General features: G+C 48.6%; 15 non-coding genes across 15 annotated transcripts; all 15 read right to left on the bottom strand.

Annotated features, from left to right (window-relative positions):
* Positions 1 to 10,880: 10,880 nt before the first annotated feature.
* On the bottom strand, positions 10,881 to 10,953 carry Trnaa-ggc (transfer RNA alanine (anticodon GGC)). The gene has a single exon. It is a non-coding gene; the product is annotated as a tRNA-Ala (tRNA).
* A 3,085-nt stretch (positions 10,954 to 14,038) lies between these two features.
* On the bottom strand, positions 14,039 to 14,111 carry Trnaa-ggc (transfer RNA alanine (anticodon GGC)). Its single transcript has one exon. It is a non-coding gene; the product is annotated as a tRNA-Ala (tRNA).
* Positions 14,112 to 21,933: 7,822 nt separating this feature from the next.
* Trnaa-ggc (transfer RNA alanine (anticodon GGC)) lies at positions 21,934 to 22,006 on the bottom strand. Its single transcript has one exon. It is a non-coding gene; the product is annotated as a tRNA-Ala (tRNA).
* Positions 22,007 to 42,439: 20,433 nt separating this feature from the next.
* On the bottom strand, positions 42,440 to 42,511 carry Trnaa-ggc (transfer RNA alanine (anticodon GGC)). The gene has a single exon. It is a non-coding gene; the product is annotated as a tRNA-Ala (tRNA).
* A 5,741-nt stretch (positions 42,512 to 48,252) lies between these two features.
* Positions 48,253 to 48,325, bottom strand: Trnat-agu (transfer RNA threonine (anticodon AGU)). The gene has a single exon. It is a non-coding gene; the product is annotated as a tRNA-Thr (tRNA).
* Positions 48,326 to 66,142: 17,817 nt separating this feature from the next.
* On the bottom strand, positions 66,143 to 66,218 carry Trnaa-ggc (transfer RNA alanine (anticodon GGC)). Its single transcript has one exon. It is a non-coding gene; the product is annotated as a tRNA-Ala (tRNA).
* Positions 66,219 to 67,721: 1,503 nt separating this feature from the next.
* On the bottom strand, positions 67,722 to 67,797 carry Trnaa-ggc (transfer RNA alanine (anticodon GGC)). Its single transcript has one exon. It is a non-coding gene; the product is annotated as a tRNA-Ala (tRNA).
* Positions 67,798 to 69,312: 1,515 nt separating this feature from the next.
* Positions 69,313 to 69,388, bottom strand: Trnaa-ggc (transfer RNA alanine (anticodon GGC)). Its single transcript has one exon. It is a non-coding gene; the product is annotated as a tRNA-Ala (tRNA).
* Positions 69,389 to 70,903: 1,515 nt separating this feature from the next.
* On the bottom strand, positions 70,904 to 70,979 carry Trnaa-ggc (transfer RNA alanine (anticodon GGC)). The gene has a single exon. It is a non-coding gene; the product is annotated as a tRNA-Ala (tRNA).
* A 1,503-nt stretch (positions 70,980 to 72,482) lies between these two features.
* Trnaa-ggc (transfer RNA alanine (anticodon GGC)) lies at positions 72,483 to 72,558 on the bottom strand. The gene has a single exon. It is a non-coding gene; the product is annotated as a tRNA-Ala (tRNA).
* Positions 72,559 to 74,061: 1,503 nt separating this feature from the next.
* On the bottom strand, positions 74,062 to 74,137 carry Trnaa-ggc (transfer RNA alanine (anticodon GGC)). Its single transcript has one exon. It is a non-coding gene; the product is annotated as a tRNA-Ala (tRNA).
* Positions 74,138 to 81,972: 7,835 nt separating this feature from the next.
* Trnaa-ggc (transfer RNA alanine (anticodon GGC)) lies at positions 81,973 to 82,048 on the bottom strand. Its single transcript has one exon. It is a non-coding gene; the product is annotated as a tRNA-Ala (tRNA).
* Positions 82,049 to 92,566: 10,518 nt separating this feature from the next.
* Trnat-agu (transfer RNA threonine (anticodon AGU)) lies at positions 92,567 to 92,639 on the bottom strand. The gene has a single exon. It is a non-coding gene; the product is annotated as a tRNA-Thr (tRNA).
* Positions 92,640 to 102,522: 9,883 nt separating this feature from the next.
* Positions 102,523 to 102,598, bottom strand: Trnaa-ggc (transfer RNA alanine (anticodon GGC)). The gene has a single exon. It is a non-coding gene; the product is annotated as a tRNA-Ala (tRNA).
* Positions 102,599 to 104,075: 1,477 nt separating this feature from the next.
* Trnaa-ggc (transfer RNA alanine (anticodon GGC)) lies at positions 104,076 to 104,151 on the bottom strand. Its single transcript has one exon. It is a non-coding gene; the product is annotated as a tRNA-Ala (tRNA).
* Positions 104,152 to 144,179: the final 40,028 nt, after the last annotated feature.

Here is a 144,179-nt window from a genome sequence, read left to right as displayed (position 1 = left end):
TACAAATGAAAATTCCGTCTGTTTTTAACGTCTTAAATTGAAAGAGCCGTCACAAATTGCTCCGTTTTCACTCCTTGACGACAATCATACAGCACCTGAGGTAACAAACACATCTCGAGCCCCATTGTGCACTCCATTATTCATGCCAACTCAGTGCCTCGCTCTTTACTACTGTGTACCAATCTTGTCGTCCAACTGCAAAACACTGGGCCACAACAAGTTTCCGCGTCTCCATTGCACTGCGCACACTACGAAACGCTCCCCAAACTTGGCACTCACCCTCGCAGCCGACTTTTCCGACATTCCACGACACTCACGCAACGCTCACGCTAGTGACAGCATTATTTATAGTTCGACGTCGCGCCAAAGCGAATGAGCACATTTCGCCTACGGCTTAGGCCGCCCTCCTAGTGTGGCTGCTCGGTGTCTGCAGGCAGCGAGGGTCTGCAAGCTTCCTGTGTTCGCACCTATGTCACCTGTGCTTGCTTGTCAGAGACAGACTATCGCAAAACATACAACTCACTCCATGAATTGATTGCTACGGCATCTGTTATCAGCAGTCACAACTAGCAACACCAGTAGCAGCTGACTGCATGCAAAGAATAGGAATGTGCAGTGGGATTTACGTGAACTCAGCGCAAGGCAGATCTTTCCGACATAGGCTTGAGAATCTTACGGGAACACTTGTACTGTTTCTAAATTAAGTGTAGGCGTGGGAGGAGGGTGCTTCCTGCGCACTAATAACAGCACGCTTGTCAATTGTGGATGCTAATAATTCGCTTGTATCTTCCTAGACACATCTGCTGGTTGTGAATTATTCCACTTGCATGGCAAGGTGCGCATGTAGGTGTGTTAAAAATTCTGGAGGCACTGGGTATTGATCCCAGTACCTCTCGCATACTAAGCGAGCGCTCTACCATCTGAGCTACGCCCGCCGCCCCGAAGACTAATGGTGTTACATACAGCCATATAGACGACACAGACCCTTGCACTCCCATTATTCAGCAGACAAACACTACTCTCTATGTATCCGTTAGGGTGTCTTTCAGGTTTCGTGCATTATGTATCGAATCGTAGTTGGCCACAATGAAAGTGGCACGTATAACGTCGAAAATAGAATTCGGACACCGCTCTGAGTACGACCAACGTGTTGTCCACCCTCTAGACTTCAATGAGGTTAAGCCGCGATACCTAAGACAGATCTGCACTCGATGACACCTCGATAACAGCCGGTCCCCACACTTACATCTTGCTCTCCTTACGTCAGTATACATCATATCAGTCTGTGACGCTGGCTTTGCAACATCTTGCGTGCCTTTAGGTTCGCCGCGATCAACACTTACCATGCACTGACCACAAAATATGCAGGCGCCGCGGCTTGAACCCTGGACCTTTCACATGCCAAGCGAACGCTCTACCAACTGAGCTACGCCCCAGGCGCGAGCAAACTGCGCTATTCCCCATTCTTTGCGACTCAGATGCGCACGGACACGATGGTTGGTTGGTTTGTAGCGGTGAAGGGAGCAGAGTACAAAGGCGCGGACCCGTTCATATACACAAAAGTACCAAGCAGTTTCGATGCTCTGGTATTACAAATGAAAATTCCGTCTGTTTTTAACGTCTTAAATTGAAAGAGCCGTCACAAATTGCTCCGTTTTCACTCCTTGACGACAATCATACAGCACCTGAGGTAACAAACACATCTCGAGCCCCATTGTGCACTCCATTATTCATGCCAACTCAGTGCCTCGCTCTTTACTACTGTGTACCAATCTTGTCGTCCAACTGCAAAACACTGGGCCACAACAAGTTTCCGCGTCTCCATTGCACTGCGCACACTACGAAACGCTCCCCAAACTTGGCACTCACCCTCGCAGCCGACTTTTCCGACATTCCACGACACTCACGCAACGCTCACGCTAGTGACAGCATTATTTATAGTTCGACGTCGCGCCAAAGCGAATGAGCACATTTCGCCTACGGCTTAGGCCGCCCTCCTAGTGTGGCTGCTCGGTGTCTGCAGGCAGCGAGGGTCTGCAAGCTTCCTGTGTTCGCACCTATGTCACCTGTGCTTGCTTGTCAGAGACAGACTATCGCAAAACATACAACTCACTCCATGAATTGATTGCTACGGCATCTGTTATCAGCAGTCACAACTAGCAACACCAGTAGCAGCTGACTGCATGCAAAGAATAGGAATGTGCAGTGGGATTTACGTGAACTCAGCGCAAGGCAGATCTTTCCGACATAGGCTTGAGAATCTTACGGGAACACTTGTACTGTTTCTAAATTAAGTGTAGGCGTGGGAGGAGGGTGCTTCCTGCGCACTAATAACAGCACGCTTGTCAATTGTGGATGCTAATAATTCGCTTGTATCTTCCTAGACACATCTGCTGGTTGTGAATTATTCCACTTGCATGGCAAGGTGCGCATGTAGGTGTGTTAAAAATTCTGGAGGCACTGGGTATTGATCCCAGTTCCTCTCACATACTAAGCGAGCGCTCTACCATCTTAGCTACGCCCGCCGCCCCGAAGACTAATGGTGCTACATACAGCCATATAGACGACACAGACTCTTGCACTTCCATTATTCAGGAGACAAACACTACTCTCTATGTATCCGTTAGGGTGTCTTTCAGGTTTCGTGCATTATGTATCGAATCGTAGTTGGCCACAATGAGAGTGGCACGTATAACGTCGAAAATAGAATTCGGACACCGCTCTGAGTAAGACCAACGTGTTGTCCACCCTCTAGACTTCAATGAGGTTAAGCCGCGATACCTAAGACAGATCTGCACTCGATGACACCTCGATAACAGCCGGTCCCCACACTTACATCTTGCTCTCCTTACGTCAGTATACATCATATCAGTCTGTGACGCTGGCTTTGCAACATCTTGCGTGCCTTTAGGTTCGCCGCGATCAACACTTACCATGCACTGACCACAAAATATGGAGGCGCCGCGGCTTGAACCCTGGACCTTTCACATGCCAAGCGAACGCTCTACCAACTGAGCTACGCCCCAGGCGCGAGCAAACTGCGCTATTCCCCATTCTTTGCGACTCAGATGCGCACGGACACGATGGTTGGTTGGTTTGTAGCGGTGAAGGGAGCAGAGTACAAAGGCGCGGACCCGTTCATATACACAAAAGTACCAAGCAGTTTCGATGCTCTGGTATTACAAATGAAAATTCCGTCTGTTTTTAACGTCTTAAATTGAAAGAGCCGTCACAAATTGCTCCGTTTTCACTCCTTGACGACAATCATACAGCACCTGAGGTAACAAACACATCTCGAGCCCCATTGTGCACTCCATTATTCATGCCAACTCAGTGCCTCGCTCTTTACTACTGTGTACCAATCTTGTCGTCCAACTGCAAAACACTGGGCCACAACAAGTTTCCGCGTCTCCATTGCACTGCGCACACTACGAAACGCTCCCCAAACTTGGCACTCACCCTCGCAGCCGACTTTTCCGACATTCCACGACACTCACGCAACGCTCACGCTAGTGACAGCATTATTTATAGTTCGACGTCGCGCCAAAGCGAATGAGCACATTTCGCCTACGGCTTAGGCCGCCCTCCTAGTGTGGCTGCTCGGTGTCTGCAGGCAGCGAGGGTCTGCAAGCTTCCTGTGTTCGCACCTATGTCACCTGTGCTTGCTTGTCAGAGACAGACTATCGCAAAACATACAACTCACTCCATGAATTGATTGCTACGGCATCTGTTATCAGCAGTCACAACTAGCAACACCAGTAGCAGCTGACTGCATGCAAAGAATAGGAATGTGCAGTGGGATTTACGTGAACTCAGCGCAAGGCAGATCTTTCCGACATAGGCTTGAGAATCTTACGGGAACACTTGTACTGTTTCTAAATTAAGTGTAGGCGTGGGAGGAGGGTGCTTCCTGCGCACTAATAACAGCACGCTTGTCAATTGTGGATGCTAATAATTCGCTTGTATCTTCCTAGACACATCTGCTGGTTGTGAATTATTCCACTTGCATGGCAAGGTGCGCATGTAGGTGTGTTAAAAATTCTGGAGGCACTGGGTATTGATCCCAGTACCTCTCGCATACTAAGCGAGCGCTCTACCATCTGAGCTACGCCCGCCGCCCCGAAGACTAATGGTGTTACATACAGCCATATAGACGACACAGACCCTTGCACTCCCATTATTCAGCAGACAAACACTACTCTCTATGTATCCGTTAGGGTGTCTTTCAGGTTTCGTGCATTATATATCGAATCGTAGTTGACCACAATGAAAGTGGCACGTATAACGTCGAAAATAGAATTCGGACACCTCTCTGAGTAAGACCAACGTGTTGTCCACCCTCTAGACTTCAATGAGGTTAAGCCCCGATACCTAAGACAGATCTGCACTCGATGACACCTCGATAACAGCCGGTCCCCACACTTACATCTTGCTCTCCTTACGTCAGTATACATCATATCAGTCTGTGACGCTGGCTTTGCAACATCTTGCGTGCCTTTAGGTTCGCCGCGATCAACACTTACCATGCACTGACAACAAAATATGGAGGCGCCGCGGCTTGAACACTGGACCTTTCACATGCCAAGCGAACGCTCTACCAACTGAGCTACGCCCCAGGCGCGAGCAAACTGCGCTATTCCCCATTCTTTGCGACTCAGATGCGCACGGACACGATGGTTGGTTGGTTTGTAGCGGTGAAGGGAGCAGAGTACAAAGGCGCGGACCCGTTCATATATACAAAAGTACCAAGTAGTTTCGATGCTCTGGTGTTACAAATGAAAATTCCGTCTGTTTTTAACGTCTTAAATTGAAAGAGCCGTCACAAATTGCTACGTTTTCACTCCTTGACGACAATCATACAGCACCTGAGGTAACAAACACATCTCGAGCCCCATTGAGCACTCCATTATTCATGCCAACTCAGTGCCTCGCTCTTTACTACTGTGTACCAATCTTGTCGTCCAACTGCAAAACACTGGGCCACAATAAGTTTCCGCGTCTCCATTGCACTGCGCATACTACGAAACGCTCCCCAAACTTGGCACTCACCCTCGCAGCCGACTTTTCCGACTTTCCACGACGCTCACGCTAGTGACAGCATTATTTATAGTTCGACGTCGCGCCAAAGCGAATGAGCACATTTCGCCTACGGCTTAGGCCGCCCTCCTAGTGTGGCTGCTCGGTGTCTGCAGGCAGCGAGGGTCTGCAAGCTTCCTGTGTTCGCACCTATGTCACCTGTGCTTGCTTGTCAGAGACAGACTACCGCAAAACATACAACTCACTCCATGAATTGATTGCTACGGCATCTGTTATCAGCAGTCACAACTAACAACACCAGTAGCAGCTGACTGCATGCAAAGAATAGGAATGTGCAGTGGAATTTACGTGAACTCAGCGCAAGGCAGATCTTTCCGACATAGGCTTGAGAATCTTACAGGAACACTTGTACTGTTTCTAAATTAAGTGTAGGCGTGGGAGGAGGGTGCTTCCTGCGCACTAATAACAGCACGTTTGTCAATTGTGGATGCTAATCATTCGCTTGTATCTTCCTAGACACATCTGCTGGTTGTGAATTATTCCACTTGCATGGCAAGGTGCGCATGTAGGTGTGTTAAAAATTCTGGAGGCACTGGGTATTGATCCCAGTACCTCTCGCATACTAAGCGAGCGCTCTACCATCTGAGCTACGCCCGCCGCCCCGAAGACTAATGGTGCTACATACAGCCATATAGACGACACAGACCCTTGCACTCCCATTATTCAGCAGACAAACACTACTCTCCATGTATCCGTTAGGGTGTCTTTCAGGTTTCGTGCATTATGTATCGAATCGTAGTTGGCCACAATGAAAGTGGCACGTATAACGTCGAAAATAGAATTCGGACACCGCTCTGAGTAAGACCAACGTGTTGTCCACCCTCTAGACTTCAATGAGGTTAAGCCGCGATACCTAAGACAGATCTGCACTCGATGACACCTCGATAACAGCCGGTCCCCACACTTACATCTTGCTCTCCTTACGTCAGTATACATCATATCAGTCTGTGACGCTGGCTTTGCAACATCTTGCGTGCCTTTAGGTTCGCCGCGATCAACACTTACCATGCACTGACCACAAAATATGGAGGCGCCGCGGCTTGAACCCTGGACCTTTCACATGCCAAGCGAACGCTCTACCAACTGAGCTACGCCCCATGCACGAGCAAACTGCGCTATTCCCCATTCTTTGCGACTCAGACGCGCACGGACACGATGGTTGGTTGGTTTGTAGCGGTGAAGGGAGCAGAGTACAAAGGCGCGGACCCGTTCATATACACAAAAGTACCAAGTTGTTTCGATGCTCTGGTATTACAAATGAAAATTCCGTCTGTTTTTAACGTCTTAAATTGAAAGAGCCGTCACAAATTGCTCCGTTTTCACTCCTTGACGACAATCATACAGCACCTGAGGTAACAAACACATCTCGAGCCCCATTGTGCACTCCATTATTCATGCCAACTCAGTGCCTCGCTCTTTACTATTGTGTACCAATCTTGTCGTCCAACTGCAAAACACTGGGCCACAACAAGTTTCCGCGTCTCCATTGCACTGCGCACACTACGAAACGCTCCCCAAACTTGGCACTCACCCTCGCAGCCGACTTTTCCGACATTCCACGACACTCACGCAACGCTCACGCTAGTGACAGCATTATTTATAGTTCGACGTCGCGCCAAAGCGAATGAGCACATTTCGCCTACGGCTTAGGCCGCCCTCCTAGTGTGGCTGCTCGGTGTCTGCAGGCAGCGAGGGTCTGCAAGCTTCCTGTGTCCGCACCTATGTCACCTGTGCTTGCTTGTCAGAGACAGACTATCGCAAAACATACAACTCACTCCATGAATTGATTGCTACGGCATCTGTTATCAGCAGTCACAACTAGCAACACCAGTAGCAGCTGACTGCATGCAAAGAGTAGGAATGTGCAGTGGGATTTACGTGAACTCAGCGCAAGGCAGATCTTTACGACATAGGCTTGAGAATCTTACGGGAACACTTGTACTGTTTCTAAATTAAGTGTAGGCGTGGGAGGAGGGTGCTTCCTGCGCACTAATAACAGCACGCTTGTCAATTGTGGATGCTAATAATTCGCTTGTATCTTCCTAGACACATCTGCTGGTTGTGAATTATTCCACTTGCATGGCAAGGTGCGCATGTAGGTGTGTTAAAAATTCTGGAGGCACTGGGTATTGATCCCAGTACCTCTCGCATACTAAGCGAGCGCTCTACCATCTGAGCTACGCCCGCCGCCCCGAAGACTGATGGTGTTACATACAGCCATATAGACGACACAGACCCTTGCACTCCCATTATTCAGCAGACAAACACTACTCTCTATGTATCCGTTAGGGTGTCTTTCAGGTTTCGTGCATTATGTATCGAATCGTAGTTGACCACAATGAAAGTGGCACGTATAACGTCGAAAATAGAATTCGGACACCTCTCTGAGTAAGACCAACGTGTTGTCCACCCTCTAGACTTCAATGAGGTTAAGCCGCGATACCTAAGACAGATCTGCACTCGATGACACCTCGATAACAGCCGGTCCCCACACTTACATCTTGCTCTCCTTACGTCAGTATACATCATATCAGTCTGTGACGCTGGCTTTGCAACATCTTGCGTGCCTTTAGGTTCGCCGCGATCAACACTTACCATGCACTGACAACAAAATATGGAGGCGCCGCGGCTTGAACACTGGACCTTTCACATGCCAAGCGAACGCTCTACCAACTGAGCTACGCCCCAGGCGCGAGCAAACTGCGCTATTCCCCATTCTTTGCGACTCAGATGCGCACGGACACGATGGTTGGTTGGTTTGTAGCGGTGAAGGGAGCAGAGTACAAAGGCGCGGACCCGTTCATATATACAAAAGTACCAAGTAGTTTCGATGCTCTGGTATTACAAATGCAAATTCCGTCTGTTTTTAACGTCTTAAATTGAAAGAGCCGTCACAAATTGCTACGTTTTCACTCCTTGACGACAATCATACAGCACCTGAGGTAACAAACACATCTCGAGCCCCATTGAGCACTCCATTATTCATGCCAACTCAGTGCCTCGCTCTTTACTACTGTGTACCAATCTTGTCGTCCAACTGCAAAACACTGGGCCACAATAAGTTTCCGCGTCTCCATTGCACTGCGCATACTACGAAACGCTCCCCAAACTTGGCACTCACCCTCGCAGCCGACTTTTCCGACTTTCCACGACGCTCACGCTAGTGACAGCATTATTTATAGTTCGACGTCGCGCCAAAGCGAATGAGCACATTTCGCCTACGGCTTAGGCCGCCCTCCTAGTGTGGCTGCTCGGTGTCTGCAGGCAGCGAGGGTCTGCAAGCTTCCTGTGTTCGCACCTATGTCACCTGTGCTTGCTTGTCAGAGACAGACTACCGCAAAACATACAACTCACTCCATGAATTGATTGCTACGGCATCTGTTATCAGCAGTCACAACTAACAACACCAGTAGCAGCTGACTGCATGCAAAGAATAGGAATGTGCAGTGGAATTTACGTGAACTCAGCGCAAGGCAGATCTTTCCGACATAGGCTTGAGAATCTTACAGGAACACTTGTACTGTTTCTAAATTAAGTGTAGGCGTGGGAGGAGGGTGCTTCCTGCGCACTAATAACAGCACGTTTGTCAATTGTGGATGCTAATCATTCGCTTGTATCTTCCTAGACACATCTGCTGGTTGTGAATTATTCCACTTGCATGGCAAGGTGCGCATGTAGGTGTGTTAAAACTTCTGGAGGCACTGGGTATTGATCCCAGTTCCTCTCGCATACTAAGCGAGCGCTCTACCATCTGAGCTACGCCCGCCCCCCCGAAGATTAATGGTGCTACATACAGCCATATAGACGACACAGACCCTTGCACTCCCATTATTCAGCAGACAAACACTACTCTCTATGTATCCGTTAGGGTGTCTTTCAGGTTTCGTGCATTATGTATCGAATCGTAGTTGGCCACAATGAAAGTGGCACGTATAACGTCGAAAATAGAATTCGGACACCGCTCTGAGTAAGACCAACGTGTTGTCCACCCTCTAGACTTCAATGAGGTTAAGCCGCGATACCTAAGACAGATCTGCACTCGATGACACCTCGATAACAGCCGGTCCCCACACTTACATCTTGCTCTCCTTACGTCAGTATACATCATATCAGTCTGTGACGCTGGCTTTGCAACATCTTGCGTGCCTTTAGGTTCGCCGCGACCAACACTTACCATGCACTGACCACAAAAAATGTAGGCGCCGCGGCTTGAACCCTGGACCTTTCACATGCCAAGCGAACTCTCTACCAACTGAGCTACGCCCCATGCACGAGCAAACTGCGCTATTTCCCATTCTTTGCGACTCAGATGCGCACGGACACGATGGTTGGTTGGTTTGTAGCGGTGAAGGGAGCAGAGTACAAAGGCGCGGACCCGTTCATATACACAAAAGTACCAAGTAGTTTCGATGCTCTGGTATTACAAATGAAAATTCCGTCTGTTTTTAACGTCTTAAATTGAAAGAGCCGTCACAAATTGCTCCGTTTTCACTCCTTGACGACAATCATACAGCACCTGAGGTAACAAACACATCTCGAGCCCCATTGTGCACTCCATTATTCATGCCAACTCAGTGCCTCGCTCTTTACTACTGTGTACCAATCTTGTCGTCCAACTGCAAAACACTGGGCCACAATAAGTTTCCGCGTCTCCATTGCACTGCGCATACTACGAAACGCTCCCCAAACTTAGCACTCACCCTCGCAGCAGACTTTTCCGACTTTCCACGACACTCACGCAACGCTCACGCTAGTGACAGCATTATTTATAGTTCGACGTCGCGCCAAAGCGAATGAGCACATTTCGCCTACGGCTTAGGCCGCCCTCCTAGTGTGGCTGCTCGGTGTCTGCAGGCAGCGAGGGTCTGCAAGCTTCCTGTGTTCGCACCTATGTCACCTGTGCTTGCTTGTCAGAGACAGACTATCGCAAAACATACAACTCACTCCATGAATTGATTGCTACGGCATCTGTTATCAGCAGTCACAACTAGCAACACCAGTAGCAGCTGACTGCATGCAAAGAATAGGAATGTGCAGTGGGATTTACGTGAACTCAGCGCAAGGCAGATCTTTCCGACATAGGCTTGAGAATCATACGGGAACACTTGTACTGTTTCTAAATGAAGTGTAGGCGTGGGAGGAGGGTGCTTCCTGCGCACTAATAACAGCACGTTTGTCAATTGTGGATGCTAATCATTCGCTTGTATCTTCCTAGACACATCTGCTGGTTGTGAATTATTCCACTTGCATGGCAAGATGCGCATGTAGGTGTGTTAAAAATTCTGGAGGCACTGGGTATTGATCCCAGTACCTCTCGCATACTAAGCGAGCGCTCTACCATCTGAGCTACGCCCGCCGCCCCGAAGACTAATGGTGCTACATACAGCCATATAGACGACACAGACCCTTGCACTCCCATTATTCAGCAGACAAACACTACTCTCTATGTATCCGTTAGGGTGTCTTTCAGGTTTCGTGCATTATGTATCGAATCGTAGCTGGCCACAATGAAAGTGGCACGTATAACGTCGAAAATAGAATTCGGACACCGCTCTGAGTAAGACCAACGTGTTGTCCACCCTTAGACTTCAATGAGGTTAAGCCGCGATACCTAAGACAGATCTGCACTCGATGACACCTCGATAACAGCCGGTCCCCACACTTACATCTTGCTCTCCTTACGTCAGTATACATCATATCAGTCTGTGACGCTGGCTTTGCAACATCTTGCGTGCCTTTAGGTTCGCCGCGATCAACACTTACCATGCACTGACAACAAAATATGGAGGCGCCGCGGCTTGAACCCTGGACCTTTCACATGCCAAGCGAACGCTCTACCAACTGAGCTACGCCCCCGGCACGAGCAAACTGCGCTATTCCCCATTCTTTGCGACTCAGATGAGCACGGACACGATGGTTGGTTGGTTTGTAGCGGTGAAGGGAGCAGAGTACAAAGGCGCGGACCCGTTCATATACACAAAAGTTCCAAGTAGTTTCGATGCTCTGGTATTACAAGTACAAATTCCGTCTGTTTTTAACGTCTTAAATTCAAAGAGCAGTCACAAATTGCTCCGTTTTCACTCCTTGACGACAATCATACAGCACCTGAGGTAACAAACACATCTCGAGCCCCATTGTGCACTCCATTATTCATGCCAACTCAGTGCCTCGCTCTTTACTACTGTGTACCAATCTTGTCGTCCAACTGCAAAACACTGGGCCACAATAAGTTTCCGCGTCTCCATTGCACTGCGCATACTACGAAACGCTCCCCAAACTTGGCACTCACCCTCGCAGCCGACTTTTCCGACTTTCCACGACGCTCACGCTAGTGACAGCATTATTTATAGTTCGACGTCGCGCCAAAGCGAATGAGCACATTTCGCCTACGGCTTAGGCCGCCATCCTAGTGTGGCTGCTCGGTGTCTGCAGGCAGCGAGGGTCTGCAAGCTTCCTGTGTTCGCACCTATGTCACCTGCGCTTGCTTGTCAGAGACAGACTACCGCAAAACATACAACTCACTCAATGAATTGATTGCTACGGCATCTGTTATCAGCAGTCACAACTAACAACACCAGTAGCAGCTGACTGCATGCAAAGAATAGGAATGTGCAGTGGAATTTACGTGAACTCAGCGCAAGGCAGATCTTTCCGACATAGGCTTGATAATCTTACAGGAACACTTGTACTGTTTCTAAATTAAGTGTAGGCGTGGGAGGAGGGTGCTTCCTGCGCACTAATAACAGCACGTTTGTCAATTGTGGATGCTAATCATTCGCTTGTATCTTCCTAGACACATCTGCTGGTTGTGAATTATTCCACTTGCATGGCAAGGTGCGCATGTAGGTGTGTTAAAAATTCTGGAGGCACTGGGTATTGATCCCAGTTCCTCTCGCATACTAAGCGAGCGCTCTACCATCTGAGCTACGCCCGCCGCCCCGAACACTAATGGTGCTACATACAGCCATATAGACGACACAGACCCTTGCACTCCCATTATTCAGCAGACAAACACTACTCTCTATGTATCCGTTAGGGTGTCTTTCAGGTTTCGTGCATTATGTATCGAATCGTAGTTGGCCACAATGAAAGTGGCACGTATAACGTCGATAATAGAATTCGGACACCGCTCTGAGTAAGACCAATGTGTTGTCCACCCTCTAGACTTCAATGAGGTTAAGCCGCGATACCTAAGACAGATCTGCACTCGATGACACCTCGATAACAGCCGGTCCCCACACTTACATCTTGCTCTCCTTACGTCAGTATACATCATATCAGTCTGTGACGCTGGCTTTGCAACATCTTGCGTGCCTTTAGGTTCGCCGTGACCAACACTTACCATGCACTGACCACAAAAAATGTAGGCGCCGCGGCTTGAACACTGGACCTTTCACATGCCAAGCGAACTCTCTACCAACTGAGCTACGCCCCATGCACGAGCAAACTGCGCTATTCCCCATTCTTTGCGACTCAGATGCGCACGGACACGATGGTTGGTTGGTTTGTAGCGGTGAAGGGAGCAGAGTACAAAGGCGCGGACCCGTTGATATACACAAAAGTACCAAGTAGTTTGGATGCTCTGGTATTACAAATGAAAATTCCGTCTGTTTTTAACGTCTTAAATTGAAAGAGCCGTCACAAATTGCTCCGGTTTCACTCCTTAACGACAATCATACAGCACCTGAGGTAACAAACACATCTCGAGCCCCATTGTGCACTCCATTATTCATGCCAACTCAGTGCCTCGCTCTTTACTACTGTGTACCAATCTTGTCGTCCAACTGCAAAACACTGGGCCACAATAAGTTTCCGCGTCTCCATTGCACTGCGCATACTACGAAACGCTCCCCAAACTTGGCACTCACCCTCGCAGCCGACTTTTCCGACTTTCCACGACGCTCACGCTAGTGACAGCATTATTTATAGTTCGACGTCGCGCCAAAGCGAATGAGCACATTTCGCCTACGGCTTAGGCCGCCATCCTAGTGTGGCTGCTCGGTGTCTGCAGGCAGCGAGGGTCTGCAAGCTTCCTGTGTTCGCACCTATGTCACCTGTGCTTGCTTGTCAGAGACAGACTACCGCAAAACATACAACTCACTCAATGAATTGATTGCTACGGCATCTGTTATCAGCAGTCACAACTAACAACACCAGTAGCAGCTGACTGCATGCAAAGAATAGGAATGTGCAGTGGAATTTACGTGAACTCAGCGCAAGGCAGATCTTTCCGACATAGGCTTGAGAATCTTACAGGAACACTTGTACTGTTTCTAAATTAAGTGTAGGCGTGGGAGGAGGGTGCTTCCTGCGCACTAATAACAGCACGTTTGTCAATTGTGGATGCTAATCATTCGCTTGTATCTTCCTAGACACATCTGCTGGTTGTGAATTATTCCACTTGCATGGCAAGGTGCGCATGTAGGTGTGTTAAAAATTCTGGAGGCACTGGGTATTGATCCCAGTCCCTCTCGCATACTAAGCGAGCGCTCTACCATCTGAGCTACGCCCGCCGCCCTGAAGACTAATGGTGCTACATACAGCCATATAGACGACACAGACCCTTGCACTCCCATTATTCAGCAGACAAACACTACTCTCTATGTATCCGTTAGGGTGTCTTTCAGGTTTCGTGCATTATGTATCGAATTGTAGTTGGCCACAATGAAAGTGGCACGTATAACGTCGAAAATAGAATTCGGACACCGCTCTGAGTAAGACCAACGTGTTGTCCACCCTCTAGACTTCAATGAGGTTAAGCCGCGATACCTAAGACAGATCTGCACTCGATGACACCTCGATAACAGCCGGTCCCCACACTTACATCTTGCTCTCCTTACGTCAGTATACATCATATCAGTCTGTGACGCTGGCTTTGCAACATCTTGCGTGCCTTTAGGTTCGCCGCGATCAACACTTACCATGCACTGACAACAAAATATGGAGGCGCCGCGGCTTGAACCCTGGACCTTTCACATGCCAAGCGAACGCTCTACCAACTGAGCTACGCCCCCGGCACGAGCAAACTGCGCTATTCCCCATTCTTTGCGGCTCAGATGAGCACGGACACGATGGTTGGTTGGTTTGTAGCGGTGAAGGGAGCAGAGTACAAAGGCGCGGACCCGTTCATATACACAAAAGTTCCAAGTAGTTTCGATGCTCTGGTATTACAAATACAAATTCCGTCTGTTTTTAACGTCTTAAATTCAAAGAGCCGTCACAAATTGCTCCGTTTTCACTCCTTGACGACAATCATACAGCACCTGAGGTAACAAACACATCTCGAGCCCCATTGTGCACTCCATTATTCATGCCAACTCAGTGCCTCGCTCTTTACTACTGTGTACCAATCTTGTCGTCCAACTGCAAAACACTGGGCCACAATAAGTTTCCGCGTCTCCATTGCACTGCGCATACTACGAAACGCTCCCCAAACTTGGCACTCACCCTCGCAGCCGACTTTTCCGACTTTCCACGACGCTCACGCTAGTGACAGCATTATTTATAGTTCGACGTCGCGCCAAAGCGAATGAGCACATTTCGCCTACGGCTTAGGCCGCCATCCTAGTGTGGCTGCTCGGTGTCTGCAGGCAGCAAGGGTCTGCAAGCTTCCTGTGTTCGCACCTATGTCACCTGTGCTTGCTTGTCAGAGACAGACTACCGCAAAACATACAACTCACTCAATGAATTGATTGCTACGGCATCTGTTATCAGCAGTCACAACTAACAACACCAGTAGCAGCTGACTGCATGCAAAGAATAGGAATGTGCAGTGGAATTTACGTGAACTCAGCGCAAGGCAGATCTTTCCGACATAGGCTTGAGAATCTTACAGGAACACTTGTACTGTTTCTAAATTAAGTGTAGGCGTGGGAGGAGGGTGCTTCCTGCGCACTAATAACAGCACGTTTGTCAATTGTGGATGCTAATCATTCGCTTGTATCTTCCTAGACACATCTGCTGGTTGTGAATTATTCCACTTGCATGGCAAGGTGCGCATGTAGGTGTGTTAAAAATTCTGGAGGCACTGGGTATTGATCCCAGTTCCTCTCGCATACTAAGCGAGCGCTCTACCATCTGAGCTACGCCCGCCGCCCCGAACACTAATGGTGCTACATACAGCCATATAGACGACACAGACCCTTGCACTCCCATTATTCAGCAGACAAACACTACTCTCTATGTATCCGTTAGGGTGTCTTTCAGGTTTCGTGCATTATGTATCGAATCGTAGTTGGCCACAATGAAAGTGGCACGTATAACGTCGATAATAGAATTCGGACACCGCTCTGAGTAAGACCAATGTGTTGTCCACCCTCTAGACTTCAATGAGGTTAAGCCGCGATACCTAAGACAGATCTGCACTCGATGACACCTCGATAACAGCCGGTCCCCACACTTACATCTTGCTCTCCTTACGTCAGTATACATCATATCAGTCTGTGACGCTGGCTTTGCAACATCTTGCGTGCCTTTAGGTTCGCCGCGACCAACACTTACCATGCACTGACCACAAAAAATGTAGGCGCCGCGGCTTGAACACTGGACCTTTCACATGCCAAGCGAACTCTCTACCAACTGAGCTACGCCCCATGCACGAGCAAACTGCGCTATTCCCCATTCTTTGCGACTCAGATGCGCACGGACACGATGGTTGGTTGGTTTGTAGCGGTGAAGGGAGCAGAGTACAAAGGCGCGGACCCGTTCATATACACAAAAGTACCAAGTAGTTTGGATGCTCTGGTATTACAAATGAAAATTCCGTCTGTTTTTAACGTCTTAAATTGAAAGAGCCGTCACAAATTGCTCCGGTTTCACTCCTTAACGACAATCATACAGCACCTGAGGTAACAAACACATCTCGAGCCCCATTGTGCACTCCATTATTCATGCCAACTCAGTGCCTCGCTCTTTACTACTGTGTACCAATCTTGTCGTCCAACTGCAAAATACTGGGCCACAATAAGTTTCCGCGTCTCCATTGCACTGCGCATACTACGAAACGCTCCCCAAACTTGGCACTCACCCTCGCAGCCGACTTTTCCGACTTTCCACGACGCTCACGCTAGTGACAGCATTATTTATAGTTCGACGTCGCGCCAAAGCGAATGAGCACATTTCGCCTACGGCTTAGGCCGCCCTCCTAGTGTGGCTGCTCGGTGTCTGCAGGCAGCGAGGGTCTGCAAGCTTCCTGTGTTCGCACCTATGTCACCTGTGCTTGCTTGTCAGAGACAGACTACCGCAAAACATACAACTCACTCAATGAATTGATTGCTACGGCATCTGTTATCAGCAGTCACAACTAACAACACCAGTAGCAGCTGACTGCATGCAAAGAATAGGAATGTGCAGTGGAATTTACGTGAACTCAGCGCAAGGCAGATCTTTCCGACATAGGCTTGAGAATCTTACAGGAACACTTGTACTGTTTCTAAATTAAGTGTAGGCGTGGGAGGAGGGTGCTTCCTGCGCACTAATAACAGCACGTTTGTCAATTGTGGATGCTAATCATTCGCTTGTATCTTCCTAGACACATCTGCTGGTTGTGAATTATTCCACTTGCATGGCAAGGTGCGCATGTAGGTGTGTTAAAAATTCTGGAGGCACTGGGTATTGATCCCAGTTCCTCTCGCATACTAAGCGAGCGCTCTACCATCTGAGCTACGCCCGCCGCCCCGAAGACTAATGGTGCTACATACAGCCATATAGACGACACAGACCCTTGCACTCCCATTATTCAGCAGACAAACACTACTCTCTATGTATCCGTTAGGGTGTCTTTCAGGTTTCGTGCATTCTGTATCGAATCGTAGTTGGCCACAATGAAAGTGGCACGTATAACGTCGAAAATAGAATTCGGACACCGCTCTGAGTAAGACCAACGTGTTGGCCACCCTCTAGACTTCAATGAGGTTAAGCCGCGATACCTAAGACAGATCTGCACTCGATGACACCTCGATAACAGCCGGTCCCCACACTTACATCTTGCTCTCCTTACGTCAGTATACATCATATCAGTCTGTGACGCTGGCTTTGCAACATCTTGCGTGCCTTTAGGTTCGCCGCGACCAACACTTACCATGCACTGACCACAAAAAATGTAGGCGCCGCGGCTTGAACACTGGACCTTTCACATGCCAAGCGAACTCTCTACCAACTGAGCTACGCCCCATGCACGAGCAAACTGCGCTATTCCCCATTCTTTGCGACTCAGATGCGCACGGACACGATGGTTGGTTGGTTTGTAGCGGTGAAGGGAGCAGAGTACAAAGGCGCGGACCCGTTCATATACACAAAAGTACCAAGTAGTTTGGATGCTCTGGTATTACAAATGAAAATTCCGTCTGTTTTTAACGTCTTAAATTGAAAGAGCCGTCACAAATTGCTCCGGTTTCACTCCTTAACGACAATCATACAGCACCTGAGGTAACAAACACATCTCGAGCCCCATTGTGCACTCCATTATTCATGCCAACTCAGTGCCTCGCTCTTTACTACTGTGTACCAATCTTGTCGTCCAACTGCAAAACACTGGGCCACAATAAGTTTCCGCGTCTCCATTGCACTGCGCATACTACGAAACGCTCCCCAAACTTGGCACTCACCCTCGCAGCCGACTTTTCCGACTTTCCACGACGCTCACGCTAGTGACAGCATTATTTATAGTTCGACGTCGCGCCAAAGCGAATGAGCACATTTCGCCTACGGCTTAGGCCGCCATCCTAGTGTGGCTGCTCGGTGTCTGCAGGCAGCGAGGGTCTGCAAGCTTCCTGTGTTCGCACCTATGTCACCTGTGCTTGCTTGTCAGAGACAGACTACCGCAAAACATACAACTCACTCAATGAATTGATTGCTACGGCATCTGTTATCAGCAGTCACAACTAACAACACCAGTAGCAGCTGACTGCATGCAAAGAATAGGAATGTGCAGTGGAATTTACGTGAACTCAGCGCAAGGCAGATCTTTCCGACATAGGCTTGAGAATCTTACAGGAACACTTGTACTGTTTCTAAATTAAGTGTAGGCGTGGGAGGAGGGTGCTTCCTGCGCACTAATAACAGCACGTTTGTCAATTGTGGATGCTAATCATTCGCTTGTATCTTCCTAGACACATCTGCTGGTTGTGAATTATTCCACTTGCATGGCAAGGTGCGCATGTAGGTGTGTTAAAAATTCTGGAGGCACTGGGTATTGATCCAAGTCCCTCTCGCATACTAAGCGAGCGCTCTACCATCTGAGCTACGCCCGCCGCCCCGAAGACTAATGGTGCTACATACAGCCATATAGACGACACAGACCCTTGCACTCCCATTATTCAGCAGACAAACACTACTCTCTATGTATCCGTTAGGGTGTCTTTCAGGTTTCGTGCATTATGTATCGAATCGTAGTTGGCCACAATGAAAGTGGCACGTATAACGTCGATAATAGAATTCGGACACCGCTCTGAGTAAGACCAATGTGTTGTCCACCCTCTAGACTTCAATGAGGTTAGGCCGCGATACCTAAGACAGATCTGCACTCGATGACACCTCGATAACAGCCGGTCCCCACACTTACATCTTGCTCTCCTTACGTCAGTATACATCATATCAGTCTGTGACGCTGGCTTTGCAACATCTTGCGTGCCTTTAGGTTCGCCGCGACCAACACTTAAGATGCACTGACCACAAAAAATGTAGGCGCCGCGGCTTGAACACTGGACCTTTCACATGCCAAGCGAACTCTCTACCAACTGAGCTACGCCCCATGCACGAGCAAACTGCGCTATTCCCCATTCTTTGCGACTCAGATGCGCACGGACACGATGGTTGGTTGGTTTGTAGCGGTGAAGGGAGCAGAGTACAAAGGCGCGGACCCGTTCATATACACAAAAGTACCAAGTAGTTTGGATGCTCTGGTATTACAAATGAAAATTCCGTCTGTTTTTAACGTCTTAAATTGAAAGAGCCGTCACAAATTGCTCCGTTTTCACTCCTTAACGACAATCATACAGCACCTGAGGTAACAAACACATCTCGAGCCCCATTGTGCACTCCATTATTCATGCCAACTCAGTGCCTCGCTCTTTACTACTGTGTACCAATCTTGTCGTCCAACTGCAAAACACTGGGCCACAATAAGTTTCCGCGTCTCCATTGCACTGCGCATACTACGAAACGCTCCCCAAACTTGGCACTCACCCTCGCAGCCGACTTTTCCGACTTTCCACGACGCTCACGCTAGTGACAGCATTATTTATAGTTCGACGTCGCGCCAAAGCGAATGAGCACATTTCGCCTACGGCTTAGGCCGCCATCCTAGTGTGGCTGCTCGGTGTCTGCAGGCAGCGAGGGTCTGCAAGCTTCCTGTGTTCGCACCTATGTCACCTGTGCTTGCTTGTCAGAGACAGACTACCGCAAAACATACAACTCACTCAATGAATTGATTGCTACGGCATCTGTTATCAGCAGTCACAACTAACAACACCAGTAGCAGCTGACTGCATGCAAAGAATAGGAATGTGCAGTGGAATTTACGTGAACTCAGCGCAAGGCAGATCTTTCCGACATAGGCTTGAGAATCTTACAGGAACACTTGTACTGTTTCTAAATTAAGTGTAGGCGTGGGAGGAGGGTGCTTCCTGCGCACTAATAACAGCACGTTTGTCAATTGTGGATGCTAATCATTCGCTTGTATCTTCCTAGACACATCTGCTGGTTGTGAATTATTCCACTTGCATGGCAAGGTGCGCATGTAGGTGTGTTAAAAATTCTGGAGGCACTGGGTATTGATCCCAGTTCCTCTCGCATACTAAGCGAGCGCTCTACCATCTGAGCTACGCCCGCCGCCCCGAAGACTAATGGTGCTACATACAGCCATATAGACGACACAGACCCTTGCACTCCCATTATTCAGCAGACAAACACTACTCTCTATGTATCCGTTAGGGTGTCTTTCAGGTTTCGTGCATTCTGTATCGAATCGTAGTTGGCCACAATGAAAGTGGCACGTATAACGTCGAAAATAGAATTCGGACACCGCTCTGAGTAAGACCAACGTGTTGGCCACCCTCTAGACTTCAATGAGGTTAAGCCGCGATACCTAAGACAGATCTGCACTCGATGACACCTCGATAACAGCCGGTCCCCACACTTACATCTTGCTCTCCTTACGTCAGTATACATCATATCAGTCTGTGACGCTGGCTTTGCAACATCTTGCGTGCCTTTAGGTTCGCCGCGACCAACACTTACCATGCACTGACCACAAAAAATGTAGGCGCCGCGGCTTGAACACTGGACCTTTCACATGCCAAGTGAACTCTCTACCAACTGAGCTACGCCCCATGCACGAGCAAACTGCGCTATTCCCCATTCTTTGCGACTCAGATGCGCACGGACACGATGGTTGGTTGGTTTGTAGCGGTGAAGGGAGCAGAGTACAAAGGCGCGGACCCGTTCATATACACAAAAGTACCAAGTAGTTTGGATGCTCTGGTATTACAAATGAAAATTCCGTCTGTTTTTAACGTCTTAAATTGAAAGAGCCGTCACAAATTGCTCCGGTTTCACTCCTTAACGACAATCATACAGCACCTGAGGTAACAAACACATCTCGAGCCCCATTGTGCACTCCATTATTCATGCCAACTCAGTGCCTCGCTCTTTACTACTGTGTACCAATCTTGTCGTCCAACTGCAAAACACTGGGCCACAATAAGTTTCCGCGTCTCCATTGCACTGCGCATACTACGAAACGCTCCCCAAACTTGGCACTCACCCTCGCAGCCGACTTTTCCGACTTTCCACGACGCTCACGCTAGTGACAGCATTATTTATAGTTCGACGTCGCGCCAAAGCGAATGAGCACATTTCGCCTACGGCTTAGGCCGCCATCCTAGTGTGGCTGCTCGGTGTCTGCAGGCAGCGAGGGTCTGCAAGCTTCCTGTGTTCGCACCTATGTCACCTGTGCTTGCTTGTCAGAGACAGACTACCGCAAAACATACAACTCACTCAATGAATTGATTGCTACGGCATCTGTTATCAGCAGTCACAACTAACAACACCAGTAGCAGCTGACTGCATGCAAAGAATAGGAATGTGCAGTGGAATTTACGTGAACTCAGCGCAAGGCAGATCTTTCCGACATAGGCTTGAGAATCTTACAGGAACACTTGTACTGTTTCTAAATTAAGTGTAGGCGTGGGAGGAGGGTGCTTCCTGCGCACTAATAACAGCACGTTTGTCAATTGTGGATGCTAATCATTCGCTTGTATCTTCCTAGACACATCTGCTGGTTGTGAATTATTCCACTTGCATGGCAAGGTGCGCATGTAGGTGTGTTAAAAATTCTGGAGGCACTGGGTATTGATCCCAGTTCCTCTCGCATACTAAGCGAGCGCTCTACCATCTGAGCTACGCCCGCCGCCCCGAAGACTAATGGTGCTACATACAGCCATATAGACGACACAGACCCTTGCACTCCCATTATTCAGCAGACAAACACTACTCTCTATGTTTCCGTTAGGGTGTCTTTCTGGTTTCGTGCATTATGTATCGAATCGTAGTTGGCCACAATGAAAGTGGCACGTATAACGTCGAAAATAGAATTCGGACACCGCTCTGAGTAAGACCAACGTGTTGTCCACCCTCTAGACTTCAATGAGGTTAAGCCGCGATACCTAAGACAGATCTGCACTCGATGACACCTCGATAACAGCCGGTCCCCACACTTACATCTTGCTCTCCTTACGTCAGTATACATCATATCAGTCTGTGACGCTGGCTTTGCAACATCTTGCGTGCCTTTAGGTTCGCCGCGATCAACACTTACCATGCACTGACAACAAAATATGGAGGCGCCGCGGCTTGAACCCTGGACCTTTCACATGCCAAGCGAACGCTCTACCAACTGAGCTACGCCCCCGGCACGAGCAAACTGCGCTATTCCCCATTCTTTGCGACTCAGATGCGCACGGACACGATGGTTGGTTGGTTTGTAGCGGTGAAGGGAGCAGAGTACAAAGGCGCGGACCCGTTCATATACACAAAAGTTCCAAGTAGTTTCGATGCTCTGGTATTACATATACAAATTCCGTCTGTTTTTAACGTCTTAAATTCAAAGAGCCGTCACAAATTGCTCCGTTTTCACTCCTTGACGACAATCATACAGCACCTGAGGTAACAAACACATCTCGAGCCCCATTGTGCACTCCATTATTCATGCCAACTCAGTGCCTCGCTCTTTACTACTGTGTACCAATCTTGTCGTCCAACTGCAAAACACTGGGCCACAATAAGTTTCCGCGTCTCCATTGCACTGCGCATACTACGAAACGCTCCCCAAACTTGGCACTCACCCTCGCAGCCGACTTTTCCGACTTTCCACGACGCTCACGCTAGTGACAGCATTATTTATAGTTCGACGTCGCGCCAAAGCGAATGAGCACATTTCGCCTACGGCTTAGGCCGCCATCCTAGTGTGGCTGCTCGGTGTCTGCAGGCAGCGAGGGTCTGCAAGCTTCCTGTGTTCGCACCTATGTCACCTGTGCTTGCTTGTCAGAGACAGACTACCGCAAAACATACAACTCACTCCATGAATTGATTGCTACGGCATCTGTTATCAGCAGTCACAACTAACAACACCAGTAGCAGCTGACTGCATGCAAAGAATAGGAATGTGCAGTGGAATTTACGTGAACTCAGCGCAAGGCAGATCTTTCCGACATAGGCTTGAGAATCTTACAGGAACACTTGTACTGTTTCTAAATTAAGTGTAGGCGTGGGAGGAGGGTGCTTCCTGCGCACTAATAACAGCACGCTTGTCAATTGTGGATGCTAATCTTTCGCTTGTATTTTCCTAGACACATCTGCTGGTTGTGAATTATTCCACTTGCATGGCAAGGTGCGCATGTAGGTGTGTTAAAAATTCTGGAGGCACTGGGTATTGATCCCAGTTCCTCTCGCATACTAAGCGAGCGCTCTACCATCTGAGCTACGCCCGCCGCCCCGAAGACTAATGGTGCTACATACAGCCACATAGACGACACAGACCCTTGCACTCCCATTATTCAGCAGACAAACACTACTCTCTATGTATCCGTTAGGGTGTCTTTCAGGTTTCGTGCATTATGTATCGAATCGTAGTTGGCCACAATGAAAGTGGCACGTATAACGTCGAAAATAGAATTCGGACACCGCTCTGAGTAAGACCAACGTGTTGTCCACCCTCTAGACTTCAATGAGGTTAAGCCGCGATACCTAAGACAGATCTGCACTCGATGACACCTCGATAACAGCCGGTCCCCACACTTACATCTTGCTCTCCTTACGTCAGTATACATCATATCAGTCTGTGACGCTGGCTTTGCAACATCTTGCGTGCCTTTAGGTTCGCCGCGACCAACACTTACCATGCACTGAAAACAAAAAATGTAGGCGGCGCGGCTTGAACACTGGACCTTTCACATGCCAAGCGAACGCTCTACCAACTGAGCTAAGCCCCATGCACGAGCAAACTGCGCTATTCCCCATTCTTTGCGACTCAGATGCGCACGGACACGATGGTTGGTTGGTTTGTAGCGGTGAAGGGAGCAGAGTACAAAGGCGCGGACCCGTTCATATACACAAAAGTACCAAGTAGTTTCGATGCTCTGGTATTACAAATGAAAATTCCGTCTGTTTTTAACGTCTTAAATTGAAAGAGCCGTCACAAATTGCTCCATTTTCACTCCTTGACGACAATCATACAGCACCTGAGGTAACAAACACATCTCGAGCCCCATTGTGCACTCCATTATTCATGCCAACTCAGTGCCTCGCTCTTTACTACTGTGTACCAATCTTGTCGTCCAACTGCAAAACACTGGGCCATAATAAGTTTCCGCGTCTCCATTGCACTGCGCATACTACGAAACGCTCCCCAAACTTGGCACTCACCCTCGCAGCCGACTTTTCCGACTTTCCACGACGCTCACGCTAGTGACAGCATTATTTATAGTTCGACGTCGCGCCAAAGCGAATGAGCACATTTCACCTACGGCTTAGGCCGCCCTCCTAGTGTGGCTGCTCGGTGTCTGCAGGCAGCGAGGGTCTGCAAGCTTCCTGTGTTCGCACCTATGTCACCTGTGCTTGCTTGTCAGAGACAGACTATCGCAAAACATACAACTCACTCCATGAATTGATTGCTACGGCATCTGTTATCAGCAGTCACAACTAGCAACACCAGTAGCAGCTGACTGCATGCAAAGAATAGGAATGTGCAGTGGGATTTACGTGAACTCAGCGCAAGGCAGATCTTTCCGACATAGGCTTGAGAATCCTACGGGAACACTTGTACTGTTTCTAAATTAGTGTAGGCGTGGGAGGAGGGTGCTTCCTGCGCACTAAAAACAGCACGCTTGTCAATTGTGGATGCTAATAATTCGCTTGTATCTTCCTAGACACATCTGCTGGTTGTGAATTATTCCACTTGCATGGCAAGGTGCGCATGTAGGTGTGTTAAAAATTCTGGAGGCACTGATCCCAGTTCCTCTCGCATACTAAGCGAGCGCTCTACCATCTGAGCTACGCCCGCCGCCCCGAAGACTAATGGTGCTACATACAGCCATATAGACGACACAGACCCTTGCACTCCCATTATTCAGCAGACAAACACTACTCTCTATGTATCCGTTAGGGTGTCTTTCAGGTTTCGTGCATTATGTATCGAATCGTAGTTGGCCACAATGAAAGTGGCACGTATAACGTCGAAAATAGAATTCGGACACCGCTCTGAGTAAGACCAACGTGTTGTCCACCCTCTAGACTTCAATGAGGTTAAGCCGCGATACCTAAGACAGATCTGCACTCGATGACACCTCGATAACAGCCGGTCCCCACACTTACATCTTGCTCTCCTTACGTCAGTATACATCATATCAGTCTGTGACGCTGGCTTTGCAACATCTTGCGTGCCTTTAGGTTCGCCGCGATCAACACTTACCATGCACTGACAACAAAATATGGAGGCGCCGCGGCTTGAACCCTGGACCTTTCACATGCCAAGCGAACGCTCTACCAACTGAGCTACGCCCCAGGCACGAGCAAACTGCGCTATTCCCCATTCTTTGCGACTCAGATGCGCACGGACACGATGGTTGGTTGGTTTGTAGCGGTGAAGGGAGCAGAGTACAAAGGCGCGGACCCGTTCATATACACAAAAGTTCCAAGTAGTTTCGATGCTCTGGTATTACAAATACAAATTCCGTCTGTTTTTAACGTCTTAAATTGAAAGAGCCGTCACAAATTGCTCCGTTTTCACTCCTTGACGACAATCATACGGCACCTGAGGTAACAAACACATCTCGAGCCCCATTGTGCACTCCATTATTCATGCCAACTCAGTGCCTCGCTCTTTACTACTGTGTACCAATCTTGTCGTCCAACTGCAAAACACTGGGCCACAATAAGTTTCCGCGTCTCCATTGCACTGCGCATACTACGAAACGCTCCCCAAACTTGGCACTCACCCTCGCAGCCGACTTTTCCGACTTTCCACGACGCTCACGCTAGTGACAGCATTATTTATAGTTCGACGTCGCGCCAAAGCGAATGAGCACATTTCGCCTACGGCTTAGGCCGCCCTCCTAGTGTGGCTGCTCGGTGTCTGCAGGCAGCGAGGGTCTGCAAGCTTCCTGTGTTCGCACCTATGTCACCTGTGCTTGCTTGTCAGAGACAGACTATCGCAAAACATACAACTCACTCCATGAATTGATTGCTACGGCATCTGTTATCAGCAGTCACAACTAGGAACACCAGTAGCAGCTGACTGCATGCAAAGAATAGGAATGTGCAGTGGGATTTACGTGAACTCGGCGCAAGGCAGATCTTTCCGGCATAGGCTTGAGAATCTTACGGGAACACTTGTACTGTTTCTAAATTAAGTGTAGGCGTGGGAGGAGGGTGCTTCCTGCGCACTAATAACAGCACGCTTGTCAATTGTGGATGCTAATAATTCGCTTGTATCTTCCTAGACACATCTGCTGGTTGTGAATTATTCCACTTGCATGGCAAGGTGCGCATGTAGGTGTGTTAAAAATTCTGGTGGCACTGGGTATTGATCCCAGTTCCTCTCGCATACTAAGCGAGCGCTCTACCATCTGAGCTACGCCCGCCGCCTGAAGGCTAATGGTGCTACATACAGCCATATAGACGACACAGACCCTTGCACTCCCATTATTCAGCAGACAAACACTACTCTCTATGTATCCGTTAGGGTGTCTTTCTGGTTTCGTGCATTATGTATCGAATCGTAGTTGGCCACAATGAAAGTGGCACGTATAACGTCGATAATAGAATTCAGACACCGCTCTGAGTAAGACCAACGTGTTGTCCACCCTCTAGACTTCAATGAGGTTAAGCCGCGATAACTAAGACAGATCAGCACACGATGACACCTCGATAACAGCCGGTCCCCACACTTACATCTTGCTCTCCTTACGTCAGTATACATCATATCAGTCTGTGACGCTGGCTTTGCAACATCTTGCGTGCCTTTAGGTTCGCCGCGATCAACACTTACCATGCACTGACAACAAAATATGGAGGCGCCGCGGCTTGAACACTGGACCTTTCACATGCCAAGCGAACGCTCTACCAACTGAGCTACGCCCCAGGCACGAGCAAACTGCGCTATTCCCCATTCTTTGCGACTCAGATGCGCACGGACACGATGGTTGGTTGGTTTGTAGCGGTGAAGGGAGCAGAGTACAAAGGCGCGGACCCGTTCATATACACATAAGTACCAAGTAGTTTCGATGCTCTGGTATTACAAATGAAAATTCCGCCTTTTTTTAACGTCTTAAATTGAAAGAGCCGCCACAAATTGCTCCGTTTTCACTCCTTGACGACAATCATACAGCACCTGAGGTAACAAACACATCTCGAGCCCCATTGTGCACTCCATTATTCATGCCAACTCAGTGCCTCGCTCTTTACTACTGTGTACCAATCTTGTCGTCCAACTGCAAAACACTGGGCCACAATAAGTTTCCGCGTCTCCATTGCACTGCGCATACTACGAAACGCTCCCCAAACTTGGCACTCACCCTCGCAGCCGACTTTTCCGACTTTCCACGACGCTCACGCTAGTGACAGCATTATTTATAGTTCGACGTCGCGCCAAAGCGAATGAGCACATTTCGCCTACGGCTTAGGCCGCCCTCCTAGTGTGGCTGCTCGGTGTCTGCAGGCAGCGAGGGTCTGCAAGCTTCCTGTATTCGCACCTATGTCACCTGTGCTTGCTTGTCAGAGACAGACTATCGCAAAACATACAACTCACTCCATGAATTGATTGCTACGGCATCTGTTATCAGCAGTCACAACTAACAACACCAGTAGCAGCTGACTGCATGCAAAGAATAGGAATGTGCAGTGGAATTTACGTGAACTCAGCGCAAGGCAGATCTTTCCGACATAGGCTTGAGAATCTTACAGGAACACTTGTACTGTTTCTAAATTAAGTGTAGGCGTGGGAGGAGGGTGCTTCCTGCGCACTAATAACAGCACGTTTGTCAATTGTGGATGCTAATCATTCGCTTGTATCTTCCTAGACACATCTGCTGGTTGTGAATTATTCCACTTGCATGGCAAGGTGCGCATGTAGGTGTGTTAAAAATTCTGGAGGCACTGGGTATTGATCCCAGTTCCTCTCGCATACTAAGCGAGCGCTCTACCATCTGAGCTACAACCTCTCCCCCGAAGATTAATGGTGCTACATACAGCCATATAGACGACACAGACCCTTGCACTCCCATTATTCATCAGACAAACACTACTCTCTATGTATCCGTTAGGGTGTCTTTCAGGTTTCGTGCATTCTGTATCGAATCGTAGTTGGCCACAATGAAAGTGGCACGTATAACGTCGAAAATAGAATTCGGACACCGCTCTGAGTAAGACCAACGTGTTGTCCACCCTCTAGACTTCAATGAGGTTAAGCCGCGATACCTAAGACAGATCTGCACTCGATGACACCTCGATAACAGCCGGTCCCCACACTTACATCTTGCTCTCCTTACGTCAGTATACATCATATCAGTCTGTGACGCTGGCTTTGCAACATCTTGCGTGCCTTTAGGTTCGCCGCGACCAACACTTACCATGCACTGACCACAAAAAATGGAGGCGCCGCGGCTTGAACCCTGGACCTTTCACATGCCAAGCGAACTCTCTACCAACTGAGCTACGCCCCATGCACGAGCAAACTGCGCTATTCCCCATTCTTTGCGACTCAGATGCGCACGGACACGATGGTTGGTTGGTTTGTAGCGGTGAAGGGAGCAGAGTACAAAGGCGCGGACCCGTTCATGTACACAAAAGTACCAAGTAGTTTCGATGCTTTGGTATTACAAATGAAAATTCCGTCTGTTTTTAACGTCTTAAATTGAAAGAGCCGTCACAAATTGCTCCGTTTTCACTCCTTGACGACAATCATACAGCACCTGAGGTAACAAACACATCTCGAGCCCCATTGTACACTCCATTATTCATGCCAACTCAGTGCCTCGCTCTTTACTACTGTGTACCAATCTTGTCGTCCAACTGCAAAACACTGGGCCACAATAAGTTTCTGCGTCTCCATTGCACTGCGCATACTACGAAACGCTCCCCAAACTTGGCACTCACCCTCGCAGCCGACTTTTCCGACTTTTCCACGACGCTCACGCAACGCTCACGCTAGTGACAGCATTATTTATAGTTCGACGTCGCGCCAAAGCGAATGAGCACATTTCGCCTACGGCTTAGGCCGCCCTCCTAGTGTGGCTGCTCGGTGTCTGCAGGCAGCGAGGGTCTGCAAGCTTCCTGTGTTCGCACCTATGTCACCTGTGCTTGCTTGTCAGAGACAGACTACCGCAAAACATACAACTCACTCCATGAATTGATTGCTACGGCATCTGTTATCAGCAGTCACAACTAACAACACCAGTAGCAGCTGACTGCATGCAAAGAATAGGAATGTGCAGTGGAATTTACGTGAACTCAGCGCAAGGCAGATCTTTCCGACATAGGCTTGAGAATCTTACAGGAACACTTGTACTGTTTCTAAATTAAGTGTAGGCGTGGGAGGAGGGTGCTTCCTGCGCACTAATAACAGCACGCTTGTCAATTGTGGATGCTAATCATTCACTTGTATCTTCCTAGACACATCTGCTGGTTGTGAATTATTCCACTTGCATGGCAAGGTGCGCATGTAGGTGTGTTAAAAATTCTGGAGGCACTGATCCCAGTTCCTCTCGCATACTAAGCGAGCGCTCTACCATCTGAGCTACGCCCGCCGCCCCGAAGACTAATGGTGCTACATACAGCCATATAGACGACACAGACCCTTGCACTCCCATTATTCAGCAGACAAACACTACTCTCTATGTATCCGTTAGGGTGTCTTTCTGGTTTCGTGCATTATGTATCGAATCGTAGTTGGCCACAATGAAAGTGGCACGTATAACGTCGATAATAGAATTCAGACACCGCACTGAGTAAGACCAACGTGTTGTCCACCCTCTAGACTTCAATGAGGTTAAGCCGCGATACCTAAGACAGATCAGCACACGATGACACCTCGATAACAGCCGGTCCCCACATTTACATCTTGCTCTCCTTACGTCAGTATACATCATATCAGTCTGTGACGCTGGCTTTGCAACATCTTGCGTGCCTTTAGGTTCGCCGCGATCAACACTTACCATGCACTGACAACAAAATATGGAGGCGCCGCGGCTTGAACACTGGACCTTTCACATGCCAAGCGAACGCTCTACCAACTGAGCTACGCCCCATGCACGAGCAAACTGCGCTATTCCCCATTCTTTGCGACTCAGATGCGCACGGACACGATGGTTGGTTGGTTTGTAGCGGTGAAGGGAGCAGAGTACAAAGGCGCGGACCCGTTCATATACACATAAGTACCAAGTAGTTTCGATGCTCTGGTATTACAAATGAAAATTCCGCCTTTTTTTAACGTCTTAAATTGAAAGAGCCGTCACAAATTGCTCCGTTTTCACTCCTTGACGACAATCATACAGCACCTGAGGTAACAAACACATCTCGAGCCCCATTGTGCACTCCATTATTCATGCCAACTCAGTGCCTCGCTCTTTACTACTGTGTACCAATCTTGTCGTCCAACTGCAAAACACTGGGCCACAATAAGTTTCCGCGTCTCCATTGCACTGCGCATACTACGAAACGCTCCCCAAACTTGGCACTCACCCTCGCAGCCGACTTTTCCGACTTTCCACGACGCTCACGCTAGTGACAGCATTATTTATAGTTCGACGTCGCGCCAAAGCGAATGAGCACATTTCGCCTACGGCTTAGGCCGCCCTCCTAGTGTGGCTGCTCGGTGTCTGCAGGCAGCGAGGGTCTGCAAGCTTCCTGTATTCGCACCTATGTCACCTGTGCTTGCTTGTCAGAGACAGACTATCGCAAAACATACAACTCACTCCAAGAATTGATTGCTACGGCTTCTGTTATCAGCAGTCACAACTAGCAACACCAGTAGCAGCTGACTGCATGCAAAGAATAGGAATGTGCAGTGGAATTTACGTGAACTCAGCGCAAGGCAGATCTTTCCGACATAGGCTTGAGAATCTTACAGGAACACTTGTACTGTTTCTAAATTAAGTGTAGGCGTGGGAGGAGGGTGCTTCCTGCGCACTAATAACAGCACGCTTGTCAATTGTGGATGCTAATAATTCGCTTGTATCTTCCTAGACACATCTGCTGGTTGTGAATTATTCCACTTGCATGGCAAGGTGCGCATGTAGGTGTGTTAAAAATTCGGGTGGCACTTTGTATTGATCCCAGTTCCTCTCGCATACTAAGCGAGCGCTCTACCATCTGAGCTACGCCCGCCGCCCCGAAGACTAATGGTGCTACATACAGCCATATAGACGACACAGACCCTTGCACTCCCATTATTCAGCAGACAAACACTACTCTCTATGTATCCGTTAGGGTGTCTTTCAGGTTTCGTGAATTATGTATCGAATCGTAGTTGGCCACAATGAAAGTGGCACGTATAACGTCGATAATAGAATTCGGACACCGCTCTGAGTAAGACCAACGTGTTGTCCACCCTCTAGACTTCAATGAGGTTAAGCCGCGATACCTAAGACAGATCAGCACACGATGACACCTCGATAACAGCCGGTCCCCACACTTACATCTTGCTCTCCTTACGTCAGTATACATCATATCAGTCTGTGACGCTGGCTTTGCAACATCTTGCGTGCCTTTAGGTTCGCCGCGATCAACACTTACCATGCACTGACAACAAAATATGGAGGCGCCGCGGCTTGAACCCTGGACCTTTCACATGCCAAGCGAACGCTCTACCAACTGAGCTACGCCCCAGGCACGAGCAAACTGCGCTATTCCCCATTCTTTGCGACTCAGATGCGCACGGACACGATGGTTGGTTGGTTTGTAGCAGTGAAGGGAGCAGAGTACAAAGGCGCGGACCCGTTCATATACACAAAAGTTCCAAGTAGTTTCGATGCTCTGGTATTACAAATACAAATTCCGTCTGTTTTTAACGTCTTAAATTCAAAGAGCCGTCACAAATTGCTCCGTTTTCACTCCTTGACGACAATCATACAGCACCTGAGGTAACAAACACATCTCGAGCCCCATTGTGCACTCCATTATTCATGCCAACTCAGTGCCTCGCTCTTTACTACTGTGTACCAATCTTGTCGTCCAACTGCAAAACACTGGGCCACAATAAGTTTCCGCGTCTCCGTTGCACTGCGCATACTACGAAACGCTCCCCAAACTTGGCACTCACCCTCGCAGCCGACTTTTCCGACTTTCCACGACGCTCACGCTAGTGACAGCATTATTTATAGTTCGACGTCGCGCCAAAGCGAATGAGCACATTTCGCCTACGGCTTAGGCCGCCCTCCTAGTGTGGCTGCTCGGTGTCTGCAGGCAGCGAGGGTCTGCAAGCTTCCTGTATTCGCACCTATGTCACCTGTGCTTGCTTGTCAGAGACAGACTATCGCAAAACATACAACTCACTCAATGAATTGATTGCTACGGCATCTGTTATCAGCAGTCACAACTAACAACACCAGTAGCAGCTGACTGCATGCAAAGAATAGGAATGTGCAGTGGAATTTACGTGAACACAGCGCAAGGCAGATCTTTCCGACAAAGGCTTGAGAATCTTACAGGAACACTTGTACTGTTTCTAAATTAAGTGTAGGCGTGGGAGGAGGGTGCTTCCTGCGCACTAATAACAGCACGCTTGTCAATTGTGGATGCTAATCATTCGCTTGTATCTTCCTAGACACATCTGCTGGTTGTGAATTATTCCACTTGCATGGCAAGGTGCGCATGTAGGTGTGTTAAAAATTCTGGATGCACTGGGTATTGATCCCAGTTCCTCTCGCATACTAAGCGAGCGCTCTACCATCTGAGCTACGCCCGTCCCCCCGAAGACTAATGGTGCTACATACAGCCATATAGACGACACAGACCTTTGCACTCCCATTATTCAGCAGACAAACACTACTCTCTATGTATCCGTTAGGGTGTCTTTCAGGTTTCGTGCATTATGTATCGAATCGTAGTTGGCCACAATGAAAGTGGCACGTATAACGTCGAAAATAGAATTCGGACACCGCTCTGAGTAAGACCAACGTGTTGTCCACCCTCTAGACTTCAATGAGGTTAAGCCGCGATACCTAAGACAGATCTGCACTCGATGACACCTCGATAACAGCCGGTCCCCACACTTACATCTTGCTCTCCTTACGTCAGTATACATCATATCAGTCTGTGACGCTGGCTTTGCAACATCTTGCGTGCCTTTAGGTTCGCCGCGATCAACACTTACCATGCACTGACCGCAAAATGTGGAGGCGCCGCGGCTTGAACACTGGACCTTTCACATGCCAAGCGAACGCTCTACTAACTGAGCTACGCCCTATGCACGAGCAAACTGCGCTATTCCCCATTCTTTGCGACTCAGATGCGCACGGACACGATGGTTGGTTGGTTTGTAGCGGTGAAGGGAGCAGAGTACAAAGGCGCGGACCCGTTCATATACACAAAAGTTCCAAGTAGTTTCGATGCTCTGGTATTACAAATGCAAATTCCGTCTGTTTTTAACGTCTTAAATTGAAAGAGCCGTCACAAATTGCTCCGTTTTCACTCCTTGACGACAATCATACAGCACCTGAGGTAACAAACACATCTCGAGCCCCATTGTGCACTCCATTATTCATGCCAACTCAGTGCCTCGCTCTTTACTACTGTGTACCAATCTTGTCGTCCAACTGCAAAACACTGGGCCACAACAAGTTTCCGCGTCTCCATTGCACTGCGCATACTACGAAACGCTCCCCAAACTTGGCACTCACCCTCGCAGCCGACTTTTCCGACTTTCCACGACGCTCACGCTAGTGACAGCATTATTTATAGTTCGACGTCGCGCCAAAGCGAATGAGCACATTTCGCCTACGGCTTAGGCCGCCCTCCTAGTGTGGCTGCTCGGTGTCTGCAGGCAGCGAGGGTCTGCCAGCTTCCTGTGTTCGCACCTATGTCACCTGTGCTTGCTTGTCAGAGACAGACTACCGCAAAACATACAACTCACTCCATGAATTGATTGCTACGGCATCTGTTATCAGCAGTCACAACTAACAACACCAGTAGCAGCTGACTGCATGCAAAGAATAGGAATGTGCAGTGGAAATTACGTGAACTCAGCGCAAGGCAGATCTTTCCGACATAGGCTTGAGAATCTTACAGGAACACTTGTACTGTTTCTAAATTAAGTGTAGGCGTGGGAGGAGGGTGCTTCCTGCGCACTAATAACAGCACGCTTGTCAATTGTGGATGCTAATCATTCGCTTGTATCTTCCTAGACACATCTGCTGGTTGTGAATTATTCCACTTGCATGGCAAGGTGCGCATGTAGGTGTGTTAAAAATTCTGGAGGCACTGGGTATTGATCCCAGTTCCTCTCGCATACTAAGCGAGCGCTCTACCATCTGAGCTACGCCCACCCCCCGAAGTCTAATGGTGCTACATACAGCTATATAGACGACACAGACCCTTGCACTCCCATTATTCAGCAGACAAACACTACTCTCTATGTATCCGTTAGGGTGTCTTTCAGGTTTCGTGCATTCTGTATCGAATCGTAGTTGGCCACAATGAAAGTGGCACGTATAACGTCGAAAATAGAATTCGGACACCGCTCTGAGTATGACCAACGTGTTGTCCACCCTCTAGACTTCAATGAGGTTAAGCCGCGATACCTAAGACAGATCTGCACTCGATGACACCTCGATAACAGCCGGTCCCCACACTTACATTTTGCTCTCCTTACGTCAGTATACATCATATCAGTCTGTGACGCTGGCTTTGCAACATCTTGCGTGCCTTTAGGTTCGCCGCGATCAACACTTACCATGCACTGACAACAAAATATGGAGGCGCCGCGGCTTGAACCCTGGACCTTTCACATGCCAAGCGAACGCTCTACCAACTGAGCTACGCCCCAGGCACGAGCAAACTGCGCTATTCCCCATTCTTTGCGACTCAGATGCGCACGGACACGATGGTTGGTTGGTTTGTAGCAGTGAAGGGAGCAGAGTACAAAGGCGCGGACCCGTTCATATACACAAAAGTTCCAAGTAGTTTCGATGCTCTGGTATTACAAATACAAATTCCGTCTGTTTTTAACGTCTTAAATTCAAAGAGCCGTCACAAATTGCTCCGTTTTCACTCCTTGACGACAATCATACAGCACCTGAGGTAACAAACACATCTCGAGCCCCATTGTGCACTCCATTATTCATGCCAACTCAGTGCCTCGCTCTTTACTACTGTGTACCAATCTTGTCGTCCAACTGCAAAACACTGGGCCACAATAAGTTTCCGCGTCTCCGTTGCACTGCGCATACTACGAAACGCTCCCCAAACTTGGCACTCACCCTCGCAGCCGACTTTTCCGACTTTCCACGACGCTCACGCTAGTGACAGCATTATTTATAGTTCGACGTCGCGCCAAAGCGAATGAGCACATTTCGCCTACGGCTTAGGCCGCCCTCCTAGTGTGGCTGCTCGGTGTCTGCAGGCAGCGAGGGTCTGCAAGCTTCCTGTATTCGCACCTATGTCACCTGTGCTTGCTTGTCAGAGACAGACTATCGCAAAACATACAACTCACTCCATGAATTGATTGCTACGGCATCTGTTATCAGCAGTCACAACTAACAACACCAGTAGCAGCTGACTGCATGCAAAGAATAGGAATGTGCAGTGGAATTTACGTGAACACAGCGCAAGGCAGATCTTTCCGACAAAGGCTTGAGAATCTTACAGGAACACTTGTACTGTTTCTAAATTAAGTGTAGGCGTGGGAGGAGGGTGCTTCCTGCGCACTAATAACAGCACGCTTGTCAATTGTGGATGCTAATCATTCGCTTGTATCTTCCTAGACACATCTGCTGGTTGTGAATTATTCCACTTGCATGGCAAGGTGCGCATGTAGGTGTGTTAAAAATTCTGGATGCACTGGGTATTGATCCCAGTTCCTCTCGCATACTAAGCGAGCGCTCTACCATCTGAGCTACGCCCGTCCCCCCGAAGACTAATGGTGCTACATACAGCCATATAGACGACACAGACCTTTGCACTCCCATTATTCAGCAGACAAACACTACTCCCTATGTATCCGTTAGGGTGTCTTTCAGGTTTCGTGCATTATGTATCGAATCGTAGTTGGCCACAATGAAAGTGGCACGTATAACGTCGAAAATAGAATTCGGACACCGCTCTGAGTAAGACCAACGTGTTGTCCACCCTCTAGACTTCAATGAGGTTAAGCCGCGATACCTAAGACAGATCTGCACTCGATGACACCTCGATAACAGCCGGTCCCCACACTTACATCTTGCTCTCCTTACGTCAGTATACATCATATCAGTCTGTGACGCTGGCTTTGCAACATCTTGCGTGCCTTTAGGTTCGCCGCGATCAACACTTACCATGCACTGACCGCAAAATGTGGAGGCGCCGCGGCTTGAACACTGGACCTTTCACATGCCAAGCGAACGCTCTACTAACTGAGCTACGCCCCATGCACGAGCAAACTGCGCTATTCCCCATTCTTTGCGACTCAGATGCGCACGGACACGATGGTTGGTTGGTTTGTAGCGGTGAAGGGAGCAGAGTACAAAGGCGCGGACCCGTTCATATACACAAAAGTTCCAAGTAGTTTCGATGCTCTGGTATTACAAATGCAAATTCCGTCTGTTTTTAACGTCTTAAATTGAAAGAGCCGTCACAAATTGCTCCGTTTTCACTCCTTGACGACAATCATACAGCACCTGAGGTAACAAACACATCTCGAGCCCCATTGTGCACTCCATTATTCATGCCAACTCAGTGCCTCGCTCTTTACTACTGTGTACCAATCTTGTCGTCCAACTGCAAAACACTGGGCCACAATAAGTTTCCGCGTCTCCATTGCACTGCGCATACTACGAAACGCTCCCCAAACTTGGCACTCACCCTCGCAGCCGACTTTTCCGACTTTCCACGACGCTCACGCTAGTGACAGCATTATTTATAGTTCCACGTCGCGCCAAAGCGAATGAGCACATTTCGCCTACGGCTTAGGCCGCCCTCCTAGTGTGGCTGCTCGGTGTCTGCAGGCAGCGAGGGTCTGCAAGCTTCCTGTGTTCGCACCTATGTCACCTGTGCTTGCTTGTCAGAGACAGACTACCGCAAAACATACAACTCACTCCATGAATTGATTGCTACGGCATCTGTTATCAGCAGTCACAACTAACAACACCAGTAGCAGCTGACTGCATGCAAAGAATAGGAATGTGCAGTGGAATTTACGTGAACTCAGCGCAAGGCAGATCTTTCCGACATAGGCTTGAGAATCTTACAGGAACACTTGTACTGTTTCTAAATTAAGTGTAGGCGTGGGAGGAGGGTGCTTCCTGCGCACTAATAACAGCACGCTTGTCAATTGTGGATGCTAATCATTCGCTTGTATCTTCCTAGACACATCTGCTGGTTGTGAATTATTCCACTTGCATGGCAAGGTGCGCATGTAGGTGTGTTAAAAATTCTGGAGGCACTGATCCCAGTTCCTCTCGCATACTAAGCGAGCGCTCTACCATCTGAGCTACGCCCGCCGCCCCGAAGACTAATGGTGCTACATACAGCCATATAGACGACACAGACCCTTGCACTCCCATTATTCAGCAGACAAACACTACTCTCTATGTATCCGTTGGGGTGTCTTTTAGGTTTCGTGCATTATGTATCGAATCGTAGTTGGCCACAATGAAAGTGGCACGTATAACGTCGAAAATAGAATTCGGACACCGCTCTGAGTAAGACCAACGTGTTGTCCACCCTCTAGACTTCAATGAGGTTAAGCCGCGATACCTAAGACAGATCTGCACTCGATGACACCTCGATAACAGCCGGTCCCCACACTTACATTTTGCTCTCCTTACGTCAGTATACATCATATCAGTCTGTGACGCTGGCTTTGCAACATCTTGCGTGCCTTTAGGTTCGCCGCGATCAACAGTTACCATGCACTGACCACAAAAAATGGAGGCGCCGCGGCTTGAACCCTGGACCTTTCACATGCCAAGCGAACGCTCTACCAACTGAGCTACGCCCCATGCACGAGCAAACTGCGCTATTCCCCATTCTTTGCGACTCAGATGCGCACGGACACGATGGTTGGTTGGTTTGTAGCGGTGAAGGGAGCAGAGTACAAAGGCGCGGACCCGTTCATATACACAAAAGTTCCAAGTAGTTTCGATGCTCTGGTATTACAAATGAAAATTCCGTCTGTTTTTAACGTCTTAAATTGAAAGAGCCGTCACAAATTGCTCCGTTTTCACTCCTTGACGACAATCATACAGCACCTGAGGTAACAAACACATCTCGAGCCCCATTGTGCACTCCATTATTCATGCCAACTCAGTGCCTCGCTCTTTACTACTGTGTGCCAATCTTGTCGTCCAACTGCAAAACACTGGGCCACAACAAGTTTCCGCGTCTCCATTGCACTGCGCATACTACGAAACGCTCCCCAAACTTGGCACTCACCCTCGCAGCCGACTTTTCCGACTTTCCACGACGCTCACGCTAGTGACAGCATTATTTATAGTTCGACGTCGCGCCAAAGCGAATGAGCACATTTCGCCTACGGCTTAGGCCGCCCACCTAGTGTGGCTGCTCGGTGTCTGCAGGCAGCGAGGGTCTGCAAGCTTCCTGTGTTCGCACCTATGTCACCTGTGCTTGCTTGTCAGAGACAGACTACCGCAAAACATACAACTCACTCCATGAATTGATTGCTACGGCATCTGTTATCAGCAGTCACAACTAACAACACCAGTAGCAGCTGACTGCATGCAAAGAATAGGAATGTGCAGTGGAATTTACGTGAACTCAGCGCAAGGCAGATCTTTCCGACATAGGCTTGAGAATCTTACAGGAACACTTGTACTGTTTCTAAATTAAGTGTAGGCGTGGGAGGAGGGTGCTTCCTGCGCACTAATAACAGCACGCTTGTCAATTGTGGATGCTAATCATTCGCTTGTATCTTCCTAGACACATCTGCTGGTTGTGAATTATTCCACTTGCATGGCAAGGTGCGCATGTAGGTGTGTTAAAAATTCTGGAGGCACTGGGTATTGATCCCAGTTCCTCTCGCATACTAAGCGAGCGCTCTACCATCTGAGCTACGCCCGCCCCCCGAAGACTAATGGTGCTACATACAGCCATATAGACGACACAGACCCTTGCACTCCCATTATTCAGCAGACAAACACTACTCTCTATGTATCCGTTAGGGTGTCTTTCAGGTTTCGTGCATTCTGTATCGAATCGTAGTTGGCCACAATGAAAGTGGCACGTATAACGTCGAAAATAGAATTCGGACACCGCTCTGAGTAAGACCAACGTGTTGTCCACCCTCTAGACTTCAATGAGGTTAAGCCGCGATACCTAAGACAGATCTGCACTCGATGACACCTCGATAACAGCCGGTCCCCACACTTACATCTTGCTCTCCTTACGTCAGTATACATCATATCAGTCTGTGACGCTGGCTTTGCAACATCTTGCGTGCCTTTAGGTTCGCCGCGACCAACACTTACCATGCACTGAAAACAAAAAATGTAGGCGCCGCGGCTTGAACACTGGACCTTTCACATGCCAAGCGAACGCTCTACCAACTGAGCTACGCCCCATGCACGAGCAAACTGCGCTATTCCCCATTCTTTGCGACTCAGATGCGCACGGACACGATGGTTGGTTGGTTTGTAGCGGTGAAGGGAGCAGAGTACAAAGGCGCGGACCCGTTCATATACACAAAAGTACCAAGTAGTTTCGATGCTCTGGTATTACAAATGCAAATTCCGTCTGTTTTTAACGTCTTAAATTGAAAGAGCCGTCACAAATTGCTCCGTTTTCACTCCTTGACGACAATCATACAGCACCTGAGGTAACAAACACATCTCGAGCCCCATTGTGCACTCCATTATTCATGCCAACTCAGTGCCTCGCTCTTTACTACTGTGTACCAATCTTGTCGTCCAACTGCAAAACACTGGGCCACAATAAGTTTCCGCGTCTCCATTGCACTGCGCATACTACGAAACGCTCCCCAAACTTGGCACTCACCCTCGCAGCCGACTTTTCCGACTTTCCACGACGCTCACGCTAGTGACAGCATTATTTATAGTTCCACGTCGCGCCAAAGCGAATGAGCACATTTCGCCTACGGCTTAGGCCGCCCTCCTAGTGTGGCTACTCGGTGTCTGCAGGCAGCGAGGGTCTGCAAGCTTCCTGTGTTCGCACCTATGTCACCTGTGCTTGCTTGTCAGAGACAGACTACCGCAAAACATACAACTCACTCCATGAATTGATTGCTACGGCATCTGTTATCAGCAGTCACAACTAACAACACCAGTAGCAGCTGACTGCATGCAAAGAATAGGAATGTGCAGTGGAATTTACGTGAACTCAGCGCAAGGCAGATCTTTCCGACATAGGCTTGAGAATCTTACAGGAACACTTGTACTGTTTCTAAATTAAGTGTAGGCGTGGGAGGAGGGTGCTTCCTGCGCACTAATAACAGCACGCTTGTCAATTGTGGATGCTAATCATTCGCTTGTATCTTCCTAGACACATCTGCTGGTTGTGAATTATTCCACTTGCATGGCAAGGTGCGCATGTAGGTGTGTTAAAAATTCTGGAGGCACTGATCCCAGTTCCTCTCGCATACTAAGCGAGCGCTCTACCATCTGAGCTACGCCCGCCGCCCCGAAGACTAATGGTGCTACATACAGCCATATAGACGACACAGACCCTTGCACTCCCATTATTCAGCAGACAAACACTACTCTCTATGTATCCGTTGGGGTGTCTTTTAGGTTTCGTGCATTATGTATCGAATCGTAGTTGGCCACAATGAAAGTGGCACGTATAACGTCGAAAATAGAATTCGGACACCGCTCTGAGTAAGACCAACGTGTTGTCCACCCTCTAGACTTCAATGAGGTTAAGCCGCGATACCTAAGACAGATCTGCACTCGATGACACCTCGATAACAGCCGGTCCCCACACTTACATCTTGCTCTCCTTACGTCAGTATACATCATATCAGTCTGTGACGATGGCTTTGCAACATCTTGCGTGCCTTTAGGTTCGCCGCGATCAACAGTTACCATGCACTGACCACAAAAAATGGAGGCGCCGCGGCTTGAGCCCTGGACCTTTCACATGCCAAGCGAACGCTCTACCAACTGAGCTACGCCCCATGCACGAGCAAACTGCGCTATTCCCCATTCTTTGCGACTCAGATGCGCACGGACACGATGGTTGGTTGGTTTGTAGCGGTGAAGGGAGCAGAGTACAAAGGCGCGGACCCGTTCATATACACAAAAGTACCAAGTAGTTTCGATGCTCTGGTATTACAAATGAAAATTCCGTCTGTTTTTAACGTCTTAAATTGAAAGAGCCGTCACAAATTGCTCCGTTTTCACTCCTTGACGACAATCATACAGCACCTGAGGTAACAAACACATCTCGAGCCCCATTGTGCACTCCATTATTCATGCCAACTCAGTGCCTCGCTCTTTACTACTGTGTACCAATCTTGTCGTACAACTGCAAAACACTGGGCCACAACAAGTTTCCGCGTCTCCATTGCACTGCGCATGCTACGAAACGCTCCCCAAACTTGGCACTCACCCTCGCAGCCGACTTTTCCGACTTTCCACGACGCTCACGCTAGTGACAGCATTATTTATAGTTCGACGTCGCGCCAAAGCGAATGAGCACATTTCGCCTACGGCTTAGGCCGCCCTCCTAGTGTGGCTGCTCGGTGTCTGCAGGCAGCGAGGGTCTGCCAGCTTCCTGTGTTCGCACCAATGTCACCTGTGCTTGCTTGTCAGAGACAGACTACCGCAAAACATACAACTCACTCCATGAATTGATTGCTACGGCATCTGTTATCAGCAGTCACAACTAACAACACCAGTAGCAGCTGACTGCATGCAAAGAATAGGAATGTGCAGTGGAATTTACGTGAACTCAGCGCAAGGCAGATCTTTCCGACATAGGCTTGAGAATCTTACAGGAACACTTGTACTGTTTCTAAATTAAGTGTAGGCGTGAGAGGAGGGTGCTTCCTGCGCACTAATAACAGCACGCTTGTCAATTGTGGATGCTAATCATTCGCTTGTATCTTCCTAGACACATCTGCTGGTTGTGAATTATTCCACTTGCATGGCAAGGTGCGCATGTAGGTGTGTTAAAAATTCTGGAGGCACTGGGTATTGATCCCAGTTCCTCTCGCATACTAAGCGAGCGCTCTACCATCTGAGCTACGCCCGCCCCCCGAAGACTAATGGTGCTACATACAGCCATATAGACGACACAGACCCTTGCACTCCCATTATTCAGCAGACAAACACTACTCTCTACGTATCCGTTAGGGTGTCTTTCAGGTTTCGTGCATTCTGTATCGAATCGTAGTTGGCCACAATGAAAGTGGCACGTATAACGTCGAAAATAGAATTCGGACACCGCTCTGAGTAAGACCAACGTGTTGTCCACCCTCTAGACTTCAATGAGGTTAAGCCGCGATACCTAAGACAGATCTGCACTCGATGACACCTCGATAACAGCCGGTCCCCACACTTACATCTTGCTCTCCTTACGTCAGTATACATCATATCAGTCTGTGACGCTGGCTTTGCAACATCTTGCGTGCCTTTAGGTTCGCCGCGACCAACACTTACCATGCACTGAAAACAAAAAATGTAGGCGCCGTGGCTTGAACACTGGACCTTTCACATGCCAAGCGAACGCTCTACCAACTGAGCTACGCCCCATGCACGAGCAAACTGCGCTATTCCCCATTCTTTGCGACTCAGATGCGCACGGACACGATGGTTGGTTGGTTTGTAGCGGTGAAGGGAGCAGAGTACAAAGGCGCGGACCCGTTCATATACACAAAAGTACCAAGTAGTTTCGATGCTCTGGTATTACAAATGCAAATTCCGTCTGTTTTTAACGTCTTAAATTGAAAGAGCCGTCACAAATTGCTCCGTTTTCACTCCTTGACGACAATCATACAGCACCTGAGGTAACAAACACATCTCGAGCCCCATTGTGCACTCCATTATTCATGCCAACTCAGTGCCTCGCTCTTTACTACTGTGTACCAATCTTGTCGTCCAACTGCAAAACACTGGGCCACAATAAGTTTCCGCGTCTCCATTGCACTGCGCATACTACGAAACGCTCCCCAAACTTGGCACTCACCCTCGCAGCCGACTTTTCCGACTTTCCATGACGCTCACGCTAGTGACAGCATTATTTATAGTTCGACGTCGCGCCAAAGCGAATGAGCACATTTCGCCTACGGCTTAGGCCGCCCTCCTAGTGTGGCTGCTCGGTGTCTGCAGGCAGCGAGGGTCTGCAAGCTTCCTGTGTTCGCACCTATGTCACCTGTGCTTGCTTGTCAGAGACAGACTACCGCAAAACATACAACTCACTCCATGAATTGATTGCTACGGCATCTGTTATCAGCAGTCACAACTAACAACACCAGTAGCAGCTGACTGCATGCAAAGAATAGGAATGTGCAGTGGAATTTACGTGAACTCAGCGCAAGGCAGATCTTTCCGACATAGGCTTGAGAATCTTACAGGAACACTTGTACTGTTTCTAAATTAAGTGTAGGCGTGGGAGGAGGGTGCTTCCTGCGCACTAATAACAGCACGCTTGTCAATTGTGGATGCTAATCATTCGCTTGTATCTTCCTAGACACATCTGCTGGTTGTGAATTATTCCACTTGCATGGCAAGGTGCGCATGTAGGTGTGTTAAAAATTCTGGAGGCACTGGGTATTGATCCCAGTTCCTCTCGCATACTAAGCGAGCGCTCTACCATCTGAGCTACGCCCGCCCCCCGAAGACTACTGGTGCTACATACAGCCATATAGACGACACAGACCCTTGCGCTCCCATTATTCAGCAGACAAACACTACTCTCTACGTATCCGTTAGGGTGTCTTTCAGGTTTCGTGCATTCTGTATCGAATCGTAGTTGGCCACAATGAAAGTGGCACGTATAACGTCGAAAATAGAATTCGGACACCGCTCTGAGTAAGACCAACGTGTTGTCCACCCTCTAGACTTCAATGAGGTTAAGCCGCGATACCTAAGACAGATCTGCACTCGATGACACCTCGATAACAGCCGGTCCCCACACTTACATCTTGCTCTCCTTACGTCAGTATACATCATATCAGTCTGTGACGCTGGCTTTGCAACATCTTGCGTGCCTTTAGGTTCGCCGCGACCAACACTTACCATGCACTGAAAACAAAAAATGTAGGCGCCGCGGCTTGAACACTGGACCTTTCACATGCCAAGCGAACGCTCTACCAACTGAGCTACGCCCCATGCACGAGCAAACTGCGCTATTCCCCATTCTTTGCGACTCAGATGCGCACGGACACGATGGTTGGTTGGTTTGTAGCGGTGAAGGGAGCAGAGTACAAAGGCGCGGACCCGTTCATATACACAAAAGTACCAAGTAGTTTCGATGCTCTGGTATTACAAATGAAAATTCCGTCTGTTTTTAACGTCTTAAATTGAAAGAGCCGTCACAAATTGCTCCGTTTTCACTCCTTGACGACAATCATACAGCACCTGAGGTAACAAACACATCTCGAGCCCCATTGTGCACTCCATTATTCATGCCAACTCAGTGCCTCGCTCTTTACTACTGTGTACCAATCTTGTCGTCCAACTGCAAAACACTGGGGCACAATAAGTTTCCGCGTCTCCATTGCACTGCGCATACTACGAAACGCTCCCCAAACTTGGCACTCACCCTCGCAGCCGACTTTTCCGACTTTCCACGACGCTCACGCTAGTGACAGCATTATTTATAGTTCGACGTTGCGCCAAAGCGAATGAGCACATTTCGCCTACGGCTTAGGCCGCCCTCCTAGTGTGGCTGCTCGGTGTCTGCAGGCAGCGAGGGTCTGCAAGCTTCCTGTGTTCGCACCTATGTCACCTGTGCTTGCTTGTCAGAGACAGACTACCGCAAAACATACAACTCACTCCATGAATTGATTGCTACGGCATCTGTTATCAGCAGTCACAACTAGCAACACCAGTAGCAGCTGACTGCATGCAAAGAATAGGAATATGCAGTGGAATTTACGTGAACTCAGCGCAAGGCAGATCTTTCCGACATAGGCTTGAGAATCTTACAGGAACACTTGTACTGTTTCTAAATTAAGTGTAGGCGTGGGAGGAGGGTGCTTCCTGCGCACTAATAACAGCACGCTTGTCAATTGTGGATGCTAATCATTCGCTTGTATCTTCCTAGACACATCTGCTGGTTGTGAATTATTCCACTTGCATGGCAAGGTGCGCATGTAGGTGTGTTAAAAATTCTGGAGACACTGGGTATTGATCCCAGTTCCTCTCGCATACTAAGCGAGCGCTCTACCATCTGAGCTACGCCCGCCCCCCCGAAGACTAATGGTGCTACATACAGCCATATAGACGACACAGACCCTTGCACTCCCATTATTCAGCAGACAAACACTACTCTCTATGTATCCGTTAGGGTGTCTTTCAGGTTTCGTGCATTCTGTATCGAATCGTAGTTGGCCACAATGAAAGTGGCACGTATAACGTCGAAAATAGAATTCGGACACGGCTCTGAGTAAGACCAACGTGTTGTCCACCCTCTAGACTTCAATGAGGTTAAGCCGCGATACCTAAGACAGATCTGCACTCGATGACACCTCGATAACAGCCGGTCCCCACACTTACATCTTGCTCTCCTTACGTCAGTATACATCATATCAGTCTGTGACGCTGGCTTTGCAACATCTTGCGTGCCTTTAGGTTCGCCGCGACCAACACTTACCATGCACTGAAAACAAAAAATATGGGCGCCGCGGCTTGAACACTGGACATTTCACATGCCAAGCGAACGCTCTACCAACTGAGCTACGCCCCATGCACGAGCAAACTGCGCTATTCCCCATTCTTTGCGACTCAGATGCGCACGGACACGATGGTTGGTTGGTTTGTAGCGGTGAAGGGAGCAGAGTACAAAGGCGCGGACCCGTTCATATACACAAAAGTACCAAGTAGTTTCGATGCTCTGGTATTACAAATGAAAATTCCGTCTGTTTTTAACGTCTTAAATTGAAAGAGCCGTCACAAATTGCTCCGTTTTCACTCCTTGACGACAATCATGCAGCACCTGAGGTAACAAACACATCTCGAGCCCCATTGTGCACTCCATTATTCATGCCAACTCAGTGCCTCGCTCTTTACTACTGTGTACCAATCTTGTCGTCCAACTGCAAAACCCTGGGCCACAATAAGTTTCCGCGTCTCCATTGCACTGCGCATACTACGAAACGCTCCCCAAACTTGGCACTCACCCTCGCAGCCGACTTTTCCGACTTTCCACGACGCTCACGCTAGTGACAGCATTATTTATAGTTCGACGTCGCGCCAAAGCGAATGAGCACATTTCGCCTACGGCTTAGGCCGCCCTCCTAGTGTGGCTGCTCGGTGTCTGCAGGCAGCGAGGGTCTGCCAGCTTCCTGTGTTCGCACCAATGTCACCTGTGCTTGCTTGTCAGAGACAGACTACCGCAAAACATACAACTCACTCCATGAATTGATTGCTACGGCATCTGTTATCAGCAGTCACAACTAACAACACCAGTAGCAGCTGACTGCATGCAAAGAATAGGAATGTGCAGTGGAATTTACGTGAACTCAGCGCAAGGCAGATCTTTCCGACATAGGCTTGAGAATCTTACAGGAACACTTGTACTGTTTCTAAATTAAGTGTAGGCGTGGGAGGAGGGTGCTTCCTGCGCACTAATAACAGCACGCTTGTCAATTGTGGATGCTAATCATTCGCTTGTATCTTCCTAGACACATCTGCTGGTTGTGAATTATTCCACTTGCATGGCAAGGTGCGCATGTAGGTGTGTTAAAAATTCTGGAGGCACTGGGTATTGATCCCAGTTCCTCTCGCATACTAAGCGAGCGCTCTACCATCTGAGCTACGCCCGCCCCCCGAAGACTAACGGTGCTACATACAGCCATATAGACGACACAGACCCTTGCACTCCCATTATTCAGCAGACAAACACTACTCTCTACGTATCCGTTAGGGTGTCTTTCAGGTTTCGTGCATTCTGTATCGAATCGTAGTTGGCCACAATGAAAGTGGCACGTATAACGTCGAAAATAGAATTCGGACACCGCTCTGAGTAAGACCAACGTGTTGTCCACCCTCTAGACTTCAATGAGGTTAAGCCGCGATACCTAAGACAGATCTGCACTCGATGACACCTCGATAACAGCCGGTCCCCACACTTACATCTTGCTCTCCTTACGTCAGTATACATCATATCAGTCTGTGACGCTGGCTTTGCAACATCTTGCGTGCCTTTAGGTTCGCCGCGACCAACACTTACCATGCACTGAAAACAAAAAATGTAGGCGCCGCGGCTTGAACACTGGACCTTTCACATGCCAAGCGAACGCTCTACCAACTGAGCTACGCCCCATGCACGAGCAAACTGCGCTATTCCCCATTCTTTGCGACTCAGATGCGCACGGACACGATGGTTGGTTGGTTTGTAGCGGTGAAGGGAGCAGAGTACAAAGGCGCGGACCCGTTCATATACACAAAAGTACCAAGTAGTTTCGATGCTCTGGTATTACAAATGCAAATTCCGTCTGTTTTTAACGTCTTAAATTGAAAGAGCCGTCACAAATTGCTCCGTTTTCACTCCTTGACGACAATCATACAGCACCTGAGGTAACAAACACATCTCGAGCCCCATTGTGCACTCCATTATTCATGCCAACTCAGTGCCTCGCTCTTTACTACTGTGTACCAATCTTGTCGTCCAACTGCAAAACACTGGGCCACAATAAGTTTCCGCGTCTCCATTGCACTGCGCATACTACGAAACGCTCCCCAAACTTGGCACTCACCCTCGCAGCCGACTTTTCCGACTTTCCATGACGCTCACGCTAGTGACAGCATTATTTATAGTTCGACGTCGCGCCAAAGCGAATGAGCACATTTCGCCTACGGCTTAGGCCGCCCTCCTAGTGTGGCTGCTCGGTGTCTGCAGGCAGCGAGGGTCTGCAAGCTTCCTGTGTTCGCACCTATGTCACCTGTGCTTGCTTGTCAGAGACAGACTACCGCAAAACATACAACTCACTCCATGAATTGATTGCTACGGCATCTGTTATCAGCAGTCACAACTAACAACACCAGTAGCAGCTGACTGCATGCAAAGAATAGGAATGTGCAGTGGAATTTACGTGAACTCAGCGCAAGGCAGATCTTTCCGACATAGGCTTGAGAATCTTACAGGAACACTTGTACTGTTTCTAAATTAAGTGTAGGCGTGGGAGGAGGGTGCTTCCTGCGCACTAATAACAGCACGCTTGTCAATTGTGGATGCTAATCATTCGCTTGTATCTTCCTAGACACATCTGCTGGTTGTGAATTATTCCACTTGCATGGCAAGGTGCGCATGTAGGTGTGTTAAAAATTCTGTAGGCACTGGGTATTGATCCCAGTTCCTCTCGCATACTAAGCGAGCGCTCTACCATCTGAGCTACGCCCGCCCCCCGAAGACTACTGGTGCTACATACAGCCATATAGACGACACAGACCCTTGCACTCCCATTATTCAGCAGACAAACACTACTCTCTACGTATCCGTTAGGGTGTCTTTCAGGTTTCGTGCATTCTGTATCGAATCGTAGTTGGCCACAATGAAAGTGGCACGTATAACGTCGAAAATAGAATTCGGACACCGCTCTGAGTAAGACCAACGTGTTGTCCACCCTCTAGACTTCAATGAGGTTAAGCCGCGATACCTAAGACAGATCTGCACTCGATGACACCTCGATAACAGCCGGTCCCCACACTTACATCTTGCTCTCCTTACGTCAGTATACATCATATCAGTCTGTGACGCTGGCTTTGCAACATCTTGCGTGCCTTTAGGTTCGCCGCGACCAACACTTACCATGCACTGAAAACAAAAAATGTAGGCGCCGCAGCTTGAACACTTGACCTTTCACATGCCAAGCGAACGCTCTACCAACTGAGCTACGCCCCATGCACGAGCAAACTGCGCTATTCCCCATTCTTTGCGACTCAGATGCGCACGGACACGATGGTTGGTTGGTTTGTAGCGGTGAAGGGAGCAGAGTACAAAGGCGCGGACCCGTTCATATACACAAAAGTACCAAGTAGTTTCGATGCTCTGGTATTACAAATGAAAATTCCGTCTGTTTTTAACGTCTTAAATTGAAAGAGCCGTCACAAATTGCTCCGTTTTCACTCCTTGACGACAATCATACAGCACCTGAGGTAACAAACACATCTCGAGCCCCATTGTGCACTCCATTATTCATGCCAACTCAGTGCCTCGCTCTTTACTACTGTGTACCAATCTTGTCGTCCAACTGCAAAACACTGGGCCACAATAAGTTTCCGCGTCTCCATTGCACTGCGCATACTACGAAACGCTCCCCAAACTTGGCACTCACCCTCGCAGCCGACTTTTCCGACTTTCCACGACGCTCACGCTAGTGACAGCATTATTTATAGTTCGACGTCGCGCCAAAGCGAATGAGCACATTTCGCCTACGGCTTAGGCCGCCCTCCTAGTGTGGCTGCTCGGTGTCTGCAGGCAGCGAGGGTCTGCAAGCTTCCTGTGTTCGCACCTATGTCACCTGTGCTTGCTTGTCAGAGACAGACTATCGCAAAACATACAACTCACTCCATGAATTGATTGCTACGGCATCTGTTATAAGCAGTCACAACTAGCAACACCAGTAGCAGCTGACTGCACGCAAAGAATAGGAATGTGCAGTGGGATTTACGTGAACTCAGCGCAAGGCAGATCTTTCCGACATAGGCTTGAGAATCTTACGGGAACACTTGTACTGTTTCTAAATTAAGTGTAGGCGTGGGAGGAGGGTGCTTCCTGCGCACTAATAACAGCACGCTTGTCAATTGTGGATGCTAATCATTCGCTTGTATCTTCCTAGACACATCTGCTGGTTGTGAATTATCCCACTTGCATGGCAAGGTGCGCATGTAGGTGTGTTAAAAATTCTTGAGACACTGGGTATTGATCCCAGTTCCTCTCGCATACTATGCGAGCGCTCTACCATCTGAGCTACGCCCGCCCCCCCGAAGACTAATGGTGCTACATACAGCCATATAGACGACACAGACCCTTGCACTCCCATTATTCAGCAGACAAACACTACTCTCTATGTATCCGTTAGGGTGTCTTTCAGGTTTCGTGCATTCTGTATCGAATCGTAGTTGGCCACAATGAAAGTGGCACGTATAACGTCGAAAATAGAATTCGGACATCGCTCTGAGTAAGACCAACGTGTTGTCCACCCTCTAGACTTCAATGAGGTTAAGCCGCGATACCTAAGACAGATCTGCACTCGATGACACCTCGATAACAGCCGGTCCCCACACTTACATCTTGCTCTCCTTACGTCAGTATACATCATATCAGTCTGTGACGCTGGCTTTGCAACATCTTGCGTGCCTTTAGGTTCGCCGCGACCAACACTTACCATGCACTGAAAACAAAAAATATAGGCGCCGCGGCTTGAACACTGGACCTTTCACATGCCAAGCGAACGCTCTACCAACTGAGCTACGCCCCATGCACGAGCATACTGCGCTATTCCCCATTCCTTGCGACTCAGATGCGCACGGACACGATGGTTGGTTGGTTTGTAGCGGTGAAGGGAGCAGAGTAATAAGGCGCGGACCCGTTCATATACACAAAAGTACCAAGTAGTTTCGATGCTCTGGTATTACAAATGCAAATTCCGTCTGTTTTTAACGTCTTAAATTGAAAGAGCCGTCACAAATTGCTCCGTTTTCACTCCTTGACGACAATCATACAGCACCTGAGGTAACAAACACATCTCGAGCCCCATTGTGCACTCCATTATTCATGCCAACTCAGTGCCTCGCTCTTTACTACTGTGTACCAATCTCGTCGTCCAACTGCAAAACACTGGGCCACAATAAGTTTCCGCGTCTCCATTGCACTGCGCATACTACGAAACGCTCCCCAAACTTGGCACTCACCCTCGCAGCCGACTTTTCCGACTTTCCACGACGCTCACGCTAGTGACAGCATTATTTATAGTTCGACGTCGCGCCAAAGCGAATGAGCACATTTCGCCTACGGCTTAGGCCGCCCTCCTAGTGTGGCTGCTCGGTGTCTGCAGGCAGCGAGGGTCTGCAAGCTTCCTGTGTTCGCACCTATGTCACCTGTGCTTGCTTGTCAGAGACAGACTACCGCAAAACATACAACTCACTCCATGAATTGATTGCTACGGCATCTGTTATCAGCAGTCACAACTAACAACACCAGTAGCAGCTGACTGCATGCAAAGAATAGGAATGTGCAGTGGAATTTACGTGAACTCAGCGCAAGGCAGATCTTTCCGACATAGGCTTGAGAATCTTACAGGAACACTTGTACTGTTTCTAAATTAGGTGTAGGCGTGGGAGGAGGGTGCTTCCTGCGCACTAATAACAGCACGTTTGTCAATTGTGGATGCTAATCATTCGCTTGTATCTTCCTAGACACATCTGCTGGTTGTGAATTATTCCACTTGCATGGCAAGGTGCGCATGTAGGTGTGTTAAAAATTCTGGGGGCACTGGGTATTGATCCCAGTTCCTCTCGTATACTAAGCGAGCGCTCTACAATCTGAGCTACGCCGGCCCCCCCGAAGACTAATGGTGCTACATGCAGCCATATAGACGACACAGACCCTTGCACTCCCATTATTCAGCAGACAAACACTACTCTCTATGTATCCGTTGGGGTGTCTTTCAGGTTTCGTGCATTCTGTATCGAATCGTAGTTGGCCACAATGAAAGTGGCACGTATAACGTCGAAAATAGAATTCGGACACCGCTCTGAGTAAGACCAACGTGTTGTCCACCCTCTAGACTTCAATGAGGTTAAGCCGCGATACCTAAGACAGATCAGCACTCGATGACACCTCGATAACAGCCGGTCCCCACACTTACATCTTGCTCTCCTTACGTCAGTATACATCATATCAGTCTGTGACGCTGGCTTTGCAACATCTTGCGTGCCTTTAGGTTCGCCGCGACCAACACTTACCATGCACTGAAAACAAAAAATGTAGGCGCCGCGGCTTGAACACTGGACCTTTCACATGCCAAGCGAACGCTCTACCAACTGAGCTACGCCCCATGCACGAGCATACTGCGCTATTCCCCATTCCTTGCGACTCAGATGCGCACGGACACGATGGTTGGTTGGTTTGTAGCGGTGAAGGGAGCAGAGTAATAAGGCGCGGACCCGTTCATATACACAAAAGTACCAAGTAGTTTCGATGCTCTGGTATTACAAATGCAAATTCCGTCTGTTTTTAACGTCTTAAATTGAAAGAGCCGTCACAAATTGCTCCGTTTTCACTCCTTGACGACAATCATACAGCACCTGAGGTAACAAACACATCTCGAGCCCCATTGTGCACTCCATTATTCATGCCAACTCAGTGCCTCGCTCTTTACTACTGTGTACCAATCTCGTCGTCCAACTGCAAAACACTGGGCCACAATAAGTTTCCGCGTCTCCATTGCACTGCGCATACTACGAAACGCTCCCCAAACTTGGCACTCACCCTCGCAGCCGACTTTTCCGACTTTCCACGACGCTCACGCTAGTGACAGCATTATTTATAGTTCGACGTCGCGCCAAAGCGAATGAGCACATTTCGCCTACGGCTTAGGCCGCCCTCCTAGTGTGGCTGCTCGGTGTCTGCAGGCAGCGAGGGTCTGCAAGCTTCCTGTGTTCGCACCTATGTCACCTGTGCTTGCTTGTCAGAGACAGACTACCGCAAAACATACAACTCACTCCATGAATTGATTGCTACGGCATCTGTTATCAGCAGTCACAACTAACAACACCAGTAGCAGCTGACTGCATGCAAAGAATAGGAATGTGCAGTGGAATTTACGTGAACTCAGCGCAAGGCAGATCTTTCCGACATAGGCTTGAGAATCTTACAGGAACACTTGTACTGTTTCTAAATTAGGTGTAGGCGTGGGAGGAGGGTGCTTCCTGCGCACTAATAACAGCACGTTTGTCAATTGTGGATGCTAATCATTCGCTTGTATCTTCCTAGACACATCTGCTGGTTGTGAATTATTCCACTTGCATGGCAAGGTGCGCATGTAGGTGTGTTAAAAATTCTGGGGGCACTGGGTATTGATCCCAGTTCCTCTCGTATACTAAGCGAGCGCTCTACAATCTGAGCTACGCCCGCCGCCCCGAAGACTAATGGTGCTACATGCAGCCATATAGACGACACAGACCCTTGCACTCCCATTATTCAGCAGACAAACACTACTCTCTATGTATCCGTTGGGGTGTCTTTCAGGTTTCGTGCATTCTGTATCGAATCGTAGTTGGCCACAATGAAAGTGGCACGTATAACGTCGAAAATAGAATTCGGACACCGCTCTGAGTAAGACCAACGTGTTGTCCACCCTCTAGACTTCAATGAGGTTAAGCCGCGATACCTAAGACAGATCTGCACTCGATGACACCTCGATAACAGCCGGTCCCCACACTTACATCTTGCTCTCCTTACGTCAGTATACATCATATCAGTCTGTGACGCTGGCTTTGCAACATCTTGCGTGCCTTTAGGTTCGCCGCGACCAACACTTACCATGCACTGAAAACAAAAAATGTAGGCGCCGCGGCTTGAACACTGGACCTTTCACATGCCAAGAGAACGCTCTACCAACTGAGCTACGCCCCATGCACGAGCAAACTGCGCTATTCCCCATTCTTTGCGACTCAGATGCGCACGGACACGATGGTTGGTTGGTTTGTAGCGGTGAAGGGAGCAGAGTAATAAGGCGCGGACCCGTTCATATACACAAAAGTACCAAGTAGTTTCGATGCTCTGGTATTACAAATGCAAATTCCGTCTGTTTTTAACGTCTTAAATTGAAAGAGCCGTCACAAATTGCTCCGTTTTCACTCCTTGACGACAATCATACAGCACCTGAGGTAACAAACACATCTCGAGCCCCATTGTGCACTCCATTATTCATGCCAACTCAGTGCCTCGCTCTTTACTACTGTGTACCAATCTTGTCGTCCAACTGCAAAACACTGGGCCACAATAAGTTTCTGCGTCTCCATTGCACTGCGCATACTACGAAACGCTCCCCAAACTTGGCACTCACCCTCGCAGCCGACTTTTCCGACTTTCCACGACGCTCACGCTAGTGACAGCATTATTTATAGTTCGACGTTGCGCCAAAGCGAATGAGCACATTTCGCCTACGGCTTAGGCCGCCCTCCTAGTGTGGCTGCTCGGTGTCTGCAGGCAGCGAGGGTCTGCAAGCTTCCTGTGTTCGCACCTATGTCACCTGTGCTTGCTTGTCAGAGACAGACTACCGCAAAACATACAACTCACTCCATGAATTGATTGCTACGGCATCTGTTATCAGCAGTCACAACTAACAACACCAGTAGCAGCTGACTGCATGCAAAGAATAGGAATGTGCAGTGGAATTTACGTGAACTCAGCGCAAGGCAGATCTTTCCGACATAGGCTTGAGAATCTTACAGGAACACTTGTACTGTTTCTAAATTAAGTGTAGGCGTGGGAGGAGGGTGCTTCCTGCGCACTAATAACAGCACGCTTGTCAATTGTGGATGCTAATCATTCGCTTGTATCTTCCTAGACACATCTGCTGGTTGTGAATTATTCCACTTGCATGGCAAGGTGCGCATGTAGGTGTGTTAAAAATTCTGGAGACACTGGGTATTGATCCCAGTTCCTCTCGCATACTAAGCGAGCGCTCTACCATCTGAGCTACGCCCGCCCCCCCGAAGACTAATGGTGCTACATACAGCCATATAGACGACACAGACCCTTGCACTCCCATTATTCAGCAGACAAACACTACTCTCTATGTATCCGTTAGGGTGTCTTTCAGGTTTCGTGCATTCTGTATCGAATCGTAGTTGGCCACAATGAAAGTGGCACGTATAACGTCGAAAATAGAATTCGGACACCGCTCTGAGTAAGACCAACGTGTTGTCCACCCTCTAGACTTCAATGAGGTTAAGCCGCGATACCTAAGACAGATCTGCACTCGATGACACCTCGATAACAGCCGGTCCCCACACTTACATCTTGCTCTCCTTACGTCAGTATACATCATATCAGTCTGTGACGCTGGGTTTGTAACATCTTGCGTGCCTTTAGGTTCGCCGCGACCAACACTTACCATGCACTGAAAACAAAAAATGTAGGCGCCGCGGCTTGAACACTGGACCTTTCACATGCCAAGCGAACGCTCTACCAACTGAGCTACGCCCCATGCACGAGCAAACTGCGCTATTCCCCATTCTTTGCGACTCAGATGCGCACGGACACGATGGTTGGTTGGTTTGTAGCGGTGAAGGGAGCAGAGTACAAAGGCGCGGACCCGTTCATATACACAAAAGTACCAAGTAGTTTCGATGCTCTGGTATTACAAATGAAAATTCCGTCTGTTTTTAACGTCTTAAATTGAAAGAGCCGTCACAAATTGCTCCGTTTTCACTCCTTGACGACAATCATACAGCACCTGAGGTAACAAACACATCTCGAGCCCCATTGTGCACTCCATTATTCATGCCAACTCAGTGCCTCGCTCTTTACTACTGTGTACCAATCTTGTCGTCCAACTGCAAAACACTGGGCCACAATAAGTTTCCGCGTCTCCATTGCACTGCGCATACTACGAAACGCTCCCCAAACTTGGCACTCACCCTCGCAGCCGACTTTTCCGACTTTCCACGACGCTCACGCTAGTGACAGCATTATTTATAGTTCGACGTTGCGCCAAAGCGAATGAGCACATTTCGCCTACGGCTTAGGCCGCCCTCCTAGTGTGGCTGCTCGGTGTCTGCAGGCAGCGAGGGTCTGCAAGCTTCCTGTGTTCGCACCTATGTCACCTGTGCTTGCTTGTCAGAGACAGACTACCGCAAAACATACAACTCACTCCATGAATTGATTGCTACGGCATCTGTTATCAGCAGTCACAACTAACAACACCAGTAGCAGCTGACTGCATGCAAAGAATAGGAATGTGCAGTGGAATTTACGTGAACTCAGCGCAAGGCAGATCTTTCCGACATAGGCTTGAGAATCTTACAGGAACACTTGTACTGTTTCTAAATTAAGTGTAGGCGTGGGAGGAGGGCGCTTCCTGCGCACTAATAACAGCACGCTTGTCAATTGTGGATGCTAATCATTCGCTTGTATCTTCCTAGACACATCTGCTTGTTGTGAATTATTCCACTTGCATGGCAAGGTGCGCATGTAGGTGTGTTAAAAATTCTGGAGACACTGGGTATTGATCCCAGTTCCTCTCGCATACTAAGCGAGCGCTCTACCAGCTGAGCTACGCCCGCCCCCCCGAAGACTAATGGTGCTACATACAGCCATATAGACGACACAGACCCTTGCACTCCCATTATTCAGCAGACAAACACTACTCTCTATGTATCCGTTAGGGTGTCTTTCAGGTTTCGTGCATTCTGTATCGAATCGTAGTTGGCCACAATGAAAGTGGCACGTATAACGTCGAAAATAGAATTCGGACACCGCTCTGAGTAAGACCAACGTGTTGTCCACCCTCTAGACTTCAATGAGGTTAAGCCGCGATACCTAAGACAGATCTGCACTCGATGACACCTCGATAACAGCCGGTCCCCATACTTACATCTTGCTCTCCTTACATCAGTATACATCATATCAGTCTGTGACGCTGGCTTTGCAACATCTTGCGTGCCTTTAGGTTCGCCGCATTCAACACTTACCATGCACTGACCACAAAATATGGAGGCGCCGCGGCTTGAACCCTGGACCATTCACATGCCAAGCGAATGCTCTACCAACTGAGCTACGCCCCAGGCACGAGCAAACTGCGCTATTCCCCATTCTTTGCGACTCAGATGCGCACGGACACGATGGTTGGTTGGTTTGTAGCGGTGAAGGGAGCAGAGTACAAAGGCGCGGACCCGTTCATATACACAAAAGTACCAAGTAGTTTCGATGCTCTGGTATTACAAATGAAAATTCCGTCTGTTTTTAACGTCTTAAATTGAAAGAGCCGTCACAAATTGCTCCGTTTTCACTCCTTGACGACAATCATACAGCACCTGAGGTAACAAACACATCTCGAGCCCCATTGTGCACTCCATTATTCATGCCAACTCAGTGCCTCGCTCTTTACTACTGTGTACCAATCTTGTCGTCCAACTGCAAAACACTGGGCCACAATAAGTTTCCGCGTCTCCATTGCACTGCGCATACTACGAAACGCTCCCCAAACTTGGCACTCACCCTCGCAGCCGACTTTTCCGACTTTCCACGACGCTCACGCAACGCTCACGCTAGTGACAGCATTATTTATAGTTCGACGTCGCGCCAAAGCGAATGAGCACATTTCGCCTACGGCTTAGGCCGCCCTCCTAGTGTGGCTGCTCGGTGTCTGCAGGCAGCGAGGGTCTGCAAGCTTCCTGTGTTCGCACCTATGTCACCTGTGCTTGCTTGTCAGAGACAGACTACCGCAAAACATACAACTCACTCCATGAATTGATTGCTACGGCATCTGTTATCAGCAGTCACAACTAACAACACCAGTAGCAGCTGACTGCATACAAAGAATAGGAATGTGCAGTGGAATTTACGTGAACTCAGCGCAAGGCAGATCTTTCCGACATAGGCTTGAGAATCTTACAGGAACACTTGTACTGTTTCTAAATTAAGTGTAGGCGTGGGAGGAGGGTGCTCCCTGCGCACTAATAACAGCACGCTTGTCAATTGTGGATGCTAATCATTCGCTTGTATCTTCCTAGACACATCTGCTGGTTGTGAATTATTCCACTTGCATGGCTAGGTGCGCATGTAGGTGTGTTAAAAATTCTGGAGACACTGGGTATTGATCCCAGTTCCTCTCGCATACTAAGCGAGCGCTCTACCATCTGAGCTACGCCCGCCCCCCTGAAGACTAATGGTGCTACATACAGCCATATAGACGACACAGACCCTTGCACTCCCATTATTCAGCAGACAAACACTACTCTCTATGTATCCGTTGGGGTGTCTTTCAGGTTTCGTGCATTCTGTATCGAATCGTAGTTGGCCACAATGAAAGTGGCACGTATAACGTCGAAAATAGAATTCGGACACCGCTCTGAGTAAGACCAACGTGTTGTCCACCCTCTAGACTTCAATGAGGTTAAGCCGCGATACCTAAGACAGATCTGCACTCGATGACACCTCGATAACAGCCGGTCCCCACACTTACATCTTGCTCTCCTTACGTCAGTATACATCATATCAGTCTGTGACGCTGGCTTTGCAACATCTTGCGTGCCTTTAGGTTCGCCGCGACCAACACTTACCATGCACTGAAAACAAAAAATGTAGGCGCCGCGGCTTGAACACTGGACCTTTCACATGCCAAGCGAACGCTCTACCAACTGAGCTACGCCCCATGCACGAGCAAACTGCGCTATTCCCCATTCTTTGCGACTCAGATGCGCACGGACACGATGGTTGGTTGGTTTGTAGCGGTGAAGGGAGCAGAGTAATAAGGCGCGGACCCGTTCATATACACAAAAGTACCAAGTAGTTTCGATGCTCTGGTATTACAAATGCAAATTCCGTCTGTTTTTAACGTCTTAAATTGAAAGAGCCGTCACAAATTGCTCCGTTTTCACTCCTTGACGACAATCATACAGCACCTGAGGTAACAAACACATCTCGAGCCCCATTGTGCACTCCATTATTCATGCCAACTCAGTGCCTCGCTCTTTACTACTGTGTACCAATCTTGTCGTCCAACTGCAAAACACTGGGCCACAATAAGTTTCCGCGTCTCCATTGCACTGCGCATACTACGAAACGCTCCCCAAACTTGGCACTCACCCTCGCAGCCGACTTTTCCGACTTTCCACGACGCTCACGCTAGTGACAGCATTATTTATAGTTCGACGTTGCGCCAAAGCGAATGAGCACATTTCGCCTACGGCTTAGGCCGCCCTCCTAGTGTGGCTGCTCGGTGTCTGCAGGCAGCGAGGGTCTGCAAGCTTCCTGTGTTCGCACCTATGTCACCTGTGCTTGCTTGTCAGAGACAGACTACCGCAAAACATACAACTCACTCCATGAATTGATTGCTACGGCATCTGTTATCAGCAGTCACAACTAACAACACCAGTAGCAGCTGACTGCATGCAAAGAATAGGAATGTGCAGTGGAATTTACGTGAACTCAGCGCAAGGCAGATCTTTCCGACATAGGCTTGAGAATCTTACAGGAACACTTGTACTGTTTCTAAATTAAGTGTAGGCGTGGGAGGAGGGTGCTTCCTGCGCACTAATAACAGCACGCTTGTCAATTGTGGATGCTAATCATTCGCTTGTATCTTCCTACACACATCTGCTGGTTGTGAATTATTCCACTTGCATGGCAAGGTGCGCATGTAGGTGTGTTAAAAATTCTGGAGACACTGGGTATTGATCCCAGTTCCTCTCGCATACTAAGCGAGCGCTCTACCAGCTGCGCTACGCCCGCCCCCCCGAAGACTAATGGTGCTACATACAGCCATATAGACGACACAGACCCTTGCACTCCCATTATTCAGCAGACAAACACTACTCTCTATGTATCCGTTAGGGTGTCTTTCAGGTTTCGTGCATTCTGTATCGAATCGTAGTTGGCCACAATGAAAGTGGCACGTATAACGTCGAAAATAGAATTCGGACACCGCTCTGAGTAAGACCAACGTGTTGTCCACCCTCTAGACTTCAATGAGGTTAAGCCGCGATACCTAAGACAGATCTGCACTCGATGACACCTCGATAACAGCCGGTCCCCATACTTACATCTTGCTCTCCTTACATCAGTATACGTCATATCAGTCTGTGACGCTGGCTTTGCAACATCTTGCGTGCCTTTAGGTTCGCAGCATTCAACACTTACCATGCACTGACCACAAAATATGGAGGCGCCGCGGCTTGAACCCTGGACCATTCACATGCCAAGCGAATGCTCTACCAACTGTCCTACGCCCCAGGCACGAGCAAACTGCGCTATTCCCCATTCTTTGCGACTCAGATGCGCACGGACACGATGGTTGGTTGGTTTGTAGCGGTGAAGGGAGCAGAGTACAAAGGCGCGGACCCGTTCATATACACAAAAGTACCAAGTAGTTTCGATGCTCTGGTATTACAAATGAAAATTCCGTCTGTTTTTAACGTCTTAAATTGAAAGAGCCGTCACAAATTGCTCCGTTTTCACTCCTTGACGACAATCATACAGCACCTGAGGTAACAAACACATCTCGAGCCCCATTGTGCACTCCATTATTCATGCCAACTCAGTGCCTCGCTCTTTACTACTGTGTACCAATCTTGTCGTCCAACTGCAAAACACTGGGCCACAATAAGTTTCCGCGTCTCCATTGCACTGCGCATACTACGAAACGCTCCCCAAACTTGGCACTCACCCTCGCAGCCGACTTTTCCGACTTTCCACGACGCTCACGCTAGTTACAGCATTATTTATAGTTCGACGTCGCGCCAAAGCGAATGAGCACATTTCGCCTACGGCTTAGGCCGCCCTCCTAGTGTGGCTGCTCGGTGTCTGCAGGCAGCGAGGGTCTGCAAGCTTCCTGTGTTCGCACCTATGTCACCTGTGCTTGCTTGTCAGAGACAGACTACCGCAAAACATACAACTCACTCCATGAATTGATTGCTACGGCATCTGTTATCAGCAGTCACAACTAACAACACCAGTAGCAGCTGACTGCATGCAAAGAATAGGAATGTGCAGTGGAATTTACGTGAACTCAGCGCAAGGCAGATCTTTCCGACATAGGCTTGAGAATCTTACAGGAACACTTGTACTGTTTCTAAATTAAGTGTAGGCGTGGGAGGAGGGTGCTCCCTGCGCACTAATAACAGCACGCTTGTCAATTGTGGATGCTAATCATTCGCTTGTATCTTCCTAGTCACATCTGCTGGTTGTGAATTATTCCACTTGCATGGCTAGGTGCGCATGTAGGTGTGTTAAAAATTCTGGAGACACTGGGTATTGATCCCAGTTCCTCTCGCATACTAAGCGAGCGCTCTACCATCTGAGCTACGCCCGCCCCCCTGAAGACTAATGGTGCTACATACAGCCATAGAGACGACACAGACCCTTGCACTCCCATTATTCAGCAGACAAACACTACTCTCTATGTATCCGATAGGGTGTCTTTCAGGTATCGTGCATTCTGTATCGTATCGTAGTTGGCCACAATGAAAGTGGCACGTATAACGTCGAAAATAGAATTCGGACACCGCTCTGAGTAAGACCAACGTGTTGTCCACCCTCTAGACTTCAATGAGGTTAAGCCGCGATACCTAAGACAGATCTGCACTCGATGACACCTCGATAACAGCCGGTCCCCACACTTACATCTTGCTCTCCTTACGTCAGTATACATCATATCAGTCTGTGACGCTGGCTTTGCAACATCTTGCGTGCCTTTAGGTTCGCCGCGACCAACACTTACCATGCACTGAAAACAAAAAATATAGGCGCCGCAGCTTGAACACTGGACCTTTCACATGCCAAGCGAACGCTCTACCAACTGAGCTACGCCCCATGCACGAGCAAACTGCGCTATTCCCCATTCTTTGCGACTCAGATGCGCACGGACACGATGGTTGGTTGGTTTGTAGCGGTGAAGGGAGCAGAGTACAAAGGCGCGGACCCGTTCATATACACAAAAGTACCAAGTAGTTTCGATGCTCTGGTATTACAAATGAAAATTCCGTCTGTTTTTAAGGTCTTAAATTGAAAGAGCTGTCACAAATTGCTCCGTTTTCACTCCTTGACGACAATCATGCAGCACCTGAGGTAACAAACACATCTCGAGCCCCATTGTGCACTCCACTATTCATGCCAACTCAGTGCCTCGCTCTTTACTACTGTGTACCAATCTTGTCGTCCAACTGCAAAACACTGGGCCACAATAAGTTTCCGCGTCTCCATTGCACTGCACATACTACGAAACGCTCCCCAAACTTGGCACTCACCCTCGCAGCCGACTTTTCCGACTTTCCACGACGCTCACGCTAGTGACAGCATTATTTATAGTTCGACGTCGCGCCAAAGCGAATGAGCACATTTCGCCTACGGCTTAGGCCGCCCTCCTAGTGTGGCTGCTCGGTGTCTGCAGGCAGCGAGGGTCTGCAAGCTTCCTGTGTTCGCACCTATGTCACCTGTGCTTGCTTGTCAGAGACAGACTACCGCAAAACATACAACTCACTCCATGAATTGATTGCTACGGCATCTGTAATCAGCAGTCACAACTAACAACACCAGTAGCAGCTGACTGCATGCAAAGAATAGGAATGTGCAGTGGAATTTACGTGAACTCAGCGCAAGGCAGATCTTTCCGACATAGGCTTGAAAATCTTACAGGAACACTTGTACTGTTTCTAAATTAAGTGTAGGCGTGGGAGGAGGGTGCTTCCTGCGCACTAATAACAGCACGCTTGTCAATTGTGGATGCTAATCATTCGCTTGTATCTTCCTAGACACATCTGCTGGTTGTGAATTATTCCACTTGCATGGCAAGGTGCGCATGTAGGTGTGTTAAAATTTCTGGAGACACTGGGTATTGATCCCAGTTCCTCTCGCATACTAAGCGAGCGCTCTACCATCTGAGCTACGCCCGCCCCCCCGAAGACTATTGGTGCTACATACAGCCATATAGACGACACAGACCCTTGCACTCCCATTATTCAGCAGACAAACACTACTCTCTATGTATCCGTTAGGGTGTCTTTCAGGTTTCGTGCATTCTGTATCGAATCGTAGTTGGCCACAATGAAAGTGGCACGTATAACGTCGAAAATAGAATTCGGACACCGCTCTGAGTAAGACCAACGTGTTGTCCACCCTCTAGACTTCAATGAGGTTAAGCCGCGATACCTAAGACAGATCTGCACTCGATGACACCTCGATAACAGCCGGTCCCCACACTTACATCTTGCTCTCCTTACGTCAGTATACATCATATCAGTCTGTGACGCTGGCTTTGCAACATCTTGCGTGCCTTTAGGTTCTCCGCGACCAACACTTACCATGCACTGACAACAAAAAATGTAGGCGCCGCGGCTTGAACACTGGACCTTTCACATGCCAAGCGAACGCTCTACCAACTGAGATACGCCCCATGCACGAGCAAACTGCGCTATTCCACATTCTTTGCGACTCAGATGCGCACGGACACGATGGTTGGTTGGTTTGTAGCGGTGAAGGGAGCAGAGTACAAAGGCGCGGACCCGTTCATATACACAAAAGTACCAAGTAGTTTCGATGCTCTGGTATTACAAATGAAAATTCCGTCTGTTTTTAACGTCTTAAATTGAAAGAGCCGTCACAAATTGCTCCGTTTTCACTCCTTGACGACAATCATACAGCACCTGAGGTAACAAACACATCTCGAGCCCCATTGTGCACTCCATTATTCATGCCAACTCAGTGCCTCGCTCTTTACTACTGTGTACCAATCTTGTCGTCCAACTGCAAAACACTGGGCCACAATAAGTTTCCGCGTCTCCATTGCACTGCGCATACTACGAAACGCTCCCCAAACTTGGCACTCACCCTCGCAGCCGACTTTTCCGACTTTCCACGACGCTCACGCTAGTTACAGCATTATTTATAGTTCGACGTCGCGCCAAAGCGAATGAGCACATTTCGCCTACGGCTTAGGCCGCCCTCCTAGTGTGGCTGCTCGGTGTCTGCAGGCAGCGAGGGTCTGCAAGCTTCCTGTGTTCGCACCTATGTCACCTGTGCTTGCTTGTCAGAGACAGACTACCGCAAAACATACAACTCACTCCATGAATTGATTGCTACGGCATCTGTTATCAGCAGTCACAACTAACAACACCAGTAGCAGCTGACTGCATGCAAAGAATAGGAATGTGCAGTGGAATTTACGTGAACTCAGCGCAAGGCAGATCTTTCCGACATAGGCTTGAGAATCTTACAGGAACACTTGTACTGTTTCTAAATTAAGTGTAGGCGTGGGAGGAGGGTGCTTCCTGCGCACTAATAACAGCACGCTTGTCAATTGTGGATGCTAATCATTCGCTTGTATCTTCCTAGACACATCTGCTGGTTGTGAATTATTCCACTTGCATGGCAAGGTGCGCATGTAGGTGTGTTAAAAATTCTGGAGACACTGGGTATTGATCCCAGTTCCTCTCGCATACTAAGCGAGCGCTCTACCATCTGAGCTACGCTCGCCCCAACCGAAGACTAATGGTGCTACATACAGCCATATAGACGACACAGACCCTTGCACTCCCATTATTCAGCAGACAAACACTACTCTCTATGTATCCGTTAGGGTGTCTTTCAGGTTTCGTGCATTCTGTATCGAATCGTAGTTGGCCACAATGAAAGTGGCACGTATAACGTCGAAAATAGAATTCGGACACCGCTCTGAGTAAGACCAACGTGTTGTCCACCCTCTAGACTTCAATGAGGTTAAGCCGCGATACCTAAGACAGATCTGCACTCGATGACACCTCGATAACAGCCGGTCCCCACACTTACATCTTGCTCTCCTTACGTCAGTATACATCATATCAGTCTGTGACGCTGGCTTTGCAACATCTTGCGTGCCTTTAGGTTCGCCGCGACCAACACTTACCATGCACTGAAAACAAAAAATGTAGGCGCCGCGGCTTGAACACTGGACCTTTCACATGCCAAGCGAACGCTCTACCAACTGAGCTACGCCCCATGCACGAGCAAACTGCGCTATTCCCCATTCTTTGCGACTCAGATGCGCACGGACACGATGGTTGGTTGGTTTGTAGCGGTGAAGGGAGCAGAGTACAAAGGCGCGGACCCGTTCATATACACAAAAGTACCAAGTAGTTTCGATGCTCTGGTATTACAAATGAAAATTCCGTCGGTTTTTAACGTCTTAAATTGAAAGAGCCGTCACAAATTGCTCCGTTTTCACTCCTTGACGACAATCATACAGCACCTGAGGTAACAAACACATCTCGAGCCCCATTGTGCACTCCATTATTCATGCCAACTCAGTGCCTCGCTCTTAACTACTGTGTACCAATCTTGTCGTCCAACTGCAAAACACTGGGCCACAATAAGTTTCCGCGTCTCCATTGCACTGCGCATACTACGAAACGCTCCCCAAACTTGGCACTCACCCTCGCAGCCGACTTTTCCGACTTTTCCGACTTTCCACGACGCTCACGCTAGTGACAGCATTATTTATAGTTCGACGTCGCGCCAAAGCGAATGAGCACATTTCGCCTACGGCTTAGGCCGCCCTCCTAGTGTGGCTGCTCGGTGTCTGCAGGCAGCGAGGGTCTGCAAGCTTCCTGTGTTCGCACCTATGTCACCTGTGCTTGCTTGTCAGAGACAGACTACCGCAAAACATACAACTCACTCCATCAATTGATTGCTACGGCATCTGTTATCAGCAGTCACAACTAACAACACCAGTAGCAGCTGACTGCATGCAAAGAATAGGAATGTGCAGTGGAATTTACTTGAACTCAGCGCAAGGCAGATCTTTCCGACATAGGCTTGAGAATCTTACAGGAACACTTGTACTGTTTCTAAATTAAGTGTAGGCGTGGGAGGAGGGTGCTTCCTGCGCACTAATAACAGCACGTTTGTCAATTGTGGATGCTAATCATTCGCTTGTATCTTCCTAGACACATCTGCTGGTTGTGAATTATTCCACTTGCATGGCAAGGTGCGCATGTAGGTGTGTTAAAAATTCTGGAGGCACTGGGTATTGATCCCAGTTCCTCTCGCATACTAAGCGAGCGCTCTACCATCTGAGCTACGCCCGCCCCCCCGAAGACTAATGGTGCTACATACAGCCATATAGACGACACAGACCCTTGCACTCCCATTATTCAGCAGACAAACTCTACTCTCTATGTATCCGTTAGGGTGTCTTTCAGGTTTCGTGCATTCTGTATCGAATCGTAGTTGGCCACAATGAAAGTGGCACGTATAACGTCGAAAATAGAATTCGGACACCGCTCTGAGTAAGACCAACGTGTTGTCCACCCTCTAGACTTCAATGAGGTTAAGCCGCGATACCTAAGACAGATCTGCACTCGATGACACCTCGATAACAGCCGGTCCCCACACTAACATCTTGCTCTCCTTACGTCAGTATACATCATATCAGTCTGTGACGCTGGCTTTGCAACATCTTGCGTGCCTTTAGGTTCGCCGCGACCAACACTTACCATGCACTGAAAACAAAAAATGCAGGCGCCGCGGTTTGAACACTGGACCTTTCACATGCCAAGCGAACGCTCTACCAACTGAGCTACGCCCCATGCACGAGCAAACTGCGCTATTCCCCATTCTTTGCGACTCAGATGCGCACGGACACGATGGTTGGTTGGTTTGTAGCGGTGAAGGGAGCAGAGTACAAAGGCGCGGACCCGTTCATATACACAAAAGTACCAAGTAGTTTCGATGCTCTGGTATTACAAATGAAAATTCCGTCTGTTTTTAACGTCTTAAATTCAAAGAGCCGTCACAAATTGCTCCGTTTTCACTCCTGGACGACAATCATACAGCACCTGAGGTAACAAACACATCTCGAGCCCCATTGTGCACTCCATTATTCATGCCAACTCAGTGCCTCGCTCTTTACTACTGTGTACCAATCTTGTCGTCCAACTGCAAAACACTGGGCCACAATAAGTTTCCGCGTCTCCATTGCACTGCGCATACTACGAAACGCTCCCCAAACTTGGCACTCACCCTCGCAGCCGACTTTTCCGACTTTCCACGACGCTCACGCTAGTGACAGCATTATTTATAGTTCGACGTCGCGCCAAAGCGAATGAGCACATTTCGCCTACGGCTTAGGCCGCCCTCCTAGTGTGGCTGCTCGGTGTCTGCAGGCAGCGAGGGTCTGCAAGCTTCCTGTGTTCGCACCTATGTCACCTGTGCTTGCTTGTCAGAGACAGACTACCGCAAAACATACAACTCACTCCATGAATTGATTGCTACGGCATCTGTTATCAGCAGTCCAACTAACAACACCAGTAGCAGCTGACTGCATGCAAAGAATAGGAATGTGCAGTGGAATTTACGTGAACTCAGCGCAAGGCAGATCTTTCCGACATAGGCTTGAGAATCTTACAGGAACACTTGTACTGTTTCTAAATTAAGTGTAGGCGTGGGAGGAGAGTGCTTCCTGCGCACTAATAACAGCACGCTTGTCAATTGTGGATGCTAATCATTCGCTTGTATCTTCCTAGACACATCTGCTGGTTGTGAATTATTCCACTTGCATGGCAAGGTGCGCATGTAGGTGTGTTAAAAATTCTGGAAGCACTGGGTATTGATCCCAGTTCCTCTCGCATACTAAGCGAGCGCTCTACCATCTGAGCTACGCCCGCCCCCCCCGAAAACTAATGGTGTTACATACAGCCATACAGACGACATAGACCCTTGCACTCCCATTATTCAGCAGACAAACACTACTCTCTATGTATCCGTTAGGGTGTCTTTCAGGTTTCGTGCATTCTGTATCGAATCGTAGTTGGCCACAATGAAAGTGGCACGTATAACGTCGAAAATAGAATTCGGACACCGCTCTGAGTAAGACCAACGTGTTGTCCACCCTCTAGACTTCAATGAGGTTAAGCCGCGATACCTAAGACAGATCTGCACTCGATGACACCTCGATAACAGCCGGTCCCCACACTTACATCTTGCTCTCCTTACGTCAGTATACATCATATCAGTCTGTGACGCTGGCTTTGCAACATCTTGCGTGCCTTTAGGTTCGCCGCGACCAACACTTACCATGCACTGACAACAAAAACTGCAGGCGCCGCGGCTTGAACACTGGACCTTTCACATGCCAAGCGAACGCTCTACCAACTGAGCTACGCCCCATGCACGAGCAAACTGCGCTATTCCCCATTCTTTGCGACTCAGATGCGCACGGACACGATGGTTGGTTGGTTTGTAGCGGTGAAGGGAGCAGAGTACAAAGGCGCGGACCCGTTCATATACACAAAAGTTCCAAGTAGTTTCGATGCTCTGGTATTACAAATGAAAATTCCGTCTGTTTTTAACGTCTTAAATTGAAAGAGCCGTCACAAATTGCTCCGTTTTCACTCCTTGACGACAATCATACAGCACCTGAGGTAACAAACACATCTCGAGCCCCATTGTGCACTCCATTATTCATGCCAACTCAGTGCCTCGCTCTTTACTACTGTGTACCAATCTTGTCGTCCAACTGCAAAACACTGGGCCACAATAAGTTTCCGCGTCTCCATTGCACTGCGCATACTACGAAACGCTCCCCAAACTTGGCACTCACCCTCGCAGCCGACTTTTCCGACTTTCCACGACGCTCACGCAACGCTCACGCTAGTGACAGCATTATTTATAGTTCGACGTCGCGCCAAAGCGAATGAGCATATTTCGCCTACGGCTTAGGCCGCCCTCCTAGTGTGGCTGCTCGGTGTCTGCAGGCAGCGAGGGTCTGCAAGCTTCCTGTGTTCGCACCTGTGTCACCTGTGCTTGCTTGTCAGAGACAGACTACCGCAAAACATACAACTCACTCCATGAATTGATTGCTACGGCATCTGTTATCAGCAGTCACAACTAACAACACCAGTAGCAGCTGACTGCATGCAAAGAATAGGAATGTGCAGTGGAATTTACGTGAACTCAGCGCAAGGCAGATCTTTCCGACATAGGCTTGAGAATCTTACAGGAACACTTGTACTGTTTCTAAATTAAGTGTAGGCGTGGGAGGAGGGTGCTTCCTGCGCACTAATAACAGCACGCTTGTCAATTGTGGATGCTAATCATTCGCTTGTATCTTCCTAGACACATCTGCTGGTTGTGAATTATTCCACTTGCATGGCAAGGTGCGCATGTAGGTGTGTTAAAAATTCTGGAAGCACTGGGTATTGATCCCAGTTCCTCTCGCATACTAAGCGAGCGCTCTACCATCTGAGCCACGCCCGCCCCCCCCGAAGACTAATGGTGCTACATACAGCCATACAGACGACACAGACCCTTGCACTCCCATTATTCAGCAGACAAACACTACTCTCTATGTATCCGTTAGGGTGTCTTTCAGGTTTCGTGCATTCTGTATCGAATCGTAGTTGGCCACAATGAAAGTGGCACGTATAACGTCGAAAATAGAATTCGGACACCGCTCTGAGTAAGACCAACGTGTTGTCCACCCTCTAGACTTCAATGAGGTTAAGCCGCGATACCTAAGACAGATCTGCACTCGATGACACCTCAATAACAGCCGGTCCCCACACTTACATCTTGCTCTCCTTACGTCAGTATACATCATATCAGTCTGTGACGCTGGCTTTGCAACATCTTGCGTGCCTTTAGGTTCGCCGCGACCAACACTTACCATGCACTGACAACAAAAACTGCAGGCGCCGCGGCTTGAACACTGGACCTTTCACATGCCAAGCGAACGCTCTACCAACTGAGCTACGCCCCATGCACGAGCAAACTGCGCTATTCCCCATTCTTTGCGACTCAGATGCGCACGGACACGATGGTTGGTTGGTTTGTAGCGGTGAAGGGAGCAGAGTACAAAGGCGCGGACCCGTTTATATACACAAAAGTACCAAGTAGTTTCGATGCTCTGGTATTACAAATGAAAATTCCGTCTGTTTTTAACGTCTTAAATTGAAAGAGCCGTCACAAATTGCTCCGTTTTCACTCCTTGACGACAATCATACAGCACCTGAGGTAACAAACACATCTCGAGCCCCATTGTGCACTCCATTATTCATGCCAACTCAGTGCCTCGCTCTTTACTACTGTGTACCAATCTTGTCGTCCAACTGCAAAACACTGGGCCACAATAAGTTTCCGCGTCTCCATTGCACTGCGCATACTACGAAACGCTCCCCAAACTTGGCACTCACCCTCGCAGCCGACTTTTCCGACTTTCCACGACGCTCACGCAACGCTCACGCTAGTGACAGCATTATTTATAGTTCGACGTCGCGCCAAAGCGAATGAGCATATTTCGCCTACGGCTTAGGCCGCCCTCCTAGTGTGGCTGCTCGGTGTCTGCAGGCAGCGAGGGTCTGCAAGCTTCCTGTGTTCGCACCTGTGTCACCTGTGCTTGCTTGTCAGAGACAGACTACCGCAAAACATACAACTCACTCCATGAATTGATTGCTACGGCATCTGTTATCAGCAGTCACAACTAACAACACCAGTAGCAGCTGACTGCATGCAAAGAATAGGAATGTGCAGTGGAATTTACGTGAACTCAGCGCAAGGCAGATCTTTCCGACATAGGCTTGAGAATCTTACAGGAACACTTGTACTGTTTCTAAATTAAGTGTAGGCGTGGGAGGAGGGTGCTACCTGCGCACTAATAACAGCACGCTTGTCAATTGTGGATGCTAATCATTCGCTTGTATCTTCCTAGACACATCTGCTGGTTGTGAATTATTCCACTTGCATGGCAAGGTGCGCATGTAGGTGTATTAAAAATTCTGGAAGCACTGGGTATTGATCCCAGTTCCTCTCGCATACTAAGCGAGCGCTCTACCATCTGAGCTACGCCCGCCCCCCCCGAAGACTAATGGTGCTACATACAGCCATACAGACGACACAGACCCTTGCACTCCCATTATTCAGCAGACAAACACTACTCTCTATGTATCCGTTAGGGTGTCTTTCAGGTTTCGTGCATTCTGTATCGAATCGTAGTTGGCCACAATGAAAGTGGCACGTATAACGTCGATAATAGAATTCGGACACCGCTCTGAGTAAGACCAAAGTGTTGTCCACCCTCTAGACTTCAATGAGGTTAAGCCGCGATACCTAATACAGATCTGCACTCGATGACACCTCGATAACAGCCGGTCCCCACACTTACATCTTGCTCTCCTTACGTCAGTATACATCATATCAGTCTGTGACGCTGGCTTTGCAACATCTTGCGTGCCTTTAGGTTCGCCGCGACCAACACTTACCATGCACTGACAACAAAAAATGCAGGCGCCGCGGCTTGAACACTGGACCTTTCACATGCCAAGCGAACGCTCTACCAACTGAGCTACGCCCCATGCACGAGCAAACTGCGCTATTCCCCATTCTTTGCGACTCAGATGCGCACGGACACGATGGTTGGTTGGTTTGTAGCGGTGAAGGGAGCAGAGTACAAAGGCGCGGACCCGTTCATATACACAAAAGTACCAAGTAGTTTCGATGCTCTGGTATTACAAATGAAAATTCCGTCTGTTTTTAACGTCTTAAATTGAAAGAGCCGTCACAAATTGCTCCGTTTTCACTCCTTGACGACAATCATACAGCACCTGAGGTAACAAACACATCTCGAGCCCCATTGTGCACTCCATTATTCATGCCAACTCAGTGCCTCGCTCTTTACTACTGTGTACCAATCTTGTCGTCCAACTGCAAAACACTGGGCCACAATAAGTTTCCGCGTCTCCATTGCACTGCGCATACTACGAAACGCTCCCCAAACTTGGCACTCACCCTCGCAGCCGACTTTTCCGACTTTCCACGACGCTCACGCTAGTGACAGCATTATTTATAGTTCGACGTCGCGCCAAAGCGAATGAGCATATTTCGCCTACGGCTTAGGCCGCCCTCCTAGTGTGGCTGCTCGGTGTCTGCAGGCAGCGAGGGTCTGCAAGCTTCCTGTGTTCGCACCTATGTCACCTGTGCTTGCTTGTCAGAGACAGACTACCGCAAAACATACAACTCACTCCATGAATTGATTGCTACGGCATCTGTTATCAGCAGTCACAACTAACCACACCAGTAGCAGCTGACTGCATGCAAAGAATAGGAATGTGCAGTGGAATTTACGTGAACTCAGCGCAAGGCAGATCTTTCCGACATAGGCTTGAGAATCTTACAGGAACACTTGTACTGTTTCTAAATTAAGTGTAGGCGTGGGAGGAGGGTGCTTCCTGCGCACTAATAACAGCACGCTTGTCAATTGTGGATGCTAATCATTCGCTTGTATCTTCCTAGACACATCTGCTGGTTGTGAATTATTCCACTTGCATGGCAAGGTGCGCATGTAGGTGTGTTAAAAATTCTGGAAGCACTGGGTATTGATCCCAGTTCCTCTCGCATACTAAGCGAGCGCTCTACCATCTGAGCTACGCCCGCCCCCCCGAAGACTAATGGTGCTACATACAGCCATATAGACGACACAGACCCTTGCACTCCCATTATTCAGCAGACAAACACTACTCTCTATGTATCCGTTAGGGTGTCTTTCAGGTTTCGTGCATTCTGTATCGAATCGTAGTTGGCCACAATGAAAGTGGCACGTATAACGTCGAAAATGGAATTCGGACACCGCTCTGAGTAAGACCAACGTGTTGTCCACCCTCTAGACTTCAATGAGGTTAAGCCGCGATACCTAAGACAGATCTGCACTCGATGACACCTCGATAACAGCCGGTCCCCACACTTACATCTTGCTCTCCTTACGTCAGTATACATCATATCAGTCTGTGACGCTGGCTTTGCAACATCTTGCGTGCCTTTAGGTTCGCTGCGACCAACACTTACCATGCACTGACAACAAAAAATGCAGGCGCCGCGGCTTGAACACTGGACCTTTCACATGCCAAGCGAACGCTCTACCAACTGAGCTACGCCCCATGCACGAGCAAACTGCGCTATTCCCCATTCTTTGCGACTCAGATGCGCACGGACACGATGGTTGGTTGGTTTGTAGCGGTGAAGGGAGCAGAGTACAAAGGCGCGGACCCGTTCATATACACAAAAGTACCAAGTAGTTTCGATGCTCTGGTATTACAAATGAAAATTCCGTCTGTTTTTAACGTCTTAAATTGAAAGAGCCGTCACAAATTGCTCCGTTTTCACTCCTTGACGACAATCATACAGCACCTGAGGTAACAAACACATCTCGAGCCCCATTGTGCACTCCATTATTCATGCCAACTCAGTGCCTCGCTCTTTACTACTGTGTACCAATCTTGTCGTCCAACTGCAAAACACTGGGCCACAATAAGTTTCCGCGTCTCCATTGCACTGCGCATACTACGAAACGCTCCCCAAACTTGGCACTCACCCTCGCAGCCGACTTTTCCGACTTTCCACGACGCTCACGCTAGTGACAGCATTATTTATAGTTGGACGTCGCGCCAAAGCGAATGAGCACATTTCGCCTACGTCTTAGGCCGCCCTCCTAGTGTGGCTGCTCGGTGTCTGCAGGCAGCGAGGGTCTGCAAGCTTCCTGTGTTCGCACCTATGTCACCTGTGCTTGCTTGTCAGAGACAGACTACCGCAAAACATACAACTCACTCCATGAATTGATTGCTACGGCATCTGTTATCAGCAGTCACAACTAACAACACCAGTAGCAGCTGACTGCATGCAAAGAATAGGAATGTGCAGTGGAATTTACGTGAACTCAGCGCAAGGCAGATCTTTCCGACATAGGCTTGAGAATCTTACAGGAACACTTGTACTGTTTCTAAATTAAGTGTAGGCGTGGGAGGAGGGTGCTTCCTGCGCACTAATAACAGCACGCTTGTCAATTGTGGATGCTAATCATTCGCTTGTATCTTCCTAGACACATCTGCTGGTTGTGAATTATTCCACTTGCATGGCAAGGTGCGCATGTAGGTGTGTTAAAAATTCTGGAGGCACTGGGTATTGATCCCAGTTCCTCTCGCATACTAAGCGAGCGCTCTACCATCTGAGCTACGCCCGCCCCCCCGAAGACTAATAGTGCTACATACAGCCATATAGACGACACAGACCCTTGCACTCCCATTATTCAGCAGACAAACACTACTCTCTATGTATCCGTTAGGGTGTCTTTCAGGTTTCGTGCATTCTGTATCGAATCGTAGTTGGCCACAATGAAAGTGGCACGTATAACGTCGAAAATAGAATTCGGACACCGCTCTGAGTAAGACCAACGTGTTGTCCACCCTCTAGACTTCAATGAGGTTAAGCCGCGATACCTAAGACAGATCTGCACTCGATGACACCTCGATAACAGCCGGTCCCCACACTTACATCTTGCTCTCCTTACGTCAGTATACATCATATCAGTCTGTGACGCTGGCTTTGCAACATCTTGCGTGCCTTTAGGTTCGCCGCGACCAACACTTACCATGCACTGACAACAAAAAATGCAGGCGCCGCGGCTTGAACACTGGACCTTTCACATGCCAAGCGAACGCTCTACCAACTGAGCTACGCCCCATGCACGAGCAAACTGCGCTATTCCCCATTCTTTGCGACTCAGATGCGCACGGACACGATGGTTGGTTGGTTTGTAGCGGTGAAGGGAGCAGAGTACAAAGGCGCGGACCCGTTCATATACACAAAAGTACCAAGTAGTTTCGATGCTCTGGTATTACAAATGAAAATTCCGTCTGTTTTTAACGTCTTAAATTGAAAGAGCCGTCACAAATTGCTCCGTTTTCACTCCTTGACGACAATCATACAGCACCTGAGGTAACAAACACATCTCGAGCCCCATTGTGCACTCCATTATTCATGCCAACTCAGTGCCTCGCTCTTTACTACTGTGTACCAATCTTGTCGTCCAACTGCAAAACACTGGGCCACAATAAGTTTCCGCGTCTCCATTGCACTGCGCATACTACGAAACGCTCCCCAAACTTGGCACTCACCCTCACAGCCGACTTTTCCGACTTTCCACGACGCTCACGCTAGTGACAGCATTATTTATAGTTCGACGTCGCGCCAAAGCGAATGAGCACATTTCGCCTACGGCTTAGGCCGCCCTCCTAGTGTGGCTGCTCGGTGTCTGCAGGCAGCGAGGGTCTGCAAGCTTCTTGTGTTCGCACCTATGTCACCTGTGCTTGCTTGTCAGAGACAGACTACCGCAAAACATACAACTCACTCCATGAATTGATTGCTACGGCATCTGTTATCAGCAGTCACAACTAACAACACCAGTAGCAGCTGACTGCATGCAAAGAATAGGAATGTGCAGTGGAATTTACGTGAACTCAGCGCAAGGCAGATCTTACCGACATAGGCTTGAGAATCTTACAGGAACACTTGTACTGTTTCTAAATTAAGTGTAGGCGTGGGAGGAGAGCTCTTCCTGCGCACTAATAACAGCACGCTTGTCAATTGTCGATGCTAATCATTCGCTTGTATCTTCCTAGACACATCTGCTGGTTGTGAATTATTCCACTTGCATGGCAAGGTGCGCATGTAGGTGTGTTAAAAATTCTGGAAGCACTGGGTATTGATCCCAGTTCCTCTCGCATACTAAGCGAGCGCTCTACCATCTGAGCTACGCCCGCCCCCCCGAAGACTAATGGTGCTACATACAGCCATATAGACGACACAGACCCTTGCATTCCCATTATTCAGCAGACAAACACTACTCTCTATGTATCCGTTAGGGTGTCTTTCAGGTTTCGTGCATTCTGTATCGAATCGTAGTTGGCCACAATGAAAGTGGCACGTATAACGTCGAAAATAGAATTCGGACACCGCTCTGAGTAAGACCAACGTGTTTTCCACCCTCTAGACTTCAATGAGGTTAAGCCGCGATACCTAAGACAGATCTGCACTCGATGACACCTCGATAACAGCCGGTCCCCACACTTACATCTTGCTCTCCTTACGTCAGTATACATCATATCAGTCTGTGACGCTGGCTTTGCAACATCTTGCGTGCCTTTAGGTTCGCCGCGACCAACACTTACCATGCACTGACAACAAAAAATGCAGGCGCCGCGGCTTGAACACTGGACCTTTCACATGCCAAGCGAACGATCTACCAACTGAGCTACGCCCCATGCACGAGCAAACTGCGCTATTCCCCATTCTTTGCGACTCAGATGCGCACGGACACGATGGTTGGTTGGTTTGTAGCGGTGAAGGGAGCAGAGTACAAAGGCGCGGACCCGTTCATATACACAAAAGTACCAAGTAGTTTCGATGCTCTGGTATTACAAATGAAAATTCCGTCTGTTTTTAACGTCTTAAATTGAAAGAGCCGTCACAAATTGCTCCGTTTTCACTCCTTGACGACAATCATACAGCACCTGAGGTAACAAACACATCTCGAGCCCCATTGTGCACTCCATTATTCATGCCAACTCAGTGCCTCGCTCTTTACTACTGTGTACCAATCTTGTCGTCCAACTGCAAAACACTGGGCCACAATAAGTTTCCGCGTCTCCATTGCACTGCGCATACTACGAAACGCTCCCCAAACTTGGCACTCACCCTCGCAGCCGACTTTTCCGACTTTCCACGACGCTCACGCAACGCTCACGCTAGTGACAGCATTATTTATAGTTGGACGTCGCGCCAAAGCGAATGAGCACATTTCGCCTACGTCTTAGGCCGCCCTCCTAGTGTGGCTGCTCGGTGTCTGCAGGCAGCGAGGGTCTGCAAGCTTCCTGTGTTCGCACCTATGTCACCTGTGCTTGCTTGTCAGAGACAGACTACCGCAAAACATACAACTCACTCCATGAATTGATTGCTACGGCATCTGTTATCAGCAGTCCAACTAACAACACCAGTAGCAGCTGACTGCATGCAAAGAATAGGAATGTGCAGTGGAATTTACGTGAACTCAGCGCAAGGCAGATCTTTCCGACATAGGCTTGAGAATCTTACAGGAACACTTGTACTGTTTCTAAATTAAGTGTAGGCGTGGGAGGAGGGTGCTTCCTGCGCACTAATAACAGCACGCTTGTCAATTGTGGATGCTAATCATTCGCTTGTATCTTCCTAGACACATCTGCTGGTTGTGAATTATTCCACTTGCATGGCAAGGTGCGCATGTAGGTGTGTTAAAAATTCTGAAAGCACTGGGTATTGATCCCAGTTCCTCTCATACTAAGCGAGCGCTCTACCATCTGAGCTACGCCCGCCCCCCCGGAGACTAATGGTGCTACATACAGCCATATAGACGACACAGACCCTTGCACTCCCATTATTCAGCAGACAAACACTACTCTCTATGTATCCGTTAGGGTGTCTTTCAGGTTTCGTGCATTCTGTATCGAATCGTAGTTGGCCACAATGAAAGTGGCACGTATAACGTCGAAAATAGAATTCGGACACCGCTCTGAGTAAGACCAACGTGTTGTCCACCCTCTAGACTTCAATGAGGTTAAGCCGCGATACCTAAGACAGATCTGCACTCGATGACACCTCGATAACAGCCGGTCCCCACACTTACATCTTGCTCTCCTTACGTCAGTATACATCATATCAGTCTGTGACGCTGGTTTTGCAACATCTTGCGTGCCTTTAGGTTCGCCGCGACCAACACTTACCATGCACTGAAAACAAAAAATGTAGGCGCCGTGGCTTGAACACTGGACCTTTCACATGCCAAGCGACCGCTCTACCAACTGAGCTACGCACCATGCACGAGCAAACTGCGCTATTCCCCATTCTTTGCAACTCAGATGCGCACGGACACGATGGTTGGTTGGTTTGTAGCGGTGAAGGGAGCAGAGTACAAAGGCGCGGACCCGTTCATATACACAAAAGTACCAAGTAGTTTCGATGCTCTGGTATTACAAATGAAAATTCCGTCTGTTTTTAACGTCTTAAATTGAAAGAGCCGTCACAAATTGCTCCGTTTTCACTCCTTGACGACAATCATACAGCACCTGAGGTAACAAACACATCTCTAGCCCCATTGTGCACTCCATTATTCATGCCAACTCAGTGCCTCGCTCTTTACTACTGTGTACCAATCTTGTCGTCCAACTGCAAAACACTGGGCCACAATAAGTTTCCGCGTCTCCATTGCACTGCGCATACTACGAAACGCTCCCCAAACTTGGCACTCACCCTCGCAGCCGACTTTTCCGACTTTCCACGACGCTCACGCTAGTGACAGCATTATTTATAGTTCGACGTCGCGCCAAAGCGAATGAGCACATTTCGCCTACGGCTTAGGCCGCCCTCCTAGTGTGGCTGCTCGGTGTCTGCAGGCAGCGAGGGTCTGCAAGCTTCCTGTGTTCGCACCTATGTCACCTGTGCTTGCTTGTCAGAGACAGACTACCGCAAAACATACAACTCACTCCATGAATTGATTGCTACGGCATCTGTTATCAGCAGTCACAACTAACAACACCAGTAGCAGCTGACTGCATGCAAAGAATAGGAATGTGCAGTGGAATTTACGTGAACTCAGCGCAAGGCAGATCTTACCGACATAGGCTTGAGAATCTTACAGGAACACTTGTACTGTTTCTAAATTAAGTGTTGGCGTGGGAGGAGAGCTCTTCCTGCGCACTAATAACAGCACGCTTGTCAATTGTCGATGCTAATCATTCGCTTGTATCTTCCTAGACACATCTGCTGGTTGTGAATTATTCCACTTGCATGGCAAGGTGCGCATGTAGGTGTGTTAAAAATTCTGGAAGCACTGGGTATTGATCCCAGTTCCTCTCGCATACTAAGCGAGCGCTCTACCATCTGAGCTACGCCCGCCCCCCCGAAGACTAATGGTGCTACATACAGCCATATAGACGACACAGACCCTTGCATTCCCATTATTCAGCAGACAAACACTACTCTCTATGTATCCGTTAGGGTGTCTTTCAGGTTTCGTGCATTCTGTATCGAATCGTAGTTGGCCACAATGAAAGTGGCACGTATAACGTCGAAAATAGAATTCGGACACCGCTCTGAGTAAGACCAACGTGTTTTCCACCCTCTAGACTTCAATGAGGTTAAGCCGCGATACCTAAGACAGATCTGCACTCGATGACACCTCGATAACAGCCGGTCCCCACACTTACATCTTGCTCTCCTTACGTCAGTATACATCATATCAGTCTGTGACGCTGGCTTTGCAACATCTTGCGTGCCTTTAGGTTCGCCGCGACCAACACTTACCATGCACTGACAACAAAAAATGCAGGCGCCGCGGCTTGAACACTGGACCTTTCACATGCCAAGCGAACGATCTACCAACTGAGCTACGCCCCATGCACGAGCAAACTGCGCTATTCCCCATTCTTTGCGACTCAGATGCGCACGGACACGATGGTTGGTTGGTTTGTAGCGGTGAAGGGAGCAGAGTACAAAGGCGCGGACCCGTTCATATACACAAAAGTACCAAGTAGTTTCGATGCTCTGGTATTACAAATGAAAATTCCGTCTGTTTTTAACGTCTTAAATTGAAAGAGCCGTCACAAATTGCTCCGTTTTCACTCCTTGACGACAATCATACAGCACCTGAGGTAACAAACACATCTCGAGCCCCATTGTGCACTCCATTATTCATGCCAACTCAGTGCCTCGCTCTTTACTACTGTGTACCAATCTTGTCGTCCAACTGCAAAACACTGGGCCACAATAAGTTTCCGCGTCTCCATTGCACTGCGCATACTACGAAACGCTCCCCAAACTTGGCACTCACCCTCGCAGCCGACTTTTCCGACTTTCCACGACGCTCACGCAACGCTCACGCTAGTGACAGCATTATTTATAGTTGGACGTCGCGCCAAAGCGAATGAGCACATTTCGCCTACGTCTTAGGCCGCCCTCCTAGTGTGGCTGCTCGGTGTCTGCAGGCAGCGAGGGTCTGCAAGCTTCCTGTGTTCGCACCTATGTCACCTGTGCTTGCTTGTCAGAGACAGACTACCGCAAAACATACAACTCACTCCATGAATTGATTGCTACGGCATCTGTTATCAGCAGTCCAACTAACAACACCAGTAGCAGCTGACTGCATGCAAAGAATAGGAATGTGCAGTGGAATTTACGTGAACTCAGCGCAAGGCAGATCTTTCCGACATAGGCTTGAGAATCTTACAGGAACACTTGTACTGTTTCTAAATTAAGTGTAGGCGTGGGAGGAGGGTGCTTCCTGCGCACTAATAACAGCACGCTTGTCAATTGTGGATGCTAATCATTCGCTTGTATCTTCCTAGACACATCTGCTGGTTGTGAATTATTCCACTTGCATGGCAAGGTGCGCATGTAGGTGTGTTAAAAATTCTGAAAGCACTGGGTATTGATCCCAGTTCCTCTCATACTAAGCGAGCGCTCTACCATCTGAGCTACGCCCGCCCCCCCGGAGACTAATGGTGCTACATACAGCCATATAGACGACACAGACCCTTGCACTCCCATTATTCAGCAGACAAACACTACTCTCTATGTATCCGTTAGGGTGTCTTTCAGGTTTCGTGCATTCTGTATCGAATCGTAGTTGGCCACAATGAAAGTGGCACGTATAACGTCGAAAATAGAATTCGGACACCGCTCTGAGTAAGACCAACGTGTTGTCCACCCTCTAGACTTCAATGAGGTTAAGCCGCGATACCTAAGACAGATCTGCACTCGATGACACCTCGATAACAGCCGGTCCCCACACTTACATCTTGCTCTCCTTACGTCAGTATACATCATATCAGTCTGTGACGCTGGTTTTGCAACATCTTGCGTGCCTTTAGGTTCGCCGCGACCAACACTTACCATGCACTGAAAACAAAAAATGTAGGCGCCGTGGCTTGAACACTGGACCTTTCACATGCCAAGCGACCGCTCTACCAACTGAGCTACGCACCATGCACGAGCAAACTGCGCTATTCCCCATTCTTTGCAACTCAGATGCGCACGGACACGATGGTTGGTTGGTTTGTAGCGGTGAAGGGAGCAGAGTACAAAGGCGCGGACCCGTTCATATACACAAAAGTACCAAGTAGTTTCGATGCTCTGGTATTACAAATGAAAATTCCGTCTGTTTTTAACGTCTTAAATTGAAAGAGCCGTCACAAATTGCTCCGTTTTCACTCCTTGACGACAATCATACAGCACCTGAGGTAACAAACACATCTCTAGCCCCATTGTGCACTCCATTATTCATGCCAACTCAGTGCCTCGCTCTTTACTACTGTGTACCAATCTTGTCGTCCAACTGCAAAACACTGGGCCACAATAAGTTTCCGCGTCTCCATTGCACTGCGCATACTACGAAACGCTCCCCAAACTTGGCACTCACCCTCGCAGCCGACTTTTCCGACTTTCCACGACGCTCACGCTAGTGACAGCATTATTTATAGTTCGACGTCGCGCCAAAGCGAATGAGCACATTTCGCCTACGGCTTAGGCCGCCCTCCTAGTGTGGCTGCTCGGTGTCTGCAGGCAGCGAGGGTCTGCAAGCTTCCTGTGTTCGCACCTATGTCACCTGTGCTTGCTTGTCAGAGACAGACTACCGCAAAACATACAACTCACTCCATGAATTGATTGCTACGGCATCTGTTATCAGCAGTCACAACTAACAACACCAGTAGCAGCTGACTGCATGCAAAGAATAGGAATGTGCAGTGGAATTTACGTGAACTCAGCGCAAGGCAGATCTTACCGACATAGGCTTGAGAATCTTACAGGAACACTTGTACTGTTTCTAAATTAAGTGTTGGCGTGGGAGGAGAGCTCTTCCTGCGCACTAATAACAGCACGCTTGTCAATTGTCGATGCTAATCATTCGCTTGTATCTTCCTAGACACATCTGCTGGTTGTGAATTATTCCACTTGCATGGCAAGGTGCGCATGTAGGTGTGTTAAAAATTCTGGAAGCACTGGGTATTGATCCCAGTTCCTCTCGCATACTAAGCGAGCGCTCTACCATCTGAGCTACGCCCGCCCCCCCGAAGACTAATGGTGCTACATACAGCCATATAGACGACACAGACCCTTGCATTCCCATTATTCAGCAGACAAACACTACTCTCTATGTATCCGTTAGGGTGTCTTTCAGGTTTCGTGCATTCTGTATCGAATCGTAGTTGGCCACAATGAAAGTGGCACGTATAACGTCGAAAATAGAATTCGGACACCGCTCTGAGTAAGACCAACGTGTTTTCCACCCTCTAGACTTCAATGAGGTTAAGCCGCGATACCTAAGACAGATCTGCACTCGATGACACCTCGATAACAGCCGGTCCCCACACTTACATCTTGCTCTCCTTACGTCAGTATACATCATATCAGTCTGTGACGCTGGCTTTGCAACATCTTGCGTGCCTTTAGGTTCGCCGCGACCAACACTTACCATGCACTGACAACAAAAAATGCAGGCGCCGCGGCTTGAACACTGGACCTTTCACATGCCAAGCGAACGCTCTACCAACTGAGCTACGCCCCATGCACGAGCAAACTGCGCTATTCCCCATTCTTTGCGACTCAGATGCGCACGGACACGATGGTTGGTTGGTTTGTAGCGGTGAACGGAGCAGAGTACAAAGGCGCGGACCCGTTCATATACACAAAAGTACCAAGTAGTTTCGATGCTCTGGTATTACAAATGAAAATTCCGTCTCTTTTTAACGTCTTAAATTGAAAGAGCCGTCACAAATTGCTCCGTTTTCACTCCTTGACGACAATCATACAGCACCTGAGGTAACAAACACATCTCGAGCCCCATTGTGCACTCCATTATTCATGCCAACTCAGTGCCTCGCTCTTTACTACTGTGTACCAATCTTGTCGTCCAACTGCAAAACACTGGGCCACAATAAGTTTCCGCGTCTCCATTGCACTGCGCATACTACGAAACGCTCCCCAAACTTGGCACTCACCCTCGCAGCCGACTTTTCCGACTTTCCACGACGCTCACGCTAGTGACAGCATTATTTATAGTTCGACGTCGCGCCAAAGCGAATGAGCATATTTCGCCTACGGCTTAGGCCGCCCTCCTAGTGTGGCTGCTCGGTGTCTGCAGGCAGCGAGGGTCTGCAAGCTTCCTGTGTTCGCACCTATGTCACCTGTGCTTGCTTGTCAGAGACAGACTACCGCAAAACATACAACTCACTCCATGAATTGATTGCTACGGCATCTGTTATCAGCAGTCACAACTAACAACACCAGTAGCAGCTGACTGCATGCAAAGAATAGGAATGTGCAGTGGAATTTACGTGAACTCAGCGCAAGGCAGATCTTTCCGACATAGGCTTGAGAATCTTACAGGAACACTTGTACTGTTTCTAAATTAAGTGTAGGCGTGGGAGGAGGGTGCTTCCTGCGCACTAATAACAGCACGCTTGTCAATTGTGGATGCTAATCATTCGCTTGTATCTTCCTAGACACATCTGCTGGTTGTGAATTATTCCACTTGCATGGCAAGGTGCGCATGTAGGTGTGTTAAAAATTCTGGAATCACTGGGTATTGATCCCAGTTCCTCTCGCATACTAAGCGAGCGCTCTACCATCTGAGCTACGCCCGCCCCCCCGAAGACTAATGGTGCTACATACAGCCATATAGACGACACAGACCCTTGCACTCCCATTATTCAGCAGACAAACACTACTCTCTATGTATCCGTTAGGGTGTCTTTCAGGTTTCGTGCATTCTGTATCGAATCGTAGTTGGCCACAATGAAAGTGGCACGTATAACGTCGAAAATGGAATTCGGACACCGCTCTGAGTAAGACCAACGTGTTGTCCACCCTCTAGACTTCAATGAGGTTAAGCCGCGATACCTAAGACAGATCTGCACTCGATGACACCTCGATAACAACCGGTCCCCACACTTACATCTTGCTCTCCTTACGTCAGTATACATCATATCAGTCTGTGACGCTGGCTTTGCAACATCTTGCGTGCCTTTAGGTTCGCCGCGACCAACACTTACCATGCACTGACAACAAAAAATGCAGGCGCCGCGGCTTGAACACTGGACCTTTCACATGCCAAGCGACCGCTCTACCAACTGAGCTACGCCCCATGCACGAGCAAACTGCGCTATTCCCCATTCTTTGCGACTCAGATGCGCACGGACACGATGGTTGGTTGGTTTGTAGCGGTGAAGGGAGCAGAGTACAAAGGCGCGGACCCGTTCATATACACAAAAGTACCAAGTAGTTTCGATGCTCTGGTATTACAAATGAAAATTCCGTCTGTTTTTAACGTCTTAAATTGAAAGAGCCGTCACAAATTGCTCCGTTTTCACTCCTTGACGACAATCATACAGCACCTGAGGTAACAAACACATCTCGAGCCCCATTGTGCACTCCATTATTCATGCCAACTCAGTGCCTCGCTCTTTACTACTGTGTACCAATCTTGTCGTCCAACTGCAAAACACTGGGCCACAATAAGTTTCCGCGTCTCCATTGCACTGCGCATACTACGAAACGCTCCCCAAACTTGGCACTCACCCTCGCAGCCGACTTTTCCGACTTTCCACGACGCTCACGCAACGCTCACGCTAGTGACAGCATTATTTATAGTTGGACGTCGCGCCAAAGCGAATGAGCACATTTCGCCTACGTCTTAGGCCGCCCTCCTAGTGTGGCTGCTCGGTGTCTGCAGGCAGCGAGGGTCTGCAAGCTTCCTGTGTTCGCACCTATGTCACCTGTGCTTGCTTGTCAGAGACAGACTACCGCAAAACATACAACTCACTCCATGAATTGATTGCTACGGCATCTGTTATCAGCAGTCACAACTAACAACACCAGTAGCAGCTGACTGCATGCAAAGAATAGGAATGTGCAGTGGAATTTACGTGAACTCAGCGCAAGGCAGATCTTACCGACATAGGCTTGAGAATCTTACAGGAACACTTGTACTGTTTCTAAATTAAGTGTAGGCGTGGGAGGAGAGCTCTTCCTGCGCACTAATAACAGCACGCTTGTCAATTGTCGATGCTAATCATTCGCTTGTATCTTCCTAGACACATCTGCTGGTTGTGAATTATTCCACTTGCATGGCAAGGTGCGCATGTAGGTGTGTTAAAAATTCTGGAAGCACTGGGTATTGATCCCAGTTCCTCTCGCATACTAAGCGAGCGCTCTACCATCTGAGCTACGCCCGCCCCCCCGAAGACTAATGGTGCTACATACAGCCATATAGACGACACAGACCCTTGCACTCCCATTATTCAGCAGACAAACACTACTCTCTATGTATCCGTTAGGGTGTCTTTCAGGTTTCGTGCATTCTGTATCGAATCGTAGTTGGCCACAATGAAAGTGGCACGTATAACGTCGAAAATAGAATTCGGACACCGCTCTGAGTAAGACCAACGTGTTGTCCACCCTCTAGACTTCAATGAGGTTAAGCCGCGATACCTAAGACAGATCTGCACTCGATGACACCTCGATAACAGCCGGTCCCCACACTTACATCTTGCTCTCCTTACGTCAGTATACATCATATCAGTCTGTGACGCTGGCTTTGCAACATCTTGCGTGCCTTTAGGTTCGCCGCGACCAACACTTACCATGCACTGAAAACAAAAAATGTAGGCGCCGCGGCTTGAACACTGGACCTTTCACATGCCAAGCGACCGCTCTACCAACTGAGCTACGCACCATGCACGAGCAAACTGCGCTATTCCCCATTCTTTGCAACTCAGATGCGCACGGACACGATGGTTGGTTGGTTTGTAGCGGTGAAGGGAGCAGAGTACAAAGGCGCGGACCCGTTCATATACACAAAAGTACCAAGTAGTTTCGATGCTCTGGTATTACAAATGAAAATTCCGTCTGTTTTTAACGTCTTAAATTGAAAGAGCCGTCACAAATTGCTCCGTTTTCACTCCTTGACGACAATCATACAGCACCTGAGGTAACAAACACATCTCGAGCCCCATTGTGCACTCCATTATTCATGCCAACTCAGTGCCTCGCTCTTTACTACTGTGTACCAATCTTGTCGTCCAACTGCAAAACACTGGGCCACAATAAGTTTCCGCGTCTCCATTGCACTGCGCATACTACGAAACGCTCCCCAAACTTGGCACTCACCCTCGCAGCCGACTTTTCCGACTTTCCACGACGCTCACGCAACGCTCACGCTAGTGACAGCATTATTTATAGTTCGACGTCGCGCCAAAGCGAATGAGCACATTTCGCCTACGGCTTAGGCCGCCCTCCTAGTGTGGCTGCTCGGTGTCTGCAGGCAGCGAGGGTCTGCAAGCTTCCTGTGTTCGCACCTATGTCACCTGTGCTTGCTTGTCAGAGACAGACTACCGCAAAACATACAACTCACTCCATGAATTGATTGCTACGGCATCTGTTATCAGCAGTCACAACTAACAACACCAGTAGCAGCTGACTGCATGCAAAGAATAGGAATGTGCAGTGGAATTTACGTGAACTCAGCGCAAGGCAGATCTTTCCGACATAGGCTTGAGAATCTTACAGGAACACTTGTACTGTTTCTAAATTAAGTGTAGGCGTGGGAGGAGAGCTCTTCCTGCGCACTAATAACAGCACGCTTGTCAATTGTCGATGCTAATCATTCGCTTGTATCTTCCTAGACACATCTGCTGGTTGTGAATTATTCCACTTGCATGGCAAGGTGCGCATGTAGGTGTGTTAAAAATTCTGGAATCACTGGGTATTGATCCCAGTTCCTCTCGCATACTAAGCGAGCGCTATACCATCTGAGCTACGCCCGCCCCCCCGAAGACTAATGGTGCTACATACAGCCATATAGACGACACAGACCCTTGCACTCCCATTATTCAGCAGACAAACACTACTCTCTATGTATCCGTTAGGGTGTCTTTCAGGTTTCGTGCATTCTGTATCGAATCGTAGTTGGCCACAATGAAAGTGGCACGTATAACGTCGAAAATAGAATTCGGACACCGCTCTGAGTAAGACCAACGTGTTGTCCACCCTCTAGACTTCAATGAGGTTAAGCCGCGATACCTAAGACAGATCTGCACTCGATGACACCTCGATAACAGCCGGTCCCCACACTTACATCTTGCTCTCCTTACGTCAGTATACATCATATCAGTCTGTGACGCTGGCTTTGCAACATCTTGCGTGCCTTTAGGTTCGCCGCGACCAACACTTACCATGCACTGAAAACAAAAAATGTAGGCGCCGCGGCTTGAACACTGGACCTTTCACATGCCAAGCGACCGCTCTACCAACTGAGCTACGCACCATGCACGAGCAAACTGCGCTATTCCCCATTCTTTGCAACTCAGATGCGCACGGACACGATGGTTGGTTGGTTTGTAGCGGTGAAGGGAGCAGAGTACAAAGGCGCGGACCCGTTCATATACACAAAAGTACCAAGTAGTTTCGATGCTCTGGTATTACAAATGAAAATTCCGTCTGTTTTTAACGTCTTAAATTGAAAGAGCCGTCACAAATTGCTCCGTTTTCACTCCTTGACGACAATCATACAGCACCTGAGGTAACAAACACATCTCGAGCCCCATTGTGCACTCCATTATTCATGCCAACTCAGTGCCTCGCTCTTTACTACTGTGTACCAATCTTGTCGTCCAACTGCAAAACACTGGGCCACAATAAGTTTCCGCGTCTCCATTGCACTGCGCATACTACGAAACGCTCCCCAAACTTGGCACTCACCCTCGCAGCCGACTTTTCCGACTTTCCACGACGCTCACGCAACGCTCACGCTAGTGACAGCATTATTTATAGTTCGACGTCGCGCCAAAGCGAATGAGCACATTTCGCCTACGGCTTAGGCCGCCCTCCTAGTGTGGCTGCTCGGTGTCTGCAGGCAGCGAGGGTCTGCAAGCTTCCTGTGTTCGCACCTATGTCACCTGTGCTTGCTTGTCAGAGACAGACTACCGCAAAACATACAACTCACTCCATGAATTGATTGCTACGGCATCTGTTATCAGCAGTCACAACTAACAACACCAGTAGCAGCTGACTGCATGCAAAGAATAGGAATGTGCAGTGGAATTTACGTGAACTCAGCGCAAGGCAGATCTTTCCGACATAGGCTTGAGAATCTTACAGGAACACTTGTACTGTTTCTAAATTAAGTGTAGGCGTGGGAGGAGGGTGCTTCCTGCGCACTAATAACAGCACGCTTGTCAATTGTGGATGCTAATCATTCGCTTGTATCTTCCTAGACACATCTGCTGGTTGTGAATTATTCCACTTGCATGGCAAGGTGCGCATGTAGGTGTGTTAAAAATTCTGGAAGCACTGGGTATTGATCCCAGTTCCTCTCGCATACTAAGCGAGCGCTCTACCATCTGAGCTACGCCCGCCCCCCCGAAGACTAATGGTGCTACATACAGCCATATAGACGACACAGACCCTTGCACTCCCATTATTCAGCAGACAAACACTACTCTCTATGTATCCGTTAGGGTGTCTTTCAGGTTTCGTGCATTCTGTATCGAATCGTAGTTGGCCACAATGAAAGTGGCACGTATAACGTCGAAAATAGAATTCGGACACCGCTCTGAGTAAGACCAACGTGTTGTCCACCCTCTAGACTTCAATGAGGTTAAGCCGCGATACCTAAGACAGATCTGCACTCGATGACACCTTGATAACAGCCGGTCCCCACACTTACATCTTGCTCTCCTTACGTCAGTATACATCATATCAGTCTGTGACGCTGGCTTTGCAACATCTTGCGTGCCTTTAGGTTCGCCGCGACCAACACTTACCATGCACTGAAAACAAAAAATGTAGGCGCCGCGGCTTGAACACTGGACCTTTCACATGCCAAGCGACCGCTCTACCAACTGAGCTACGCCCCATGCACCAGCAAACTGCGCTATTCCCCATTCTTTGCAACTCAGATGCGCACGGACACGATGGTTGGTTGGTTTGTAGCGGTGAAGGGAGCAGAGTACAAAGGCGCGGACCCGTTCATATACACAAAAGTACCAAGTAGTTTCGATGCTCTGGTATTACAAATGAAAATTCCGTCTGTTTTTAACGTCTTAAAATGAAAGAGCCGTCACAAATTGCTCCGTTTTCACTCCTTGACGACAATCATACAGCACCTGAGGTAACAAACACATCTCGAGCCCCATTGTGCACTCCATTATTCATGCCAACTCAGTGCCTCGCTCTTTACTACTGTGTACCAATCTTGTCGTCCAACTGCAAAACACTGGGCCACAATAAGTTTCCGCGTCTCCATTGCACTGCGCATACTACGAAACGCTCCCCAAACTTGGCACTCACCCTCGCAGCCGACTTTTCCGACTTTCCACGACGCTCACGCAACGCTCACGCTAGTGACAGCATTATTTATAGTTCGACGTCGCGCCAAAGCGAATGAGCACATTTCGCCTACGGCTTAGGCCGCCCTCCTAGTGTGGCTGCTCGGTGTCTGCAGGCAGCGAGGGTCTGCAAGCTTCCTGTGTTCGCACCTATGTCACCTGTGCTTGCTTGTCAGAGACAGACTACCGCAAAACATACAACTCACTCCATGAATTGATTGCTACGGCATCTGTTATCAGCAGTCACAACTAACAACACCAGTAGCAGCTGACTGCATGCAAAGAATAGGAATGTGCAGTGGAATTTACGTGAACTCAGCGCAAGGCAGATCTTTCCGACATAGGCTTGAGAATCTTACAGGAACACTTGTACTGTTTCTAAATTAAGTGTAGGCGTGGGAGGAGGGTGCTTCCTGCGCACTAATAACAGCACGCTTGTCAATTGTGGATGCTAATCATTCGCTTGTATCTTCCTAGACACATCTGCTGGTTGTGAATTATTCCACTTGCATGGCAAGGTGCGCATGTAGGTGTGTTAAAAATTCTGGAAGCACTGGGTATTGATCCCAGTTCCTCTCGCATACTAAGCGAGCGCTCTACCATCTGAGCTACGCCCGCCCCCCCGAAGACTAATGGTGCTACATACAGCCATATAGACGACACAGACCCTTGCACTCCCATTATTCAGCAGACAAACACTACTCTCTATGTATCCGTTAGGGTGTCTTTCAGGTTTCGTGCATTCTGTATCGAATCGTAGTTGGCCACAATGAAAGTGGCACGTATAACGTCGAAAATGGAATTCGGACACCGCTCTGAGTAAGACCAACGTGTTGTCCACCCTCTAGACTTCAATGAGGTTAAGCCGCGATACCTACGACAGATCTGCACTCGATGACACCTCGATAACAGCCGGTCCCCACACTTACATCTTGCTCTCCTTACGTCAGTATACATCATATCAGTCTGTGACGCTGGCTTTGCAACATCTTGCGTGCCTTTAGGTTCCCCGCGACCAACACTTACCATGCACTGACAACAAAAAATGCAGGTGCCGCGGCTTGAACACTGGACCTTTCACATGCCAAGCGAACGCTCTACCAACTGAGCTACGCCCCATGCACGAGCAAACTGCGCTATTCCCCATTCTTTGCGACTCAGATGCGCACGGACACGATGGTTGGTTGGTTTGTAGCGGTGTAGGGAGCAGAGTACAAAGGTGCGGACCCGTTCATATACACAAAAGTACCAAGTAGTTTCGATGCTCTGGTATTACAAATGAAAATTCCGTCTGTTTTTAACGTCTTAAATTGAAAGAGCCGTCACAAATTGCTCCGTTTTCACTCCTTGACGACAATCATACAGCACCTGAGGTAACAAACACATCTCGAGCCCCATTGTGCACTCCATTATTCATGCCAACTCAGTGCCTCGCTCTTTACTACTGTGTACCAATCTTGTCGTCCAACTGCAAAACACTGGGCCACAATAAGTTTCCGCGTCTCCATTGCACTGCGCATACTACGAAACGCTCCCCAAACTTGGCACTCACCCTCACAGCCGACTTTTCCGACTTTCCACGACGCTCACGCTAGTGACAGCATTATTTATAGTTCGACGTCGCGCCAAAGCGAATGAGCACATTTCGCCTACGGCTTAGGCCGCCCTCCTAGTGTGGCTGCTCGGTGTCTGCAGGCAGCGAGGGTCTGCAAGCTTCCTGTGTTCGCACCTATGTCACCTGTGCTTGCTTGTCAGAGACAGACTACCGCAAAACATACAACTCACTCCATGAATTGATTGCTACGGCATCTGTTATCAGCAGTCACAACTAACAACACCAGTAGCAGCTGACTGCATGCAAAGAATAGGAATGTGCAGTGGAATTTACGTGAACTCAGCGCAAGGCAGATCTTTCCGACATAGGCTTGAGAATCTTACAGGAACACTTGTACTGTTTCTAAATTAAGTGTAGGCGTGGGAGGAGGGTGCTTCCTGCGCACTAATAACAGCACGCTTGTCAATTGTGGATGCTAATCATTCGCTTGTATCTTCCTAGACACATCTGCTGGTTGTGAATTATTCCACTTGCATGGCAAGGTGCGCATGTAGGTGTGTTAAAAATTCTGGAAGCACTGGGTATTGATCCCAGTTCCTCTCATACTAAGCGAGCGCTCTACCATCTGAGCTACGCCCGCCCCCCCGGAGACTAATGGTGCTACATACAGCCATATAGACGACACAGACCCTTGCACTCCCATTATTCAGCAGACAAACACTACTCTCTATGTATCCGTTAGGGTGTCTTTCAGGTTTCGTGCATTCTGTATCGAATCGTAGTTGGCCACAATGAAAGTGGCACGTATAACGTCGAAAATAGAATTCGGACACCGCTCTGAGTAAGACCAACGTGTTGTCCACCCTCTAGACTTCAATGAGGTTAAGCCGCGATACCTAAGACAGATCTGCACTCGATGACACCTCGATAACAGCCGGTCCCCACACTTACATCTTGCTCTCCTTACGTCAGTACACATCATATCAGTCTGTGACGCTGGCTTTGCAACATCTTGCGTGCCTTTAGGTTCGCCGCGACCAACACTTACCATGCACTGAAAACAAAAAATGTAGGCGCCGCGGCTTGAACACTGGACCTTTCACATGCCAAGCGACCGCTCTACCAACTGAGCTACGCCCCATGCACGAGCAAACTGCGCTATTCCCCATTCTTTGCAACTCAGATGCGCACGGACACGATGGTTGGTTGGTTTGTAGCGGTGAAGGGAGCAGAGTACAAAGGCGCGGACCCGTTCATATACACAAAAGTACCAAGTAGTTTCGATGCTCTGGTATTACAAATGAAAATTCCGTCTGTTTTTAACGTCTTAAATTGAAAGAGCCGTCACAAATTGCTCCGTTTTCACTCCTTGACGACAATCATACAGCACCTGAGGTAACAAACACATCTCGAGCCCCATTGTGCACTCCATTATTCATGCCAACTCAGTGCCTCGCTCTTTACTACTGTGTACCAATCTTGTCGTCCAACTGCAAAACACTGGGCCACAATAAGTTTCCGCGTCTCCATTGCACTGCGCATACTACGAAACGCTCCCCAAACTTGGCACTCACCCTCACAGCCGACTTTTCCGACTTTCCACGACGCTCACGCTAGTGACAGCATTATTTATAGTTCGACGTCGCGCCAAAGCGAATGAGCATATTTCGCCTACGGCTTAGGCCGCCCTCCTAGTGTGGCTGCTCGGTGTCTGCAGGCAGCGAGGGTCTGCAAGCTTCCTGTGTTCGCACCTATGTCACCTGTGCTTGCTTGTCAGAGACAGACTACCGCAAAACATACAACTCACTCCATGAATTGATTGCTACGGCATCTGTTATCAGCAGTCACAACTAACAACACCAGTAGCAGCTGACTGCATGCAAAGAATAGGAATGTGCAGTGGAATTTACGTGAACTCAGCGCAAGGCAGATCTTTCCGACATAGGCTTGAGAATCTTACAGGAACACTTGTACTGTTTCTAAATTAAGTGTAGGCGTGGGAGGAGGGTGCTTCCTGCGCACTAATAACAGCACGCTTGTCAATTGTGGATGCTAATCATTCGCTTGTATCTTCCTAGACACATCTGCTGGTTGTGAATTATTCCACTTGCATGGCAAGGTGCGCATGTAGGTGTGTTAAAAATTCTGGAAGCACTGGGTATTGATCCCAGTTCCTCTCGCATACTAAGCGAGCGCTCTACCGTCTGAGCTACGCCCCCCCGAAGACTAATGGTGCTACATACAGCCATATAGACGACACAGACCCTTGCACTCCCATTATTCAGCAGACAAACACTACTCTCTATGTATCCGTTAGGGTGTCTTTCAGGTTTCGTGCATTCTGTATCGAATCGTAGTTGGCCACAATGAAAGTGGCACGTATAACGTCGAAAATGGAATTCGGACACCGCTCTGAGTAAGAGCAACGTGTTGTCCACCCTCTAGACTTCAATGAGGTTAAGCCGCGATACCTAAGACAGATCTGCACTCGATGACACCTCGATAACAGCCGGTCCCCACCCTTACATCTTGCTTTCCTTACGTCAGTATACATCATATCAGTCTGTGACGCTGGCCTTGCAACATCTTGCGTGCCTTTAAGTTCGCCGCGACCAACACTTACCATGCACTGACCACAAAAAATTGAGGCGCCGCGGCTTGAACCCTGGACGTTTCACATGCCAACCGAACGCCCCATGCACGACAAAACTGCGCTATTCCCCATTCTTTCCGACTCAGATGCGCACGGACACGATGGTTGGTTGGTTTGTAGCGGTGAAGGGAGCAGAGTACAAAGGCGCGGACCCGTTCATATACACAAAAGTACCAAGTAGTTTCGATGCTCTGGTATTACAAATGAAAATTCCGTGTGTTTTTAACGTCTTAAATTGAAAGAGCCGTCACAAATTGCTCCGTTTTCACTCCTTGACGACAATCATACAGCACCTGAGGTAACAAACACATCTCGAGCCCCATTGTGCACTCCATTATTCATGCCAACTCAGTGCCTCGCTCTTTACTACTGTGTACCAATCTTGTCGTCCAACTGCAAAACACTGGGCCACAATAAGTTTCCGCGTCTCCATTGCACTGCGCATACTACGAAACGCTCCCCAAACTTGGCACTCACCCTCACAGCCGACTTTTCCGACTTTCCACGACGCTCACGCTAGTGACAGCATTATTTATAGTTCGACGTCGCGCCAAAGCGAATGAGCACATTTCGCCTACGGCTTAGGCCGCCCTCCTAGTGTGGCTGCTCGGTGTCTGCAGGCAGCGAGGGTCTGCAAGCTTCCTGTGTTCGCACCTATGTCACCTGTGCTTGCTTGTCAGAGACAGACTACCGCAAAACATACAACTCACTCCATGAATTGATTGCTACGGCATCTGTTATCAGCAGTCACAACTAACAACACCAGTAGCAGCTGACTGCATGCAAAGAATAGGAATGTGCAGTGGAATTTACGTGAACTCAGCGCAAGGCAGATCTTTCCGACATAGGCTTGAGAATCTTACAGGAACACTTGTACTGTTTCTAAATTAAGTGTAGGCGTGGGAGGAGGGTGCTTCCTGCGCACTAATAACAGCACGCTTGTCAATTGTGGATGCTAATCATTCGCTTGTATCTTCCTAGACACATCTGCTGGTTGTGAATTATTCCACTTGCATGGCAAGGTGCGCATGTAGGTGTGTTAAAAATTCTGGAAGCACTGGGTATTGATCCCAGTTCCTCTCGCATACTAAGCGAGCGCTCTACCATCTGAGCTACGCCCGCCCCCCCGAAGACTAATGGTGCTACATACAGCCATATAGACGACACAGACCCTTGCACTCCCATTATTCAGGAGACAAACACTACTCTCTATGAATCCGTTAGGGTGTCTTTCAGGTTTCGTGCATTCTGTATCGAATCGTAGTTGGCCACAATGAAAGTGGCACGTATAACGTCGAAAATAGAATTCGGACACCGCTCTGAGTAAGACCAACGTGTTGTCCACCCTCTAGACTTCAATGAGGTTAAGCCGCGATACCTAAGACAGATCTGCACTCGATGACACCTCGATAACAGCCGGTCCCCACACTTACATCTTGCTCTCCTTACGTCAGTATACATCATATCAGTCTGTGACGCTGGCTTTGCAACATCTTGCGTGCCTTTAGGTTCGCCGCGACCAACACTTACCATGCACTGACAACAAAAAATGCAGGCGCCGCGGCTTGAACACTGGAGCTTTCACATGCCAAGCGAACGCTCTACCAACTGAGCTACGCCCCATGCACGAGCAAACTGCGCTATTCCCCATTCTTTGCGACTCAGATGCGCACGGACACGATGGTTGGTTGGTTTGTAGCGGTGAAGGGAGCAGAGTACAAAGGCGCGGACCCGTTCATATACACAAAAGTACCAAGTAGTTTCGATGCTCTGGTATTACAAATGAAAATTCCGTCTGTTTTTAACGTCTTAAATTGAAAGAGCCGTCACAAATTGCTCCGTTTTCACTCCTTGACGACAATCATACAGCACCTGAGGTAACAAACACATCTCGAGCCCCATTGTGCACTCCATTATTCATGCCAACTCAGTGCCTCGCTCTTTACTACTGTGTACCAATCTTGTCGTCCAACTGCAAAACACTGGGCCACAATAAGTTTCCGCGTCTCCATTGCACTGCGCATACTACGAAACGCTCCCCAAACTTGGCACTCACCCTCGCAGCCGACTTTTCCGACTTTCCACGACGCTCACGCTAGTGACAGCATTATTTATAGTTCGACGTCGCGCCAAAGCGAATGAGCACATTTCGCCTACGGCTTAGGCCGCCCTCCTAGTGTGGCTGCTCGGTGTCTGCAGGCAGCGAGGGTCTGCAAGCTTCCTGTGTTCGCACCTATGTCACCTGTGCTTGCTTGTCAGAGACAGACTACCGCAAAACATACAACTCACTCCATGAATTGATTGCTACGGCATCTGTTATCAGCAGTCACAACTAACAACACCAGTAGCAGCTGACTGCATGCAAAGAATAGGAATGTGCAGTGGAATTTACGTGAACTCAGCGCAAGGCAGATCTTTCCGACATAGGCTTGAGAATCTTACAGGAACACTTGTACTGTTTCTAAATTAAGTGTAGGCGTGGGAGGAGGGTGCTTCCTGCGCACTAATAACAGCACGCTTGTCAATTGTGGATGCTAATCATTCGCTTGTATCTTCCTAGACACATCTGCTGGTTGTGAATTATTCCACTTGCATGGCAAGGTGCGCATGTAGGTGTGTTAAAAATTCTGGAAGCACTGGGTATTGATCCCAGTTCCTCTCATACTAAGCGAGCGCTCTACCATCTGAGCTACGCCCGCCCCCCCGGAGACTAATGGTGCTACATACAGCCATATAGACGACACAGACCCTTGCACTCCCATTATTCAGCAGACAAACACTACTCTCTATGTATCCGTTAGGGTGTCTTTCAGGTTTCGTGCATTCTGTATCGAATCGTAGTTGGCCACAATGAAAGTGGCACGTATAACGTCGAAAATAGAATTCGGACACCGCTCTGAGTAAGACCAACGTGTTGTCCACCCTCTAGACTTCAATGAGGTTAAGCCGCGATACCTAAGACATATCTGCACTCGATGACACCTCGATAACAGCCGGTCCCCACACTTACATCTTGCTCTCCTTACGTCAGTATACATCATATCAGTCTGTGACGCTGGCTTTGCAACATCTTGCGTGCCTTTAGGTTCGCCGCGACCAACACTTACCATGCACTGACAACAAAAAATGTAGGCGCCGCGGCTTGAACACTGGACCTTTCACATGCCAAGCGAACGCTCTACCAACTGAGCTACGCCCCATGCACGAGCAAACTGCGCTATTCCCCATTCTTTGCAACTCAGATGCGCACGGACACGATGGTTGGTTGGTTTGTAGCGGTGAAGGGAGCAGAGTACAAAGGCGCGGACCCGTTCATATACACAAAAGTACCAAGTAGTTTCGATGCTCTGGTATTACAAATGAAAATTCCGTCTGTTTTTAACGTCTTAAATTGAAAGAGCCGTCACAAATTGCTCCGTTTTCACTCCTTGACGACAATCATACAGCACCTGAGGTAACAAACACATCTCGAGCCCCATTGTGCACTCCATTATTCATGCCAACTCAGTGCCTCGCTCTTTACTACTGTGTACCAATCTTGTCGTACAACTGCAAAACACTGGGCCACAACAAGTTTCCGCGTCTCCATTGCACTGCGCATACTACGAAACGCTCCCCAAACTTGGCACTCACCCTCGCAGCCGACTTTTCCGACTTTCCACGACGCTCACGCTAGTGACAGCATTATTTATAGTTCGACGTCGCGCCAAAGCGAATGAGCACATTTCGCCTACGGCTTAGGCCGCCCTCCTAGTGTGGCTGCTCGGTGTCTGCAGGCAGCGAGGGTCTGCAAGCTTCCTGTGTTCGCACCTATGTCACCTGTGCTTGCTTGTCAGAGACAGACTACCGCAAAACATACAACTCACTCCATGAATTGATTGCTACGGCATCTGTTATCAGCAGTCACAACTAACAACACCAGTAGCAGCTGACTGCATGCAAAGAATAGGAATGTGCAGTGGAATTTACGTGAACTCAGCGCAAGGCAGATCTTTCCGACATAGGCTTGAGAATCTTACAGGAACACTTGTACTGTTTCTAAATTAAGTGTAGGCGTGGGAGGAGGGTGCTTCCTGCGCACTAATAACAGCACGCTTGTCAATTGTGGATGCTAATCATTCGCTTGTATCTTCCTAGACACATCTGCTGGTTGTGAATTATTCCACTTGCATGGCAAGGTGCGCATGTAGGTGTGTTAAAAATTCTGGAAGCACTGGGTATTGATCCCAGTTCCTCTCATACTAAGCGAGCGCTCTACCATGTGAGCTACGCCCGCCCCCCCGGAGACTAATGGTGCTACATACAGCCATATAGACGACACAGACCCTTGCACTCCCATTATTCAGCAGACAAACACTACTCTCTATGTATCCGTTAGGGTGTCTTTCAGGTTTCGTGCATTCTGTATCGAATCGTAGTTGGCCACAATGAAAGTGGCACGTATAACGTCGAAAATAGAATTCGGACACCGCTCTGAGTAAGACCAACGTGTTGTCCACCCTCTAGACTTCAATGAGGTTAAGCCGCGATACCTAAGACAGATCTGCACTCGATGACACCTCGATAACAGCCGGTCCCCACACTTACATCTTGCTCTCCTTACGTCAGTATACATCATATCAGTCTGTGACGCTGGCTTTGCAACATCTTGCGTGCCTTTAGGTTCGCCGCGACCAACACTTACCATGCACTGACAACAAAAAATGTAGGCGCCGCGGCTTGAACACTGGACCTTTCACATGCCAAGCGAACGCTCTACCAACTGAGCTACGCCCCATGCACGAGCAAACTGCGCTATTCCCCATTCTTTGCAACTCAGATGCGCACGGACACGATGGTTGGTTGGTTTGTAGCGGTGAAGGGAGCAGAGTACAAAGGCGCGGACCCGTTCATATACACAAAAGTACCAAGTAGTTTCGATGCTCTGGTATTACAAATGAAAATTCCGTCTGTTTTTAACGTCTTAAATTGAAAGAGCCGTCACAAATTGCTCCGTTTTCACTCCTTGACGACAATCATACAGCACCTGAGGTAACAAACACATCTCGAGCCCCATTGTGCACTCCATTATTCATGCCAACTCAGTGCCTCGCTCTTTACTACTGTGTACCAATCTTGTCGTACAACTGCAAAACACTGGGCCACAACAAGTTTCCGCGTCTCCATTGCACTGCGCATACTACGAAACGCTCCCCAAACTTGGCACTCACCCTCGCAGCCGACTTTTCCGACTTTCCACGACGCTCACGCTAGTGACAGCATTATTTATAGTTCGACGTCGCGCCAAAGCGATGAGCACATTTCGCCTACGGCTTAGGCCGCCCTCCTAGTGTGGCTGCTCGGTGTCTGCAGGCAGCGAGGGTCTGCAAGCTTCCTGTGTTCGCACCTATGTCACCTGTGCTTGCTTGTCAGAGACAGACTACCGCAAAACATACAACTCACTCCATGAATTGATTGCTACGGCATCTGTTATCAGCAGTCACAACTAACAACACCAGTAGCAGCTGACTGCATGCAAAGAATAGGAATGTGCAGTGGAATTTACGTGAACTCAGCGCAAGGCAGATCTTTCCGACATAGGCTTGAGAATCTTACAGGAACACTTGTACTGTTTCTAAATTAAGTGTAGGCGTGGGAGGAGGGTGCTTCCTGCGCACTAATAACAGCACGCTTGTCAATTGTGGATGCTAATCATTCGCTTGTATCTTCCTAGACACATCTGCTGGTTGTGAATTATTCCACTTGCATGGCAAGGTGCGCATGTAGGTGTGTTAAAAATTCTGGAGACACTGGGTATTGATCCCAGTTCCTCTCGCATACTAAGCGAGCGCTCTACCATCTGAGCTACGCCCGCCCCCCCGGAGACTAATGGTGCTACATACAGCCATATAGACGACACAGACCCTTGCACTCCCATTATTCAGCAGACAAACACTACTCTCTATGTATCCGTTAGGGTGTCTTTCAGGTTTCGTGCATTCTGTATCGAATCGTAGTTGGCCACAATGAAAGTGGCACGTATAACGTCGAAAATAGAATTCGGACACCGCTCTGAGTAAGACCAACGTGTTGTCCACCCTCTAGACTTCAATGAGGTTAAGCCGCGATACCTAAGACAGATCTGCACTCGATGACACCTCGATAACAGCCGGTCCCCACACTTACATCTTGCTCTCCTTACGTCAGTATACATCATATCAGTCTGTGACGCTGGCTTTGCAACATCTTGCGTGCCTTTAGGTTCGCCGCGACCAACACTTACCATGCACTGAAAACAAAAAATGTAGGCGCCGCGGCTTGAACACTGGACCTCTCACATGCCAAGCGAACGCTCTACCAACTGAGCTACGCCCCATGCACGACCAATTGCGCTATTCCCCATTCTTTGCGACTCAGATGCGCACGGACACGATGGTTGGTTGGTTTGTAGCGGTGAAGGGAGCAGAGTACAAAGGCGCGGACCCGTTCATATACACAAAAGTACCAAGTAGTTTCGATGCTCTGGTATTACAAATGAAAATTCCGTCTGTTTTTAATGTCTTAAATTGAAAGAGCCGTCACAAATTGCTCCGTTTTCACTCCTTGACGACAATCATACAGCACCTGAGGTAACAAACACATCTCGAGCCCCATTGTGCACTCCATTATTCATGCCAACTCAGTGCCTCGCTCTTTACTACTGTGTACCAATCTTGTCGTCCAACTGCAAAACACTGGGCCACAATAAGTTTCCGCGTCTCCATTGCACTGCGCATACTACGAAACGCTCCCCAAACTTGGCACTCACCCTCGCAGCCGACTTTTCCGACTTTCCACGACGCTCACGCTAGTGACAGCATTATTTATAGTTCGACGTCGCGCCAAAGCGATGAGCACATTTCGCCTACGGCTTAGGCCGCCCTCCTAGTGTGGCTGCTCGGTGTCTGCAGGCAGCGAGGGTCTGCAAGCTTCCTGTGTTCGCACCTATGTCACCTGTGCTTGCTTGTCAGAGACAGACTACCGCAAAACATACAACTCACTCCATGAATTGATTGCTACGGCATCTGTTATCAGCAGTCACAACTAACAACACCAGTAGCAGCTGACTGCATGCAAAGAATAGGAATGTGCAGTGGAATTTACGTGAACTCAGCGCAAGGCAGATCTTTCCGACATAGGCTTGAGAATCTTACAGGAACACTTGTACTGTTTCTAAATTAAGTGTAGGCGTGGGAGGAGGGTGCTTCCTGCGCACTAATAACAGCACGCTTGTCAATTGTGGATGCTAATCATTCGCTTGTATCTTCCTAGACACATCTGCTGGTTGTGAATTATTCCACTTGCATGGCAAGGTGCGCATGTAGGTGTGTTAAAAATTCTGGAAGCACTGGGTATTGATCCCAGTTCCTCTCGCATACTAAGCGAGCGCTCTACCATCTGAGCTACGCCCGCTCCCCCGAAGTCTAATGGTGCTTCATACAGCCATACAGACGACACAGACCCTTGCACTCCCATTATTCAGCAGACAAACACTACTCTCTATGTATCCGTTAGGGTGTCTTTCAGGTTTCGTGCATTCTGTATCGAATCGCAGTTGGCCACAATGAAAGTGGCACGTATAACGTCGAAAATAGAATTCGGACACCGCTCTGAGTAAGACCAACGTGTTGTCCACCCTCTAGACTTCAATGAGGTTAAGCCGCGATACCTAAGACAGATCTGCACTCGATGACACCTCGATAACAGCCGGTCCCCACACTTACATCTTGCTCTCCTTACGTCAGTATAAATCATATCAGTCTGTGACGCTGGCTTTGCAACATCTTGCGTGCCTTTAGGTTCGCCGCGACCAACACTTACCATGCACTGACCACAAAAAATGTAGGCGCCGCGGATTGAACACTGGACCTTTCACATGCCAAGCGAACGCTCTACCAACTGAGCTACGCCCCATGCACGAGCAAACTGCGCTATTCCCCATTCTTTGCGACTCAGATGGGCACGGACACGATGGTTGGTTGGTTTGTAGCGGTGAAGGGAGCAGAGTACAAAGGCGCGGACCCGTTCATATACACAAAAGTACCAAGTAGTTTCGATGCTCTGGTATTACAAATGAAAATTCCGTCTGTTTTTAATGTCTTAAATTGAATGAGCCGTCACAAATTGCTCCGTTTTCACTCCTTGACGACAATCATACAGCACCTGAGGTAACAAACACATCTCGAGCCCCATTGTGCACTCCATTATTCATGCCAACTCAGTGCCTCGCTCTTTACTACTGTGTACCAATCTTGTCGTCCAACTGCAAAACACTGGGCCACAATAAGTTTCCGCGTCTCCATTGCACTGCGCATACTACGAAACGCTCCCCAAACTTGGCACTCACCCTCACAGCCGACTTTTCCGACTTTCCACGACGCTCACGCAACGCTCACGCTAGTGACAGCATTATTTATAGTTCGACGTCGCGCCAAAGCGAATGAGCACATTTCGCCTACGGCTTAGGCCGCCCTCCTAGTGTGGCTGCTCGGTGTCTGCAGGCAGCGAGGGTCTGCAAGCTTCCTGTGTTCGCACCTATGTCACCTGTGCTTGCTTGTCAGAGACAGACTACCGCAAAACATACAACTCACTCCATGAATTGATTGCTACGGCATCTGTTATCAGCAGTCACAACTAACAACACCAGTAGCAGCTGACTGCATGCAAAGAATAGGAATGTGCAGTGGAATTTACGTGAACTCAGCGCAAGGCAGATCTTTCCGACATAGGCTTGAGAATCTTACAGGAACACTTGTACTGTTTCTAAATTAAGTGTAGGCGTGGGAGGAGGGTGCTTCCTGCGCACTAATAACAGCACGCTTGTCAATTGTGGATGCTAATCATTCGCTTGTATCTTCCTAGACACATCTGCTGGTTGTGAATTATTCCACTTGCATGGCAAGGTGCGCATGTAGGTGTGTTAAAAATTCTGGAAGCACTGGGTATTGATCCCAGTTCCTCTCGCATACTAAGCGAGCGCTCTACCATCTGAGCTACGCCCGCCCCCCCGAAGACTAATGGTGCTACATACAGCCATACAGACGACACAGACCCTTGCACTCCCATTATTCAGCAGACAAACACTACTCTCTATGTATCCGTTAGGGTGTCTTTCAGGTTTCGTGCATTCTGTATCGAATCGTAGTTGGCCACAATGAAAGTGGCACGTATAACGTCGAAAATAGAATTCGGACACCGCTCTGAGTAAGACCAACGTGTTGTCCACCCTCTAGACTTCAATGAGGTTAAGCCGCGATACCTAAGACAGATCTGCACTCGATGACACCTCGATAACAGCCGGTCCCCACACTTACATCTTGCTCTCCTTACGTCAGTATACATCATATCAGTCTGTGACGCTGGCTTTGCAACATCTTGCGTGCCTTTAGGTTCGCCGCGACCAACACTTACCATGCACTGACAACAAAAAATGCAGGCGCCGCGGCTTGAACACTGGACCTTTCACATGCCAAGCGAACGCTCTACCAACTGAGCTACGCCCCATGCACGAGCAAGCTGCGCTATTCCCCATTCTTTGCGACTCAGATGCGCACGGACACGATGGTTGGTTGGTTTGTAGCGGTGAAGGGAGCAGAGTACAAAGGCGCGGACCAGTTCATATACACAAAAGTACCAAGTAGTTTCGATGCTCTGGTATTACAAATGAAAATTCCGTGTGTTTTTAACGTCTTAAATTGAAAGACCCGTCACAAATTGCTCCGTTTTCACTCCTTGACGACAATCATACAGCACCTGAGGTAACAAACACATCTCGAGCCCCATTGTGCACTCCATTATTCATGCCAACTCAGTGCCTCGCTCTTTACTACTGTGTACCAATCTTGTCGTCCAACTGCAAAACACTGGGCCACAATAAGTTTCCGCGTCTCCATTGCACTGCGCATACTACGAAACGCTCCCCAAACTTGGCACTCACCCTCGCAGCCGACTTTTCCGACTTTCCACGACGCTCACGCTAGTGACAGCATTATTTATAGTTCGACGTCGCGCCAAAGCGAATGAGCACATTTCGCCTACGGCTTAGGCCGCCCTCCTAGTGTGGCTGCTCGGTGTCTGCAGGCAGCGAGGGTCTGCAAGCTTCCTGTGTTCGCACCTATGTCACCTGTGCTTGCTTGTCAGAGACAGACTACCGCAAAACATACAACTCACTCCATGAATTGATTGCTACGGCATCTGTTATCAGCAGTCACAACTAACAACACCAGTAGCAGCTGACTGCATGCAAAGAATAGGAATGTGCAGTGGAATTTACGTGAACTCAGCGCAAGGCAGATCTTTCCGACATAGTACTGTTTCTAAATTAAGTGTAGGCGTGGGAGGAGAGTGCTTCCTGCGCACTAATAACAGCACGCTTGTCAATTGTGGATGCTAATCATTCGCTTGTATCTTCCTAGACACATCTGCTGGTTGTGAATTATTCCACTTGCATGGCAAGGTGCGCATGTAGGTGTGTTAAAAATTCTGGAAGCACTGGGTATTGATCCCAGTTCCTCTCGCATACTAAGCGAGCGCTCTACCATCTGAGCTACGCCCGCCCCCCCGAAGACTAATGGTGCTACATACAGCCATACAGACGACACAGACCCTTGCACTCCCATTATTCAGCAGACAAACACTACTCTCTATGTATCCGTTAGGGTGTCTTTCAGGTTTCGTGCATTCTGTATCGAATCGTAGTTGGCCACAATGAAAGTGGCACGTATAACGTCGAAAATAGAATTCGGACACCGCTCTGAGTAAGACCAACGTGTTGTCCACCCTCGAGACTTCAATGAGGTTAAGCCGCGATACCTAAGACAGATCTGCACTCGATGACACCTCAATAACAGCCGGTCCCCACACTTACATCTTGCTCTCCTTACGTCAGTATACATCATATCAGTCTGTGACGCTGGCTTTGCAACATCTTGCGTGCCTTTAGGTTCGCCGCGACCAACACTTACCATGCACTGACAACAAAAAACGCAGGCGCCGCGGTTTGAACACTGGACCTTTCACATGCCAAGCGAACGCTCTACCAACTGAGCTACGCCCCATGCACGAGCAAACTGCGCTATTCCCCATTCTTTGCGACTCAGATGCGCACGGACACGATGGTTGGTTGGTTTGTAGCGGTGAAGGGAGCAGAGTACAAAGGCGCGGACCCGTTCATATACACAAAAGTACCAAGTAGTTTCGATGCTCTGGTATTACAAATGAAAATTCCGTCTGTTTTTAACGTCTTAAATTGAAAGAGCCGTCACAAATTGCTCCGTTTTCACTCCTTGACGACAATCATACAGCACCTGAGGTAACAAACACATCTCGAGCCCCATTGTGCACTCCATTATTCATGCCAACTCAGTGCCTCGCTCTTTACTACTGTGTACCAATCTTGTCGTCCAACTGCAAAACACTGGGCCACAATAAGTTTCCGCGTCTCCATTGCACTGCGCATACTACGAAACGCTCCCCAAACTTGGCACTCACCCTCACAGCCGACTTTTCCGACTTTTACGTGAACTCAGCGCAAGGCAGATCTTTCCGACATAGGCTTGAGAATCTTACAGGAACACTTGTACTGTTTCTAAATTAAGTGTAGGCGTGGGAGGAGAGTGCTTCCTGCGCACTAATAACAGCACGCTTGTCAATTGTGGATGCTAATCATTCGCTTGTATCTTCCTAGACACATCTGCTGGTTGTGAATTATTCCACTTGCATGGCAACGTGCGCATGTAGGTGTGTTAAAAATTCTGGAAGCACTGGGTATTGATCCCAGTTCCTCTCGCATACTAAGCGAGCGCTCTACCATCTTTTTTTTTTTTTTATTTTTTTTTCATTTTTTTTTCTCTTTTTTTTTTTTTCTTCTGAACTATTCCGATTTCCAAACCAAAGATACTTCTAAACCTATTGCATAGTCCCGCAATGGTGACAAAGTAGAATATATATATATTTTTTTTTTAATAGAAAATGAAAAAGGAACTCTGGTCCGCTAGAAAAACAGAAGAAAATAAAATAGTCCTTGTCGTAACACTGTTCAGTATACGTCACTGTGACATTTGAAGAAGAAAAGAGAAAAAACAAAGCAATGTAGAATGAAGGAAAGAAAAATATACTGCTTTCATCGAAGAACGACTTCTAAAAAATTCGCATATCGTTTCCTGTAATGTCTTGTCTGTGAAAGTATGTGAAACTGTAATGCCAGGTAAAGACAGAACGCCGCCTCACTCTTGGGTTCTTGCGTCTGTAAATAATGAACATAATGACCCTTCAACCAATTGACAGAGTTCCGTTTGGTGTTCGGGTACGGCACTGAATCCGGATACAGGAAATCTTCAGGTTTAATACAAAGCTGGGAAGTCCTCATAATCGTAGCCAGTTTTCGGCGAATGCATGGCCAAACTGCTTGGACAGTGGTGCACAGAAAACGATGTTCATCAGTATCAGGCAAGTTGCACGTTAGGCACAAAGGTGAGTCAGCCAAATGTAGAGCATGAAGTCGTGAATTGGTACTTATTTTACGGTTCACGACCCTGTACCAAGAGGCTTTCACTGACGTTGGTAAATCACGGCTATGTATGTTTTTCCATATCACTGGCCAGCGATGATTGGGGTATTTGTGTTCGATGTTGTTCCTGTTCTTGGTTGCCAGTAGTTTATTATAAACTAACTTCACCACGGAAAGCTCATTTTCTGGGAGAGTTGACCGTACGTAACTGAACTCAATGAAAAAGCTCTTAAAGTGAGTCAGCGCAGGCGGAATATGTTGAACAGAGGCAGGAGGCTGCAGGCAGGCCGGCGCTATTTCGGTTAACAAGTGAGCCGTTAGACTGTTCGGTAACGACCTCCACCGTTTGTAGGTGGTGCATACGTACAAAGCTCGTGACTTGGAACGAACATCTGTTAAATTTAAGCCTCCATCGGTCGTGGAGAGAGTGAGCGTATCGTACTTGACTTTAAAAATGTGTCCACGTGTGACAAAATGGCCTAGAGCGGACATCATACGCTTCGCTGTCTCCTGTGGCATGGGCAGTACTTGTGCAACGTAGTTAATCTTTGAGGTGAGGTAGACATTAGCGAAGGTGACTTTCTGCAGTTCATCAAGGCTTCTTAGGTAGTGGGTCTGCATGCAAGCACGCATACTTGCCAGGAGATTCCTATAGTTCACCGCAATTGTGTGCTGTATGTTGCTCCTGTACTCAATACCAAGGCATTTCATTTTAGAAATTAGTTGCAACTGACCGTGATGGTGCAGCGAGATGCCGCGTCCTATGTTCATAATGCCAGATTTCCTGGCATTCAACTTCGCACCCGCAACAAGTTCGTAGTTTTTGACGATCTGAAGGGCTTCCTCGACTTCACCTTCGTCCATGACCAAAAATCCGACGTCATCCGCATATGCAGTACAAACAATCTTAATGCCGTGGATGGTTAATCCTTGTAGACGCTGTGTCAAGGTGACAAGCAAAGGCTCAATGGCAATGGCAAACAAGGCCATCGACATAGGGCATCCCTGTCGCACTGAATTAGTAATATTAATTGATGCGCTCAGCTGGCCATTCACCATGAGTCGAGTTACTCCTTTACGAAGGAGCTCATGTATAAGATTGATAAAACGTAGTGGAAATCCCATGGCATGCATCGTCCGGATGAGAAACTGATGGTTTACTCTGTCGAATGCCTTTGAAAAGTCAAGGGAAACTAGCGCACACCGTATCTTACACGCATCTGCAATGGCTATAACGTCCCTGTATTGAGACAAATTTTGGAAGATCGTCCTACCGACACCTACACTGGTCTGGTACTGACCAATGACAGTATTCATCAACATTTTCAATCTATTAGAAATAATACGTGCTAAAATTTTGTAGTCACTGTTCAGTAAAGTAAGCGGCCGAAAATCGTCAACAGAACTGCACATTGGGCGTTTAGGGATTAAAACCACGATGCCTTCCACGAGAGCCTGAGGAACATTAAAATCTGGCCGTAAAATTTCATTAAACATACTCAACAACTTGGGCTTTAATTTGTCGCAGAAAGTAAGATAAAATTCGGCAGTGAGACCGTCGGGTCCCGGCGATTTATTTTTCGGACTTCGTGATAGCGCAGAATCCAATTCGTCTTCATCAATTTCTCGCATGAGAGTTTCGACTTCAGCAGCACCCAAAGTCCTTTGCAAGTTATTGAGTAATTCATCGTGAGTTCCATCGTCGGTATGTGTCGTTGTCAGGAGACCTGCCAAGTGATTGTGAAGTGCGTTCCGTATGTCTTGTTGCCGCGTGAGCGCAACGCCTTCACTCAACTGAAGACGAGTTATTAATCTCCGCCGCCCCCTCTTATTTTCACGAATGACGTGAAACATGGATGTCATTTCGTCGTCTATCACATTCTGGGGCCTGGACCTTATTTGAAAGCCTTCTGCCTGCTGCCGCTGAAGTTTTAATAATTTTGCCTTAATTTTTTTAATCTGCATAAAATTTTCAGGTACAGTCACATCGGACTGGTAAAGCTCCCTGAGACAAGTAAAATAAAACTCAGACGTTTGCCGTTGCCACCAGGATTTGTCCCGAGCGTAGCGTTTAAACATTTTTGATAAAGTTGGTTTGGCATGTGTTATCCACCATTCAGTAACGGAGGCATACTGTGCAACCCGTCGTTCACATGCCTCCCATGTTTCGTTAAAGACACGGTGACAGTCAACATCGTTAAGGAGAGCATTGTTAAGTTTCCAGAAACCTCTGCCGCGAAATGTGCCTTGCTTGACCATGTTAACAGTACAAATATATGCGGCATGATCGGAAAAAATTGTGGGCCAAACTTCGGATTGGAGGACTTGAGTCTTCATACACGCCGATACATAGATTCTGTCTAGCCGGCTTGCAGAGTGGTTCGTGACATGAGTGAACCCAGGTGCCGCTCCGTGCGTATGCTCCCATGTGTCAATGAGGTTCATTTCTTGGACGATACGTTCTAGTTCTCCAAATTTGTTAAAATTAGGCGTCTGGTCTTTTGGACTTAAGACACAATTGAAGTCACCCGCAAAAATTATACGATCGTAGGTTCCCCTAAAAAGTGGGACTATGGCGCTTGTGAAGAACTCAGCCCTAGCACGCCTATTGCTACTGCCGGACGGGGCGTAAACATTGATTATGCGTGTCCGATGGAAAGTGACAGCGATCCCTCTATGATCAGGCAGTTTTTCTGCGTCGGTCGCTACAATCCCTTCTTTTAACAGAATCGCTGTCCCTAAATTCGCACCGCTCCCGGAATTGGAGAGAGTAGTATAACCAGTTATTCGGTCAAGTTCAAGCGCAGCGACTTCTTGAAGTAACAGAATATCGATATCCGCTGCGTATACAAAATCTTGTAAATTACGGAGCCGCCAGTACGACTGTATCTTATTGATGTTTAACGTGGCAATTTTATAGGCTTGGGGCTCGTTCATGGGAGAAGGCACATACTATTAATTAAACAGTCTTAGAAGGATGGCTAACGAAATTGAGGCCAAGCGCGTCAGTCGGAGTTCCTGTAGTTCCCGGTACGGTTGGTGTATGCTGCTCTGTGGGGGGTGCCGAAGATTCCGTCTCAATGGTCCGCATGACAGCCGCATCATTGCTCGCATCCAATACTTCCATTTCCTGTGCCCAATTCCCAGTGAGAGTGGCCTCTGACAAAAGCGATCCTGCGTTTCCTTGAGCGTGGGTATCCGGCAAAACGACTCTACTCGAGGTATCACTATCTTCCACCCGTCGTGGATTCACAGGGGGAGACACTACAGGATCAATGTCCATTCGACCAGACGCAGGGAGACCAACTTCAGAGGGTTCAGAAGTGTTCTGACACATTTGGCTGCTTATTCGTTTCGCTTTGTCGCGGAGCTGTGGGGCGAGCTGATTGGCTCCTTGATGTGCAAGTCTCCGCTTCTTTTTGGAAGGCTTCCTGTTAGGGTTCGCAGTATCATCAACATCCGAAGTGGACTGTTGACTCTGGGGTTGATCCGCCGGGAACACAGCGTCTGCTTCATCCTCAGTACCAGTGGCATCAACCACTGGGGAGTCATCCGTCGTTACCTCCATCTCTGAGTGTGGTAGCGGCGGTGCCGCGTCAGCACTCGGTTCTTTGACGTTATCGGCCAAAACATCATTCAAACGAGGGGCATCTACAGGCGGGGTCGCGGGTGGAAGACCAGAAGCCGCGACAGCGTATGTCAGTGGCAGTGCCGTCGTCACAGGGGGGCTAGCGGCTTCACCGACAGGTATCTGCGTCACCCGTCTTTGTATACATTCAGAGCGCACGTGGCCGGGCGCACCACAGCCGGCACACGTTTTTGGCTGCCCATCATATATGACAATTCCGCGATGTCCACCTACGTAAATATATGAAGGTATGTGCTTCTGTATATCGATCTTAACCTGCCTGACGCCGTTAAGCACCGGAAATTTGTGGGCTTTGGACCAACGCTCCGCAAAATTGTTAATGACCCTCCCGTAAGGTGTCAATGCAGAATTTATTTGCGCGGCTGTTATTTCAAACGGGAGTTCGAAAATACGTGCCGTCCGGATGCCCAGTCCAGCACGCGTAATGCTGACGTCACTGACGGTACCATCGCTATGTTTAAACTTCAGTACACCTCCACTGGACTCTACAATTCTATCACACAGTTCAGAGGACGTTAATTTCACATAAACAACACTAGTCACGATAGAGAAATTTATCCCTACAATGTCATCAAAAGTAATCTTAGCTGTTTCCTCTAACCATGCTTCAACTTCAAACGAATTTGGTTTGGAAAAGTTCCTATCAAAGGTAAACTTCAAGGTATCTTTCCTGTTAGTCGGATTCATAATTCCATATCAGATCCTACAGAACGGAACGAATACTAATAAGCAGACGCTGTAAGCACGCGACTCACCGCCTGACGTAAACACTTCCTGCCGCAGCGCGCTGGCCCTGGAGGTCCGCTCACCACCGCTGCCGCAGGCAGACTGGAAAAATGGAGGCGCCGCAGCTTGAACCCTGGACCTTTCACATGCCAAGCAAACGCTCTACCATCTGAGCTACGCCCGCCCCCCCGAAGACTAATGGTGCTACATACAGCCATACAGACGACACAGACCCTTGCACTCCCATTATTCAGCAGACAAACACTACTCTCTATGTATCCGTTAGGGTGTCTTTCAGGTTTCGTGCATTCTGTATCGAATCGTAGTTGGCCACAATGAAAGTGGCACGTATAACGTCGAAAATAGAATTCGGACACCGCTCTGAGTAAGAGCAACGTGTTGTCCACCCTCTAGACTTCAATGAGGTTAAGCCGCGATACCTAAGACAGATCTGCACTCGATGACACCTCGATAACAGCCGGTCCCCACACTTACATCTTGCTCTCCTTTCGTCAGTATACATCATATCAGTCTGTGACGCTGGCTTTGCAACATCTTGCGTGCCTTTAGGTTCGCCGCGACCAACACTTACCATGCACTGAAAACAAAAAATGTAGGCGCCGCGGCTTGAACACTGGACCTTTCACATGCCAAGCGAACGCTCTACCAACTGAGCTACGCCCCATGCACGAGCAAACTGCGCTATTCCCCATTCTTTGCGACTCAGATGCGCACGGACACGATGGTTGGTTGGTTTGTAGCGGTGAAGGGAGCAGAGTACAAAGGCGCGGACCCGTTCATATACACAAAAGTACCAAGTAGTTTCGATGCTCTGGTATTACAAATGAAAATTCCGTCTGTTTTTAACGTCTTAAATTGAAAGAGCCGTCACAAATTGCTCCGTTTTCACTCCTTGACGACAATCATACAGCACCTGAGGTAACAAACACATCTCGAGCCCCATTGTGCACTCCATTATTCATGCCAACTCAGTGCCTCGCTCTTTACTACTGTGTACCAATCTTGTCGTCCAACTGCAAAACACTGGGCCACAATAAGTTTCCGCGTCTCCATTGCACTGCGCATACTACGAAACGCTCCCCAAACTTGGCACTCCCCCTCGCAGCCGACTTTTCCGACTTTCCACGACGCTCACGCTAGTGACAGCATTATTTATAGTTCGACGTCGCGCCAAAGCGAATGAGCACATTTCGCCTACGGCTTAGGCCGCCCTCCTAGTGTGGCTGCTCGGTGTCTGCAGGCAGCGAGGGTCTGCAAGCTTCCTGTGTTCGCACCTATGTCACCTGTGCTTGCTTGTCAGAGACAGACTACCGCAAAACATACAACTCACTCCATGAATTGATTGCTACGGCATCTGTTATCAGCAGTCACAACTAACAACACCAGTAGCAGCTGACTGCATGCAAAGAATAGGAATGTGCAGTGGAATTTACGTGAACTCAGCGCAAGGCAGATCTTTCCGACATAGGCTTGAGAATCTTAAAGGAACACTTGTACTGTTTCTAAATTAAGTGTAGGCGTGGGAGGAGGGTGCTTCCTGCGCACTAATAACAGCACGCTTGTCAATTGTGGATGCTAATCATTCGCTTGTATCTTCCTAGACACATCTGCTGGTTGTGAATTATTCCACTTGCATGGCAAGGTGCGCATGTAGGTGTGTTAAAAATTCTGGAGGCACTGGGTATTGATCCCAGTTCCTCTCGCATACTAAGCGAGCGCTCTACCATCTGAGCTACGCCCGCCCCCCCGAAGACTAATGGTGCTACATACAGCCATATAGACGACACAGACCCTTGCACTCCCATTATTCAGCAGACAAACACTACTCTCTATGTATCCGTTAGGGTGTCTTTCAGGTTTCGTGCATTCTGTATCGAATCGTAGTTGGCCACAATGAAAGTGGCACGTATAACGTCGAAAATAGAATTCGGACACCGCTCTGAGTAAGACCAACGTGTTGTCCACCCTCTAGACTTCAATGAGGTTAAGCCGCGATACCTAAGACAGATCTGCACTCGATGACACCTCGATAACAGCCGGTCCCCACACTTACATCTTGCTCTCCTTACGTCAGTATACATCATATCAGTCTGTGACGCTGGCTTTGCAACATCTTGCGTGCCTTTAGGTTCGCCGCGACCAACACTTACCATGCACTGAAAACAAAAAATGTAGGCGGCGCGGCTTGAACACTGGACCTTTCACATGCCAAGCGAACGCTCTACCAACTGAGCTAAGCCCCATGCACGAGCAAACTGCGCTATTCCCCATTCTTTGCGACTCAGATGCGCACGGACACGATGGTTGGTTGGTTTGTAGCGGTGAAGGGAGCAGAGTACAAAGGCGCGGACCCGTTCATATACACAAAAGTACCAAGTAGTTTCGATGCTCTGGTATTACAAATGAAAATTCCGTCTGTTTTTAACGTCTTAAATTGAAAGAGCCGTCACAAATTGCTCCGTTTTCACTCCTTGACGACAATCATACAGTACCTGAGGTAACAAACACATCTCGAGCCCCATTGTGCACTCCATTATTCATGCCAACTCAGTGCCTCGCTCTTTACTACTGTGTACCAATCTTGTCGTCCAACTGCAAAACACTGGGCCACAATAAGTTTCCGCGTCTCCATTGCACTGCGCATACTACGAAACGCTCCCCAAACTTGGCACTCACCCTCACAGCCGACTTTTCCGACTTTCCACGACGCTCACGCTAGTGACAGCATTATTTATAGTTCGACGTCGCGCCAAAGCGAATGAGCACATTTCGCCTACGGCTTAGGCCGCCCTCCTAGTGTGGCTGCTCGGTGTCTGCAGGCAGCGAGGGTCTGCAAGCTTCCTGTGTTCGCACCTATGTCACCTGTGCTTGCTTGTCAGAGACAGACTACCGCAAAACATACAACTCACTCCATGAATTGATTGCTACGGCATCTGTTATCAGCAGTCACAACTAACAACACCAGTAGCAGCTGACTGCATGCAAAGAATAGGAATGTGCAGTGGAATTTACGTGAACTCAGCGCAAGGCAGATCTTTCCGACATAGGCTTGAGAATCTTACAGGAACACTTGTACTGTTTCTAAATTAAGTGTAGGCGTGGGAGGAGGGTGCTTCCTGCGCACTAATAACAGCACGCTTGTCAATTGTGGATGCTAATCATTCGCTTGTATCTTCCTAGACAAATCTGCTGGTTGTGAATTATTCCACTTGCATGGCAAGGTGCGCATGTAGGTGTGTTAAAAATTCTGGAGGCACTGGGTATTGATCCCAGTTCCTCTCGCATACTAAGCGAGCGCTCTACCATCTGAGCTACGCCCGCCTCCCCGAAGACTAATGGTGCTACATACAGCCATATAGACGACACAGACCCTTGCACTCCCATTATTCAGCAGACAAACACTACTCTCTATGTATCCGTTAGGGTGTCTTTCAGGTTTCGTGCATTCTGTATCGAATCGTAGTTGGCCACAATGAAAGTGGCACGTATAACGTCGAAAATAGAATTCGGACACCGCTCTGAGTAAGAGCAACGTGTTGTCCACCCTCGAGACTTCAATGAGGTTAAGCCGCGATACCTAAGACAGATCTGCACTCGATGACACCTCGATAACAGCCGGTCCCCACACTTACATCTTGCTCTCCTTACGTCAGTATACATCATATCAGTCTGTGACGCTGGCTTTGCAACATCTTGCGTGCCTTTAGGTTCGCCGCGACCAACACTTACCATGCACTGAAAACAAAAAATGTAGGCGCCGCGGCTTGAACACTGGACCTTTCACATGCCAAGCGAACGCTCTACCAACTGAGCTACGCCCCATGCACGAGCAAACTGCGCTATTCCCCATTCTTTGCGACTCAGATGCGCACGGACACGATGGTTGGTTGGATTGTAGCGGTTAAGGGAGCAGAGTACAAAGGCGCGGACCCGTTCATATACACAAAAGTACCAAGTAGTTTCGATGCTCTGTTATTACAAATGAAAATTCCGTCTGTTTTTAACGTCTTAAATTGAAAGAGCCGTCACAAATTGCTCCGTTTTCACTCCTTGACGACAATCATACAGCACCTGAGGTAACAAACACATCTCGAGCCCCATTGTGCACTCCATTATTCATGCCAACTCAGTGCCTCGCTCTTTACTACTGTGTACCAATCTTGTCGTCCAACTGCAAAACACTGGGCCACAATAAGTTTCCGCGTCTCCATTGCACTGCGCATACTACGAAACGCTCCCCAAACTTGGCACTCACCCTCGCAGCCGACTTTTCCGACTTTCCACGACGCTCACGCTAGTGACAGCATTATTTATAGTTCGACGTCGCGCCAAAGCGAATGAGCACATTTCGCCTACGGCTTAGGCCGCCCTCCTAGTGTGGCTGCTCGGTGTCTGCAGGCAGCGAGGGTCTGCAAGCTTCCTGTGTTCGCACCTATGTCACCTGTGCTTGCTTGTCAGAGACAGACTACCGCAAAACATACAACTCACTCCATGAATTGATTGCTACGGCATCTGTTATCAGCAGTCACAACTAACAACACCAGTAGCAGCTGACTGCATGCAAAGAATAGGAATGTGCAGTGGAATTTACGTGAACTCAGCGCAAGGCAGATCTTTCCGACATAGGCTTGAGAATCTTACAGGAACACTTGTACTGTTTCTAAATTAAGTGTAGGCGTGGGAGGAGGGTGCTTCCTGCGCACTAATAACAGCACGCTTGTCAATTGTGGATGCTAATCATTCGCTTGTATCTTCCTAGACAAATCTGCTGGTTGTGAATTATTCCACTTGCATGGCAAGGTGCGCATGTAGGTGTGTTAAAAATTCTGGAGGCACTGGGTATTGATCCCAGTTCCTCTCGCATACTAAGCGAGCGCTCTACCATCTGAGCTACGCCCGCCCCCCCGAAGACTAATGGTGCTACATACAGCCATATAGACGACACAGACCCTTGCACTCCCATTATTCAGCAGACAAACACTACTCTCTATGTATCCGTTAGGGTGTCTTTCAGGTTTCGTGCATTCTGTATCGAATCGTAGTTGGCCACAATGAAAGTGGCACGTATAACGTCGAAAATAGAATTCGGACACCGCTCTGAGTAAGAGCAACGTGTTGTCCACCCTCTAGACTTCAATGAGGTTAAGCCGCGATACCTAAGACAGATCTGCACTCGATGACACCTCGATAACAGCCGGTCCCCACACTTACATCTTGCTCTCCTTACGTCAGTATACATCATATCAGTCTGTGACGCTGGCTTTGCAACATCTTGCGTGCCTTTAGGTTCGCCGCGACCAACACTTACCATGCACTGAAAACAAAAAATGTAGGCGCCGCGGCTTGAACACTGGACCTTTCACATGCCAAGCGAACGCGCTACCAACTGAGCTACGCCCCATGCACGAGCAAACTGCGCTATTCCCCATTCTTTGCGACTCAGATGGGCACGGACACGATGGTTGGTTGGTTTGTAGCGGTGAAGGGAGCAGAGTACAAAGGCGCGGACCCGTTCATATACACAAAAGTACCAAGTAGTTTCGATGCTCTGGTATTACAAATGAAAATTCCGTCTGTTTTTAACGTCTTAAATTGAAAGAGCCGTCACAAAGTGCTCCGTTTTCACTCCTTGACGACAATCATACAGCACCTGAGGTAACAAACACATCTCGAGCCCCATTGTGCACTCCATTATTCATGCCAACTCAGTGCCTCGCTCTTTACTACTGTGTACCAATCTTGTCGTCCAACTGCAAAACACTGGGCCACAATAAGTTTCCGCGTCTCCATTGCACTGCGCATACTACGAAACGCTCCCCAAACTTGGCACTCACCCTCGCAGCCGACTTTTCCGACTTTCCACGACGCTCACGCTAGTGACAGCATTATTTATAGTTCGACGTCGCGCCAAAGCGAATGAGCACATTTCGCCTACGGCTTAGGCCGCCCTCCTAGTGTGGCTGCTCGGTGTCTGCAGGCAGCGAGGGTCTGCAAGCTTCCTGTGTTCGCACCTATGTCACCTGTGCTTGCTTGTCAGAGACAGACTACCGCAAAACATACAACTCACTCCATGAATTGATTGCTACGGCATCTGTTATCAGCAGTCACAACTAACAACACCAGTAGCAGCTGACTGCATGCAAAGAATAGGAATGTGCAGTGGAATTTACGTGAACTCAGCGCAAGGCAGATCTTTCCGACATAGGCTTGAGAATCTTACAGGAACACTTGTACTGTTTCTAAATTAAGTGTAGGCGTGGGAGGAGGGTGCTTCCTGCGCACTAATAACAGCACGCTTGTCAATTGTGGATGCTAATCATTCGCTTGTATCTTCCTAGACACATCTGCTGGTTGTGAATTATTCCACTTGCATGGCAAGGTGCGCATGTAGGTGTGTTAAAAATTCTGGAGGCACTGGGTATTGATCCCAGTTCCTCTCGCATACTAAGCGAGCGCTCTACCATCTGAGCTACGCCCGCTCCCCCGAAGACTACTGGTGCTACATACAGCCATATAGACGACACAGACCCTTGCACTCCCATTATTCAGCAGACAAACACTACTCTCTATGTATCCGTTAGGGTGTCTTTCAGGTTTCGTGCATTCTGTATCGAATCGTAGTTGGCCACAATGAAAGTGGCACGTATAACGTCGAAAATAGAATTCGGACACCGCTCTGAGTAAGAGCAACGTGTTGTCCACCCTCTAGACTTCAATGAGGTTAAGCCGCGATACCTAAGACAGATCTGCACTCGATGACACCTCGATAACAGCCGGTCCCCACACTTACATCTTGCTCTCCTTACGTCAGTATACATCATATCAGTCTGTGACGCTGGCTTTGCAACATCTTGCGTGCCTTTAGGTTCGCCGCGACCAACACTTACCATGCACTGAAAACAAAAAATGTAGGCGCCGCGGCTTGAACACTGGACCTTTCACATGCCAAGCGAACGCTCTACCAACTGAGCTACGCCCCATGCACGAGCAAACTGCGCTATTCCCCATTCTTTGCGACTCAGATGCGCACGGACACGATGGTTGGTTGGATTGTAGCGGTTAAGGGAGCAGAGTACAAAGGCGCGGACCCGTTCATATACACAAAAGTACCAAGTAGTTTCGATGCTCTGTTATTACAAATGAAAATTCCGTCTGTTTTTAACGTCTTAAATTGAAAGAGCCGTCACAAATTGCTCCGTTTTCACTCCTTGACGACAATCATACAGCACCTGAGGTAACAAACACATCTCGAGCCCCATTGTGCACTCCATTATTCATGCCAACTCAGTGCCTCGCTCTTTACTACTGTGTACCAATCTTGTCGTCCAACTGCAAAACACTGGGCCACAATAAGTTTCCGCGTCTCCATTGCACTGCGCATACTACGAAACGCTCCCCAAACTTGGCACTCACCCTCGCAGCCGACTTTTCCGACTTTCCACGACGCTCACGCTAGTGACAGCATTATTTATAGTTCGACGTCGCGCCAAAGCGAATGAGCACATTTCGCCTACGGCTTAGGCCGCCCTCCTAGTGTGGCTGCTCGGTGTCTGCAGGCAGCGAGGGTCTGCAAGCTTCCTGTGTTCGCACCTATGTCACCTGTGCTTGCTTGTCAGAGACAGACTACCGCAAAACATACAACTCACTCCATGAATTGATTGCTACGGCATCTGTTATCAGCAGTCACAACTAACAACACCAGTAGCAGCTGACTGCATGCAAAGAATAGGAATGTGCAGTGGAATTTACGTGAACTCAGCGCAAGGCAGATCTTTCCGACATAGGCTTGAGAATCTTACAGGAACACTTGTACTGTTTCTAAATTAAGTGTAGGCGTGGGAGGAGAGTGCTTCCTGCGCACTAATAACAGCACGCTTGTCAATTGTGGATGCTAATCATTCGCTTGTATCTTCCTAGACACATCTGCTGGTTGTGAATTATTCCACTTGCATGGCAAGGTGCGCATGTAGGTGTGTTAAAAATTCTGGAGGCACTGGGTATTGATCCCAGTTCCTCTCGCATACTAAGCGAGCGCTCTACCATCTGAGCTACGCCCGCCCCCCCGAAGACTAATGGTGCTACATACAGCCATATAGACGACACAGACCCTTGCACTCCCATTATTCAGCAGACAAACACTACTCTCTATGTATCCGTTAGGGTGTCTTTCAGGTTTCGTGCATTCTGTATCGAATCGTAGTTGGCCACAATGAAAGTGGCACGTATAACGTCGAAAATAGAATTCGGACACCGCTCTGAGTAAGAGCAACGTGTTGTCCACCCTCTAGACTTCAATGAGGTTAAGCCGCGATACCTAAGACAGATCTGCACTCGATGACACCTCGATAACAGCCGGTCCCCACACTTACATCTTGCTCTCCTTACGTCAGTATACATCATATCAGTCTGTGACGCTGGCTTTGCAACATCTTGCGTGCCTTTAGGTTCGCCGCGACCAACACTTACCATGCACTGAAAACAAAAAATGTAGGCGGCGCGGCTTGAACACTGGACCTTTCACATGCCAAGCGAACGCTCTACCAACTGAGCTACGCCCCATGCACGAGCAAACTGCGCTATTCCCCATTCTTTGCGACTCAGATGCGCACGGACACGATGGTTGGTTGGTTTGTAGCGGTGAAGGGAGCAGAGTACAAAGGCGCGGACCCGTTCATATACACAAAAGTACCAAGTAGTTTCGATGCTCTGGTATTACAAATGAAAATTCCGTCTGTTTTTAACGTCTTAAATTGAAAGAGCCGTCACAAATTGCTCCGTTTTCACTCCTTGACGACAATCATACAGCACCTGAGGTAACAAACACATCTCGAGCCCCATTGTGCACTCCATTATTCATGCCAACTCAGTGCCTCGCTCTTTACTACTGTGTACCAATCTTGTCGTCCAACTGCAAAACACTGGGCCACAATAAGTTTCCGCGTCTCCATTGCACTGCGCATACTACGAAACGCTCCCCAAACTTGGCACTCACCCTCGCAGCCGACTTTTCCGACTTTCCACGACGCTCACGCAACGCTCACGCTAGTGACAGCATTATTTATAGTTCGACGTCGCGCCAAAGCGAATGAGCACATTTCGCCTACGGCTTAGGCCGCCCTCCTAGTGTGGCTGCTCGGTGTCTGCAGGCAGCGAGGGTCTGCAAGCTTCCTGTGTTCGCACCTATGTCACCTGTGCTTGCTTGTCAGAGACAGACTACCGCAAAACATACAACTCACTCCATGAATTGATTGCTACGGCATCTGTTATCAGCAGTCACAACTAACAACACCAGTAGCAGCTGACTGCATGCAAAGAATAGGAATGTGCAGTGGAATTTACGTGAACTCAGCGCAAGGCAGATCTTTCCGACATAGGCTTGAGAATCTTACAGGAACACTTGTACTGTTTCTAAATTAAGTGTAGGCGTGGGAGGAGGGTGCTTCCTGCGCACTAATAACAGCACGCTTGTCAATTGTGGATGCTAATCATTCGCTTGTATCTTCCTAGACACATCTGCTGGTTGTGAATTATTCCACTTGCATGGCAAGGTGCGCATGTAGGTGTGTTAAAAATTCTGGAGGCACTGGGTATTGATCCCAGTTCCTCTCGCATACTAAGCGAGCGCTCTACCATCTGAGCTACGCCCGCCCCCCCGAAGACTAATGGTGCTACATACAGCCATATAGACGACACAGACCCTTGCACTCCCATTATTCAGCAGACAAACACTACTCTCTATGTATCCGTTAGGGTGTCTTTCAGGTTTCGTGCATTCTGTATCGAATCGTAGTTGGCCACAATGAAAGTGGCACGTATAACGTCGAAAATAGAATTCGGACACCGCTCTGAGTAAGAGCAACGTGTTGTCCACCCTCTAGACTTCAATGAGGTTAAGCCGCGATACCTAAGACAGATCTGCACTCGATGACACCTCGATAACAGCCGGTCCCCACACTTACATCTTGCTCTCCTTACGTCAGTATACATCATATCAGTCTGTGACGCTGGCTTTGCAACATCTTGCGTGCCTTTAGGTTCGCCGCGACCAACACTTACCATGCACTGAAAACAAAAAGTGTAGGCGCCGCGGCTTGAACACTGGACCTTTCACATGCCAAGCGAACGCTCTACCAACTGAGCTACGCCCCATGCACGAGCAAACTGCGCTATTCCCCATTCTTTGCGACTCAGATGCGCACGGACACGATGGTTGGTTGGATTGTAGCGGTGAAGGGAGCAGAGTACAAAGGCGCGGACCCGTTCATATACACAAAAGTACCAAGTAGTTTCGATGCTCTGTTATTACAAATGAAAATTCCGTCTGTTTTTAACGTCTTAAATTGAAAGAGCCGTCACAAATTGCTCCGTTTTCACTCCTTGACGACAATCATACAGCACCTGAGGTAACAAACACATCTCGAGCCCCATTGTGCACTCCATTATTCATGCCAACTCAGTGCCTCGCTCTTTACTACTGTGTACCAATCTTGTCGTCCAACTGCAAAACACTGGGCCACAATAAGTTTCCGCGTCTCCATTGCACTGCGCATACTACGAAACGCTCCCCAAACTTGGCACTCACCCTCGCAGCCGACTTTTCCGACTTTCCACGACGCTCACGCTAGTGACAGCATTATTTATAGTTCGACGTCGCGCCAAAGCGAATGAGCACATTTCGCCTACGGCTTAGGCCGCCCTCCTAGTGTGGCTGCTCGGTGTCTGCAGGCAGCGAGGGTCTGCAAGCTTCCTGTGTTCGCACCTATGTCACCTGTGCTTGCTTGTCAGAGACAGACTACCGCAAAACATACAACTCACTCCATGAATTGATTGCTACGGCATCTGTTATCAGCAGTCACAACTAACAACACCAGTAGCAGCTGACTGCATGCAAAGAATAGGAATGTGCAGTGGAATTTACGTGAACTCAGCGCAAGGCAGATCTTTCCGACATAGGCTTGAGAATCTTACAGGAACACTTGTACTGTTTCTAAATTAAGTGTAGGCGTGGGAGGAGAGTGCTTCCTGCGCACTAATAACAGCACGCTTGTCAATTGTGGATGCTAATCATTCGCTTGTATCTTCCTAGACACATCTGCTGGTTGTGAATTATTCCACTTGCATGGCAAGGTGCGCATGTAGGTGTGTTAAAAATTCTCGAGGCACTGGGTATTGATCCCAGTTCCTCTCGCATACTAAGCGAGCGCTCTACCATCTGAGCTACGCCCGCCCCCCCGAAGACTAATGGTGCTACATACAGCCATATAGACGACACAGACCCTTGCACTCCCATTATTCAGCAGACAAACACTACTCTCTATGTATCCGTTAGGGTGTCTTTCAGGTTTCGTGCATTCTGTATCGAATCGTAGTTGGCCACAATGAAAGTGGCACGTATAACGTCGAAAATAGAATTCGGACACCGCTCTGAGTAAGAGCAACGTGTTGTCCACCCTCTAGACTTCAATGAGGTTAAGCCGCGATACCTAAGACAGATCTGCACTCGATGACACCTCGATAACAGCCGGTCCCCACACTTACATCTTGCTCTCCTTACGTCAGTATACATCATATCAGTCTGTGACGCTGGCTTTGCAACATCTTGCGTGCCTTTAGGTTCGCCGCGACCAACACTTACCATGCACTGAAAACAAAAAGTGTAGGCGCCGCGGCTTGAACACTGGACCTTTCACATGCCAAGCGAACGCTCTACCAACTGAGCTACGCCCCATGCTCGAGCAAACTGCGCTATTCCCCATTCTTTGCGACTCAGATGCGCACGGACACGATGGTTGGTTGGATTGTAGCGGTGAAGGGAGCAGAGTACAAAGGCGCGGACCCGTTCATATACACAAAAGTACCAAGTAGTTTCGATGCTCTGTTATTACAAATGAAAATTCCGTCTGTTTTTAACGTCTTAAATTGAAAGAGCCGTCACAAATTGCTCCGTTTTCACTCCTTGACGACAATCATACAGCACCTGAGGTAACAAACACATCTCGAGCCCCATTGTGCACTCCATTATTCATGCCAACTCAGTGCCTCGCTCTTTACTACTGTGTACCAATCTTGTCGTCCAACTGCAAAACACTGGGCCACAATAAGTTTCCGCGTCTCCATTGCACTGCGCATACTACGAAACGCTCCCCAAACTTGGCACTCACCCTCGCAGCCGACTTTTCCGACTTTCCACGACGCTCACGCTAGTGACAGCATTATTTATAGTTCGACGTCGCGCCAAAGCGAATGAGCACATTTCGCCTACGGCTTAGGCCGCCCTCCTAGTGTGGCTGCTCGGTGTCTGCAGGCAGCGAGGGTCTGCAAGCTTCCTGTGTTCGCACCTATGTCACCTGTGCTTGCTTGTCAGAGACAGACTACCGCAAAACATACAACTCACTCCATGAATTGATTGCTACGGCATCTGTTATCAGCAGTCACAACTAACAACACCAGTAGCAGCTGACTGCATGCAAAGAATAGGAATGTGCAGTGGAATTTACGTGAACTCAGCGCAAGGCAGATCTTTCCGACATAGGCTTGAGAATCTTACAGGAACACTTGTACTGTTTCTAAATTAAGTGTAGGCGTGGGAGGAGAGTGCTTCCTGCGCACTAATAACAGCACGCTTGTCAATTGTGGATGCTAATCATTCGCTTGTATCTTCCTAGACACATCTGCTGGTTGTGAATTATTCCACTTGCATGGCAAGGTGCGCATGTAGGTGTGTTAAAAATTCTCGAGGCACTGGGTATTGATCCCAGTTCCTCTCGCATACTAAGCGAGCGCTCTACCATCTGAGCTACGCCCGCCCCCCCGAAGACTAATGGTGCTACATACAGCCATATAGACGACACAGACCCTTGCACTCCCATTATTCAGCAGACAAACACTACTCTCTATGTATCCGTTAGGGTGTCTTTCAGGTTTCGTGCATTCTGTATCGAATCGTAGTTGGCCACAATGAAAGTGGCACGTATAACGTCGAAAATAGAATTCGGACACCGCTCTGAGTAAGAGCAACGTGTTGTCCACCCTCTAGACTTCAATGAGGTTAAGCCGCGATACCTAAGACAGATCTGCACTCGATGACACCTCGATAACAGCCGGTCCCCACACTTACATCTTGCTCTCCTTACGTCAGTATACATCATATCAGTCTGTGACGCTGGCTTTGCAACATCTTGCGTGCCTTTAGGTTCGCCGCGACCAACACTTACCATGCACTGAAAACAAAAAAAGTAGGCGCCGCGGCTTGAACACTGGACCTTTCACATGCCAAGCGAACGCTCTACCAACTGAGCTACGCCCCATGCACGAGCAAACTGCGCTATTCCCCATTCTTTGCGACTCAGATGCGCACGGACACGATGGTTGGTTGGTTTGTAGCGGTGAAGGGAGCAGAGTACAAAGGCGCGGACCCGTTCATATACACAAAAGTACCAAGTAGTTTCGATGCTCTGGTATTACAAATGAAAATTCCGTCTGTTTTTAACGTCTTAAATTGAAAGAGCCGTCACAAATTGCTCCGTTTTCACTCCTTGACGACAATCATACAGCACCTGAGGTAACAAACACATCTCGAGCCCCATTGTGCACTCCATTATTCATGCCAACTCAGTGCCTCGCTCTTTACTACTGTGTACCAATCTTGTCGTCCAACTGCAAAACACTGGGCCACAATAAGTTTCCGCGTCTCCATTGCACTGCGCATACTACGAAACGCTCCCCAAACTTGGCACTCACCCTCGCAGCCGACTTTTCCGACTTTCCACGACGCTCACGCAACGCTCACGCTAGTGACAGCATTATTTATAGTTCGACGTCGCGCCAAAGCGAATGAGCACATTTCGCCTACGGCTTAGGCCGCCCTCCTAGTGTGGCTGCTCGGTGTCTGCAGGCAGCGAGGGTCTGCAAGCTTCCTGTGTTCGCACCTATGTCACCTGTGCTTGCTTGTCAGAGACAGACTACCGCAAAACATACAACTCACTCCATGAATTGATTGCTACGGCATCTGTTATCAGCAGTCACAACTAACAACACCAGTAGCAGCTGACTGCATGCAAAGAATAGGAATGTGCAGTGGAATTTACGTGAACTCAGCGCAAGGCAGATCTTTCCGACATAGGCTTGAGAATCTTACAGGAACACTTGTACTGTTTCTAAATTAAGTGTAGGCGTGGGAGGAGGGTGCTTCCTGCGCACTAATAACAGCACGCTTGTCAATTGTGGATGCTAATCATTCGCTTGTATCTTCCTAGACACATCTGCTGGTTGTGAATTATTCCACTTGCATGGCAAGGTGCGCATGTAGGTGTGTTAAAAATTCTGGAGGCACTGGGTATTGATCCCAGTTCCTCTCGCATACTAAGCGAGCGCTCTACCATCTGAGCTACGCCCGCCCCCCGGAAGACTAATGGTGCTACATACAGCCATATAGACGACACAGACCCTTGCACTCCCATTATTCAGCAGACAAACACTACTCTCTATGTATCCGTTAGGGTGTCTTTCAGGTTTCGTGCATTCTGTATCGAATCGTAGTTGGCCACAATGAAAGTGGCACGTATAACGTCGAAAATAGAATTCGGACACCGCTCTGAGTAAGAGCAACGTGTTGTCCACCCTCTAGACTTCAATGAGGTTAAGCCGCGATACCTAAGACAGATCTGCACTCGATGACACCTCGATAACAGCCGGTCCCCACACTTACATCTTGCTCTCCTTACGTCAGTATACATCATATCAGTCTGTGACGCTGGCTTTGCAACATCTTGCGTGCCTTTAGGTTCGCCGCGACCAACACTTACCATGCACTGAAAACAAAAAGTGTAGGAGCCGCGGCTTGAACACTGGACCTTTCACATGCCAAGCGAACGCTCTACCAACTGAGCTACGCCCCATGCACGAGCAAACTGCGCTATTCCCCATTCTTTGCGACTCAGATGCGCACGGACACGATGGTTGGTTGGATTGTAGCGGTGAAGGGAGCAGAGTACAAAGGCGCGGACCCGTTCATATACACAAAAGTACCAAGTAGTTTCGATGCTCTGTTATTACAAATGAAAATTCCGTCTGTTTTTAACGTCTTAAATTGAAAGAGCCGTCACAAATTGCTCCGTTTTCACTCCTTGACGACAATCATACAGCACCTGAGGTAACAAACACATCTCGAGCCCCATTGTGCACTCCATTATTCATGCCAACTCAGTGCCTCGCTCTTTACTACTGTGTACCAATCTTGTCGTCCAACTGCAAAACACTGGGCCACAATAAGTTTCCGCGTCTCCATTGCACTGCGCATACTACGAAACGCTCCCCAAACTTGGCACTCACCCTCGCAGCCGACTTTTCCGACTTTCCACGACGCTCACGCTAGTGACAGCATTATTTATAGTTCGACGTCGCGCCAAAGCGAATGAGCACATTTCGCCTACGGCTTAGGCCGCCCTCCTAGTGTGGCTGCTCGGTGTCTGCAGGCAGCGAGGGTCTGCAAGCTTCCTGTGTTCGCACCTATGTCACCTGTGCTTGCTTGTCAGAGACAGACTACCGCAAAACATACAACTCACTCCATGAATTGATTGCTACGGCATCTGTTATCAGCAGTCACAACTAACAACACCAGTAGCAGCTGACTGCATGCAAAGAATAGGAATGTGCAGTGGAATTTACGTGAACTCAGCGCAAGGCAGATCTTTCCGACATAGGCTTGAGAATCTTACAGGAACACTTGTACTGTTTCTAAATTAAGTGTAGGCGTGGGAGGAGGGTGCTTCCTGCGCACTAATAACAGCACGCTTGTCAATTGTGGATGCTAATCATTCGCTTGTATCTTCCTAGACACATCTGCTGGTTGTGAATTATTCCACTTGCATGGCAAGGTGCGCATGTAGGTGTGTTAAAAATTCTGGAGGCACTGGGTATTGATCCCTGTTCCTCTCGCATACTAAGCGAGCGCTCTACCATCTGAGCTACGCCCGCCCCCCCGAAGACTAATGGTGCTACATACAGCCATATAGACGACACAGACCCTTGCACTCCCATTATTCAGCAGACAAACACTACTCTCTATGTATCCGTTAGGGTGTCTTTCAGGTTTCGTGCATTCTGTATCGAATCGTAGTTGGCCACAATGAAAGTGGCACGTATAACGTCGAAAATAGAATTCGGACACCGCTCTGAGTAAGACCAACGTGTTGTCCACCCTCTAGACTTCAATGAGGTTAAGCCGCGATACCTAAGACAGATCTGCACTCGATGACACCTCGATAACAGCCGGTCCCCACACTTACATCTTGCTCTCCTTACGTCAGTATACATCATATCAGTCTGTGACGCTGGCTTTGCAACATCTTGCGTGCCTTTAGGTTCGCCGCGACCAACACTTACCATGCACTGAAAACAAAAAATGTAGGCGCCGCGGCTTGAACACTGGACCTTTCACATGCCAAGCGAACGCTCTACCAACTGAGCTACGCCCCATGCACGAGCAAACCGCGCTATTCCCCATTCTTTGCGACTCAGATGCGCACGGACACGATGGTTGGTTGGATTGTAGCGGTGAAGGGAGCAGAGTACAAAGGCGCCGACCCGTTCATATACACAAAAGTACCAAGTAGTTTCGATGCTCTGTTATTACAAATGAAAATTCCGTCTGTTTTTAACGTCTTAAATTGAAAGAGCCGTCACAAATTGCTCCGTTTTCACTCCTTGACGACAATCATACAGCACCTGAGGTAACAAACACATCTCGAGCCCCATTGTGCACTCCATTATTCATGCCAACTCAGTGCCTCGCTCTTTACTACTGTGTACCAATCTTGTCGTCCAACTGCAAAACACTGGGCCACAATAAGTTTCCGCGTCTCCATTGCACTGCGCATACTACGAAACGCTCCCCAAACTTGGCACTCACCCTCGCAGCCGACTTTTCCGACTTTCCACGACGCTCACGCTAGTGACAGCATTATTTATAGTTCGACGTCGCGCCAAAGCGAATGAGCACATTTCGCCTACGGCTTAGGCCGCCCTCCTAGTGTGGCTGCTCGGTGTCTGCAGGCAGCGAGGGTCTGCAAGCTTCCTGTGTTCGCACCTATGTCACCTGTGCTTGCTTGTCAGAGACAGACTACCGCAAAACATACAACTCACTCCATGAATTGATTGCTACGGCATCTGTTATCAGCAGTCACAACTAACAACACCAGTAGCAGCTGACTGCATGCAAAGAATAGGAATGTGCAGTGGAATTTACGTGAACTCAGCGCAAGGCAGATCTTTCCGACATAGGCTTGAGAATCTTACAGGAACACTTGTACTGTTTCTAAATTAAGTGTAGGCGTGGGAGGAGGGTGCTTCCTGCGCACTAATAACAGCACGCTTGTCAATTGTGGATGCTAATCATTCGCTTGTATCTTCCTAGACACATCTGCTGGTTGTGAATTATTCCACTTGCATGGCAAGGTGCGCATGTAGGTGTGTTAAAAATTCTGGAGGCACTGGGTATTGATCCCAGTTCCTCTCGCATACTAAGCGAGCGCTCTACCATCTGAGCTACGCCCGCACCCCCGAAGACTAATGGTGCTACATACAGCCATATAGACGACACAGACCCTTGCACTCCCATTATTCAGCAGACAAACACTACTCTCTATGTATCCGTTAGGGTGTCTTTCAGGTTTCGTGCATTCTGTATCGAATCGTAGTTGGCCACAATGAAAGTGGCACGTATAACGTCGAAAATAGAATTCGGACACCGCTCTGAGTAAGACCAACGTGTTGTCCAACCTCTAGACTTCAATGAGGTTAAGCCGCGATACCTAAGACAGATCTGCACTCGATGACACCTCGATAACAGCCGGTCCCCACACTTACATCTTGCTCTCCTTACGTCAGTATACATCATATCAGTCTGTGACGCTGGCTTTGCAACATCTTGCGTGCCTTTAGGTTCGCCGCGACCAACACTTACCATGCACTGAAAACAAAAAATGTAGGCGCCGCGGCTTGAACACTGGACCTTTCACATGCCAAGCGAACGCTCTACCAACTGAGCTACGCCCCATGCACGAGCAAACTGCGCTATTCCCCATTCTTTGCGACTCAGATGCGCACGGACACGATGGTTGGTTGGTTTGTAGCGGTGAAGGGAGCAGAGTACAAAGGCGCGGACCCGTTCATATACACAAAAGTACCAAGTAGTTTCGATGCTCTGGTATTACAAATGAAAATTCCGTCTGTTTTTAACGTCTTAAATTGAAAGAGCCGTCACAAATTGCTCCGTTTTCACTCCTTGACGACAATCATACAGCACCTGAGGTAACAAACACATCTCGAGCCCCATTGTGCACTCCATTATTCATGCCAACTCAGTGCCTCGCTCTTTACTACTGTGTACCAATCTTGTCGTCCAACTGCAAAACACTGGGGCACAATAAGTTTCCGCGTCTCCATTGCACTGCGCATACTACGAAACGCTCCCCAAACTTGGCACTCACCCTCGCAGCCGACTTTTCCGACTTTCCACGACGCTCACGCAACGCTCACGCTAGTGACAGCATTATTTATAGTTCGACGTCGCGCCAAAGCGAATGAGCACATTTCGCCTACGGCTTAGGCCGCCCTCCTAGTGTGGCTGCTCGGTGTCTGCAGGCAGCGAGGGTCTGCAAGCTTCCTGTGTTCGCACCTATGTCACCTGTGCTTGCTTGTCAGAGACAGACTACCGCAAAACATACAACTCACTCCATGAATTGATTGCTACGGCATCTGTTATCAGCAGTCACAACTAACAACACCAGTAGCAGCTGACTGCATGCAAAGAATAGGAATGTGCAGTGGAATTTACGTGAACTCAGCGCAAGGCAGATCTTTCCGACATAGGCTTGAGAATCTTACAGGAACACTTGTACTGTTTCTAAATTAAGTGTAGGCGTGGGAGGAGGGTGCTTCCTGCGCACTAATAACAGCACGCTTGTCAATTGTGGATGCTAATCATTCGCTTGTATCTTCCTAGACACATCTGCTGGTTGTGAATTATTCCACTTGCATGGCAAGGTGCGCATGTAGGTGTGTTAAAAATTCTGGAGGCACTGGGTATTGATCCCAGTTCCTCTCGCATACTAAGCGAGCGCTCTACCATCTGAGCTACGCCCGCACCCCCGAAGACTAATGGTGCTACATACAGCCATATAGACGACACAGACCCTTGCACTCCCATTATTCAGCAGACAAACACTACTCTCTATGTATCCGTTAGGGTGTCTTTCAGGTTTCGTGCATTCTGTATCGAATCGTAGTTGGCCACAATGAAAGTGGCACGTATAACGTCGAAAATAGAATTCGGACACCGCTCTGAGTAAGACCAACGTGTTGTCCAACCTCTAGACTTCAATGAGGTTAAGCCGCGATACCTAAGACAGATCTGCACTCGATGACACCTCGATAACAGCCGGTCCCCACACTTACATCTTGCTCTCCTTACGTCAGTATACATCATATCAGTCTGTGACGCTGGCTTTGCAACATCTTGCGTGCCTTTAGGTTCGCCGCGACCAACACTTACCATGCACTGAAAACAAAAAATGTAGGCGCCGCGGCTTGAACACTGGACCTTTCACATGCCAAGCGAACGCTCTACCAACTGAGCTACGCCCCATGCACGAGCAAACTGCGCTATTCCCCATTCTTTGCGACTCAGATGCGCACGGACACGATGGTTGGTTGGTTTGTAGCGGTGAAGGGAGCAGAGTACAAAGGCGCGGACCCGTTCATATACACAAAAGTACCAAGTAGTTTCGATGCTCTGGTATTACAAATGAAAATTCCGTCTGTTTTTAACGTCTTAAATTGAAAGAGCCGTCACAAATTGCTCCGTTTTCACTCCTTGACGACAATCATACAGCACCTGAGGTAACAAACACATCTCGAGCCCCATTGTGCACTCCATTATTCATGCCAACTCAGTGCCTCGCTCTTTACTACTGTGTACCAATCTTGTCGTCCAACTGCAAAACACTGGGGCACAATAAGTTTCCGCGTCTCCATTGCACTGCGCATACTACGAAACGCTCCCCAAACTTGGCACTCACCCTCGCAGCCGACTTTTCCGACTTTCCACGACGCTCACGCAACGCTCACGCTAGTGACAGCATTATTTATAGTTCGACGTCGCGCCAAAGCGAATGAGCACATTTCGCCTACGGCTTAGGCCGCCCTCCTAGTGTGGCTGCTCGGTGTCTGCAGGCAGCGAGGGTCTGCAAGCTTCCTGTGTTCGCACCTATGTCACCTGTGCTTGCTTGTCAGAGACAGACTACCGCAAAACATACAACTCACTCCATGAATTGATTGCTACGGCATCTGTTATCAGCAGTCACAACTAACAACACCAGTAGCAGCTGACTGCATGCAAAGAATAGGAATGTGCAGTGGAATTTACGTGAACTCAGCGCAAGGCAGATCTTTCCGACATAGGCTTGAGAATCTTACAGGAACACTTGTACTGTTTCTAAATTAAGTGTAGGCGTGGGAGGAGGGTGCTTCCTGCGCACTAATAACAGCACGCTTGTCAATTGTGGATGCTAATCATTCGCTTGTATCTTCCTAGACACATCTGCTGGTTGTGAATTATTCCACTTGCATGGCAAGGTGCGCATGTAGGTGTGTTAAAAATTCTGGAGGCACTGGGTATTGATCCCTGTTCCTCTCGCATACTAAGCGAGCGCTCTACCATCTGAGCTACGCCCGCCCCCCCGAAGACTAATGGTGCTACATACAGCCATATAGACGACACAGACCCTTGCACTCCCATTATTCAGCAGACAAACACTACTCTCTATGTATCCGTTAGGGTGTCTTTCAGGTTTCGTGCATTCTGTATCGAATCGTAGTTGGCCACAATGAAAGTGGCACGTATAACGTCGAAAATAGAATTCGGACACCGCTCTGAGTAAGACCAACGTGTTGTCCACCCTCTAGACTTCAATGAGGTTAAGCCGCGATACCTAAGACAGATCTGCACTCGATGACACCTCGATAACAGCCGGTCCCCACACTTACATCTTGCTCTCCTTACGTCAGTATACATCATATCAGTCTGTGACGCTGGCTTTGCAACATCTTGCGTGCCTTTAGGTTCGCCGCGACCAACACTTACCATGCACTGAAAACAAAAAGTGTAGGCGCCGCGGCTTGAACACTGGACCTTTCACATGCCAAGCGAACGCTCTACCAACTGAGCTACGCCCCATGCACGAGCAAACCGCGCTATTCCCCATTCTTTGCGACTCAGATGCGCACGGACACGATGGTTGGTTGGATTGTAGCGGTGAAGGGAGCAGAGTACAAAGGCGCCGACCCGTTCATATACACAAAAGTACCAAGTAGTTTCGATGCTCTGTTATTACAAATGAAAATTCCGTCTGTTTTTAACGTCTTAAATTGAAAGAGCCGTCACAAATTGCTCCGTTTTCACTCCTTGACGACAATCATACAGCACCTGAGGTAACAAACACATCTCGAGCCCCATTGTGCACTCCATTATTCATGCCAACTCAGTGCCTCGCTCTTTACTACTGTGTACCAATCTTGTCGTCCAACTGCAAAACACTGGGCCACAATAAGTTTCCGCGTCTCCATTGCACTGCGCATACTACGAAACGCTCCCCAAACTTGGCACTCACCCTCGCAGCCGACTTTTCCGACTTTCCACGACGCTCACGCTAGTGACAGCATTATTTATAGTTCGACGTCGCGCCAAAGCGAATGAGCACATTTCGCCTACGGCTTAGGCCGCCCTCCTAGTGTGGCTGCTCGGTGTCTGCAGGCAGCGAGGGTCTGCAAGCTTCCTGTGTTCGCACCTATGTCACCTGTGCTTGCTTGTCAGAGACAGACTACCGCAAAACATACAACTCACTCCATGAATTGATTGCTACGGCATCTGTTATCAGCAGTCACAACTAACAACACCAGTAGCAGCTGACTGCATGCAAAGAATAGGAATGTGCAGTGGAATTTACGTGAACTCAGCGCAAGGCAGATCTTTCCGACATAGGCTTGAGAATCTTACAGGAACACTTGTACTGTTTCTAAATTAAGTGTAGGCGTGGGAGGAGGGTGCTTCCTGCGCACTAATAACAGCACGCTTGTCAATTGTGGATGCTAATCATTCGCTTGTATCTTCCTAGACACATCTGCTGGTTGTGAATTATTCCACTTGCATGGCAAGGTGCGCATGTAGGTGTGTTAAAAATTCTGGAGGCACTGGGTATTGATCCCAGTTCCTCTCGCATACTAAGCGAGCGCTCTACCATCTGAGCTACGCCCGCACCCCCGAAGACTAATGGTGCTACATACAGCCATATAGACGACACAGACCCTTGCACTCCCATTATTCAGCAGACAAACACTACTCTCTATGTATCCGTTAGGGTGTCTTTCAGGTTTCGTGCATTCTGTATCGAATCGTAGTTGGCCACAATGAAAGTGGCACGTATAACGTCGAAAATAGAATTCGGACACCGCTCTGAGTAAGACCAACGTGTTGTCCAACCTCTAGACTTCAATGAGGTTAAGCCGCGATACCTAAGACAGATCTGCACTCGATGACACCTCGATAACAGCCGGTCCCCACACTTACATCTTGCTCTCCTTACGTCAGTATACATCATATCAGTCTGTGACGCTGGCTTTGCAACATCTTGCGTGCCTTTAGGTTCGCCGCGACCAACACTTACCATGCACTGAAAACAAAAAATGTAGGCGCCGCGGCTTGAACACTGGACCTTTCACATGCCAAGCGAACGCTCTACCAACTGAGCTACGCCCCATGCACGAGCAAACTGCGCTATTCCCCATTCTTTGCGACTCAGATGCGCACGGACACGATGGTTGGTTGGTTTGTAGCGGTGAAGGGAGCAGAGTACAAAGGCGCGGACCCGTTCATATACACAAAAGTACCAAGTAGTTTCGATGCTCTGGTATTACAAATGAAAATTCCGTCTGTTTTTAACGTCTTAAATTGAAAGAGCCGTCACAAATTGCTCCGTTTTCACTCCTTGACGACAATCATACAGCACCTGAGGTAACAAACACATCTCGAGCCCCATTGTGCACTCCATTATTCATGCCAACTCAGTGCCTCGCTCTTTACTACTGTGTACCAATCTTGTCGTCCAACTGCAAAACACTGGGGCACAATAAGTTTCCGCGTCTCCATTGCACTGCGCATACTACGAAACGCTCCCCAAACTTGGCACTCACCCTCGCAGCCGACTTTTCCGACTTTCCACGACGCTCACGCAACGCTCACGCTAGTGACAGCATTATTTATAGTTCGACGTCGCGCCAAAGCGAATGAGCACATTTCGCCTACGGCTTAGGCCGCCCTCCTAGTGTGGCTGCTCGGTGTCTGCAGGCAGCGAGGGTCTGCAAGCTTCCTGTGTTCGCACCTATGTCACCTGTGCTTGCTTGTCAGAGACAGACTACCGCAAAACATACAACTCACTCCATGAATTGATTGCTACGGCATCTGTTATCAGCAGTCACAACTAACAACACCAGTAGCAGCTGACTGCATGCAAAGAATAGGAATGTGCAGTGGAATTTACGTGAACTCAGCGCAAGGCAGATCTTTCCGACATAGGCTTGAGAATCTTACAGGAACACTTGTACTGTTTCTAAATTAAGTGTAGGCGTGGGAGGAGGGTGCTTCCTGCGCACTAATAACAGCACGCTTGTCAATTGTGGATGCTAATCATTCGCTTGTATCTTCCTAGACACATCTGCTGGTTGTGAATTATTCCACTTGCATGGCAAGGTGCGCATGTAGGTGTGTTAAAAATTCTGGAGGCACTGGGTATTGATCCCAGTTCCTCTCGCATACTAACCGAGGGCTCTACCATCTGAGCTACGCCCGCCGCCCCGAAGACTAATGGTACAACATACAGACATATAGACGACACAGACCCTTGCACTCCCATTATTCAGCAGACAAACACTACTCTCTATGTATCCGTTAGGGTGTCTTTCAGGTTTCGTGCATTCTGTATCGAATCGTAGTTGGCCACAATGAAAGTGGCACGTATAACGTCGAAAATAGAATTCGGACACCGCTCTGAGTAAGACCAACGTGTTGTCCACCCTCTAGACTTCAATGAGGTTAAGCCGCGATACCTAAGACAGATCTGCACTCGATGACACCTCGATAACAGCCGGTCCCCACACTTACATCTTGCTCTCCTTACGTCAGTATACATTATATCAGTCTGTGACGCTGGCTTTGCAACATCTTGCGTGCCTTTAGGTTCGCCGCGACCAACACTTACCATGCACTGAAAACAAAAAATGTAGGCGCCGCGGCTTGAACACTGGACCTTTCACATGCCAAGCGAACGCTCTACCAACTGAGCTACGCCCCAGGCACGAGCAAACTGCGCTATTCCCCATTCTTTGCGACTCAGATGCGCACGGACACGATGGTTGGTTGGTTTGTAGCGGTGAAGGGAGCAGAGTACAAAGGCGCGGACCCGTTCATATACACAAAAGTACCAAGTAGTTTCGATGCTCTGTTATTACAAATGAAAATTCCGTCTGTTTTTAACGTCTTAAATTGAAAGAGCCGTCACAAATTGCTCCGTTTTCACTCCTTGACGACAATCATACAGCACCTGAGGTAACAAACACATCTCGAGCCCCATTGTGCACTCCATTATTCATGCCAACTCAGTGCCTCGCTCTTTACTACTGTGTACCAATCTTGTCGTCCAACTGCAAAACACTGGGCCACAATAAGTTTCCGCGTCTCCATTGCACTGCGCATACTGCGCATACTACGAAACGCTCCCCAAACTTGGCACTCACCCTCGCAGCCGACTTTTCCGACTTTCCACGACGCTCACGCAACGCTCACGCTAGTGACAGCATTATTTATAGTTCGACGTCGCGCCAAAGCGAATGAGCACATTTCGCCTACGGCTTAGGCCGCCCTCCTAGTGTGGCTGCTCGGTGTCTGCAGGCAGCGAGGGTCTGCAAGCTTCCTGTGTTCGCACCTATGTCACCTGTGCTTGCTTGTCAGAGACAGACTACCGCAAAACATACAACTCACTCCATGAATTGATTGCTACGGCATCTGTTATCAGCAGTCACAACTAACAACACCAGTAGCAGCTGACTGCATGCAAAGAATAGGAATGTGCAGTGGAATTTACGTGAACTCAGCGCAAGGCAGATCTTTCCGACATAGGCTTGAGAATCTTACAGGAACACTTGTACTGTTTCTAAATTAAGTGTAGGCGTGGGAGGAGTGTGCTTCCTGCGCACTAATAACAGCACGCTTGTCAATTGTGGATGCTAATCATTCGCTTGTATCTTCCTAGACACATCTGCTGGTTGTGAATTATTCCACTTGCATGGCAAGGTGCGCATGTAGGTGTGTTAAAAATTCTGGAGGCACTGGGTATTGATCCCAGTTCCTCTCGCATACTAAGCGAGCGCTCTACCATCTGAGCTACGCCCGCCCCCCCGAAGACTAATGGTGCTACATACAGCCATATAGACGACACAGCCCCTTGCACTCCCATTATTCAGCAGACAAACACTACTCTCTATGTATCCGTTAGGGTGTCTTTCAGGTTTCGTGCATTCTGTATCGAATCGTAGTTGGCCACAATGAAAGTGGCACGTATAACGTCGAAAATAGAATTCGGACACCGCTCTGAGTAAGAGCAACGTGTTGTCCACCCTCTAGACTTCAATGAGGTTAAGCCGCGATACCTAAGACAGATCTGCACTCGATGACACCTCGATAACAGCCGGTCCCCACACTTACATCTTGCTCTCCTTACGTCAGTATACATCATATCAGTCTGTGACGCTGGCTTTGCAACATCTTGCGTGCCTTTAGGTTCGCCGCGACCAACACTTACCATGCACTGAAAACAAAAAATGTAGGCGCCGCGGCTTCAACACTGGACCTTTCACATGCCAAGCGAACGCTCTACCAACTGAGCTACGCCCCATGCACGAGCAAACTGCGCTATTCCCCATTCTTTGCGACTCAGATGCGCACGGACACGATGGTTGGTTGGTTTGTAGCGGTGAAGGGAGCAGAGTACAAAGGCGCGGACCCGTTCATATACACAAAAGTACCAAGTAGTTTCGATGCTCTGGTATTACAAATGAAAATTCCGTCTGTTTTTAACGTCTTAAATTGAAAGAGCCGTCACAAATTGCTCCGTTTTCACTCCTTGACGACAATCATACAGCACCTGAGGTAACAAACACATCTCGAGCCCCATTGTGCACTCCATTATTCATGCCAACTCAGTGCCTCGCTCTTTACTACTGTGTACCAATCTTGTCGTCCAACTGCAAAACACTGGGCCACAATAAGTTTCCGCGTCTCCATTGCACTGCGCATACTACGAAACGCTCCCCAAACTTGGCACTCACCCTCGCAGCCGACTTTTCCGACTTTCCACGACGTTCACGCTAGTGACAGCATTATTTATAGTTCGACGTCGCGCCAAAGCGAATGAGCACATTTCGCCTACGGCTTAGGCCGCCCTCCTAGTGTGGCTGCTCGGTGTCTGCAGGCAGCGAGGGTCTGCAAGCTTCCTGTGTTCGCACCTATGTCACCTGTGCTTGCTTGTCAGAGACAGACTACCGCAAAACATACAACTCACTCCATGAATTGATTGCTACGGCATCTGTTATCAGCAGTCACAACTAACAACACCAGTAGCAGCTGACTGCATGCAAAGAATAGGAATGTGCAGTGGAATTTACGTGAACTCAGCGCAAGGCAGATCTTTCCGACATAGGCTTGAGAATCTTACAGGAACACTTGTACTGTTTCTAAATTAAGTGTAGGCGTGGGAGGAGGGTGCTTCCTGCGCACTAATAACAGCACGCTTGTCAATTGTGGATGCTAATCATTCGCTTGTATCTTCCTAGACACATCTGCTGGTTGTGAATTATTCCACTTGCATGGCAAGTTGCGCATGTAGGTGTGTTAAAAATTCTGGAGGCACTGGGTATTGATCCCAGTTCCTCTCGCATACTAAGCGAGCGCTCTACCATCTGAGCTACGCCCGCCCCCCCGAAGACTAATGGTGCTACATACAGCCATATAGACGACACAGCCCCTTGCACTCCCATTATTCAGCAGACAAACACTACTCTCTATGTATCCGTTAGGGTGTCTTTCAGGTTTCGTGCATTCTGTATCGAATCGTAGTTGGCCACAATGAAAGTGGCACGTATAACGTCGAAAATAGAATTCGGACACCGCTCTGAGTAAGAGCAACGTGTTGTCCACCCTCTAGACTTCAATGAGGTTAAGCCGCGATACCTAAGACAGATCTGCACTCGATGACACCTCGATAACAGCCGGTCCCCACACTTACATCTTGCTCTCCTTACGTCAGTATACATCATATCAGTCTGTGACGCTGGCTTTGCAACATCTTGCGTGCCTTTAGGTTCGCCGCGACCAACACTTACCATGCACTGAAAACAAAAAATGTAGGCGCCGCGGCTTCAACACTGGACCTTTCACATGCCAAGCGAACGCTCTACCAACTGAGCTACGCCCCATGCACGAGCAAACTGCGCTATTCCCCATTCTTTGCGACTCAGATGCGCACGGACACGATGGTTGGTTGGTTTGTAGCGGTGAAGGGAGCAGAGTACAAAGGCGCGGACCCGTTCATATACACAAAAGTACCAAGTAGTTTCGATGCTCTGGTATTACAAATGAAAATTCCGTCTGTTTCTAAGGTCTTAAATTGAAAGAGCCGTCACAAATTGCTCCGTTTTCACTCCTTGACGACAATCATACAGCACCTGAGGTAACAAACACATCTCGAGCCCCATTGTGCACTCCATTATTCATGCCAACTCAGTGCCTCGCTCTTTACTACTGTGTACCAATCTTGTCGTCCAACTGCAAAACACTGGGCCACAATAAGTTTCCGCGTCTCCATTGCACTGCGCATACTACGAAACGCTCCCCAAACTTGGCACTCACCCTCGCAGCCGACTTTTCCGACTTTCCACGACGCTCACGCTAGTGACAGCATTATTTATAGTTCGACGTCGCGCCAAAGCGAATGAGCACATTTCGCCTACGGCTTAGGCCGCCCTCCTAGTGTGGCTGCTCGGTGTCTTCAGGCAGCGAGGGTCTGCAAGCTTCCTGTGTTCGCACCTATGTCACCTGTGCTTGCTTGTCAGAGAGAGACTACCGCAAAACATACAACTCACTCCATGAATTGATTGCTACGGCATCTGTTATCAGCAGTCACAACTAACAACACCAGTAGCAGCTGACTGCATGCAAAGAATAGGAATGTGCAGTGGAATTTACGTGAACTCAGCGCAAGGCAGATCTTTCCGACATAGGCTTGAGAATCTTACAGGAACACTTGTACTGTTTCTAAATTAAGTGTAGGCGTGGGAGGAGGGTGCTTCCTGCGCACTAATAACAGCACGCTTGTCAATTGTGGATGCTAATCATTCGCTTGTATCTTCCTAGACACATCTGCTGGTTGTGAATTATTCCACTTGCATGGCAAGGTGCGCATGTAGGTGTGTTAAAAATTCTGGAGGCACTGGGTATTGATCCCAGTTCCTCTCGCATACTAAGCGAGCGCTCTACCATCTGAGCTACGCCCGCCCTCCCGAAGACTAATAGTGCTACATACAGCCATATAGACGACACAGACCCTTGCACTCCCATTATTCAGCAGACAAACACTACTCTCTATGTATCCGTTAGGGTGTCTTTCAGGTTTCGTGCATTCTGTATCGAATCGTAGTTGGCCACAATGAAAGTGGCACGTATAACGTCGAAAATAGAATTCGGACACCGCTCTGAGTAAGACCAACGTGTTGTCCACCCTCTAGACTTCAATGAGGTTAAGCCGCGATACCTAAGACAGATCTGCACTCGATGACACCTCGATAACAGCCGGTCCCCACACTTACATCTTGCTCTCCTTACGTCAGTATACATCATATCAGTCTGTGACGCTGGCTTTGCAACATCTTGCGTGCCTTTAGGTTCGCCGCGACCAACACTTACCATGCACTGAAATCAAAAAATGTAGGCGCCGCGGTTTGAACACTGGACCTTTCACATGCCAAGCGAACGCTCTACCAACTGAGCTATGCCCCATGCACGAGCAAACTGCGCTATTCCCCATTCTTTGCGACTCAGATGCGCACGGACACGATGGTTGGTTGGTTTGTAGCGGTGAAGGGAGCAGAGTACAAAGGCGCGGACCCGTTCATATACACAAAAGTACCAAGTAGTTTCGATGCTCTGGTATTACAAATGAAAATTCCGTCTGTTTTTAACGTCTTAAATTGAAAGAGCCGTCACAAATTGCTCCGTTTTCACTCCTTGACGACAATCATACAGCACCTGAGGTAACAAACACATCTCGAGCCCCATTGTGCACTCCATTATTCATGCCAACTCAGTGCCTCGCTCTTTACTACTGTGTACCAATCTTGTCGTCCAACTGCAAAACACTGGGCCACAATAAGTTTCCGCGTCTCCATTGCACTGCGCATACTACGAAACGCTCCCCAAACTTGGCACTCACCCTCGCAGCCGACTTTTCCGACTTTCCACGACGCTCACGCAACGCTCACGCTAGTGACAGCATTATTTATAGTTCGACGTCGCGCCAAAGCGAATGAGCACATTTCGCCTACGGCTTAGGCCGCCCTCCTAGTGTGGCTGCTCGGTGTCTGCAGGCAGCGAGGGTCTGCAAGCTTCCTGTGTTCGCACCTATGTCACCTGTGCTTGCTTGTCAGAGACAGACTACCGCAAAACATACAACTCACTCCATGAATTGATTGCTACGGCATCTGTTATCAGCAGTCACAACTAACAACACCAGTAGCAGCTGACTGCATGCAAAGAATAGGAATGTGCAGTGGAATTTACGTGAACTCAGCGCAAGGCAGATCTTTCCGACATATGCTTGAGAATCTTACAGGAACACTTGTACTGGTTCTAAATTAAGTGTAGGCGTGGGAGGAGGGTGCTTCCTGCGCACTAATAACAGCACGCTTGTCAATTGTGGATGCTAATCATTCGCTTGTATCTTCCTAGACACATCTGCTGGTTGTGAATTATTCCACTTGCATGGCAAGGTGCGCATGTAGGTGTGTTAAAAATTCTGGAGGCACTGGGTATTGATCCCAGTTCCTCTCGCATACTAAGCGAGCGCTCTACCATCTGAGCTACGCCCGCCCCCCCCGAAGACTAATGGTGCTACATACAGCCATATAGACGACACAGACCCTTGCACTCCCATTATTCAGCAGACAAACACTACTCTCTATGTATCCGTTAGGGTGTCTTTCAGGTTTCGTGCATTCTGTATCGAATCGTAGTTGGCCACAATGAAAGTGGCACGTATAACGTCGAAAATAGAATTCGGACACCGCTCTGAGTAAGACCAACGTGTTGTCCACCCTCTAGACTTCAATGAGGTTAAGCCGCGATACCTAAGACAGATCTGCACTCGATGACACCTCGATAACAGCCGGTCCCCACACTTACATCTTGCTCTCCTTACGTCAGTATACATCATATCAGTCTGTGACGCTGGCTTTGCAACATCTTGCGTGCCTTTAGGTTCGCCGCGACCAACACTTACCATGCACTGAAAACAAAAGATGTAGGCGCCGCAGCTTGAACACTGGACCTTTCACATGCCAAGCGAACGCTCTACCAACTGAGCTACGCCCCATGCACGAGCAAACTGCGCTATTCCCCATTCTTTGCGACTCAGATGCGCACGGACACGATGGTTGGTTGGTTTGTAGCGGTGAAGGGAGCAGAGTACAAAGGCGCGGACCCGTTCATATACACAAAAGTACCAAGTAGTTTCGATGCTCTGGTATTACAAATGAAAATTCCGTCTGTTTTTAACGTCTTAAATTGAAAGAGCCGTCACAAATTGCTCCGTTTTCACTCCTTGACGACAATCATACAGCACCTGAGGTAACAAACACATCTCGAGCCCCATTGTGCACTCCATTATTCATGCCAACTCAGTGCCTCGCTCTTTACTACTGTGTACCAATCTTGTCGTCCAACTGCAAAACAATGGGCCACAATACGTTTCCGCGTCTCCATTGCACTGCGCATACTACGAAACGCTCCCCAAACTTGGCACTCACCCTCGCAGCCGACTTTTCCGACTTTCCACGACGCTCACGCTAGTGACAGCATTATTTATAGTTCGACGTCGCGCCAAAGCGAATGAGCACATTTCGCCTACGGCTTAGGCCGCCCTCCTAGTGTGGCTGCTCGGTGTCTGCAGGCAGCGAGGGTCTGCAAGCTTCCTGTGTTCGCACCTATGTCACCTGTGCTTGCTTGTCAGAGACAGACTACCGCAAAACATACAACTCACTCCATGAATTGATTGCTACGGCATCTGTTATCAGCAGTCACAACTAACAACACCAGTAGCAGCTGACTGCATGCAAAGAATAGGAATGTGCAGTGGAATTTACGTGAACTCAGCGCAAGGCAGATCTTTCCGACATAGGCTTGAGAATCTTACAGGAACACTTGTACTGTTTCTAAATTAAGTGTAGGCGTGGGAGGAGGGTGCTTCCTGCGCACTAATAACAGCACGCTTGTCAATTGTGGATGCTAATCATTCGCTTGTATCTTCCTAGACACATCTGCTGGTTGTGAATTATTCCACCTGCATGGCAAGGTGCGCATGTAGGTGTGTTAAAAATTCTGGAGGCACTGGGTATTGATCCCAGTTCCTCTCGCATACTAAGCGAGCGCTCTACCATCTGAGCTACGCCCGCCGCCCCGAAGGCTAATGGTGCTACATACAGCCATATAGACGACACAGACCCTTGCACTCCCATTATTCAGCAGACAAACACTACTCTCTATGTATCCGTTAGGGTGTCTTTCAGGTTTCGTGCATTCTGTATCGAATCGTAGTTGGCCACAATGAAAGTGGCACGTATAACGTCGATAATAGAATTCGGACACCGCTCTGAGTAAGACCAACGTGTTGTCCACCCTCTAGACTTCAATGAGGTTAAGCCGCGATACCTAAGACAGATCTGCACTCGATGACTCCTCGATAACAGCCGGTCCCCACACTTACATGTTGCTCTCCTTACGTCAGTATACATCATATCAGTCTGTGACGCTGGCTTTGCAACATCTTGCGTGCCTTTAGGTTCGCCGCGACCAACACTTACCATGCACTGAAAACAAAAAATGTAGGCGCCGCGGCTTGAACACTGGACCTTTCACATGCCAAGCGAACGCTCTACCAACTGAGCTACGCCCCATGCACGAGCAAACTGCGCTATTCCCCATTCTTTGCGACTCAGATGCGCACGGACACGATGGTTGGTTGGTTTGTAGCGGTGAAGGGAGCAGAGTACAAAGGCGCGGACCCGTTCATATACACAAAAGTACCAAGTAGTTTCGATGCTCTGGTATTACAAATGAAAATTCCGTCTGTTTTTAACGTCTTAAATTGAAAGAGCCGTCACAAATTGCTCCGTTTTCACTCCTTGACGACAATCATACAGCACCTGAGGTAACAAACACATCTCGAGCCCCATTGTGCACTCCATTATTCATGCCAACTCAGTGCCTCGCTCTTTACTACTGTGTACCAATCTTGTCGTCCAACTGCAAAACACTGGGCCACAATAAGTTTCCGCGTCTCCATTGCACTGCGCATACTGCGCATACTACGAAACGCTCCCCAAACTTGGCACTCACCCTCGCAGCCGACTTTTCCGACTTTCCACGACGCTCACGCAACGCTCACGCTAGTGACAGCATTATTTATAGTTCGACGTCGCGCCAAAGCGAATGAGCACATTTCGCCTACGGCTTAGGCCGCCCTCCTAGTGTGGCTGCTCGGTGTCTGCAGGCAGCGAGGGTCTGCAAGCTTCCTGTGTTCGCACCTATGTCACCTGTGCTTGCTTGTCAGAGACAGACTACCGCAAAACATACAACTCACTCCATGAATTGATTGCTACGGCATCTGTTATCAGCAGTCACAACTAACAACACCAGTAGCAGCTGACTGCATGCAAAGAATAGGAATGTGCAGTGGAATTTACGTGAACTCAGCGCAAGGCAGATCTTTCCGACATAGGCTCGAGAATCTTACAGGAACACTTGTACTGTTTCTAAATTAAGTGTAGGCGTGGGAGGAGGGTGCTTCCTGCGCACTAATAACAGCACGCTTGTCAATTGTGGATGCTAATCTTTCGCTTGTATCTTCCTAGACACATCTACTGGTTGTGAATTATTCCACTTGCATGGCAAGGTGCGCATGTAGGTGTGTTAAAAATTCTGGAGGCACTGGGTATTGATCCCAGTTCCTCTCGCATACTAAGCGAGCGCTCTACCATCTGAGCTACGCCCGCCGCCCCGAAGGCTAATGGTGCTACATACAGCCATATAGACGACACAGACCCTTGCACTCCCATTATTCAGCAGACAAACACTACTCTCTATGTATCCGTTAGGGTGTCTTTCAGGTTTCGTGCATTATGTATCGAATCGTAGTTGGCCACAATGAAAGTGGCACGTATAACGTCGAAAATAGAATTCGGACACCGCTCTGAGTAAGAGCAACGTGTTGTCCACCCTCTAGACTTCAATGAGGTTAAGCCGCGATACCTAAGACAGATCTGCACTCGATGACACCTCGATAACAGCCGGTCCCCACACTTACATCTTGCTCTCCTTACGTCAGTATACATCATATCAGTCTGTGACGCTGGCTTTGCAACATCTTGCGTGCCTTTAGGTTCGCCGCGACCAACACTTACCATGCACTGAAAACAAAAAAATGTAGGCGCCGCGGCTTGAACACTGGACCTTTCACATGCCAAGCGAACGCTCTACCAACTGAGCTATGCCCCATGCACGAGCAAACTGCGCTATTCCCCATTCTTTGCGACTCAGATGCGCACGGACACGATGGTTGGTTGGTTTGTAGCGGTGAAGGGAGCAGAGTACAAAGGCGCGGACCCGTTCATATACACAAAAGTACCAAGTAGTTTCGATGCTCTGGTATTACAAATGAAAATTCCGTCTGTTTTTAACGTCTTAAATTGAAAGAGCCGTCACAAATTGCTCCGTTTTCACTCCTTGACGACAATCATACAGCACCTGA

The sequence above is a fragment of the Schistocerca gregaria genome, chromosome 9, assembly GCF_023897955.1.
Source record: "Schistocerca gregaria isolate iqSchGreg1 chromosome 9, iqSchGreg1.2, whole genome shotgun sequence".
Taxonomy (NCBI): domain Eukaryota; kingdom Metazoa; phylum Arthropoda; class Insecta; order Orthoptera; family Acrididae; genus Schistocerca; species Schistocerca gregaria.
The sequence above is the reverse complement of the archived record's forward strand: the minus strand, read 5'-3'. Positions and strand labels throughout refer to the sequence as shown.